We start from the raw sequence: 140,310 nt of genomic DNA, 5'->3' as shown, positions 1-140,310 counted from the left end.
GGCTAATGCTTAAGATATACTAGACATTGTGAAAGAAGATTTTTTTTTTTTTTTGAAATTTTGTGAAAGAAGATTTAGATACAAAGGAAATTGAAGGACAAGGATTCCTCACAACACTTGGAGGAACAAGTAAGAAGACATAAATAGCAGCGTGCTGCTGCACCGCAAACTAAAACAATTGTCTGATTATATTAATTTTGTTGTCTTCTTTGTGCAGTACATTGCAACTCTGGATGCAAAAATCAAAATGAAGAGAAGCAAAAAAAAGTCGAAGAGTAAGAAAAAAGAGGAAGAGTTCAAAAGCTAAAGAAAAGTACCTAAAGAAACTTCTCTGGCAAATCTTCAATTGCAGATGGATATGCATTCTGATCCACCACCCCAAAAACGACCACGACACTCTGTTGCTGGTGGATCATGGACCACATTAACTCAGTTCGATCGAGAAATTTCAGCAAAAATGAAAGATACAACAAAAATGATGCAATAAGTGGTAAAAAAGTCAATATTTTTTTTGAAGGTAGTTCTAGTTAGGAATCCGGCTCCTCTAAAGTTAGATTGTGTGAATTTAGGGCATCTCCAACAGAGTAGCTAAACTCAATTTTTAGCTATATATAACTATTTCTAATGTAAAATTCAGCTCCAACAGATTAGCTATAGGTAAGTTAAATTTAACTATAGCTAAAATGGTTAGCTAGAGTATCCTACATAGCTAAAGCAAAAATTATATTTCTCTCTCTTCTTTTATCCACATGTCAGTTTATGATTTTACCAAGTTATTATTTACAATTGTTTAATCTAACGGTAAATAAATGGTCATGTCAACTGATACATATCGAAACAGATTTGTAATATTTTTCCTCCAAAATTGACGTTAACTTAGGGTAGTTTTAAGGAGTCCCCTTGAAACTCCTTCTGTGATATTCTTCAATGAGAAACCTTCATGGTTACGAGAGATATAAATCACATAAAGTTTACTAATGCCCACTCAATCAGTTTACACTCTGATATGGCCTTTCATTATCTTCTTTAAAAGTAGAGATCGTTTAGTGTATTCATAACTGACATAAATGGCGCTGCATAAAGCAAACTGAATGTATGATACAATGATTAGAAACTCATTATCTCAAATGAAAATGAAAATAGGTGATCAAAGAGTAGACGAATAGATACATGGAACCCTCTGAGATTAAAAGTATAGTGGATAAATCAAATTCTCTCAACAAATTGAAACAAAAGCTGAAAACTTCTATTTTACCCCTATCTTTCTACTCCACCTTCATAGACAAGCCATCTCCATCAACCCCATCGCTGTCCTCCACCTCTCATAAGACCCCAGGCCACCTCCACCTCCACCTCCACCTCGTAACTAGATATACTAATAAGTATATCGAGTTTAATAAATTCTTAAAATAGTTGGAGTATTCGTTTAAAAATGGTGGTCAAGAATTTGAAGTTCCAAAGAAGAGAGTTTGGAAAACATAGTGACCCTATATTCTGGCCTGAACACAACCTTGCAATGAATTACGATATAGATACAGTCTTGATTTTACAATTATTGTTTTACTGATGTTATTTCTATATTGTGAAGCCTATGTAACTGAAGTTGTCTTATGGTATAGTTAATTGAATGGGTTTAACTGTTTAAGGGGTTCTATCAGAGATACCACTCGGATGAAAGACAAGAAAAACAAAGGGACTGAAATTGGTAAGGATGGAAGAGTATTCGGTTAATTACGATCTGATCTAAGTTATTGCATGAACCCAGTCTTATCTAACTTTTGTTAATGATGATCTTCAGTACTTTAGCTCATTCTATATCAAAAGAAAACTCTGTGATCTGATCTAAACTGTAAAATTTTTTTAATACTTGCAAAGGGGTAGGATAAGGTTTAAAATTGTACAAGAGGTCCAAATGTTAAATTGAGAGATATGAAACTTTGAATAGAACCACCCCTTATTTGAAAACTTGTTATGTATTTTTTTTTTATAAGAAAACGACTACATCTAAATTAGAAATGGAAGCCATGCGAGCATCCCAAGTTTACAATATCGAAGAGAAATTATTAGAAGAAATTTTTTAGAATAAACGTGCGTGGATTTCCAAAAATGTTTGGGATTTTTTGAGATTTTATTCTTCTAGAATAGGATTTCATGAGGTTCTAAGGAACGATTATTTCTGTCGACCCCAAATGGTTGTTTCGTTTTTGTACTGCTTGCTGAATTTTAATGAAATGACTGACCTATTTCCATAAAAAAAAAAATGTACAAGTATTGACCGAAAAGGAAAAAGAATTCAAAAACTGGATATTGAATCATGCTATAAAAGACTATGAACTTCAAGAGGACCTTGAGGTCAAATGAAAATTTTCCTTTTTTTATCTTCCAGAAATAACAAATTACTAAGGAAATATTTTTATTTGGACAAACACAAATCCAACGCTTCACATCTCACTCTACACAAACACAAAACTCGCCACGTCACCAATCCTCGTGAAACCACAAACCACGCAACTCATAGAATAACCAATCATATACAACTTAAACGCACCACTCAGATCGCTATTCTCAGCCGTCGATTGAAACCCCAATTCAATGGCCCACGATCTCCCTCCTAAATCTTAGAGCCAGAAAATACAAAACCCCCAATAAGATTTTAACAAATGTTCAACAAAACCCCTGTGTGTGTGTCCAATTTCTAAAACCCACAAGAACGAACCGACCATGGCAGATGTAGGCCTCTCCCCATGAAGTTCAAGGATCTTTCCCTCGCTATCAAGTCTATGGATTCTGAGACCTTGAGCCATTTCATCGCAGAGGACCTCAGTGTTTCCACAGCCATGGCTCGCGGGTAAGCTTTCAGAGCCTATTCAACAAAACTTGTCTGAGTTTACCATTTTTGTTCAAAAGAGGGTTGGTTTTACTAGTTCAGGTACAAGTTGGCGGAGGATTGGGTTGTGGGCAGCAAGAAGATAAAGTATCTGCTTTTCTGTTGGGCCGATCAAGCTACTTAATTGGTTTTTTGTGGTATGATTTTCCTGATATTGGGTTTGGGTTTTAGGGAATTGGTTTTGTCTCCTATCATTTTGTTGGGTTTTAGGGGTTAGTGAATTGTTTAGGCCCTGTTCAGTAACGTTTTAAAAAATTATTTTCTAAAAACAATGTTTAAAAATAAAAATGATTAAATGTTATTGTATTTTCCAAATTTGAAAATGTGTTTCATAGTTTAGTGTGGAAATTTTTTTTCCATATTTTCTAAAGAGAAGGCAAAAGTGAAAATGTCAAATTGTTGTTTTCAGTTTTTCAGAGTGAAAGTTGAAAATATTTTTTATTTTCACGTTTTCAAATAAGTCACCGAATATTTTTTTCACTTTATTTTTATTTTCTAAAATGAAAAGACAGTCATGAAAACGTTACCGAACACTACCTTAGTGTTTTGTCTATGGCTTGCTGTGCTTCCAAGTTTAGTATATTGTTAAGACCTAAAATTTTTATCTTTTAAATTGTTTCAATAAAATACATGTTTACATCTACATATCATTGACATATTATGGATTCCGGTCACCATTACAATCTTGTATATCTCCTATAGTGTTTATATTATAGTTTTGTATTGGTTGGTGCTGAAACCTATTTACTTTTCTGTTGCTTTAATTCTATTTCTTGTAATGATTGGCAGAAGGACATTGCTGTATGTTTGAGGAGGGAAGAAACGGAGCCGCTTGAGGCATTTCATTATCCCAAGCCTATCCAATAAAAGTGGAAAAAGTGAGAGTGGATGGCGCACTGAACTTTGTTGGCAATGTGTATCCACACGTTGATTCAAATTCCTGCACACTCCACAAGATGGTCATGCGTTTTTTGGGCAAAGAGAATGTGTAAGGAGGGCCAACAATCAACATCCAGAATTTGGTTTACTTCCATTTCACCGGCAAGAATCATCATTGTATGGCACTTCTTCATCATTCTTAGTAACCAAGAAAAGCTCAGTGTCCGAAACCGCTGGTGGATTGGGAAATGTTTCTGATCTTACTAAACGTCGAGCATTGCTCTTTGGGCTTGAAGATGAGGCTCTCTCTGCTCCTTGAAGTTTATTTTCTTGTTCTTGTTTTCCTTATTTTTCTTATTTTAATTTTAATATTGAAACAGAGCTCGGTAGGGAAAAGATTAGGTTCCATTTGAGGCTTGTTTTGAGTATTCCCCTATCTTGCTCTCTACCGTTTGAGCGTGCTGTGTTTATCAAGTCAGTGTTATGTCTAGGTACTCATTTTATCGGGGCCACATATGTGGCACGTTCCTTTGTAACTTTGTTGGCCAAAGTAATGAAAAGTGTTCTCGTTTCTCCTAAAAAAAAAAAATTCAATGATTTTATTTGATCTTTTACTTTTGTGTAGTAAATTGTAATGAGTCTATAAACAATTTCCTTGGCTGTACTTAAGACCCGTGGTATTTGGTATTGGTTGCCTGAAGTTTCAAATCAAGTTGATATCATACTATCATGGACGGTGGACCAGAGTTTGATTCACAACTCTGCCTCCCCTCTACACCTTCTCTTGCCACCCTTGCTGTGTAGTCTACTTGAATCTCAATATCACTTTTCAAAATTCATGGAGATTTTGCTGGTAAAAGTTCCCATTCATATTTCCAAAAGAGAAAAAAACATATATATATAAATGCAAATTCCGGTCGTTCTTGATCTATTCTCAAAATTGGTAACCATGTGTGGAGGCTGTGGAGTTCATTATGTAAATCAAATAACTCAAAATACCAATTCAAAAAGCTAACTTGTCCGGTAACGTTTTTAAAAATGATTTTTCAAAAATCGATTTTGAAAATAAAAACGAGAAAATAAGATTGGATTTTTGAGATCCGAAAATGTGTCCGGTAGCTTATTCCGAAAACAATTTTCAAAAACGAGAGAAGATGGCGACTAGAGATGAGAGAGAGACTTGAGAAGAAGATAGCGACGTGAGAATATGGAAGAAGAGAGCACGTTCTGTTTTTTCTTTGTTTTGGAAAATATATCTCCGTGTTTTCTAAAATATGAGAATGAAAAGGTGAAAACGTTTATTTGTCGTTTTCCTATTTTACGAGTAAAATAAAAAAATATTTTCAAAAAATATTTTCTGTATTTTTTAAAACAGACCAACGAACGCATTTTCAAGCCATTTTCATTTTATAAAATGAAAAAAATGACTTGAAAACGTTACCGAACGCCACCTAAGCATTTTTCTTGAGTAGCTAATATAATTGGAACAACTACTATTTTTATTAAACACTAGGCATATGCTTAATTTTTCTTCTCTCTGACTTTTTCCTAACACTAGTCCTTGGCTTGCATTACATCTCAAAAGGTAAAATTAAAGCACAGATAGGTTCCATCAAGCTGGGTCTTGAAGATTTTGCACACCAAAGATTGCCTATTTTTGCAATCAAACGTATAACTTGGAGAGGTCTTCAGATAAAGCCTTCCGAAAAAAGGACGTAATTTACATTCAATACCAAAGTAAAAAAAAAAATAATCTACGTGAAAAGCCAAAAAGACAGTGTGCCCCTGCAACAGTGTGGAATAAGTTCGTACATCTCATGGTGACTCTTTTCAGCCAACTGTTATTATACATTTATACTGATGGGATGACTCTTGTTACATGCATAACAATTCAACATGAACAAGAATTCAAGAATGACGGTTATATCACAGTGCCATCATAAGTAATCGAAAGGCTACACATAACGACAGATATTGTTTTATCCAAGACTCTAACCACACTTTATATAAGAATTATACACGAACAATTGCTCTGTTGGGTGATGGCCTGTAAAAATCATCGTTCCCATTTGTTCCCGGCCTCATGAAGCAGTGAGCTCCCTCTCTGAAATGATCCGCCTCACTTCGTTTGCAAGATCCGATACATGTTTGTCTTTGCATTCTGCGGCAAGAAAAAATCAAAGGAAAAGAAGTTGTTCTAATGTAGCATACATAACTAAGATAAATTCATGGGGCACCAAATTAACATTACCAAATTGAAGAAGGGCCTCTTCAAGTTTAAAAAGATACTCTCTATTAGGTCCTGAGGGACCTTTCGCCTGAACAATCTGTCTGCGGAATAGGAAAACTAAGAATATTATCTGAGGCTCATACTCCAGGGTGAAGAAAACACCAAATTACTGGAAAGGATGAATTATAGTTGAAGCCAGTGTTTAGCTTATGATTGGCAACTGATTAAGACTCAGGCTATGGATTACTTAATTAATCAACATCACAGTGACCCAAATAAGATTGATGGTATCTGATCATCCATCAACAAGCAAATTTCAAATAACTATCCATCATAATATCAAGTCTCAATTTCTAATGTAAGCTAGATTTGGAGAAGCAAAATGCTCCTTACTTCATTTAGGTTTTGAATACTTGGATTAATATTTAACCAAATAACAGCTTGGTAGATGAAATTTACATACTTGGCAATATCTTCAATGGATGCAGGACCCAAATAGTTCACATTAAGCTTTTTATCTGGAGAGGCAATATATCTAAATGTAACAGTGTCAGTTCCCTTATGGTTTGAATAAAGCAAATCAAAAACACGTTTAAGTTTTTGGTGACTTTTGGTACTTACACCATTACTCCTGAAAGAGCTGGAGTCGTACCCGTCGGCTCCTGGAAGAAATTTCAATAATCCAACTTATGTAAATGGTCAAAATGCTAGAGTACACACTGAGTGATCATAAGGGGTTGTTGACTATTAGACTTACAGTAAAGAAATGAAGATAAGCCTTCTTGTCATACTGCTTCTCCCTCACTTCTAAGTGCTGAGTAATAATGCCATAGAAATCAAGTTGGGTAAGGAGACCATAATTGTGAGTGGCGGAATGAAAAATTATGCATTGGAAATCAGTCAAATTACCATTCTCAAACTCCCACAAGAAGAAATAGCAAAACAACAGTAACAATCACAAATTGATAAATCATTGCAAGATTTCTAGTGATCAAAAGTCACCAGAAGGATTTGGACCATTTGATGTTATCAAGCTTCAAGTAACAAAGATAACCTTGACACAGCTTTGATAAATATTTGCCATCTTAATTCTAAGGTTGCCATAGATGTCAACCAAATATGTGAATATGTGCTGGTTTAAGATGTAAGTGCGTTCTGTTAAATTTGGTTACCTATAGGTGTTCTGTAGAAGAATTTTAGTATAACAAATGCAGGCACGCAAGTGCACGAGCACAAAAACATGTTTACAACAGAAAGATAGCAGCTTTTGTAGCTAGAAAACATGAACTAGTTTACAATGAAGATTAACCTTAAGATAAGAGTCTACCTCTAAAGCAATTTCTTGATCTTCCTTCTTTGAGATCTTGTAGGCAGCTCCCCACTAAACTTACAAAAGTAAAAACAATCATTGAAGTTGTATCCTGGTCTAATTTGCTAATAATTTGAAATTCACAAGGAAATCATCAAACCGCCACTAAAAACTAGAAACTAGAAACTAAATGTAACATACATCCACTAATTAGCAGTTGTTATCTTTCCTGGTATATTGAAGAAACAGCATTACATTTCTCATCAAAAAATCAATGATATTAACATATGTTTTATGTTTAAGTGCCGAGTTACACAGAACAAATGTGAGATGAGAAACAAGCACTACGATTTCTACGACGATACATATGTTTGACTAATACAAAACACCAAACTGAATCTGTAAATGGGCGATTGAAGTTATTGAAACAACTTACACAGACTTCCCCCTCTGCAGGTTCCAATGTGACTGTTCTTCCTGGAAACTCAGGAGTCCCTCTATGGTCAGTACTGCCTAATAAGAACACACCCATATCAGCAAACATGAATGTATTGAAGAAATCATAACTAAAACACACAGAGGGAGAGAGATAGAGAGAGAGAGAGAGAGAGAGGGACCTTGGTAGAAGACACGGCGATAGTCTTTGATAAATCCAACGATGCGTTCATCGAAGTTAAAGCCGGCTTTCCATATCAAAGAACCATATCCAAATACCCACATGACCATTTTTTCCCCGATCAGAATCTCACAGCTTTTTCAGCAATGAGTTTCTGTCGGAAAGCTGAGGGGCGATGACGAAGGAGAGGGGCCCGAGAACATTGTGTTTGGTGACTTGGTTCAATGATATAAGCGCAAGTGCATCCCAAATAACCAATTACTAAGCGACACGATGCTACAACTATTTGTCTACTTTGCCATCTCATTTCTAGCTATAGCTTCCGATCGAAATTTGGCATTTTATTTCCTCTATCGTTCTAATTTTATCAGATGTCTTCAAATGGACAATTTGACATTCTATTCCTAAAATTTTGGATAGGTAAAATGTGCCTACAATGTATCTGATGTTAAAACTGTCTTACTGTATGTAATATTTGTGTGTCTATATGTAGACATGCATAAACTGAGTGCTCAATTTTTTTTTTTTTTAATCATTAGCTCATCTCAACCTTATATATGTCAGTGGGAATTGAACTCTTGACCTTTACAATATTGAAATTACAACGTACCAACATGTCACAGCTCGCCCACGTACCAAAATTACAATCTTATCAAAACATATTAATAAAAAGAGACTTTCAATAATCTAAGTTTATAAATTGTTCATATAGCATGCAATTTAACATATAACCTTTTTTTATATATTAAGATGATGATCTTCTATATTTTAAGTTTGTATCAATATATTTTTTTATTTTTTATTTTTATAATGTAATTCCTCATATCATCCCTGATGTCAGTGAGATTTGAACCCGTGACTTCTACGGTGTTAGTTAAGCTAGCTAACCAACAAGCCACGGCTCACCGACAGTTTTTTATTCTTTTACATCAACTTTTTTATATTTATATCAAAATATAAAATTATAATATTATTAGAAGATATTTGATTTTCATATATATATATATATATATACACACACACACACACTATTATTAAGAGAAAAGAGCTTGCTCTCCATAACTGATTTTTTTTACGATGATAGTCCTAAAATATTAATAAATTTTAACACTAAATTAATTATCAAGGACGATAGCATCAATACATAAAATAAAAAATAAGTAAAAATATAAAATAAAAAGAAATCACATGGCTATAAACATGACAGAAAGAAACTTCCCACTACTTTTTCATTAAGAAAAAACTTCCCACTATTTCATATCTCCCCACACACATAAGGTGTGGGCCGGCTAGTATATATATAAACAAACTTCATTCTTAAATTTTTATTTAAAACATTTTATTCTTGACACTAATATCTAATATATACATTTACCAAACACATTAATTATTGACGTACATATTTACTAACACATGTTTATACCATAAATACAGTTACTTAGACACGTACAATGACAAAACTAATGCATTTGACAACAAAGTTATAATAGTTACAAAAATGTTAGAAGGTGAAAATTAGGGTTGTCAATGGGTCGTGTCGGGTTGGGTTCGTGTCGGGTCAAGGTATTTGTCGTGTCGCAAGATACAAACCCAAACCCAACCCATTTAATAATCGTGTCAAAAATTTAAACCCAAACCCAACCTATTTATTAAACGGGTTACCCGTTTCCAACCCGCTTAACCCATTTAATAAATAGGTTGTGTCGTTTTTGATAAAATGACTCATTTAAGGGTCCACAATGCGACCCATTTAACTAAAAAAATGCATAAATTGATTAAATTCACTAAAAACTCCATAAGACGAAGAATGTAAATAATTATATATTATTCATAAATAATTAAATCCAATAATTATAAAGCAAAATATTTCAAATTGTCTAATCCTATGATCAAATACTCCCAACGTCTAAAATTTCAGGATGAAGTATAGCATAATCGGGTTATACGGGTTCACTTCGTGTTGGCGGGTTGACCCGTGGCCGACCCATTTATTAAATGGGTCATGGCGGGTTGACCCATGGCTGACCCGCTTTTTAATCGTGCGGGTTCAACCCGCTTTATTTCGTGCGGGTTTCGAGTCGTGTTATCGGGTCGTGTCGGAATTGACAGCCCTAGTGAAAATTACAAGTTACAACATAATCACTAAGTGACAAATACAATACTATTAGTAATATATGTTCAATTTGAAATTAGAGTACACTTTTGCACAAACCTTTTGGAACAAAACATTTGGAAAATTATAGTATCAAAATATCTGCTCTAAGGATTAGAGTGAAGAGATTTTATCTCAAATTCACTTTTCAGCCTTTTCCGTTCTCATATAATCTATGATTTTCTTCACCATTTGTAGTGATTCTTTACCCCGTTGTCCTCGATCTTATGGTGATTCTAGTTTCATCTTCCTCACTCAACGAATAAAAGAAAAAAGCAAACCAAAGAACATAAACAAAGCCAAACATAGTATTACATATATTTCCCACATTCTCAAGATATGGTCAAAAAGTACATACATTAATTTGTCATCTCCTTGTGATGAGATGGTTGATAGGAAATCCACCTTCTCTTGTTGTTACAAAGGTGTTTAAACCCAATTTATACCCTTAAATTGCCTTATGTAATATATCCTAAAAAAAAAAAAAACGATCTCACATAATGTGATTTGAAAATTGTAAATTAAACCTCAATTGGAATCATGGACAGAATTCTCATGATTCTTGTGGGTTAATTGGAACTTTGACAACATTCTCCTCGAGTCCAATAGTATCATTCTTGCTATCAACAGTTGCTGATGATCTTGCAGTATCATGAGTGATTGGCAATTCATGATCAATAGTTTTCACATCTTTCATTGAGGCTGAACGTTCTTTACTTTTACCCCACACAACAGCATAGAGGCCAATGACTATGAGAATGGTCCCAATTACACTGAAAGATGACACAAAAATGCACCATTTTTTTTTTTGAGAAGAGACACAAAAATGCACCATTAAGTCATAGAAACATAATATAGTTGCACCAAAAGTTAGTGAAAATTAGAGATGTGATCTTTAAAGTGGTTCATTAAGTGTGGTACGGTAGTTAACATGCGTATTAATGTATACCTTCCAAGGCGGACTTGCTCGGCTAAAATAATGGCGGCTAGAGCGGCGGTGATGATCATGGCCAGTGGGCTGAAAGCTGTGACGAACACAGGGCCTTGTTCCTTCATCACAATCCCTTGAACATAAAATGCAATTCCAGAGCAAACTATCCCCTGATCACAATCAAAGAGAGTCATCGTGTCAGACACTTATTTTATCTTATTAATCTCTTCAGAATTAGTTATATGAAATGATAACTCACAGAGTAAGCTGCAGCAAGGAGCCTAGAGTCCCAGCCTATAACCCAAACACTCATGTTGTGTTCGATAACTAGTGTAGCTACGGCACCTTCCAAAGCACCCATGAAGCAGATCAAAGCAGTGAGAGAGAGCTCTGCTGGGTACACCTTCAAAGTAAACGACTGAAACGCAAAGTATAGTAGTAATCGATTAGCTCAACGTAACAGACACCAGAAAAAAATCGTGTATACAATAAAACTCTAGCTAGCTGGGTGTAACTTACTTGGAGAATGAAGAAACCGGACCAACCACAGCAACGAGCTAGGAGCATGACAGTGCCGAGAACCCAATGCTTGTCGGTGGCGGCAGCAGTGGTTGCATGGTGGCTAGCTTGTGCACTTATAAATTCAACGATCGGGCCTTTGTAAAACGTCATGAGCATTGCTCCACTGACGGTGATTACAGTTCCGATCACCTTTGCTACGCTAGGGATCTTCTTCAAATTGATTTTCTCCAACCTATAAATGACATGATGATGGATGAATAAACCCACCAACTATATATATATATGGACAGTGATTATTTGTATATCAACCTTTAATTACCTGAAAATAAGTGCGAAAATGAAGGTAATGGCAGGGAGGATATTAGCAGTGGCTGAAGCAAATGTTGCTGATGTGTACGTCATTCCCACGAAGTATAAGTTTTGAGCTAGCACAGGCCTGCATGCAATAGCATATATATAGTCAAATTAATGCCGTTCAATTCAAGCAATAGGATGATCATCTGCCGGTTAATCTAATGAGTGACTTACTCGAGAAAACCAAGCACCATTATTCTTAGGAAGATGGGGAGAGTCAGTTTTGGTCTTATTTTCCTGAAAAAAAAAAAAAAAAAAAAAAACGATACTATTAGTTCATGTGTATATGATTGGTTGAAACTGATATATAGTTTAACAATATATTGTGCTAGATACCTAACAAGTGATATTGACCTAGTAAACAATATACATTCATGCATGTTAATGTGCGATAGAAGAGAAAGACGGGAACCAAACCTTTCGAGGACAAGTGCGAAGGGTGCGATCACAGCAAAGGCAATGAAATGCCTATAGGTAGCCAGGACGAAGTGGTTCATACCGCGCTTTAAACCAACCATGCTTATAATATACATCCCAGCATATCCAAATTGCAGGGACACCATAGCCAAGTAAGGCTTTATCTTGTTAAGAAACGGACTCAGTCTTTCATATGAACCTTTGTTTGCCATCTTAAATCAGATGTGATAAAAGCACCCTCTGTTTGCTATACCTAATTAACTAGCTCACAATGCTATTACTCTCAAACAAGTTACTAGCCACTGCTCGGTCTATGCTTGCCTACTCTAAAATGAGAGAGGGCCTTCTTATAGCCCCAAAAAGCAGAAGGAAAACAAAATTAATTATGACATTAGTTAGCTGTTTCAACTTTTTGCATATACAGGCACTACTCATCTTGCATTATCTTATCCCATTAAAATATTAAACAAAACTATTCCAAGTAATTACTGTGGATAGGAATGTGGATTCCTACGAAATAAGGCCTCTGGCTTTTCATTGGGGGCCTACCTGCCAATGAGCAATTATTTGGATCCTCGACTGGAAAAGCTTCCTTTTTTTGGCAATCACGTCCCTTTTTTGGTGATTATTTGGGACTCACTTCCTAACTCCATGGGAGGTAGAGGGTTTAAGATTACCATGATTAGCTAGAATTAATCTGTGGGATACATATCTAAAATTGTAAGGGGTTGTTTCTATTGTCTCTACTTATATACAAATTTCCATTTACAATTAATTTAGATCAAATTTTATAAAAAAAAAAAAAAAAAAAAGATCAAATCAATGATAATGAACCAATATTACTGAGAAAATATATGAATTTAAAAGCATTTAAATCACTTTAATTAGAATGATATCACTATTTTGTGTATCTAATAAGTTTAATTTTAGGTTTAATGGGCTAGCTAGCTTTATTTTACAACTGAGAGTTCCATTGTCAACATTCACAATGTGACTCATGAGTTCATGAGTACGCATTGGCATATGGAATTGTCCTTACTTTCCTTTTCATTGTTTCTTGAGAATTATAAGTGGGGAATTGATTGACCCATCAAACGAAACATAGAATAAGTGCTCTTTTGCATGATATATGATGTATGCAGAGGCTTATATATGTGTGGTTGGTGTTTATATGGATATTGGTGCTAGTAAGAGTGGCCACCACTGGGAAAACATGGCCAAGAGGGACTCACTGTTTAATTTTTATTGGGAGTTAACATATATAGTTAGGCAGTGTGAATGTAACTTGGTATGCTCAGTGGAGGACTGACTATACATGATACCCATAAATTAATCGACTACTGTTTTCTGCATTAACTATGAGAGATCTAGATTACATATCTTGTGATTTAAGGAACGTTAAGCACTTTTGGGTCTCTAGGAAATGTAGATAGTCTTACGTTCATTGAGATTATATCTTATCCATTGTCCATCATTTAAATGCAAAGTTAGCTTCCTTATTGGCAATAGTATTGTGTGCGCTGCCTAGCTATTCGTCTTGGATCAATGACAAACATATAGGAGGAGCTCTTTGAATGGCTTTCTGAAATGGATGATAAGACATGTCTAGTATGAGGTCTGTTTATTTAAGGAATAGCTTTTAAGAAACTGTGAGGAACAAATAAATCTGATGGCTGAAAACAAATGCACAGTTTTAAGTTATTATCATTTCAGGTTTTAAATATAATACAAGTGTTTAAGATACATTTGTCCCTCATAATCCCTTAAAACTGTCCCTTAATTAGGTGAGCAAGATTGTGTCTTGTGTCTGGTATATTCTTGTTGTTATATAAATAGCTTCACCATCACTAAGGGTAAATTATTCAACAAAAAAGGTACAATACAATATAAATCCCATTATCTGACATTAGTTGGTATGTTTGGTTTGGTGCAAGGCTTCATTGTCCATAGCTAGATATTGACCGGTAATATGCAGACACGGAATTAAAGGGGGGCTGGATTGAGCTGCAGCCCACCTATTTTTGTGGAAAAAGTATTTTCAATATAGGTTTTATATAGGGTGTAACCTCTATAAAGTCAAAAATCACCTCCCTGTTGTAAATACTACAATTATGTGGCTATCCACGTAATTATTTTGGGACAACATCTAATACTCATTAGTTAGAGTCCATTATGTAAATTGAAGAAACTTGAGATTGATCCACCAAGACATAAGAGTGGTCACCAAGTAACCTTGGGAGTGATCACCAAGTCATCTTATGAGTGATCATCAAGTCACCATATGAGTGATCACCAAGTTAGTGTGATCATCAAGTAACTCTACCTCTATTTAAAGGGAACTAATGAGAATGAGAAGACACACCTCTTTCCCCCATTTATTCTTCTTTCTTCATACTCTACTTTCTAGCAAGCAAGTTATCTCATTTTATAACACGTTATCAGCCCGATAGTACTCGTACAAGCTCCTGGAGTTTCAAGAGTCATATGGTGCAACTTCGTTCCAGGTAATACTCTTGATCTAGAGTTTAACTTGCTTGTTCTTTGTTCATATGGTATTCTCTAATATTTATTATGTCAACCACGAGGATATGCACAATTTGAAATGCAATTACATCTACAACATTCATTGTACGAGTGGGCATCAATATTCAAGTTGTTCTAGGCATCTTGCTAGCCACACATATCAATGAGGTAAGTACACATTCTTTATCATCTTGACTTATTACTGTCCTTGTGTTTGTTTATGCTACATTTAATCATTTATATCTTTATTCATTATAAGGAACCAAAAATTCCTAATTGGTCTATCTTGAACCCGAAATTTCGAGTGCTAAGAGTTTGAACCCCAAGTTCAAACCACCAAAATTTGGAATACGAAGTTCCTAGTTGGTTTTTCTTGAACCCAAAGTTTCGAGTACTAAGTGTTTGACCCGAAGTTCAAACCACCAAAATTTAGAACTAAGAAGTTATAATAATAAAGTCTTGAACCTAAAGCTTCGAGTACATACATGGCTTATTCATATTCAAGCATGAATATGAAAAATGGATGCTCTCAACTAAAGAAAGATGGAGAAGACAACCACACACACGATCCTTTGAGATCAAAAATATTTCTCTAATTCAAGTTTGATGCGAGCAAAAGTGACATCCATTTCAAGTCTTGCAGACCTAATTGAAGGTTCTAGAAGAGCTCATATTCGATTACCAAGTGGTACTCAATTATCCATTCAAGAGGCATTATACTCCTCCAGATGTAGAAGGAATATGTTGAGTTTTAAAGATATACACTTGAATGGATACCACATAGAGACCACAAATGAGAATAATGTGGAATATCTTTGCATTAAGTCCAATACTTACAGCCAAAGGAGTATATTGAAAAGATTGGTTGCCCTTTCATTTGGTTTGTATTATACAACCATTAAGTTAATTGAGGCATACCATGTCGTAAACTAGCAGTTCACTGTTCAACATATATTTATGCTTTGGCATGACCGTTTGGGTCACCCCGGATCCACCATGATACGTAGGATCATCGCAAATTCCAATGGACACCCATTGTTGAATAAGAATATTATTTTGCCAAGCAATAATTCTTGTAAAGCATGCTCACAAGGAAAGTTGATCATGAGGCCATCTTTTGCAAAGGTTAATCCAAATTCCCCATCATTTTTACAAAGAGTTCAAGGGGACATTTGTGGGCCTATCCAATCATCTTGTAGACCATTTCGGTATTTTATGGTCATGATTGATGCTACTACAAGATGATCACATGTAAAATACCATATTTTAGAACATGCAGTTCTAATTAGTAAAACTCGAATTGATGGAAACTTAATGTTTCCCGATTATAAGAGGACTAGAAGTTCCTCAACTTGGTATTACATGAAAATGGGCGTACAGTCTCTCTTCTTATAATTACATGGGAACCTAAAGTTCACTCCACTCTTAGAACCTAAAGCTTCTAATTGTGGAGACTCAAACTTGAAGTTTCGAGCAGATCTAGAATGAAAAAAACTTCTAGTATGTGTCACCCTCGAACCTAAACTTTCGAGTATGTTGTTTTCAACATGAGATTGTACAAGAACCTGAAGTTCTAAATCCTGACACATCCCATTTGTGAAAACGTTGTGTCAACAACATAATGTGATAGTGTTCATGGTTTTTAAAGTTCTGGTAATAACAATAATCTCAGTTCTTGTAGATCTGATTGATCGATGACTCCGGAAGAGTTCATCTAGTGGAGTATAGTTGCATTATGCACCTCCAAAAGAGACATATGTTGGAAGAGCTTGCCATCTTGTATGGGTTGTATCATAAAGCCAATTTTGACATGGCCAAATCATAACCACAAGAAGTGGAATAGTGGCAAATGAAAAGACCATATCAGTGGTGCACAAAAATCATGGGAATGCTTCCTACTGTGAGATGGAATTAAGCATTAGGCATATGCATGTTTTGCACTTCATACTATAGTAGATTTTTATCAAGCCACTTTGGAAGAGAAGTGACCAAAGTAAGCACTGAAATGCTTTCAACATGCTTGATATTCCACCATGCTATATTGCGAGTCCTCCTTTATTTTGGCTATGACTTTCACCATAATAATATTAAAACATGGTGTTGTGAATTTTGTGATTGAAAGATATTAGAACCTGAAGTTTCTTTATCTTTAATCACATGAGAACTTGAAGTTTCTCAAAGGTATCACCAAAAAGAGATCGAAACTTGAAGTTTCTTGATCCTTGATTATATGAGAGCTTGCAGTTTTTCAGCAATGTTAATGCTCCTTTTAGAACTTGAAGTTCCAAAAGTTATTTAAACTCGACTCAGAAGCTTTGAGTATAATTAGAAGGTCACAAAGAGCACAACTGTTAACCTCGAACTGGAAGTTTCGAGTAAAATATTGTGACATGAAATTCAAAGATGTCGCCTTGTTAAGAACCTAGAGTTCTAACATTTATGGATCCCAATGCATCATTTTCTTCTAAGTAAATTTGGCGAAAGAAGGAAGGAAAGATATGTGCTGCAATGATGTACATGATCTCTAAAGATCATAAGTAGCTCTCAATATTTATCTTTACCAAGGTAAAGGTAATCTATCTCAGATCCTATAGATCTTGGTGGATAGCTCTAGAAGAGCCTGCATTTATGTTACCAAAATGAGATATATTTTTGTGTTTGGTACCTTCAGTACTTAAAGTGCGTGGTGTATATTAGAAAAAAATCTGCTCTCTCATTTGGATCATATTACACAACAATACCAGGCATATATGGTTATGAACCAGAAGTTCACCAAGCCAAATACATTAATTTGGCATGACCAAATTGGTCATTCATGTTGTGTAAGATTACCAACAAGCTCCAATGAGATTCATTGTTGAGTTCAAATATTGTTGTGTTAAACAATAGTGATTGCAAAATTTGCTCATGCGGAATTTTGTCAAGAAGCATTATTGCACATATGATTTGTCACTTCAATGAGACAATATTCCCGCCGTTAGGGGGAGAAAAGAAAAGAGTGTCTTTGATGAACGGCATGAATCTGTCTCGTATTGGGCCTTGTACCTGAAGTATGACGGGTAATTCCTGTTGAGAAAATTTATCATTCAGACCTGAGCATGAATCAACAAATTCATCATGTCTCAAATTGATCCTCGTACCTAAAGTACGAAGGATTTATTAATCACTACTTCTGAAGTGAATTGGTTCACAAGTGACAAAATCATGTGCTAAATACAATCCTCATAGTTGGGATAAAAATTTCCTAAAGCATGAAAAGATTGTACAAGCAGTCTAGACCACACTTGAATTATGGAAAACGTGTTGGTCCAAATGACATGATTATCCTGATGAGACTGTCATACTAAAATGTTAGCACTCCTAACGAGGCTGCACAAATAAAGCTTGCAAAAGCTATTATAAATGATGTCATGGTTGGACATCTCATCAAATATGTCAATTGCCTGAAGCGTGACATATTTATAGGTTCCAAAGTTTTATCTACTGTGAAGTAGAGGTTATAAAGTTCTATATCGCTCTAACACTCTAGATGAGGTTATGAGTAAACGATCCACATTCTCTAAACAAGTTCATCCATGTGATATGACTGTCCTGTAAGAGATACAAGTCTGTTGACCAATGATGAAAGCCCCAGAAGAGGCATGGGTACCCAATATCAAAAAGCTATATGGATAGCTAATGCATGCATATGAGAATAGTGGGATCACAAAATTGATGATCATCAATGATTGATATTATCTATGGTAGCTACCAAAATTATCAAGGGCTAAGATGACATTGAATCATGTTCTTACAAAATTCGACATGATTATTGGCCAAACTGGAAAAGCCCATTTCCTGTATAATGATGAAAGTGAAATAGTTGAACCTATAGTTCAAACACCAAACCAAATATTTTCTTAACTTGGAAGGTTAAAGATCAGTGTTTGAGATAATGCGAAATTACATCGCTAGTTATGGTACAAGGTTTCTCAATTGAGATAAGGGTTATGATTATCAATATAATCTCCTTTTATATATACAATTACCTTCGTATCAGTGCAATGCCATATATAGCTATTATGGCAAGTTGGTGTTATGGAGGTTTCATATACCCTAACACTTTTTGTGTAAAAATCCATCCAAGCTGAGGAATGCTTGAAGTGTATCGCCAAAAGCGATTACTCGTGGATTTAAAGGCGTATCACTATCTCTAAAGTTATAGTGCCATAAAACATATTTATTAATGCTAATCTTTGAAGGACTTAGATTGCCCAAAAAGTAGTCCATAAAGAAATCAGAGAGCCATAATCTCAATTATGGTGTTAAAGAGCCTCATGCTCATAGTAAGTACTCAATTCAATCACCACAAAATGTGCCCTAAGTTGCCTTATTGAGCACTTCAATAAACGAAAACATTCGAACTCAAAATTTGTTGCAACATACTCTGGAAAAGGTTATGGGTGTAGTTAGAGCTCCTGAAGAGTCTACTAACTTATTTTCACACATTTGTGTGAATGGCTTGTTAAGCCATATAAATCTGTTTATGCTTCATCGTATTCACAAAGGTAAATGTGAAAATTTATCAATATGCATGTTATGATTATTTCTCACAATCAAGAGCATATGGATTTATAACTAATAGGTTTTATGTGGTAAAAGGGTTTAGATATAGCCTAGTTTCCTCCAGCATTGCTCTAACCTTACATGTACAAAAATAAGTGATAAGCACTTATACATAGCATATAAGTCACCCTTCAGTGAGAAACATCAAAACCGCCATGCATGAAGGTTTTGCATCTTCTAAGGCTGAAGTTCAAGGAAAAAACGCTCATCATCCATATCAAGTCAAAGTCTACATATTTGGAAGATGGTGTATAATATCAATGTGCTTCATCAACAATATCATTGAAGCTTGCAACCATGAGGGGGAGATTCCAATCAGGGGGAGCACCCAAAATCATTCTCAATATGACATGCGCGTTGTACTCTTTTTCCTTCGACCAGAGTTATTTTTTTCCACTGGGTTTTTGTTACCTGGCAAGGTTTTAACGAGGCAACAAAAAACGCGTCAAACACCAAAATTAATTGGTGGACATCCAAGGGGGAGTGTTGTAAATACTACAATTATGTGGCTGTCCACGTAATTATTTTGGGACAACATGTAATACTCATTAGTTAGAGTCCATTATATAAATTGAGGAAATTTGAGATTGATCCACCAAGAAACCATAAGAGTGGTCACCAAGTAACATTGGGAGTGATCACCAAGTCTGAGTGATCATCAAGTCATCATATGAGTGATCACCAAGTTAGTGTGAACATCAAGTAACTCTACCCCTATTTAAAGGGAACTAATGAGAATGAGAAGACAGACTTCTTTCCCCCATTTATTTTTCTCTCTTCATACTCTACTTTCTAGCAAGCAAGTCATCTCATTTTATAACACTCCCATCCTCTTATTTTAGCATCTGTCCATATTTTTCAGTTCATTTTTATCTAACTTAGTCATCAATTAAGAAAATGGCTCTAAATTAAAGAACTTTGGTTTAAATTTTAATAGTAATTTTCACGTAAAATTAACTTTAATTTGCAGCCCACCTAGTTTTTCAATTCTAGTTTTGTCTCCGGTAAAATGTCCTCTCGTTGTATTTTCATCTTCTTCTTTTTTTTTTTTAAGAAAACTACTAGAGTGATGGTTATTTGTTTAAGTTCTCGACATTGAGTTATAATCGTGATAAAAGTCACATCAATTGGTGTCTTTACGTAATTCTAACAACTCATTTCAGCTCGAAAAATAAATGCATACAAAACTTACCATGTAAAGCAACTTCACAAATCAAGTAAATTCGAAAGGTTCGGTATCGTATCCCTACCAGTTGGAACCTAATATATCCGAGTTTCTAGTGTTACGTATACTCATCCTCTTACGTACTATTATAGGTGGGTGGGTGGGCGAGTGTGAAGTTTTATCAAAACAGAAAATCTCATATTAAAGCAATTAATCAATAATGATAAACTCGTGGATGACATGTTGTGGTTAATACAGGACTAATATTAATTGATCACTACCATGGAAGAAACTAAATGGGGTAAGGAAACAAAGACCGAACAAAATAACAACCGGGGATTTGGGTGCTTTCGTACTTGGATCCCAACAAGAACTCAGATTGGTGCGATCTTACCTCACGTACAGAAATGGAATGTGAGGCCTCCAACTACTCAAGTATATAAAAATCGTACGGACAAATAATGAACAGACATAGAAGCTGACTAGCTTAGTTAGCTAGGTCATCAGGCAGCTGCTGCAGAAGTCTTCAGGTGTACGTACCAGTACTTTCTGGTCTGAAACAGATCGTACGGAACACGGAACACCAGATGCAGGGAGTCGCCAGATCTGCGGAAAAGTAAAGGGAATCAGCGATGGAGATGTTGCCGCGTTGCGGTAATGCCGGATGAGGTCGGCTATGTTCAGTGGTTTGATAAGCAGGGAATCGCTGTCGTAAACCCTAAATATACAAGTTAATCTGTAGTTTATTACACAAGGGATTTGATTAATTATGTGATTAAAGAAATGACCTAATCTCACTTTGCCTACGCGGCGCAACATAAGGATGGCCCTTGCTTTTCTAATTTGTACTACCTACTACTGTTTGTGAAAGTTGTTGTTCCGCTTCTCATGAGTGCAGAAGTGGAAGCATGCAAGTGATGGATGGATCATGGAATTTAGTGTTTGCTTAGGTGAGCGCCTCCTTTGTCTTCTTCCTAAAATTATTATGATCACCTCCAAATATCATATCCAGATACATAAAAAGTCATTTGATGATGAGTTGGGATTTGTGGTAAACTAGTTAGATATGAAAATTGTAATCGAAGATATGGGTGATTAAATTAGGTAAACCAAAGAAAGTGGACGAGCTCAAGTTGAGGTGTACGTGAGGGTAAGTGCTTTCTCAAATAAGGTCGTTCATGATTTGTTCGATATTATGTCATTACTGAGGACAATTGAGTATTCGTATTCATCGAAGTTTGAAATTATTGAGAAATTTTTTTAGACAAAAGCATAGAAACATGCAATATACCACAAGGAGATCCTATCCGATACATATTTTGTACTGGTAAAGTTCCAAGCTAGCTAGTTATCTAGCTTGAGCCTTTATCATAAATTAATGATTAACTTTTTTTTAGACATTAGAAGAATGAATGTTGAAAAATACAAACCTAGTGTTCTAGCGAAATTGTACACGCTACAATGGCTACATCATTATGATGACGTGCTTTGCTTGATTAGTCATATATTATGTCGATTATATAATTAGTGACTGGAGTACTAATTATATTAGTATACTTCTGTTCTAAACTTTGGTTAATTATATCCAGTTTGTGATTTTTCACTGCACCAAGTAATCCACTAGCTATATCTAGATTAAATAATTAATACATATTAAGAATTTGAGATACGTGATTTTACCTATTTACCAACAAATTATAACTAGACTACAAACTAATTGATTTCTCTATTAAGTGGATGCTTCCTTAGTTAGCTAGGTTACCTACCATTCGTGGAAAATGATCTAATTTCTTCATATAAGACGAAAAAGCCAAAATTATACACCCCATATAATGATAATTAATTCTTCCACTATATATATGCAAAGCGAAAGATACCTACTCTTTCCTTATAATAGTCGGATATGGATAGTGTGCGAAAAACGTTCAGAAGATCACAGAGCTGGAACTCAAGAAGAAGATGATCTTTCTACTGTAGATAATAAGGAGCCAACTGCAAGCCAGCCAATGAAGACAAAAGTTATGGCATCAGTATCCACATTCACGTTATGTTCCCTTCAACTTTGCAACTTGATGCTTTTGCACATGAGCATATGTTCAATTCACTTCCAACGTTTATTCATGACAATATCTTTTAGGGTCTTGCATCGATATGTTAATTATCTCGTTAAACTGTTAGTTTGATTTGCAGTATTGATACGTTAGAGTAATTTGCTGACATTCTTAACATTGATATAGTACTCTAACGAGTTCACAACACTAGTAATGTATATCAAGACATTAGAATTGTATAGAAGCTCTTCCAATGTTCTGCTACTAGATAACTTGTTTAGGCAGTCGACATCATTCTCATTGATGAGTCATAAACACGATCTAATAAATCTGGTAATTAAAGTGTGTAATGTACTAATGTTATTGTGACGACTGACGAACAGATTACACATGTTTTATTATTGTTCAAATGATGGAACTAACTTCACTTTAATTTCATTATTATACCAATATGAGACGTAATTAAGATCAGATCTATGCGTACACGAACATTTAATTAATCTGTTCCACTTAATATAAGAGTGTTAATTAGTTACGAGAGCTACATGATTAAGTTAACTAGCAGCTCCAATGAAGTTCTCTCCGATAACTTCTTAGTTCTTTAGAATTAGAACTCTGGTGATGTAGCTGGGCTACATGAGGCTTTGCTGGGCCTAATATCAAAGTTAACTGGGTAGGAAGGCTAGGTACGTAACTGGCCAATATCTGCCACTTGTTAGGCCCAGTGTATATAGTTTTGGTCGCGTCGCAACTCGCAACCAATAACCAATTCTGAGCTTGAAGGAGAAGCTTTGTTATTAGCTCCATCTCTCTCTTTCTAGATATATATCTTGGAAAAAAAAAATTCATCAAGTTATGAAAGAAAAGAATTGGGGTCTTCGTCGGAGGAACTATCAAGAATTGATTCATATCAGGGTATTTTTTCTTCTAGAAATCAATAATTATCTTATTATATAATATTTTGGCATGATAACAATATTGAGTTGGAGCGCCGTAACATAAATTTTTCTTCTATAAGTGAGAGGTTGCGAGTTCGACTCAAGGAATACTAATTATTGTAATGACAAATGGATTCGTCTACTGTGCATATCGATCTGCATAATATGCAGATTGATTATATAGCCATGTGCATGGCACGTGGTGACAATTTGTAAAGGTTAACTAGATTTTACCGGTCTCCCCATACGTGCGAAGCAAAACCTGGCGCTTTTTCCAATTTCACTGTGAATCAAAGGGTTGTTCCTCGACCAAACACTACTAGCAAAACAACAATTACCCACGGATTTTAATCTGTGTGTAATAAGACTATCTCACACGGATTTCAGTGTGTGATAGCTTTTACACACAGATTGGTGTTACCGTGTGGTTTGGAGGGGGGGTAATGCTCATCTCACACGGATTATGTTGTCCGTGTGAAATACTTACGTGGGCCCCACTATCTTTCCATAAATATAAATTACCGTAATCCAATAGAGTCCGTGTGAACAACTCTATTTCACACGGATTTCTGTAGCAAATGTTTACCTATCTCACACGGATTTCTGTGTCAAATATGTACTCATCTCACACGGATTATTTTATCCGTGTGTATTACTCAACGTGGGGCCCACCATCTTTCCATAAATATAAATTACCGTAATGCAATGTAATCCGTGTGAACAACTCTATTTCACACGGATTTCTGTGTCAAATACATAAACTCTATTTCACACTGATTTCTGTGTGAAATATAACTCATACTGATTTCTGTGTCAAACTTATAACCTTATTGACACGGATTTCCGTGTGAAATTGCTAAACTTTAACTTGCACTGATTTCAGTGTGTAAGAATGACAGCATTTAAAAAAAAAAATATTTTTACTAATTAATTTGCAACCTGAACATAATAATACTTTTATTTCTATACAATAAATATACTTCAAATATTTACAATAAAATGAACAAATCCACAACTCAATCGAAAATATTAAACTTTACATTCATAGGAAGATGTTCTTTACATTTCTAGCAAAATACATTTTGTATATAATGGAGAAAGTAACACACTAAGTTACATAGTGCAGAAACCTAACTTAAGAAAAAGTATTTGTTTGCAATTACATTATGCCCAGTGAACTATAGCTCAAAGATGAACATATAGGAGAATATGCAAAAACCCAAAGGCAAAGCTTATCCACCATTCTAGCAAACAATACAGTACGTGACTGCAAAGTGATAAATTAACACAAAAGCTTTTTATGGTAATTAGTACTTCAAAGTGGATCCCTCCAGGTTAGCTTTCTTTGCATCTGCCACAACAACCTACAGGTGAGGGGAAATCACATTTATTATCAAAATATACTGTCTGACCTTACTTTTGGCATAAAAAGAATGAATATATAAAACATTCTGCCTTACAGAAATCATAAAAAAGTTCCATTTCCATGCAAAAGTACATTACAAGAATTCCCAAGATTACCAACACGTTCTCTTCAATGATTTGAGTTTAGTTTCCGTGCAAAAGGACATCACAAGAATTCCTAAGACTACCAACAGGTTCTCTTCAATACTTCGATGTTAAGCCTCAAGGTGACTAAGATATTCTCAAAACAAGGATCACTGAATTACAAAAGGAAATCTTAAATTGCTGTTTAAAATGTAGTAGGTGCATGCCTAAGATGAAGTCTAATACATGCAACAACATCTGCATAGTTTTCAAAGGTGATATATATACACAATAGAAAAGAAAAGAAAACACACACACACACACACACATTTATGTGCATACATGCACAGAATAATATCAAATTCAGTATTTCCAGTATCTTCCGTGAGCCTCAAAATTCATACCTCTAATGTATTTTCATGAAACATCTTGTGGACCTGCCTCAGACGTGATTTTGGCAACTGCAGAAAGATTAAACCCACATATAAGTTGCTTAGAGAGCAAAAGCTAGTTTCAAGCAGCATGGGGACCTGTTAAGTTAGCAAGATAATGAACTCAAATAGAATAGACAATTTAAAACAATCGATCATCTGTATTCATCTCCAAGTGTATGAACATTACTGTCATTTCAGCAATGCAGCCAATTTCCACATCCCAACATCTTTCCACATCATTTAGGCTACACTGAATTTTTGCCCATATAATAAATTATAGTAGCCTAGAATCTTTGGGAATATTGAAAGGCATTTTTAAGAAGTAACAGATTAGTTTAGTAGGCAGAAAGATTGAGAGAACCCTATACTAGACTGTAAGAAAGAACAGAAACAATCTGCAAGGCATACCCCTGCATTATAGGCAGCAGCCTTCACTCCACACTTGGAAAGGTAAGTTGAAATTTTCAACGTTTGTTTTCTCGTAGGAACATATATGATAGTTGATCCCTTATTTAGAGGCTGTTGCAGAAGTCTCAGTCTTGCTTCTGGTTGTCTCGGCAGATCAAGTACCTCCAATGTAGTTTCTTTTCTAGTAGTCAAGTCCTCACAAAGAGGTAGTCCACAGATTTCACCACAGCTAACTGCAAGTATGGAAATGATCAGTGCAATGCACAATAGTCAATCAGTCATAAATATGTCAAAATGATGAACTAACCATCCCAATCATTAACACTCTGAAAGATGTCAACATCATTTTCCAAGTAGTCAACTGACAGCTCCCTTCCCTTTGAAGCACTTGAACCATTTTCCTGGAGTGAACTTGCTTCATCATATCTGTTGGAATTACCATCCTCGATATTGTCTAAATCATGCTCTGAAATGCAATCAGCCTCTGACATACTACTGTTAGATGAGCTGTCCAGCGCTTCGTTTACTTCTTCTGAGATGACCATTTGTTTCTTTTCACCTTTTCCTCTCTTGCCCGTATACATGTCTATCAAGTCATAAAAATCATTCTCATATGATGATGTTGATGTTCTACTATGCTGTACCTGTATGAATTATACAATGGAGGAAGCAAACAATGAAATTGAATTCTTTGGAAACTTCTGAATTTATACATGCAGAACCAAATCCAATATTGCAGATACTTTAATATAAAGAACCTAAAACTAGAAACAAGAACATACACACACAAAATGGAATAAGACTGAAACATGTGATAAAATTAAACAATAAACTTACCCTGAACCTTAGATTTGGCCGGAAAAATGATGTAAGCACAACTTTTGCTTCCTTTGACATGGACAATGACTTAAGAATGTCTTCACGAACCTGAATTGTGGCAGTAGCAGTTAATGCCATCAGTGGTATATCGAATTTTAAGAATTTTAAATTGCTAGCACTGAAGTTCTTTCGCAACTCAGACAATCTCCTGAAACATTTGAAAATTCATATGTCAAGCAATCATGACAACGTTAGTCATCTATCTAAAGAACTAGAGTGGTTCCTTAATGGATTGAATATCTACTTTAAGAGCACAGCAAGGACAAAAGGGATTCAGAGTGGTAGATCAAGCTTATATTTATGTGAGCACAATAGTAGAGTCCTCTATTCCTCATCCCAAAATCCAACCACAATAGTAGTATTGATCTGTACATACATATATATTACAGTTGTAAACAGCTATCTGACAAACCTGTAGTCAGGCCAAAAATCATGGCCCCACTTTGAAACACAATGCACTTCATCAATTGCAAAAAGAGCAATTCCACGTAATTCTGCCAACTTTTGGAGTGGTTTTATCAGTCTGCAGCACGTTAAATTGCAAATTTTCAGTCTGAGAACCTTGGAAACACCTTAGTCAAACAAAAGCAATGTAGTAATGAAGTCCCTTACCTTAATATTGTCTCAGGGCAAACGTATATTATGTTGTACATGCCTCTCATTGCTTGATTTTCCACAGTTCTATCAGGTTGTCCAGATCCAAGAAAGCAGCAGAAACCCCATGTTTTGCCAGCTTTAAGCACTGATCGTGCATCAAGCTTATCAATGGTGAAATCACAACAACCACTTTCCCTGTCAACAATGCTGGAATCTGGAAGCACAAAGATTTTCCTGCCAAAGGCAATTATGAATAAAACATAGGCACCTATGTGATAGAAAATCAAAATTATAGCGCTCGATTCGAATCAGGCACACAATTGGCTGCAATGGACTGAGATTGAATTGAATGATAGAGATAGGCAGTAATGGGCGGAGACACCGCTTAGAAATTGGGGGAGATATCAAATTGTTGTTGCCTACGACCGCTTCCAGACCACTGATAAGGCTGAATCGATTTGGGGGAGAAGGACATTGATACGCTTTAGGGGTGGGGGAGAAGGACATGGATCGATGTGCTTCAGATTTGGTTCAATTTGCTGGTTATAAGCGGAATTTCCACAGAAATCCGTGTGAAATACATTTACCTTTGCTACTGATATCCGTGTGTATGTAGTAATCCACGGAAATCCGTGTGTAATACTATTAGGGGAGGGAAATTGAATTTGTTCCAAAAAAGTGAGCGGGAAAATTTTTACCACGAAAATCCGTGTGAGATACATATATATTTACCACTGATATTCGTGTGTATTTATCTCGGTAATATATAACTGTCATATTAATTATTGTTTACACGGAATTTTGTCTCTATTCTATTTTTTCACACGGAATTTAGTAGCTAATTTTTCTTTTCACACAAATATCCGTGTCTACATTTCATACAGATATTCGTGTGTTGCTCATTTCACAGAGAATTCTGTATTAAAAACTTATTGTAACAGAATTCTGTAGCTAATAGAGTTTTCACACTGAATTCTGTAGCTAATAGAGTTTTTCACACAGAATTCTGTAGCTAATGGTTCTTTTCACACGGATTTCCGTGTTAACATTTCACACAGATATCTGTGTGTGTTACTCATTTCACACAGATGTCTGTACTAAAAACCGGTCAACCCTTTAAACGCTTCTACTTCCCTAAGGGGAGCCGACCCTTAAGGAGATAAAATTTCAGAAATTTTTAAATTAGTTGATATAGCTTCGACACATGAGAGCATGAGAGTTTACAGATCAAAAAAATAAGTTATGAGTGAGCGGTTATGAACACATTAGTTTTATGTAGTATTTAAGGTTTAGGGTTGACCTACTAGATCGAAACCCAAACGACGACGAAAATAGCTAAAATTATGAAAATAACTATTTATTCTTATCATGATAACATCCTACGGTCGATTTTAATAAAATCTATTTCCTACGCATTGTTGCTTATGGAAGGTATACTTTTCATTATAACTAATAAACTAGTTATACCACATTAGTAGACATATAAGAATTTTGTGCAATCCAAAAAATAAAAATTGAAAATTGATAAATTTGACATTACCCATCTATTTATAGCGTATTAATAGGTATGGTGTAAAAAAATTAACTCAAATTAAAGCCATTATTTCAATATCAAATAAAGTGGTTAACCTTATATACACCTATACTTCCCTAAAGGGACTTAAACCACGAGGAGATAAATTTTGCAAAATTTTTACATTATTTGGTATATATTCATGAGAGTATGAGAGCTGACATATCGAAAAAATAAGTTGCGAATGAGCGGTTATGAGCATATTAGTTTTATGTGGTATTTAGGGTTCATGGTTGATCTATTAGATCGAGACCTAAACGATAACAAAAATAGCTGAAATTTTGTCCATAACTATTTATTCTAATCATGACAACATCCAACGGTCGATTTTGATAAATTCAATTTCAACAATGTTGAGGCTCATGGAAGGTATACTTTTCATTACAACTAATAAACTAATTATACCACATTAGTAGACATATAAAATTTTTTTGTGCGAACCAAAAAATCAAAATTGAAAATCAATAAATTTGACATTACCCATCTATTTATAGGTATTGTGTAAAAAAAAATTAACTCAATCCGCCGTTATTTCGATATCAAATAAATTGTCAACCTTATATACACCTATACTTTTTCACACGGAATTTTGTAGCTAATTGTTATTTTCACACAGATATCCGTGTGAAAAAGTTTTAGTTTTTACACAGACATCAGTTACTGTTGTTTATTCACACGGATTTCTGTGTGTAGTCTCATTTTCCACACAGATTACTGTGTCAACATTTTCACACAGAAATCCGTGTGTATTACTGATTTCACACGGATATCTGTGGCTTTTAACTACAGTAAATCCGTGTGTGTTGTTATTTTGCTAGTAGTGATTTATGTGTTACTCATTTCACACAGAAATCTGTATCAAATACTTATTGTAACGGAAATCTGTCCCTCTATAATTCACATAACATAAAAAAATTAATGATTTCGAAATAAACTAATTTATAATACGTACAGAAGTCAGTGTGAATTTATTTTCAAACAGAAATCCGTGTGAAATGTTTTAGTTTTTACACAGATATCTGTTACTGTTGTTTATTCACACGGATTTCCGTTGATATTGTTATTGTATAAATATTTATGTGTTACTCATTTCATACAGAAATCTGTATCAAATACTTATTGTAACGGAAATCTGTCCCTCCATAATTCACATAACATAAAAAAATTAATGATTTTGAAATAGAATAATTTATAATACATACAGAAATCAGTGTGAATTTATTTTCACACAGAAATCCGTGTGAAATGTTTTAGTTTCTACACAGATATCTGTTACTGTTGTCTATTCACACGGATTTCCGTTGATATTGTTATTGTGTAAATTACTGTGGAGCCCAATTATGCTCTTTTCACACGGATATCTGTGTCAACATTTCACACAGATATTTGTGTGTTGCTCATTTCACACGGAAATCCGTGTCAAATACTTATTGTAACGGAAATCTGTCCCTCCATAATTCACATTTCTAACAGAATTAATGATTTTGAAATAAACTAATTTATAACACATACAAAAATCAGTGTGAAATAATTTTCACACAGATATCCGTGTGAAAATGTTTTAGTTTTTACACAGATATCTGTTGCTATTGTTTATGCACACGGATTTCCGTTGATATTGTTATTGTATAAATTATTGTGGGCCCGATTATGCTCATTTCACACAGATTTCTGTTAGTATTTCTATTGCACACGGATATCTGTGGCTTTTAACTACAGTAAATCCGTGTGTGTTGTTATTTTGCTAGTAGTGAAAGACATGAAGCTTGTTGAGTCACAAATTACTTATGCAATTGTGCCCCATAATTATGAAAATTGATTTGTCTTCCATGCTATTTTACCATTTTTAATCCATTTCCTTTTATTTGTAGGAAACCTTGCATTGAGAATAAAATGACTATTTGAGGCTTGAAATGCGGGGATTTGAAGCTAGGGGAAGAAGACAAGGAGATTGGAAGAAAATTGCAAATGGATTTTTCCGGCGATTTTTTCGGCAAACTTTTCCAGCGAGCCGCCACTCATGGAGGGTCCTTTCTCCAGCAAAGGAGGACCATGGTTTTGAGAATCTCCAATCACTTGAAATTCAAATATCTCCCTACACCTTGTCCTTTTGTCACTTTGCCAATTTGGGACCATTTGGGAAACAATGGTGTAAGAGCATCTCTTGCACACTTTGGGACCAAAGAGGACACACATAGCTGATCAAAGAGAGGCCAAAGACTAATTCTTTAGCATTCTTGACTCCATTCAATCATCTTCATTCTATCCAAGATCCATTTTCTCTTTAGAGAAGACACCACCATTTCCACCAAAAAAACCACCATTTCCACCACTACAACCTCCATTTCCTCCACAACTCACCTTAGAGATTCTAAATTTCACTATTCTTACCAATATCAAGAGCTTGGAGCAAGGAGAAGGAGGTGACTACCCACCACATCATGTTCTTGGAGACCCATCTCCACCACCTTTTCCGGCATTATCAATAGTCACCCTTTACTCCCTATCTCTTTATGTATTTGATGTTTAATAGAATGTTGAAGCTTGTGTATCTAGCTATGTGTGAGTAGTGAACTAGTTGGGGCTAGGGTTGAAAGACCTAGCCAAACTTGCTTGTATTGATGCTTTTGTTTATAAATTGATGCAAATTTATGTTGTCATTCTCACATGCTAAGTCAATAGTTGAATGCATTACTTAGACCTAATCAATTTGAGTTATGTGTTTGGCATGACATGAAGTTTTTCCTAGAGATTGATTACCTTTAGGCAAAAAGGGAGCATGAAAGCACATCATGTGTGCATGTGAGGGTAGTGAGTTAAAATCACCTAGAGATAGGATTGGTTTGCTTGCTTGGTTACCTAAACTCTAAGCTTTATGCATTTAAGGAATTAGGGGCAAATGATGGAGACCTATCCGGTAATTGAATTTGCCTCTAGGTAGTTAGCTCTATACTTATCCGGTTAGAGTTAATAAAATGAAAGAGGTTTAAGCCTTAATAATCCTATCCGGATGCTAAGAGGGTAGTTGGACAATTAACTTTGCATCATTCATATTCAATTGCTTTAGTGCTTGCAAGGGAGGCAAAAGGTGAAACCCGATGCCCTAACTCCCATCCATTTGATAACAACTTGTTTTGTTTAGCTTAGTTTATATTACTTGCTTTCATTGTTTCAATTTGAATAGAAACCAATCTCAAAATCAAATCTCTACACACCATCTTGCACATACTCACCATGAATTTTGGTTCACTTGTGAGCCTTTGTTTGTGATTGTACATTTGCATATTCTTCTAGTTTTTCCTTAGGTTTTCCCTAGCTAGGAAAGGATTTACCAATCCTCGTGGATTCGACATCCTTACTTAATCCCCTATTCTGTAACTTGTACCTCTTGGACTTGAGGGTGGCTTTAATGTTAACAAGTTTTTGGCGCCGTTGCCGGGGATTGGTGTGAAAGCTAATCCCTAGCTTGGGTAGCCTTAGGGACTAGCTAGAAATTTCCCTTGTTTTTATTTTATCTCTGTTTGCCGACCAGTCGTTGGTCTTCGCCGACCAGTGGTTTGTGTTAATTTCGTGTGATTTTTGTTTCGCCGACTAGTAGTCAGAAATTTCTGACCAGTTGGCAAGTGTCGATTTTAGAGTCAGAAGCTCACCGACCAGTCGGCAAGTGTTGTCGACCAGTTGTTTCCCTTGTTTTCAGCAATTTTTCAATTTCTCATTTTTGGTTTCTTTTTGTATCTTGACTTATTTTCTTACATTTGTTTTGAAATTTTATAGGTGTTTATATCTCACGAATCACCTACAAGTAGCCCAAAGATCAATTCAACATATTCTACTCCATCATCTCCAAGCACACTAAGTGGAGACAACATATCTATTGATCAAATCATTGAAGATAGTGGTGAAGAAATTTGGATACCGCAAGAAACTCTTGATCTCATAAAGAAATTGGCGGAAGAGTTGCAAGCTAAAATAGGCCGGATATCCACAATGGATGAACCACGCCCCATGAAGGAGTACACTTTGCCAACAATCTCCAGTCATCCAAGTTGCATCGTGCTTCCACCATGTGCCGTTGCTTTTGACATAAAGCCGGGAACTATTGCAAAGTTACCCCTCTTCTTTGGCTTGCCAAGTAATGAGCCATACTTGCACCTCTAAGAGTTCAATGAAGCATGCTAAACCGTTCAACTTTTGGGTATTGATGAAGGCAACTTGCGTCTTCGGCTCTTTCCCTTTTCATTGAATGACAAAGCCAAGAAATGGTTGTACAAGTTACCCCTAAGTAGTATCCACACTTGGGAAGACATGCAAAGGGTATTCCTCAAATTCTATTTCCCTCCTCACAAGTCTAATTCATTGAGGAATGAGTTGATGAACTTCCGAGAGCTACCAAATGAGTCATTCTATGAGACATGGGAGAGATTCAAGGATATAGAAGGTGGTGTTCCCAATCATGGTCTCTCTAAGGTAGCGGTTCTAAGTGCCTTCTATACCGGGCTCTCACAAGACACAAGGAGGAGAGTTGACAATGCTTGTGGGGGATGTTTCATGAACAAGACTGAAGATGAAGCACTGAAGATCCTAGATGAAATGAGTGAATCGTCTCAACTCTGTGATAGTGCCTCGGATAGAAAGCCAATGATGATGAAGAATGCACAAGTACCTATGAGGGAGCAAGAGCAAAAGAGAGGCATGTATAATGTTGACATTTCAAGTGTTCAAATGCAACAAGAGTTGAAGCGGATAGAAGGAGATATGCAAAAGAAACTTGACATGATTCTACAAGCACAAGGAAGACCCCTCAATCAAATGGCATTACCAAGCCAAATTTGGGAGCCTAGTTTGGGAGTCAAATCCATTGAGCAAGCTTGCTTGATTTGCGAAAGTGTGTACCATAGCACAATGGAATGTTCACAAAGCAACATGTATCCGGAATTGATAGAGCAATGCAATCTTCTCAGCTACTAAACAAAGCCAAAGAATGATCCTTATAGCAACACTTATAATCCCGGGTGGAGGAATCACCCTAATTTTGGTTGGGGTGGGAATCAAAACCGTGAACAAGGTCAAGGTTACCAAAGGCAAGGAGGTGGATATCAAGGTGCAAGTAGCTCACATTTCAACAATCAAGGAGCAAACAATGCTTATCATGCTCCTAGACCACATTATCAAGCACCATCTCCACAACCTCTACCTCTACAACAACCCCAAGTACCAATACAAGAAGCAAGAAAGACACCTACCTTTGAATAAATAATGGCAGCCTTTGTGAACAATCAAGCAAAGCAAGATGAGAAGATCAATGTCATCCAACAAAGTGTGAGCAAGCTTGAGGTAAAAATGGGGCAACTAGCCCATGAGTTGAGCCAAAGGAAGCAAGGAGTGTTTCCAAGTCAAGTAGTCAACAATCCAAGGCATGAAGCCAAGGCCATCACCATTTTGAGTAGTGGAAGGCAAGTTGAGAACAATGTGTACATGCCCACTAATGAAGAAGTTGTAACTCCAAGAGAGCCACCGGGTTTTGAAAGGAGATTAAAGCATGAGCAAGTTGTGTTGGATTACAATGAAGGACAAGATGAGGTCTTGAAAAACAACTCAAATTCCAAGGCCAACCATGAAAAAGAAGTGTCCAATGATCATCCAATCGATAGACCATTCCAAAGAGGAATCACTTTCAATTCTCCTTTGAAGATTGTGCAAGAAGAAGTGTCTCTCCCTTACCCTCAAGCTATATGGCAACAAGAGAAAAAACTCAAGAAAGAGAGCCAATTGAGGGAGATGATTGATTTGTTCAAGAAGGTTCATATAAACATTCCACTCCTTGAAGCTGTGAAGACAATCCCATCTTATGCTAAGTTCTTGAAGGATATATGCATGAAGAAGAAAAAGTTCAAAGAACATGAGCAAGTGGCTCTTTGTGAAGAAGTGAGTGCTATCATTCAAAGAAAGCTTCCACCAAAGCTCAAAGATCCGGGAAGCTTCACTATTCCAAGCAAGATTGGAGAAACTACTTTTGACAATTGCTTGATGGATCTTGGGGCAAGTATCAATTTAATGCCCTATTCGGCTTTAAAGAAGCTTGGTCTTGAAGGAGCTTTGAAACCAACTTCAATCACTCTCCAATTGGCGGATAGAAGTGTGAGGTATCCTAGAGGAATCTTGGAGAATGTGCTTGTCAATGCTGCAAGGTTTGTGATACCGGTGGATTTTATAGTCCTAGACATGGAGGAAGCCCCCATGGTTGACAATGAGCTTCCTATCATCTTTGGAAGAGCTTTATGGCCACTGCCAGTGTCAAGATTAATGTGAAGAAAGGCACCATGAGCATGAAGGTACTTGGAGACAAAATCAAGTTCCAAATCTTTCCTCCCCTTCAAATTCTGGATGACATGAATGAATGCTACTTTTTGGGTTAATATGGAGAGGCAAGAGTAAGGGGAGATGAGAAAAATAAGAAAGAAGTTTGGGCACCTCTTCCGGTCTTACCATGTTCACAAGGCTTTGAGTCACTCCTCACCCCTATCAAGAAGAAGAAACAAATTGGAGGATTGCTCAAGGGAGCACTTGTTGACATGGGAGCTTGCCTTGGAAGTTCAAAGAAGGTAAACAAGGGATATGGTTGTCTCAAGAAGCCTCCTTGAGTGAATGAAGAATCAATGGACCGGCAAGAAGTCCTTAAACAAAGCCCTACTTGGAGGTAGCCAAGCTCATAATGCAAGTGAAGGAGGAGGAAAACCTTTGGAACCATTCTTGAAGAAATGATACCATTAAAGTTTAGCTTGGAAGGCAAGGGCTTAAAGCCTTGCATGTTGGTGATTGTTGGTGAATTGAATGAACTTCATGGTCTACAAGGGGGAGCATTCCTAAACCTTTTTCTTGTTTTATGTACTTCATTGTGTTTAAATTCCGGTCACTTTTTTATTTTTGTGATAGTTTGCATGCTCCTTCTTACCATGTTTGACTATTTCATTGCAAAGCTTTCGAGAAAACACTTTTTAACATTGGGGACAATGTTAAGTTCAAGTGTGGGGGGAAGGTCTAGTTTAAATTCAATAAATTCAAATTGTTAAAAAAAAAAAAAAAGTTTTTAGTTGTTTCTAGTTTTTGTGTGTTTTGTTTGTGTTTAGTTCCTTCCAACTCCTATGATGAAACTTGAACTTGATTTGTAAAGGGCTAGAAAGCATGTCTATGTCTTGTGAACTCAATTTTTCAAATAAAGGTTATGGGACTTATGCTTAACTTTATTGTTACCTTTGATTGTCAAGTTGATGCATTGAGATATGGTTGGCATGATGAGATTTGTGAGAACGATTTGCACCACAAATGTGAGTTTTTAGCCTAATGAAAGTGCATCCAATAGCTCTTAGCACTTTATTCTTCATGTGTGATCAATCTTTTGTGAATTGTATCTCTAGAACTTGCTTTATATTTCTCAAAACTTTTGTCAAGCATGAATACATCGCGGAAATGATTGAGGCAATAGGAATTCCACCATGGCCAAACAAGCTCTTGTCCTAAAAAGATGATTATCCTTAGATTGCCAATTTGTGCCTTTTGTTAGCCTTTCATTTCTTTGCACCACAAACGTCTTACCTTCTAGCTTAAACACTAGTCTTACCCTTTCTAAGTTTCCTTAGTGAGCAATGTGAGATTGTATATGTCAAGATGTTTCAAGAAAAAAGTTTGGGGGTACTTGAAAAGAAATAAGTGTGGGGGAGTATTATGTTTGTTGTGCAATTGTAATTTATCTTTACATTTCAAGAAAGTCAAGAAAGAAAGTAAAAAAAAAAGAAAAGAAAGAAAATCCAAAAAGAAAGTTTTTCTAATTGATCAATAAATAGTTTTTAGTTTAAAGTTTGGGGGAATGGTTAAGAGAGTGAATCATATGAAGCATCTTAAGGTCCTAAGTTCGTAAAATCTCAATAAGGGAGTTGCTTGCTAAGTTGCTTGGAATTTGTGATTTCCTATCCACTTCATTTCTCTAACCCCTTGCCCTAAGCCTCATTACTACCTAATAAAAATCCTTTTTGATCCAAGATGGTTTGTGCATGACCCATGGAGATGAGATTGAAAAGCAAGCATATGGTGGCATTTGCATAAGATTGTTTGAGTGATAGTGTAGCTAACCTTTAAACACTTGTGTGAAAATTAAAGTGAAAATCTAGTGAGTTGTGAAAATCTAGTGAGTCTATGGTTAGCATGGTTTTGTTGTGCAAGCTTGGTTTTGGTGCATCAAAGTGACGATCATGGCATGTCATACATTCTACTCTAGCATTTGTCCCATAGCTTCATAAACTTTTGAGACATGACTTGATTTTCTTGCCTTGAGCAAATTGTGTTCTTTGAGGATAATGTTGGAACGATTAGGTTGTGTTAGTTTTGTTATGTTTCGGATTTGGGTTAATGTTTTTTGCTTGAGGACAAGCAATATTCAAGTTTGGGGGTATTTGTTGAGTCACAAATTACTTATGCAATTGTGCCCCATAATTATGAAAATTGATTTGTCTTCCATGCTATTTTACCATTTTTAATCCATTTCCTTTTATTTGTAGGAAACCTTGCATTGAGAATAAAATTACTATTTGAGGCTTGAAATGCGGAGATTTGAAGCTAGGGGAAGAAGACACGGAGATTGGAAGAAAATTGCAAATCGACTTTTCCGGCGATTTTTCCGGCAAACTTTTCCTGCAAGCAGCCACGCAAGGAGGGTCCTTTCTCCAGCAAAGGAGGACCATGGTTGTGAGAATCTCCAATCACTTGAAATTCAAATATCTCCCTACACCTTGTCCTTTTGTCACTTTGCCAATTTGGGACCATTTGGGGGACAATGGTGTAAGAGCATCTCTTGCACACTTTGGGACCAAAGAGGACACAGAGCTGATCAAAGAGAGGCCAAAGACTAATTCTTCAGCATTCTTGACTCCATTCAATCATCTTCATCCTATCCAAGATCCATTTTCTCTCTAGAGAAGACACCACCATTTCCACCACAAAAATCACCATTTCCACCACTACAACCTCCATTTCCTCCACCACTCAACACCACAACTCACCTTAGAGATTCTAAATTTCACTATTCTTACCAATATCAAGAGCTTGGAGCAAGAAGAAGGAGGTGACTACCACCACATCATGTTTTTGGAGACCCATCTCCACCACCTCTTCCGGCATTATCAATAGTCACCCTTTACTCCCTATCTCTTTATGTATTTGATGTTTAATAGAATGTTGAAGCTTGTGTATCTAGCTATGTGTGAGTAGTGAACTAGTTGGGGCTAGGGTTGAAAGCCCTAGCCAAACTTGCTTGTATTGATGATTTTGTTTATAAATTGATGCAAATTCATGTTGTCATTCTCACATGCTAAGTCAATAGTCAGAGGCGGCCCTTGGGGTGTGCATGTGGTGCAGGTGCACAAGGCCTCCGAATTTCGTAATGCCTTTATGTACATATATATAAATTGAAAGTGTGAAAATATATGATGAACCGTTGTAATTATTTGATTTGATCTGATATGTCTTGGGTTCGAGTCCCTTGGGCCTTTCTATTTTTATGTTTTTTCTTTGATCTTCTTCTCTATTCTTTTGTTTTGTCTTTCTTCATTTCATGTTTCTTCTAGTAAGGCCTCTCTATTTTTATTTATTTTCATTTTCTGTTATCTTCATCTCGTTCTTTTATTTGTTTTCCTTTTTTCATTTTCCTTCTTTGTTTTGTTATGTTTTTATCCTCTACTCTTTTCTTGTTTTATTTATACTAAATATTCTTTTTAGTTCTTCAACTGAGATCATAATTAATAAGGCTTCCCTTATATTTTCGCACTAGGCCTCTTAATTTTCAGGACCGGCCCTGTCAATAGTTGAATGCATTACTTAGACCTAATTAATTTGAGTTATGTGTTTGGCATGACATGAAGTTTTTCCTAGATATTGATTACCTTTAGGCAAAAAGGGAGCATGAAAGCACATCATGTGTGCATGTGAGGGTAGTGAGTTAAAATCACCTAGAGATAGGATTGGTTTGCTTGCTTGGTTACCTAAACTCTAAGCTTTATGCATTTAAGGAATTAGGGGCAAATGATGGAGACCTATCCGGTAATTGAATTTGCCTCTAGGTAGTTAGCTCTATACTTATCCGGTTAGAGTTAATAAAATGAAAGAGGTTTAAGCCTTAATAATCCTATCCGGATGCTAAGAGGGTAGTTGGACAATTAACTTTGCATCATTCATATTCAATTGCTTTAGTGCTTGCAAGGGAGGCAAAAGGTGAAACCCGATGCCCTAACTCCCATCCATTTGATAACAACTTGTTTTGTTTAGCTTAGTTTATATTACTTGCTTTCATTGTTTCAATTTGAATAGAAACCAATCTCAAAATCAAATCTCTACACTCCATCTTACACATACTCACCATGAACTTTGGTTCACTTGTGTGCCTTTGTTTGTACTTGTACATTTGTATATTCTTCTAGTTTTTCCTTAGGTTTTCCCTAGTTAGGAAATGATTTACCAATGCTCGTGGGTTCGACATCCTTACTTAATCCCCTATTCTATAACTTGTACCTCTTGCACTTGAGGATGGCTTTAATGCTAACAAAGCTGAATAGAATGGAAGAGATGGTCATTGCAATTTGCAGATGCGGGTTGAATAGGCACACAATGGGAGCTGCGGTGGAGAGAAATTAGTTGGCTCTCATTATGAGCGGTCCATTAGCCACATTGGGGCACACTGGGTCCTGTGACCCAGTAAGCTTTTAATATAAAAGTAGTTAAGTCACAAGGAATCACAAGTAGCTAGCATAGTGCATTGGTCTTGGCTTTGTCTTAATATATTACAAGTCCATGGTTCAATTATGGCTATCTTCAATACTTTTTGTTTAAATTTTTTGCAAAGGTTTCACTACTTTTCTATTTAAATTTTTTTTCCAAAGGTTTAATTCTAGCTTGCAACACTAATAACTATTAATATTACTATTTTTTTGACAAATTTTTTTCAAAGGTTTCAGTACTTTTTGTTTAAATTTTTTCCGAAGGTTTAATTCTACCTTGCAGCGCTAATAACTATTAATATTACTTTTTTTTTTTGTGTGGCTTGCTATTATGAACTTGACATGATTTTAACAATATTTTTTATCTTAAATAATCTTATTTCTAGATTATAATATTTCTATCAAATTTTTTTATCAGAAATTTTAAGTTTTGATATATAATTTGAGTTTTAAAATTTTTTCTTTTCAATTTCAAAAGGTCCTCACCTAGGATGAAGTTCTAGCTCCGTCACTCATTATTACTTTTTAGTGATTTGAAAAACTCTTGTAAAATAGAAACGTTGTATCGATCTCAACTCAATCACAAATTTCTTGTTATTTTCCAAGGTTTTTTCATGTTTTGATATTATTATTTTATTTTTGTGCCCCAATAACCCTTAGTTTCTGGCTCCTCCACTGTCCATTGGTTGAAGCTCGTTTTGACAGTCAGAGTTTCATTTTCTGCTAGAGAATTATGGCAAGGTGATTTTGTATGCCTTTTTTCTTTGGTTTTGTTTTTGTTCGTGGAATATGAGGTTGTATATATGTTAGACTCATGACCAAGTATGAATGAATTTTTGATGGGTTTCTAGTTATTAATAAAAATTTAGAGACTTTCTCAACCTATAAGGGCTGAATCTTAATTCTTGTCATTCAAATGTAGATGGATATAGGAGATTTGGTAATCATCAATTGGATTTCTGGAAATTCTAGTCAAATTCTAATTGATTCTCAATGGGCTAGGTAGTTCTTTTCTTTGAATTAAATTTAAAACTACTAGTTGCAAACGCATAAGAATGTGAGCAGAAAATTTGCATCCATGTTCTTCAGTCATGTAAAATAAATATAGTCTTAATCTTTCTCTAATAAGTAATATGTATTAATTGGTTTACTCGATGAATAATTTTATCTCTACTAAAATAAAATCAGGTGTGGATCCGAATATCCCAATTCGAGTAAATTCTAGATTTAAAAAAAAAGAAAAAAAAAGAGGGTATTAACCGGTTGGAAAAATAGTTACTCCCCTAATAAGTTGTTAATTAGACAACAACTTACACTAGTCAATATTGGTTAGGTATATCGACAATGGTAGTTGTTATGCATTGGTTAAATTGGTAATAGCCGAGTCCAACGTATTACAGATGAACATCATGGACGTTCACTATCGTTCTATTTAATTGCTTCTAGTATCTTACATAAAAAAATAAAATAAAAAATAGTATGGGTTGAAATATAGTGAGATAAATATAAATTTTCAATTGAGAAATGTTTTTTTTTTTTTTTTAAAAAAAGCCTCTTAATTAATTAGTCTGCACCACCGTACTCCTTGTCATTGCCGACTGCCCGGCCAAAAAATTGACCACCACCCTTACTAGTACTATCACTATTTCCACCTTCACGAATGAACGTACTCTCTAGTCTCGACCATTGCCTACTCTCTATTCTCTACCAGTGACTACCACCATTGCCACCACTACAAATTTGATCTATCATTATCAACGAACAGCGGCCCGGCTCCTACTGTTATGGGTTGCCACTATGATGTGCAGCCAACCTCACCACCACCGCGAGTACAACTCCTCGATCAATTTTACATGAATGATGTCGTTATGCGTATAAGCAAGTAAGCAACACATCGATCCCACCACCTATTAGTTGTCACCATTGCTGCCGCACCAACCAGCTGTTGCATCATTCTTTTATCATGTATGTCACCGTATTTTTAATTTGGGATGAAAAAAAAAAATGTATGTTAGAATGTCACCGACTCACCGATTGAAACACCCATTGTTTTCATTTTCAACTAAACCAAAATTTCCTTTTATGATTGGGAAGATTCTAGTTATTTTAGCTAAAACCAAACATTTTTCAAATCAAGTCATCTTAGAAATGGGAAAATGATACATGTAAGGGAGTGGTGGGCTAACTTTTTTTTGAAGTCATCTTATAAGCAATCGGAAGATAAATAATTGGTTACTTGTTTTCTTCAAATTTATTTAACTTTACTCAAGCGTATAATTATTTCCATATATACAAAGGCAAATTCGGAAGAGGGTGGAGCATAGACAAGGTTTGCCATGCCAATTGTTTTTTGGTAAGGCATGAAAGAGCTTCATATATATCTTATACGTCGATTTGTAAAGTTACGGTAAAATGTTCACAAAAATTACTCAAAAAGGCCGTTCAACCACGTTGCAATTATGCGACTAACTAGGCCGACCAGAAATGCTATTATGAACAATAGGCATCGATCCCGATGTTGGTACGTGGGACCTAATTAAACAGTTAGGCATGCATGCTGCCAGTGTTATTCTGGGATGTGAAACAAAATTCTTTTTACTTCTGAAAAATGGAATATTCGATGCTTGCTTTTCAGGTATATATATTGCATAGGTACGAATAGCACATGCAAATTGTTCGATCAAACAAATAAAACAGGCCGGAAAGAAGAAAGAACACGAAAAAAGAGGAAGAATATATAGAGAGAAAAACGTAGACAAACACAAGTGATAGTACATAATTCATTATCGAAAAGTCAAAAATTACATGCATGTAGTTAAGTGCAATCTGACATAAGGAACTGCATTTCATTCCCAGAAAGATTATTTTGGACATAATCTTCCTATGTAAGTAATGCAAGATGACTCAGTGCTAGCTAGGAATCTCGAATCAGAACAGACACATATTTATATCTTTCATGATATATTCCTGTGCTTCTGATTCGAATCGATCTTGAAAATGGAAGCTTCTGATCAGGTACTTCCCTTGATGCTATTATTTGCAGCAGTGACTGGCAGTTCGTGGTTAACACCTTTCTCATCTTTCAATGGCTCGTCCAAGGCCACAGGGTCTTTGCTTTTGCCCCAAACCACGGTGTAGAGTCCGAATACAATGAGAATAGCTCCAAGTATACTGAAAAAAAAGCACAAAAAAGGTAAAGATTAAAGAACAATACATAAGTACGTTGCGCTGCAAACCACGACTTCATATATTGAGAAGTCTCAATAACGATTATCGGCCGTCAATGCACATGGCTCTCTTTGTAAAACCCACGTACATTTCCTGCTCATAGTCGTTCCAGTAACGGTGACATGTATGCTGAAACATCATTTGATAAATAAATGTATGAGTTGAGTCTAAGCGTTCAAACCTTCCGAGGTGGACTTGCTCAGCTAAGACGATGGCACCTAGAACGGCGGTGATGATCATGCAAAGAGGGCTGAAAGATGTCACGAAAACGGGGCCTCGTTCTCTATTCACAACACCTTGCACATAATATGCAAGTCCAGAACAAATCACTCCCTAACGATAGACAAAATCGTAGGTGTCAAATTGATGCTTTGCAATTATTAATTTTTGCTACAAATTAATTAGGCTTGTAATTAAAATGGTTGGAATAGATCCCTCGAGCACGAATTAGTCTCTGGGCCTAGGAAGCTTTTGAGGACACCGTGTGATTGACAAATCAAAAAAAAAGAAAAGGTTGGAATTGATCGAGTACTCACAGAGTAAACAGAAGCAAGAAGTCTTGAGTCCCAACCTATAACCCAAACACTCATTTTGCGTTCCATCACAAGTGTCACTACTCCACCTTCCAGCACACCCATTACACAAATCCAGGCTGTGAGAGACAACTGTGCTGGGTACTTCTTCAATGTGAACGACTGAAATAGAGCGACAATTACAAACATTTAGTTTACACATAAATATTTGCATGTTATATATGTTGTCAGACTATCTATATGAAACATCATACTAAATGTATGTAAGATGACTCACTTGTAGGATAAAGAAACTTGCCCAACCGCCGCAGCTGGCTATGAGCATCAAGGGGCCAGCGATCCAATGCTGATCGCTTGACTCGGTGCTACTACTTTGGGTGCTGTTTGAGTGTCCCCGTACAACATCGATAATGGGGCCTTTGTACAAAGTCATGATCATTGCTCCAGACAAGGTGACCAACGTTCCGATGACCTTGGCTAGGCTATGTAGCTTCTTGACGTTCACAGTCTCTAACCTGACGATTAATCAAATACCAAATACGGTATCGATCATTAGGTCAAGACCTAGAAGATAATTGATTCATGTAATATGAGAACCAGCATCTTATGTCTCTCGAATGATCAAATACTTTGATCCTCCATTCCTCCTCATTTAATGTAAGGAGCTATTTTTTATTTTTTTTTGTTAATTTCATCTTAATTTATATATGATATCATCCTAATCCTAGGACAAACAAAAATTAAAAATGAGACTTACTAAATTCTGATTGATTACTTATAGGATAGCTATATAAATTTTCTCTTGCGTCATTTTCTACAGAAATTAATTGAAAATATCCTCGTATCAATATATGCCGACCATGATATCAAAAACAAAGTCAAAAAATCAAGAGTATGATGTCTTTGCTCAATTTCCGTAATTCTTTCCGAGGTGTTGGCTGCTAAGCATACATTAACCTTTTCATTTGCTTGCATAAGCGCACTAAAACACTATAGAAAATGCATGCTCATCATTAAAAATCTAAAAGGTTATCAACTTAAATATATACCTGAAGCAAAGTGCCAGTATAAAGGTTATGGCAGGAAGGACATTAACAGTTGCAGATGCAAATGTTGCTGAGGTGTACTTCATTCCCAGAAAGTATAAGTTCTGGTCAAGAACTGGCCTGTAAACCAATGATAATAGCATTAACAATTAAGTCCTTCCATGGTGCTGATTACTTCAATTTATTGCTAACTTCAACTCGTTCATAACGATAAAGGAGGGGGAAAAAATTAATAAGAGAGAGCTTCTGAGAGCATTACGTACTCAAGAAATCCAAGCAACACTATTCTGAGGAATATGGGGAGAGTCATTCTTGGCCTTATTTTCCTGTAAAAGATATATAAACAATGCAATCAATTTAGTAGCTACGGAAAAATGAGACTAATTATTAGTTCTAACGCAAGTCTTTCCTTGTTAAATAATTTGACATCTCCTATCAACGTTTGCTTAATGTACGATAAAAAGTTTGACAGTATGACAACCTAATATGTTAAGAACGTATCCGAACCTTTCAAGAACCAACGCGAAGGGTGCAATGACACAGAAGGCAACAACGTGACGGTACACCGACAAGACAAAGTGACTCATGCCATGCTTAAACGAGACCATGCTTATGATGTACATGCCTGCATACCCAAACTGCAGGGAGACCATAGCCAAATAAGGTTTGATCTTCTTGAGAAACACACTCAACTTAGACCCAGATGGACTTTGGTCTCCCATCTTTCTATCTAGTGTTAGTACTAGCTAGTACCACGTTACCTCTAGCTACCTTAGGACTCACACACTATAACACAAGTATTGAAGTTAATACTTGTATTATGGACTAGGCTGCTGCTTGGCAACACTAAACTGAGAAATGCCCCTCTTATAAGCATAAAAAAGCTAAAAATTGGAATAGTAGCTCGGCCAATATTTCAAAACCATACGTACATGTCCAAAGCCACTCACTCTCTCTCTTTCTGTCACTCTTGGATATGGATTCTCTTATCCATTAACCAAAAACTTAAGCAATTACAAATAATCTTAGCTAGCTCACTTGCAAAGGCATGAGATGGAGAGAGAATCAAACAAAAACAAAAAAGATTGAGAGAGAGAGAGAGAGAGAGAGAGAGAGAGAGAGAGAGAGGGAAGAGTAGTAATTAAGTGGATCTCTATGAAAATAATGCTTCCCCTTTCCTTTCTTTAACTTATTTTATAGGGGAAGTGGGGATTTGATTCATTGACCACCAAATGAAATTTAGGCTGAGTGCCTTAGCATGATTCATGCAAGGCGTATGTGGTGTTTAGGCGGAGTTCGGTGCTATGAAGAGTGGACAGCACTTTTAAGACATAGGGCCGATAGGTAATTCCATCCATCACTACCGTTTTGGTTTGGGACTCTTTATGCGACTAACTTCTATTTATGACCCCATTCATCATTTTGTTAGTGCAATTTACGTGGATGGTAAGTGTTGTCAAGGTCTTTCACATTAACATAATCAAATCCTCGAAACATCAAATGGTTTTACACATAAACAATAATTTTACACAAACAATAATCCGGCCGTATTTGGATAGTCTAAAGACCAAACATAGCCAAAATTGGTGGTGCGATTCGGGACGTTTCAGTTTATCGGAGCTGGAATGTCCACCCCAATATTGCAGATTACATTAGTAGTAAAGAAAATAAGGTTCTAAGGAAGTCGATCAAATTAATGTTGTCAAGGTCTGGTACATAAACCAGTGCCCTGATATTCATGTTTATCATATCAATCATGTGTAAAGCTAGCTAGCACCCAAATATATATATATATATATATATATATATATATATATATATAAAATAAAAATTAAAACATGGTTAAGCTAGCTTAGGTTAATTTCATAGCTCATAGCTAGGCTTTAAGTAATCATGCATTCTACTTTAATTCTAACTTTGCCAATGAACGAGCCATTAATGATTCTTATATTTAAATCAAACAGAAATTAAATTAAGGCATATCATCCAAGACCCTTTTACATTGAGATATTTTGGCTTACTCTTCTCTCATATGCATGATTAGTCTAGTGCAAAAAACTTGAAAAAAAAAAAAAAAGAGGATCAAAGTGTTTCACTCCTGCCCCTATAGTAACTTGAACCCATGACTTCGTGCATATGTAGTGGGTGCTCTAACCACTGAGCTAACACCACTTCGTCGTGCAAACCACTTAAAATATATAACTAATTTGTTCCATGATTTTTGAAATTTCTAATTTATTCTCACATATTATTGTTTGATGTCATTTCCTTTTTGGAATAGTGACCATGGAAAAGTTCAGGAAATATTAAGTATATCTAACAAAATGATCCATGTTACTATGTTAGGGTGTCCTATCATTTTATGCTAAATTCTTCTTTTTGCAATCTGTTGAATATGCTTCCTACGTATTCATGCAATAACGTACAATCATAGCTAGCTCTTAATTGAGATACTTGATTGATGAGACTTTCTTACTAGGCATCAATCAAAAATGATGCACCATAAGTTCGTAATCCAAAACTAGCCACAAAAAGAAGAAGAAGAAAGGTTCATAATATAAAAGAATAAAATGAACAATCATGTCCAACATATAAGAGAATAAGAGATCATGTGAGAGCTAGCTACATATAACTAATACGAACTAACAGTAATAATTTTATTTTCTGGATGAGTATATATATAACACTTGGGGTGACAAAGTCCAAACATATAAAGTTTGTGGTTTCGTATTTGGATTCCAATAGAACAAATTAAATCAGGGTTTGGTGGAATCTCACCTTACAATCCCGGATACTGTCTCTAAAAAGAGAATTTAACGTGGTTACAATATTATTGCAAATTGAGAAAAAATGGAGAAGAAATTCATTGGTCGACTTTTTGTAGTGTTGTTTGGTGTCGTTGCTGTGTCATAACTTTCAATTGTAATGGTGTAGACAAGGTTAAGAATTGTCCCCTAAGGTAACAGTAGACCTGAGATGGTTGCTAGTTAAATAAATTACGATCAAAATAGGTCATGATTTTGATCGGATTTATGTCTTTTACCTAATCACTTCAGTTAACTAAAGAAAGCGTGGGGCTATAGATCTATATATGGACTATGTATGAATTAAAGAATATGACTTGGGGTTCAAAAGAGCAAGAGAAAATTCACTTGGGTCATTTCATCAAATCAAATCTTCAAGTACAATCAGTGTGCATGTGCATAAAGTTTTTTTTTCCCTGCTTCTTGCAAAAGGATTTATTAATTTTCTTCTGAATAAGTTATTGAGAATGTGTATAAATATAACTCCCACATTGGAAAAATATAACTTTGTTTATGAGTTTAATTATAAGGGTTTGGGCCACTCAATTCATTGCCAATTGGTTTTGGATGCGAACTCTAGATTACTTTATTATGGTATCAGAGCAGGTTACTCACGTATTTGGTTTCAGCGATGGCCACACGTGCTCACCGTCACCCAATATAACTTGTCCGCGTGTATGGCTTGAGAAATCGCCACACGTGCGGGAGCATGTTTTATATACATATCCTACATTGAAAAAATATAACTTTACTTATGAGTTTATAAGGGTTTAGACCACTCCATCCATTACGTGTTTGGTTTCAGTGATGGCCACACGTGCTTACTGTCACCCAATATAACTTGTCCGCGTGTATGGCTTGAGAAATCACCACACGTGTGGGGGCATGTTGGGAATGTGTATAAATATAACTCCCACATTGAAAAAATATAACTTTGCTTATGAGTTTATAAAGGTTTAGGCCACTCAATCCATTGCCAATTGATTTTGGATGCGAACCCCAGATTACTTTATCATAAGTCACGAATTGTGGAATGTAAAAGAATATAATTGTAACCATAAACGGCAGAATAGGAGAGATATATTTTACAAATCAAATTATTCTTGTATGGCATGGGCATGTGCGAATGTGCGATATTGATATATAGTTTGGTACTTTGTATTTGGATGGGCATGTGCGAATGTGCGATATTGATATATAGTTTGGTACTTTGTATTTGGATCCGATAGTTGATAGTTTATGCATGCCTTGGTTAGATGTAGTCTCAGGAGCTCGATATGTACATGCCTTACTTTGCTTGGGCGTTTAGAATACCTTTCACCTAAAGTTGACGAGCTACACTCCTTGAAATGTTAATATCATTACTTTTCTAGCTTTTCTTTAGGGGGATGTTCATATTGACTAAATTTGCAATCAACTCCTCATAATGCAAAGGGTGGGGTACTTATGTATGTGATCTACTTATCTGCAAGCGAACCCTAACTTTGTAAGAGATAAATAATTTGCCAATAATGTGGTTACAAAATCTGATATGTTCAATAATATTATTCAAGATCGACCGATCTATTATACGTTCAAAGATAAATATGACTAATTTTGTACCCACAAAACTGTGAAAGACAAAAGGAGACCCGACTGCAGAACTTTGTGCAGGATACCGCTATACGTACATACATATTTCATTGAGAAAAGAAGAACCACAACATATACTCGATCTTATTCTGGCTTCGTTGATTGATAACAGTAGTTCATTTCACAACTTGATAGTAGAGCTGTCCCGAAAGAAAAGCTAGGGTTTTCCAATGAGAAGCTTTATTTTTGGACCGTCATATATTGCATCTCTGCTGGCTGGTTGCTGCTATTTTTGTCGCCAATAATGGTCAGTTTAGTCCCATTGATTGTAGTAATTGGTAATTTGTGAGCTTCATTCTCATCCTTGAGATCAGTGGGATCACTGGTTGGGCTACTATAGTCCTTGCTTTTACCCCACACCACAGCGTAAAGGCCGATGGCGATTATAAAGCCTCCAATGATACTGAATATGAATCAAGGTAAATTAGTAACCAAAAGAAAGTTATATATATATCAAGTATTTTAAAAAAGTTTGTAAAGATATTATCTTGCTTAAAGCTTAAGTCGACTAATTGTGAAGTAATACGTACGACATGAAAACATGCATGTGTATATTCCATTGTTTTTCCTCATAAGATATGTGCTATTTAACGTAAAGTATGTCCAAAAGACATATCTGAATTCTGAAAGTTACTTTGATGAGATATATAACTAGATGCCTGCGTTTTTTTACCTGCCCAGGTGGAGTTTCTCAGCTAGAACGAACGAAGCCAGAATTGCGACGAGGATCATGCAGAGAGGGTTAAAAGCTGTTACAAATACTGGTCCTCTAGTTTTCATTACCAATCCTTGCACATAGTATGTAATTCCAGAGCTAACTATTCCCTGCATCATTGAAAATACAACTTAATTTAATTAAAGAAGAAATGAAAGGCCTCATAAAATAAATAAAACCTATACACAAAACTCATTGTGAACGAGCAAAGATGTCACATAAAACTAATTGTTGTGACGTTCCATATATATTCTTAATGTACGTGTTACTAACTGTATAGAGAGGTGCTAGGAGCCTCGTATCCCAGCCGACGGCCCATGCACTAGGATGGCGCTCTGCAACAAACGCTACTGCTGCACCTTGCATTGCGCCCATCGAGCATATCCAGCAGGAAAGGGATATGTTTGCCGGGTATTTCTTCACTGTTACAGACTGCATGGATGTTACTAAATTAATATAAACCAGTTGGTTGCTCACACCTTTCAACTTAAGCTTTTAAAGGACGACGGGTTTGCTTACTTGTAACACGTAGAAGCAGGACCAAGCCACACAACCTATGAGGATAAAGAGCGTCCCCATTGCCCAGTGTGTGCTCGAGGTGCGGCTGCTACTTTCATGGTGGCCTCCGTCATCATGTGAGCCTACTAAGTTAATGGCAGGGCCTTTGTACATTGCCATCAACAAAGCTCCCCCAAAGGTCACTAGGGTTCCCATCACCTTCGCTTGACTCCGGACTTCCTTAATGTTTACATGCTCTATCCTGTAATATATCATAAGATAAGATTAAGATTAATTAATTAGCTCATACAACTTAGCATTAGTTCAACAATTAATTACTAAACCCTTTTAACAGATAAGTGTTACGTGGTTTTCACTATAACTAGAAAGTAGAACCGAATCTTCAATTTTCAAATACTATTAATGGGTATATATGCTACTGCTTGCCAAACAGCAAACACACTACTTTGGCATAATATAGAATTAGTATCTGCTTATTGGAATTAACTAATGTCACCATTAGATGATGAAGTCATTTTCACTTTCTTAGTTTCTTTTATTAATGCAGATCACCAAAAGCAAAGTATGGTATAAACCGTATAATCCAATTAGCTCTTTCAATTTCGGACGTGTAAAAGTGAGACTATTGGACCTTTTGGTACTTGCGCGGTCATGTTTACTTAGTTAGTTCCAGGTATTAGGATACCCTTTTCACTTTCCTCATGTCCCAGCAGAGGCTTAATGATATCTTTTTCAGCCTGAAGATGTTAATTGGGACTTAAGTGGTTAGAAGATATCTGACATGTTAGATTCAGAGTCTTACCTAGAAAGCTGTTCAAATTTATCAGTCTTGCAACATGATCGACATACAAAAGAAGATTTGACTAATGATAATTCTTACCGGAAAATGACAGAAATTACAAAGGTAACAGAGGGAACGGCATTCATGATGGCAGAAGTAAATGATGCCGAAGTATATTTCATTCCCAAGTAAGCAAAGCCCTGATCAAGGACCGGCCTGCACACAAAAGTAAATGTTATGAATGGTCTAGTTAATTAGGGCCATTCTTCTAATAGCTATTAATTAATTAATTAATTAGGATATAATATGTTTCTACTTGTCCTTCAATCTCCTATTTCTGTTTACTCCTTGCAGTCATGAAATCACAATTTGCTCAGGTAAAACTATTCTACCGTAGGTATTTACTGGTCATGTACTCTTATGGCCGGGTTCCATTTTTATATATATGAGAAGATAAGTTATCAATAAAATTTGTAGTAAGTGATAGATGTTTACTCTAGAAATCCCAGCACCATTATGTGGAAAAAGATTGAAAGCGTCATTTTGGGCCTCGTTTTCCTGTAAAAAAAAAAAAACAAATAGAAATATGTTTATCAGAACAAAAACTTAAAATGAATATACAAAAGCAATCATTTCTATTCATTTTTAGAGTATGTACCGACCTTTCAAGAACCAAAGCAAAAGGAGCGAGGACAAGAGCTGCAATAGCATTGCGATACACAATAAGAACATATCGATTCATGCCATGGTTGAGAGTCGCAGTGCTTATGATGTACATCCCTGCACTTCCGAATTGCAAACCTATCGTCAGCAAATAGGGTTTCGCCTTCTTCCACATATTACTCGACATTTCTGTGTCTCTGAGAGTGTAAAGTGTGAAGGTGATCAGAAATACTGGAAGTGCTAGCTAGCTAGTACTGTTTGGGGATGAAACTAATTGAGAGGTGCAATGCAATAGCTCTCTTATATATAGGGATCAAAGAAAGCTAAAAATTCAGTGTGATGAGATAAAACCCACTTCAACATAAAGGTTCTTATCTTCTTGCAATAGAGACTGGAGAGAATAATATATACAGTTGTTTAATTTGTGCTTGCTTTGGTCATTAATCAGCAAACGTATACGTTGCTGCGGTGCTTGCTTTTAGGAATTTCTTTTTTCCTTGTGTGGTTCCATTAATATCACAATGAGAAACATCATGAGGTGAAGTATTTCGTGCTCATTTCTTAAGTAGGAACTGCAGCCCGAACAAACCCAAACAAACCATGTTGTTGATTCATGTGCTCTCGTTGATTGGTTCAACCGTTCAAAATGCAATAGCCAATATAGTTACACCAATATAGGAGTTTCACATGTTTTTGACGACTCAATTTGGTTCAGAACGATATTTAGGAAGTATTTAGTTTATGGGATTGGGTGGATGTAGGGTTTGACGGCTACACTGAAAATTTCTCCTTACGCATGCACAATTTGGTAAAAGAGAGAGATCTTCATTGTTAAGGATTTTAATTGGAATGTATATTATATTGTCTATATTGAAATAGAGAAAATGGGTGAGTAGTATATGTTGTTGTTCCTTTTCTTGATCTATCTCTATTGTCTGGTTATTCTTTGTTAATGATAGAGATAGGTAAGCGGGAGTCGAAATTCAAACCCTAAATACGGACGTAATGAAATACTATTAACTACTGGAGTTACAAATTCTCATGGAGTCTCAGGCATCGGGGCTATATCGGGAACCCCGAGCGTCCCACACCGAAAGAAACGGAACCAAGCTCCCACAAATCTCCTACATTAAGGTCATCTCCAACAACCCGAAGAGGTAACTGCTACTATCACTTTCCATTATCATTATCTTATACGATACTGACTTAGGCATCGAAGCGTTGAAGGCCGACACATCCGGTCTTCCCTCTGACCTTCGTCTGTTTTACAGATAAGCGAGACCGATAGCGATAGTAACAGACCGATACATCCTGTGTTCAGCTGGATCGGACTCCTCCCGAGACAACTGAAACAATAAAGATTAATAAATAATTTATTGTATAATCACTTCTTTTGTTCCTTAATTTTACTTTGTAAAAATTAATTGCAATAATTTTTGAAAGGGAACAATAAAAATTATTTAAGAAAACATGATGCTGAAATGATTACCGTTATTATTTATCGAAAAACAATAATTGAAGGTAAAATATGATGGAAAGTTTCACATGAATAGTGTTGGGTTTATGACAATCATTTTAGTGGTCAATTTGAGTAAAATGTCTGATTTGCCCCTACACGTAAAAGGAGAAATAACAGAATATAGACGAAAGTACCTTATTGATGTGATTTTGGAAATTCAGATACCTATTTGATCACTTTAAAAGTCCAGGTACTATTCTTCGGTCGAAAAAGTTCAAACCCCACCTGAGATAGTTTTTATAATGTAAAGGGAAAGGAAAACAAAATCATGTGGCTACAATTCCTAGTACATAGCACGACACCATATGGTAGTCAATTTACTACGACACGGTTTGCTAAAATGGATCAAGATAATTAAGTTTGGAATTGAGTACACCCCTACGTATGGGGTTTAAACTATGACTTGGATAACAATCTTGAGCTAACTTAATTTTATAAGTTTTTCCAACTGATGGTTCTGCTAAAAAGCCATGGATCTTCACATATATAATTTTTCTGTGCAAATATATAGTTGCTTCCCATTCAGCAAGCATGATTAAGGCAGCTCTCTAGTGCATGCTCCTTGATTAACCAATTGAGCTTTTTAAGAGTAGCATTATTTGGATATATAATTATGATTCTGCATACTTTTCTAAGGCTTGAAATCCCTTTTATAAAAGAACCAGAAGTACCAGTTATATAATCATATTACACAAACTAGTGAATTTATATCAACAATTAGAGAACTCCACATTATTTTTGTTACTGATGAAGGCATGGTTTGGCGAAGATGCAAAGGGAACACTTTCTTTATGTGGGGGATTCTGCCTTATTATCAAAATGGGAGTTCGGTCAAGCAAACTCCCTCATAACTTCATTGGGGATTAAACTTGGGGTGTTTTCTACATAAATTACAACAAAAGTAATTTTCGGTAACAAATAGGAACACAATTTTTTTTTAGTGGAATGTTACTGTCAGTAAATAATATCTGTAAATATAAGTGTCGTGTAATGTAACATTGTATTGTACAATGCCAAAAAAGGAGAGTATAGTTCGTGGACTAATATTATCGAGTGTTGAGAGCATTTTATGAATGCTAATGACCATAGGTAACATTCTACTTAATCTATTATAGTTGAAAAAAGTTATTTCACTTAACCTCAATTGTAATTTTAATCAAATTTGATCCTTTAACTTGATTTTGAAGTGTTATTGCCACTTTTCTTCTTGTGATAACCTAAATACCTCATCTGCATGTCATATGACTCCGTCCAATCTTATAATTTCCAATCAGTAGGATTTTTTTTTTCCCAAAAACAAACGAGGAAGGATTCAAACTTGAGATTTCTATCAATATTTTGTTAAAGAGAAATGCTAGCTAACATGTTAGAAATAGATCATATGGATTTGTGAAAATCAATTGGAACTAAGCTTATACTTCAACATCTCCAACTTTTAAACGTTTTGTGATGAACGAAACAAATCAAGTACGTACACTCACTAAATTTCGGATGCATGCATTCAGATAAGTGCTACATAATCTTTACAAAAGGTAGGATGGATAGATCTATCGAAAATTTTGGCAGATCTCAAATCAGAAGTGTGCAAGAACTAAAAGAGATAAAAAAAACACATTGAGCTATCATGTTTAAAGACGGAGAAAGGGAAATCAGAATCTTAGACTACATGCTATGGAATCAGATATCCCCCTGGTTATAGCTACCCTGTGAATTATTGAGATCAACAAATCATCCTCATCAACTTCAGGAAAAAGTGAGTGATTAAAGAAATATCATGTTCCATGAAAAAGTACTTGGTCAAAGAAATATCATGTTCCATTACTTTTGGTTTTGAAGGTGAAGTGATTTAAAACTTAGACCATGCAACCTTCCTGGCCTGCATAATACACAAGAAAGAGCACCTTTCTGTGTAATCAATCCCCTTTTTCTCATCTTTTTGACGTGCTGATGGCAAAGTAGAGTTGATCAATCAGCTACTATTATGCAATGAAATCAATGATTGATTCCTTTAGTTCTTCCTTTGAAATAAACACAATGCTCTTGCTGCACAGCCAGCCCAGTTGGGCACTGGCCAATTGTATGTGCAAGTACAATTATTGATTATTCATGCTAGAAACCTAGCATTGGTTGAGATCTATACAATCAAATCTGTCTGATTTCTGTATATCAATTGCTTATAGCAATATACAAATTATTCAAACTATGAATATGCATGCCTGCACAAGTAGAACAAGTAATGAAGCTTTCGAGGGTAAAGAATTTCCAAAACTTTAGCAACAACTTTTGTCCAAAAAATTTTCCTCAATTTTTAATATAAATAATTTATTTGCAAGTTTTTTATGTCAAATTATTGGAGTAGTATGTACTGCAATTCTACTTTATTTATCCACTGAAAAAGAATGAACTTTAAATCGATAGCTGATTGAAGATGATGACAATATGATCCTTGTAATGCTGTAGAAAAAGATACATATTATATAAAAGGGAAATATCAAGGAAAAAATAGTGTGGAAAATCTGTCTTCTTACGACAAAGCTAGCAAGAGCAAAGACTAAAGTGGAGTAAACTTTATATGTATTGTAGTTTTTCAATAATGCTTAGAAGTGGTAGTTCAAAGTGAGATAATTGTTGCTAAAAAGCACGCAAGGAAGACCTGTAATTGATATGTTTTATCATGGAAAGAAGAGCACCATAACTACAGAGCCGTCTATTTCAACTTTCAATAAAGGTTAAGGACTTTTGGAATCTGTATAGGAAGAGTGTTTGTCTTGCATAAGCAGATATGGAAATTAGCCAGAATTTTCATTGAAGAAACTCCTTTCAATGTAAAGCAAACATAATGCAGAAGAACAAAAGGCATCAGGAGAACAAGTCAAAACAATTTGTCTGACCATTCAATTAAAGTATTGGCTACAAAAGTTGATCTGAATATTCCAAAATATAATTTCTTACAATTTAAGACCTACATTACAGAGAAGAATACTTAACTTTGATTACAAGGAAAGCCAGAACCCACTAATGTTTCAAGGCTGCAGCTATTTTCTTGTGAACCATTTCCACTCCAAGACGAGGAGATAATCTAGGTAGAGTTTCCTGGACCAGACATTGATATTTGCATTAGATGAAACTACAAAGAATGAGTGCAAGTACTATACTATCTATAATCTACAAAGAACTCCAGTCTTAATAAAGAGAACAAAAAGGATCAGAAAACTTGAAATGCTTCAAGTTGGCTGTTGATCTGAGTATGGAACTATAATTCCACCATCTAATGCAAAATGTTTTCTTGATACTTGGCAATGCAACGAAGCATTTTTTTTTTTCTAAATAGACTAGCAACTAAATCCATATCCTTGCAATCATGCACAGGAAAAAAAAAAAAAGTAAACTCAATCAGAGATGTATGACTTGGAAAATTAATCATGGATATTACAAAACTAACAAATGTCTGAAACATTAGATATGCAAAGAGGTTCTGCATCCATCAGCAAGCACTCAGGAGTAAGAATCATAAATCTACAGAAGATAGGTCACAGCAGCAGGAAAAAAGCAAAACAGAAATTAATGAAGAACCATGGAATTCGAAAAGGATTCCATTAGAATTAATAAGAAAAGGTAATACATAGTCTGGGGCCTCCAACCATAACTAAGTTGGAAACGTGAAGGCATAAACGCATTGATTCAAACGTCAGCCATATATCAGAGGATAATGGAACAATATTAGTCAGGTAATATTCCAATCAATCTCAACAATGGATAACTGGTTTCAGTATCTAATTAATCTTCTTTGATTGAATGCAATGATAACCAAACCAGTTAATTAGATCCATGTACCAGAACAAAAAGAAAGAATCGTAGGAAGCGTTTACATTTACCCACTACTCAGCCAAACATCAACAGACTCTCTGAAGCCCTTGCATCAATTATTAGAACTAGCTCAGTGTTCACAATCACAAGTCATGACACACTGTTGGACATTGTTTACCTAGTAACCTTACAGTAAGATTTAATGGGATCTAGTGTTTACTGTGATTTCTAAAAATGCGCAAGTCCTAGGATACATAAGACCTCTTTTATTTTGATTCATCACATCATAACCATTCAATGCCAACAACCGGAGACAAGCATCATCTTACTGATGGCTTCTTTATTGTCTCTCATTTAACTGCACTATAGAGCCCACCGATAAAGATTCAAACCAGATAATCACTTTAAATAAAAGGATGTCAAATTGGACAATGCTGACAGAGCAAAATTTAATATAAAGGATAATGATCAGTCCAATAAAATGTAGCACTATCAATTATTGAAAGAGATTTTATATTTCTAGCTTGAAAACTTTTCATTGTATTGGGAAATAAAGATAAAATGAACAAGGATCACAAACAAGTCAAATAACCAAAAAAAAAAAAAAAAAACACACACAATCATTGTTAAATAGGATCTTACAATTAAGTGAAAGCAATATAATATAAGAAAATGTCATTCATTTGGGGTTTTGGAACGAGACTTTTTAATGTTTGGTTATCTATCAGGCTTACTTATCCCCAGTTCAGCCCAGACTAATTCTAGCAGGGATTATTCAAACCAAACTCAGCACAATGTTGTAAGATTCCAACCAGGGTCCAAACTAGGCTTTGGCAGGATAGCTGGCCTAATTTGCATCCCTAGTGATATTGGGTGAGGAAATACCTTACTAAAATTGGACAAAGGCATGTCCTATATATTATTGGGGTTTCTAAGTTACTAAAACTCCTAAGCATAACGTTTTCAAGAGTCCTACAATGACACATGAACTTCAGTATGAAAGATGGATCAAGAGGGCAATCATAAAGCTTAGAAATCTGTCTAAGATTAACGCTAGAGCTGTAAATTACTCTCTCCCATATGCAAAACCAGTGCATTACACAAATTGAAGTTGAAACTAACCTCAGTGCCATCAGATAGCACTCTAGCCAAAACAGGTATCTCATACTGGTAAGCTCTTTCCCACTCAGGATTGCTTGTAATATCCCTTATCTGAACACAACACACTCCATTAAAAGCAGAGACAAAGCTTAAAGCTTGGAGCTTGAAATTCAGAGACTAAGCTGGGTTACCTGTAAATCAACATCGTGAATGGAATCAGGGCCGGAGAGTAAGAACGCGGCCTGAAGCTTTTCTTTGAGGCCATCGCACAAACAGCAGCCGGGCTTGGAGTAGAGAATGAGAGCTCTTGAAGGTTTTGAAGAAGAAGAAGAAGAGGAGGAATAAGAAACAGCGAAAGGAGTGAAGACCCAGTTGGCCCTGTGTGTTGTTGTTAGCAAAGCAGTCCAGGTCGGTCTGGCCAGAGCCATTGTCGCTGCTGCAATGGCCATCGTGCGTGATGCCGCCGCCGCTACTGCAGGCCCATTTCTATGACTCGTTTAGCGGGCCGGGCCGGACTCATCTGGAGACTGGACCTGTCAGCTAAATCTTATTTAGCCCGCGATTCGATGTGCCCCTCTCCATTAAGAGGAAAGTTATATGTAAGACAAGTCAAGATGAGTGTGCAGATCAACTTGCGGGCATCGATATATATATCTTGACTGCTATAGTATTTTCAAATATTAGGGTCAATCAATCAGAATAGCAAGTGTCTCAAGTATTTTGGTTCAAATCGTATGTAAATATATGAACCCCGCAAATAAGGGAAGCATTCCCTAATCAAGCCTAGAAGAGAGGTTTTTTATTTGAAAACATACCTGTCCCTCCAAGTCCCCCAGGCCTATTCCTCCGCATATCATCTAAATCTTAAAGATATAGTTAGCCTTTCCCACCAAGGTACTAAATCTTGCAAGGATACTTTTCTTTCATTCTCATGGGAATTAGTTATAACTATTGTCATTGAGAGGCATAATGGTGGTAAGGCTAAATGGGTAGCAATTTACTAAATTTTATGTTCTAGTTAAGTTTTTCTTGGTCTTGAGTGTTCTAGTTAAGTTTAATGAGAGGACAAATAAAAATCAATTAGAAAATTCAAAACCAGAGCAAAACAATTAGTGCAAATGATAAAGAATATTTTTGTGGCAAGGTTTATCACTTGATAGAGTAAAAAAAAAAAAAAATTCATAAAATTATCATCTATTCGAAATGTTTTAAAATATTTATCACGTTGTTATTGTTGAAGTAATCACATAACAATTACTATATGGCTTTACCTTGGCAAACCATAAGTTCCTCATAGGAGTTATCACTACAGTTAAAAATTACTTAATTTCTCATTTATTTATTTCCTATTTGTGAAATGGGGGGTTTCCAGAAGAGATTGAACTCATAATATGGGGAATATGAGATGCTATGTCTCGCTTATGAAATGAAGTATTCGGATCACTTTCTAGCATACGATCAGCACATCCTTATTGCTCCACAGACTTTGTACGTACTCCCTTTCTACCTAGAAATTTCGGGTTCGTAGGGAATTCGAGCGTTGACAACATGATGAATTCTTGGAGGTTAGCCGAGAGGTTCATAAAGCTCATGAGATCCATTTTGAACCATATAAAGGAAGTACCGAGATTATGAGAAGAAGTTCCTCGAGTACAAGAAGTGTATCGAGATAGAAAAAGAAATTTACCATTCTCTGATGGCATTATATCAACAAATTGAGTATTATTTATTGGCTTATATTATCTTTGTGTAGCTTATTATAGATTTCGAGTTGCATTATGTACTAATGTCATCCTTCTTTGTCTATTCAATGGATACGAACTATCAGGAGAGCAAATCAAATCCAGGGTCATCAGGCCAAGTTTAGGTAATTATTTCTGTTTTTCTGTTATTTTGAGATATAAGGGTCAACCTGTCAGGATAGCAAATGTCTTGGTTCAAAATGTGACCCGAGCAAACAAGGGAAGTCATCCTATGATTATGATCAAAGGGATTGGTCTTATTTAAAAAGTTTCATAGTGCTTACACAATCTACTTCTATATCAGATAGGTACAGAAGTGTGAAATTTAGATTTTTAATGTTTCAAGTGCTACTTCTCCTCTCTGAAAGCACTTATAGTTAATACTGGAATAGTTCTTGACATTTTTGTATATCCTTGGCCTTGTCTCATCTATCAGTTTCTCCACTGGACCAATCTCGGTTTCAGGATCTGGTACATTAAGCAAGGCCACAGATAGCCTCAGTCTTTCTGGATTTGTCACCACCCTGTGCAGTGGGCTCTTGAATATGTCATTATTACTCATAATCTGCAGCATGAATTCACACACTATCAAAAATTACTACGAAATTTTAGACATTTGAAAGCAACGAAATACATTAGAGTGATAAGTAAACTTTTTTTACCTGCATTTGAGCACCAAGATTAACAAAAATGGCATGTGGCACAATGGCGACTCTAACCCATTTACCATCCACCAAAACTTGAAGACCCTCTACTTCTTTGTCCTGCAACAGAACAGTTAATCCTGTCCCATCTGTATGTGTCTTCACACCGAACACCTGATCGGGTCTTGAACACGTCGGAAAGAAGTTGAATCTTGCTATCATCTGAGCTTGCTCTCCAGACAGCTTATGCGAAAAGCTGTTCTCTTCCAAATTCAAAGATTTTGCCATGGCCTTAAACAGAACATCCATCATAAACTTCACCTCTATTGCATATTCATGTACAACTTCTCTGCACAGAAGTATTCTTAGTAGTCAATGACTTCAATAAAAGAAAATTATGTATGCATTATGTAGACAATTAATGTTTGAAGTTAATGTACCCAAAATCATTTGGATTTTCTGGCCAAAGATTGAGCCTTCTTTGATCTTCAGGGAATACACGCAGAATTAGGCGGTATGACCAATCGCGAACTTGCTTCTCTGAGACAATGGCATCCACTCCATATCCTTCACGGCCACCATAAATTTCTCTGGAGTATCTCTGCTTCTCTTCCACTGGAAGTTCAAAGAATTGTTTCGCAGCTTCGCGTATCTTGTCCAGAAAGGAACTTGAAATCCCATGACCTATTGCCTGAAAACCCAAAAAGGTGAAAAACAAGTACAACAAATTAAGAAAATGCACATAGAAAGAAAAATATTACTTATGATATAGTAATATATCTAAAATGTTCCCCTGGTCACTTGACGAACACTATATTAAAACTTAGGTAAAATTATATATAACCTGGAAGCAGCCTGATGAGCTAAGAGTTGCTCTGAGTTTGTTAGTTCAATCTCTGCTTCCTTAGTATCAATTGACGGTGGGGAGAAGAGACTGACATCAATGATGGGGATTTGACCCAATTCTAGATAAGACTCTATAGCTCCAAACTTGCTTTCTTTAACAATATATTCAGAAGGTCGTTCATCACCTTTGATGGACATTTCTTGGACACTGATGGACAACTTCACTGTGCTAAACAACAATATTGGGAAATTTTCATATCTGTTATTCATCACACAAGAGGTGGTATAAAAGGTTTTGGGCTTAGGGGTTTTCTAGTAACTACATTAGAATACGTATGCGACTCATTTAATATGGTTCACCAGTCATCTAACATGGTTTAAAATTCATCTATGCAATTTAAGAAAAGAACGAGCTACTCTAAATATTTTGATGCATAATGCAATTCAAATAGAAAAATGTGTGATGTATTAGATATACAAAATGAGATATTACGTGGAGTAAACATTATCCTTTTAACATGGTTCCAATCAGTATGAAAGATCGATCAAAATTGCAATCATAAAGCTTAGAAATCTGTCTAAGCTTAACACTAGAGCTGTAAATTACTCAAATTGAAAATTTTCCCAAATGCAAAACCAGTGCATTACATAAACTGAAGTTGGAACTTGAAACTAACCTCAGTGCCATCAGATAGCACTATAGCCAAAACACGTATCTCATACTGGCAAGCTTTTTCCCATTCAGGATTGCTTGTAATATCCCTATACAACAAACTCCCTTATCTGGACAAAACTCAATTTGAGCTGTAAATTAGTAAAATTGATAACTTTCCCAAATGCAAAAACCAACACGTTACATAAATTGAAGTTGAAACTAACCTCAGTGCCATCAGATAGCATTCTAGCCAAAATAGGTATCTCATAGTGGTAAGCTTTTTCCCATTCAGGATTGCTTGTAAATTTGTAATATCCTTATCCGGACATTTGTAAGCTATTTCGTATGCAGATATAATTTCATTTATTGTATGTTGTATAATGGATCACAATTGATGATTATTTGTGTTTTGCTGCTATTTTGAAGTATTACAGTCTGCATAAAAAATATAAAAAAAGTATTACAGTCGACCGGTCAAAATACAGGTGTCACATCTAGTAACTAAATTGCGCGCTATGATGTGACCAATTAGTAACATGGTGTAGTTTTCTACTTAAATATATACAATTTTCTTATGTGACCCCGCTCTTATTTTGGTTCATATCCTATCTAAATGTGAACCGCACAAATAAGAGAAGCATTCCGTAATCAAGCTTAAAAGAGCGGTTTTTATTTAAAAACATACATGTCCTCCAAGTCCCCCAAGCCAATTTCTAGGTATATCATCTAAATTTCAAAGATATATTTAGCCTTCAATTTCCTATCAAAATACTAAATCTTGCAAGGATATTTTCTTTCATTCTCTTCGGAAGACTTAATTTTTGATAAATATACATTGGAAATTAGCTAGTACGTAGCAGTTGGCATGTTATTTGGGATTCAATTTTGGTATAATAATTTGGAATCCCTAGCACTGCACTTTTTGGTCTGAATGTTCTAGTTAAGTTTAATTAGTGCAAATGATAAAGACTGAATATTTTTGTGGCAAGGTCTATCACTTGATAGAGTAAAAAAAATAAAAAATTAATCAAAACCTTTAGAAAATTATAATCTATTCAACATCACACATTTCAATCTTAGAATATTTATCAAGTTTTTTTTTTTTTTTTGAAGTAAAGATGAAATTGTATTAATGATTCATACGATTGCAATCGTACTGTAGGGCATCCAAAACATACTCTGGAGCTTGAAAGAACCATTCCATATGAATGTCAGAATCAAAACCAAGACCTGCTAATCTATGAGCAACATGGTTAGCAGTTCTATAAGTAGGATAAACACCTATAGACTGCAATTCAGCTAGCAAACCTTTAATTTCTTCAACAATAGTTCCCAAAGGAGATAAATCTTGATCCTCTTCTGTCACAGCCTTGACAGCCTCTAAACAATCACTCATTAAAGCAATATTGGACATGCCAAGTGCCTGAATGATCTCTAACCCAGATTTAATAGCAAGCAGCTCAGTATGATAAGCAGAAGACACATTAGGCACCCTATAAGCAAATCCAGCGACAAACTCGCCCTTCTCATTACGCAGAACACCTTATGTGCCTCCATGTTGTAGTGAAGGTACATAAGCACCATCAACGTTCAGACACAACATACCAACCATGGGAGGGGACTAGAATGTTGCAGCTTTTGTCCTCTTGTGGGTTACCGGTGTCATGCTTCTATTAGCTTGAAGAAACTCTTCATACCAAGCCATAGTACAAGCGACAATTACTGGTGCTTGTTTAGCAATATCATTCCATAATTTATCATTTCTGTTCTTCCAAAGCCCCCATAGGATCATTAGCAACTTAGAAAAAATTTCTGATGAGAGACTGGAAGCCTGTTCTAATAACCATTCCTTGAAAATAAAAGAAGAAGTAATGGGAACCTGAATGGAAAAAGGAGGAGTTGCAAGGATTTTCTGTGCAGTAGGACAATATTTATCAAATTGTTATTGTTGAAGTAATCACATGAATTCACATACAATCACAATATATATGAGTTTACAAGGTAAAGCTAATCTGGGCCTTGGCAAACTATAAGTTCACCACAGGAGTTATCACTACAATTGAAAATTACCTCATTTATTTAGTTCCTATTATTGAAATGGGGAGTTTCAGGAAGAGATCATTAGAATCCTCTTATCTCATGAGGAATAGGAGATGCTATTTCTCACTCATGAAATATAGTATTTGGATCGCCATAGCCACTTTCTAGTATACGATAAGCAAATCACTATTGCTGGGCAGACTTATATTTGTCGGAATTTGAGCGTCCACAACATTATGGGTTCATGGAGGTTACTCAAGAGTTTCTTAAAGCTCATGAGATCCATTTTGAACCATATAAAGGGAGTATCAGCATTATGAGAAGAAATTCCTCGAGGACAAGAAGTGTTTTCAGTTAGAAAAAGAAAGTTAATTACCGATCTCTTATGGCTGTCAAATTGGGTATGATTTATTGGCTTCTGTTATATATGTGTAGCTTCTTATAGATTTCAAGTTGCATTATTTACTAATGTGATCCTTTTGGTCAGTTCGGTGGATATGAACTATCATATGAGCAAATCAAATTCAGGCTCATAGGGCCAAGTTTTGTTGATTATTTGTGTTTTTCTGTTATCTTGATATGTTAGGGTTAGCTGGTCAGAATAGCAAGTGTCTCGGGTATCCTGGTTCATATCCTAGTCAAAATGTGACCCGTGCAAATAAGGGGAGTTACCCCTAATCAACCCCAAAAAATGGAAAAATTTATTTATTTATTTGAAAACATATCTGTCCTCCAAGTCCTCCAAACATATTCGTAGGTATCATCTAAATTATCAATTCTGATTGTCCACATTATCAAACTCTCAACCAGAAACCAACAGAAGCACTAGAGACCAAGTTTATCCAAATAGTGAAACGAACACGACCAGACTGAAATTTGAATAGCTTTGGTGTGCTTTTGGTGTTAGAGGCCTGTTGTGCTCGAAAGACATGCATCAATAAATATTACTTCTCATGGCTGGAACAATCGATTTTTGTTGCTACCATAATCAGACTGCAAATATTCTCATTAATTGCTAGCGCGCAACCAACTGGCCTGCTCATTCTTCTATCAAAGTAGATCAAGCGGCCTCCGCTTGCTACAAAATAACCAAGATTTGCACTAGCTTGCAAAAATTTGGCTTCCTTCTCGATCTTATAGACCGTTATATACCGTGGACACCTTCTTTTATTCAACATACGGCTACCTTTCGTTCATCTTTTATTATTTTGAAGAAGAGAATTATAGAACACCACTATCATGGCCAACTAGGAGGTGGCCACCAATGTTTAATCTTAAATCTTACACTTCCTATGTTCGTGGCATAAATTTCATGGTGCTTAAAGCCGCAAAGTATTGAACTCATTGGGTACTTGGTATGACCATTGAACTCTTCAGCCTTTACGTAGGTGGATTTCTCAAGCCCCCCTATAGTGAAGTAGTAGTTAATTTGGACTTTCAATTCTAATTTAGCCAATATTGCTATCATCACATCAGCTTTGTCTCCAATTACCATGTCAGTATACATGGTTTCTTCAAGTGTAGGAATCTCATGTTGTACCAAACGGTGGTCAGTGAGCCCCTCAAGTTCAAGATCATTATAGTCGTAATTTGGCTCATCGTCTTCATATGCATCGTGGAATGGCTTTTTGTTGAAGACAAGATTTGGTTCATAAAAATTATTTTGTGATCGATTGAATTGCATGCTACGAACAACACCTAAAAATATTTAGTGTCTCACTGGGCGTGCCAAAAGATGTTACCTCTGAAAATCACCTCGGCTAAAATAGCCGAGAGGATAAGGAACAAATGTCCTTCTCGATGAATAGATTGTGGAGCGTGCCAGCACACGGCCAGAAGGCCAAGTGTGCAATTGGAGATGTAGTACGCGTGTTTTGACTTCGTCGAGCGATTGAAAGCCGAGGAAGGAACAATCTCGGCTAAGGGTTCGATGCCTTGGAAACAACGACTTTCGGGTTGTTCAATGGACGAGTCGCAAATAGTGATTGGTAACCAAATAATTACTTTAAAACTACTCCTAGCGCAAAAAACGTAGAGTACGGGAATAGTAGAGCGCAGAAGTAAACTCTAGATTAAGAGCAAGAAAGTAAAGAACAATGAAGTAACTTGCAAGAATTGAAAGAGCTCACTACGGGCTAGAATATGCCTTGGAGCCATGACAATCATCAAGAAGAGAACATGGTAGCCTTGTTAGATGAGAAAGGCCACAAGGCCTCGATGGCTTGTCATGTTTGTACTCAAGGCTTGAGTAGACAGGCAAGTGTTACCCATGAGCCGAGTGGGGTGTCTAGGTGATGCCTATGAGGCGAAGTATGAGGGCATGTGTTGCCCAAGAGCCGAGTGAGCTGCACAAGTGATGCTCGTGAGGTGTAGGATGAAAACAAGTGTAAAGAGAAAAAAAGATAAACGGCTTAAAGATAAAACTATCAACTATTACCAAAAAGTAGCAAAGGAAACAATTGAAATATCGATACTAGCTAGATTACAAGAAAAACGAAGGGAAATGACTTGAACTAGTAGAGCAACAACTAAAGAATTGAAAAGACAATGAAACTAATTTGGAGCTAAGAAAAATAAAAGGAAACCCATGATGGAGTTTTGACTGGAGATGTGTGTGTATTTCTTGATTTGTCGATTGCTTCTTTATATAGAGGTGGACTTGCTGGATGACCAAGCGGATGTAAAGTCTTTCTCTCGAACTCAAATTGCTTGCTTCAATCTTATTAGGACTCCTAATGCATGTTAAGTAATATACTTGATATATACTAAAGCCCCACGTCATTAGCTAACAAATATGCACGATATATATGGCTTCTCAATATTTGATCATGCAATTAAGCATTGCACCACGTCATGCAGTAGAAACCCATTCAAATTCAATAAGTATTGTGCATGATTACATTGCTTTGGACTGTTTGATGACCACCAAAATACATTGACTTTAAGTAGTTCCAACGTTCTTGCTTGCTGCATGGAATTCTTATCATGTCAAGAAACTTAATCTCCTCCAATACTTCTAGTTGGAACATATCTCTTCTTCTTAGCCAAAATAAGATAATCACTAATGATTTATTTAAGGATAAATTTCAATTTAGTACCCTGTGGTTTGGGGGTAACATCATGTCAGTCCCTGCTCTTTCAATTTGATCAGCAACACCCCTGTGCTTTCAATTTCAATCAGCCGTGCCCAAATGTTACTGTTCCGTCCAAATTTTATTTTGTCAATCTAGTCAAAGTTAACGTTCAAATTGGACGGAACAGTAAAATTTGGGCACAGCGGATTGAAATTGAAAGCATAGGGGTGTTGCTGATCAAATTGAAAGAGCAGGGACTGACATGATGTTACCCCCAAACCACAGGGTACTAAACTGAAATTTATCCTTAAATAAATCATTAGTGATTATCTTATTTTTGTCTTTTCAACGGCTGCAATTTGATGGAATGGAGGTTCATAAACTGGGTGTAAACAGAACTAATCTCTTTAAAATTAGACAAATAAAACTTTGATTAAGGGAAAAAAAAAGAGGTGCTTACATCAATTTAAAACATTTATTGCCCCTCCAATAGACGTTTATTGCCCCTCAATAGCCCTATATTACGAGATAATAAAACTTTTTTTTTCCTTTTTTTCTTTCCTTCCTTCCATAGTATACAAAAAACAAAAAAATAAAAACAAATTGATTTGGGCACCCACCTATTCACATTTTCTTCGCCCGTTGCTGTTTTGGGGCAAAAATGAAGGAAGACTCAAGACCAGCTCCAAGGTCCATATTATTAATCCCTACGCCGGCTCTCCCGACCACCTTCAACCTCCCGCTGGAGGACTCAAACACCTCGCGTCGCAGAGCGAGATCTTCGTGCAGCCACATTCGCGAACTCCTTTTGAAGATCCAGCCTGGCCTTGTAGAGCTCCTCGGCAACGAGGACTGTCGCCTTGGAGTCGAGCGAGATCTTTGTGCAGCCACATTCGCGAACTCCTTCAGAAGGTCCAGCCCTGCCTCGCCGAGCTCCTCCACGACGAGGACCGTCGGACAATTGGAGTTGAGCCTAGCCGCGGAGAGCACGACTACTAGTCTCGGTGCGGAGATGGCGATGCGGCAGAGCAAGGTAGGGATGGAGAGAGAGAGAGAGAGAGAGAGAGAGAGAGAGAGAGAGAGAGAGAGAGAGAGAGAGAGAGAGAGAGTGGCAATGTTGTAGTTTATTAATTAGGCTTAGGGAAAAATTGTCATTTGTTGTTAAATTGTGCAGGTGAAAACAAAAATCTGTTGTTAGGGTAAGTAGGATAATTTTTGTTCATTTTGGTACTTTGTATCAAGGACCCTTTATTCTTTACTTCGCTAATCAATTGAGATGAGGTTGCATGTGGAATTTATAAATATACTGATTCCATCAAACAAATTAATATGATTTGTATCCCACTATATATCCATCTTGACATTTTTGGACCCGATTGGGATGATTTCAGTCGTGCATATTGAATAACATAAGAGTAGTGCTACAGATCCCAAAAAATATTACAAAATTTTAATACCAAGTGAGGTGACATATGCTATGTCATCAGCTTTTGTTTAGAAAATTGGTGAGGTGGATTTTCATATTTTGTTCATTATGTTATTTAAATAACCAACAGATTGACCATTTACCAGTGAGGAGGATACATGAATATGATTCATGTCCCATATCATTCATTGGAAATATAGAAGAAGGTATGTGAATCATCTGATATTAAAGTGCAGTTATTGTTGCCATTAAAACCCCATCAATAAAAAAATCACGACGGACAAAATAATAAAGAAAAAAAAGGATGATCAGAGAAGGAGGAAGAAGTTAAACATGTAGGGGGTGTTTGTTTCGTGGGATTGGACGGGAGTGGACTGGCTTATCTAGTCCAACAGACATCATTCTGTGTTTGGCAACAACTGGGACTCAATTAAATGAGACTCCAGAGTCCCCAAAAATATGCTCTCACCTTCTTCCACAGCGATGTCAAAAACCATCGGACTGTGGAAGCCAAAATCTCGCTCTTCGACTTTTCGACTCTTCGCTTTAGCTTAGTGGTTTTCTCACTCTGCTACTGTTCGCTTGGGTCTCTTTCCATCTCTTCTGCAGGTTCAATTTTTCACACTCCCCTCCAATCCCCTCAGTTTTCTGCCAGCCAAAACACAGAGATTCAGAGATGACGGGTACCCATTAATCCCAAAGTGATGAGTGAAGGAGGATTTTGCAGAAATTCATTTGCCATGAATCGTTGAGTTTTGGGAAGTCTGGGAAAGACCCAATTGATATTTGGTTGTTGGCTGCAAGAATTGAAGAGTTTGAGATAGAACCAATTCAATTCCAGGTATGGGAGAGGGTTTTGCAATTTGTGTTTGATTTGCTTGCTTTTGCTTCATTTATGAGATTCATAATTGTTCTATGAATTGTGAGGATTGAGCATATGATCCATGGTTTGCTTCTATTGTTGAGACAGACCCAATTTTGTTGTGAATTGTGAGGATTGTGCATATGATTCATGGATGATTGTGCATATGATTCATTAGTTGCTTCTGTGTTCTTTTTTGTTGCTCCTTAGTCCTAGACAGTACCAAACATGATTCATGGCTTACTATAGCATTACCCAAGTTAAAGGAGTCCAGGACTCTTGTAGAAATTAAGGTCGGGAGTGATAGTCTGGTGAAACAAACACCCCCGCAGGGTTTAATACATTTGCAACTAGAGAGAAGCTTGGACGAAAACAAGCAGCTTTTGCTTTTCATGTTATGGGTAAATGAACTGAACCTTCAACAAGATATCTGGAATAGCAATAGCAAAACGGGATCAAGTCTGGAGATTAATTGGTAAGATGGGGGTGGAGCCGTGGAGACGATTCCCAGAAAATGATAAGGGATTAGATTTTAATTTTTAGTTTAGACTAAATATAATATAATAAAAAATGAATAAATTTCACCTCATCAATATATATTTAAGGCAAAATGCTGACATGGCGCGTGCCATGTATTTGGGATCTAATTTTGTATAGAAATTTAAGATCTCTAGTATTTTTCATAACAAAATTGATTAGGGCCTTCTCCAGACACCATCACCACTGAAAGTAAAAGGCTCCTTGCCCAGGTTAAGATGAAATATCATGTTTGAAAATTTACTATCCCTCCCCAATGTTGGACATGCAATTGATGATGAGCGACTTAGAAGCAATACCTGATTCCCCAAACTTTGAACCCTAGTCCAATATTTTCGTAACCAATCAAACTGGTATATAAACCAATTGCGGGTACCATGAAGTACTAGTTCATCAGAAACTGCTAATAATAATTTCCCATCCGACTCAACCACGCAAAAGGCTGTGCTTTGGGTATGGTGTTCTAGTGTTATGGAGGCATAGTCCATGACCCAGTCTTGGAGTGCTATATTGAAGGTATTGATCGAAAGTGACAAAGAACCATCAATTATCTGTGGAATAACACAATAGAAAATTCCATCTAGGTAAGTAACTCCTTCAACAGAACCTTGATATCTAGTTTTATGAACACTCCATCTTCTATCTCGGAGCTTACATGCGTTTATGATGTGATCATCAGTATATCCATACCTTCTGGAAATGACGAAGATAACACAGTCGGCATAGATTGGAGGGGTCGTGAATGTTGCTAATACTACCTGAAAATCCAACTCCAAATCTAACCGGGGCAGTCGTATAACATCATTCCAAAAAGGATTGTAGAGATAGAATTGTTCTGTGGGTCGCTCATATTTTTTCAACAGCAACCAACCATATTTTGAAGCATAGAGTCTGGTATCGTCGAAGAGTATTCTCCCAACTGTGTATTTGTAAGTTTCACCTTGCAGGTCTACGAATTCTATGTGTTTACGATCGCGAATACATGTATAGCTCATCAGGTACGGCACAAGCAATGTGGAGCGTTGTGGAAGATGAACCCCATATATGATAACTCTCCAGGTCCTGCATACGGCAGCAAAACGAACAAGATCCCAATATGGGAGACGATCGGCGATTTCGCATAAGATATCGATTGGAAGGTCGGACCAAAAAGAATGTTCATTGCCTGTGTTCTGGATCAAGTTGTTATTATTATTGAAACATCCTTCTTCTTCTTCTTCTTCGACCAACAATTCTTCTTCTTCTTTAGAACTCGTCCTCAGCTCGAGGCAACAGGAGAAAATTCGAGGAGCAATAACAGCTTCCTTGGTATAGCTCGACATTTTTCAACACAAGCTCGATCCCATGCAGAAATCATCGTTGTCCCTCGATATCATTTTTGAAAACTCTAGCTCAAGCCGCAGCCATATCTATTTATATTAATTGCTGTGAACGGCTGTAAATCCTATTCCAAACCCTATTCGAATTCAACCAGGGTAAGGTTTTAATATTTTCGGAAAATACATTCTTTTGGAAAATAGCCATCTCATGATATAATCGTCACTTATCCTAGCCTTCTTCGGTATGGGTTTTGTTTCCTATTCTCTTAAGCAACTCCGGCTGCGTGTTTAAACCCAAAAGAATTCTTTTGGGTAAATAGCCAGGATATAGCAGCTGACTTTAGGAGAAATATATGCAGTTATCGAGACAATAAGTTGTTCATAAAAATGTAAATAGATCTCTATCCCAACATCAAAAAGGAAGAAAATAGTGCAATCTGTGGAAATTTCATGACATTAAACTAACAATGAACGTCAGCCGTCTTATCTATTCAGAATTGGAAGGGACACCATTCCATGGTATTCTGTATAAAGTAAAAAATCAAAATCAAAATCATATCCCCAAAGCATGGCAAATGGATAAGGAAAAGAAGTAATCTTAATATATTAATGTCACTAACTATAACATCTTCATTCAATATCCCAGAGACATGAAAACTGGTGCATTTGAGGTTAGGGACTAAGTGCCTATTTATATGCCCTACGGCTATATTCCTGGCATGCTCCGAAATAGTTCAAAGATAGGAAACTAAGCATTCATCAAAAAAATTGTACAAGAAACACTAACCAGAACACAGTGACTAATTATACCCTCCTCCAACCCTCCCCCTCCCCCACTTCCACCTTCCCAGAATACTCATCTTCACTGTAGCAAGTCAAATTCTTTAAAATTATATCAGATGCAGAAGTTAAACAGCGAATTAGAGACGCCAGTTGAGCAGAGTCCTAAGCAACAATAGAAAACTTCACCACAAAACTCTAACCGTTTCCAAACCTAGAAATGCTGAAACTCTCAATTGATCCCTCACTTTATCCCCCACTGATGAACTAACTACTAATATAACCACATACATGAATTTCATCACACTCAAAAACAACTTCTACTTGAAAATTCATTTTCAGCTTAAATTTCCTCAATTAACTACAAAACAGAAACCGAAAACCAAAACACGAAGCGATAACTTGGCCTTCACTTAGTTCTACCAATCATTTCAGACAATCAAACCCTAATCGAACCGCAAAATCAACAAGAAATTCAAAATGAGTTGAAACACTAATACTATTTGGAATTCGAAACGAAAAGGTGAATCAACAAAATATAGGAGAGAAGAGCTACTGAGAATTTAAAGCAGAAAATCGAAGATGCAGAGAAGGTGTTCAATGAAATTACCGAGAGAGTAGACACGAGAGAGAGAGAGAGAGAGAGAGAGAGAGAGAGAGAGAGAGAGAGAGAGAGAGAGAGAGAGAGAGAGAGATAGCAGCTCAAATTTGAGTATGGCAGCTCAAATTTGAAGAAGAAGATGTGGTTTTGGTGCCAGACAGTTCACTGAGCTTGAAAGCTTCGATGAAATAACTCATTTACATATTTGTGCACTCCATTAATAGATAACTAAATTTACGGCACACATAAGATGCACGCCTCTCATTAACTCTCACTTTCTCTTTCATACCTTTATGTTTTAATTAGATATAGGTTTTTATGTACATATTTGTACCTTTTGATCGATTAGATTGGTAATATATTCTATGTTTCTTTTTCATGCTTCGTATGTCTAGGTAGGTCAAATCTCTACTATACAACTTTAAATACCTACTATATAGATACAATTGAAGTAATAATGTTTAAATTTTTGTTCTAAAAATTTTCATCCTATAATGTAGGTATATAAGTATTCGATACCTACATATTGATTTCATAGGAATGCATTTAACCTTATTCATCGATGAATTTTAGATTTTGGAATTTGAATTTGAAATTTAAAATTGAGCCAAAATGTGATTTAATTAGTGAATTTAGAATTATTTACCTTATTTGGTTATAAGGGTAAAATAGACTATTAAAAAGAGTAAACGGATTGCAATCAACAAGAAAATATGCACGGACTACATCTAATTTTTATATAACAAAAAGGACTTGGATCGAAAAACCTCTAAACTATTCTGAATTCTCATGGAGAAAATAAATCAAATCCTACATTTCTTGTGGAGAAGTGCTCATCACTTTCTTCTTTCTGTTATCGACCGCCGGCGATTTGGTAGCGCGATTCCTTTGAAAACAGGCTTTGAACATGTGGATACAAGGTTGGCATTCTCTGATACCGGGGATCAGGGGCGGAGCCACATTGGGGCACGGTGGGTCCCGTGCCCCAGTGAGATTTTAAGTATATATATAATTTGGTTCAACATAGGAACAAAGTACTGCTGTGTCGCAATGGTTGGGGCACATACTTATGTAAGGGTGGTCCTTGGTTCGATTGCTGGTAGCAGCAATGTGCTAATCTTTTTCGACTTTTTTCTGTTTTTCTAACATTAATACTATTATCTCCTCTCAGCAATGTGCTAATATTTTTTTTATTTATTTCTTTTTTCTAACATTAATACTAGTATTTCTTCTCAGAAAAAAAAAAAACATTAATAATATTCTTTCATATAGTTTCAAAATTCAAAGATAATTATATTTCCATTATAAAAAATTGTCTAAAAATCTAAAAATTATAAGTTTTATTAATAAAATATGTAATTTAAAAAAACTATTGATCTTTTTAAGTACAAAAATAGATATTGATTTTTCCCTAACCTTATTATAATTATTATTTTTATTACAATTTTGATATATTTTAAGTTTAGGTTTTTTTTTTTTTGAAGTGTCCCAGTTGAGATTATTTTCTGGCTCCGCCACTGCCGGGGTTTAGTGCTCTAGACTTGTTTCGTTTCGCCTGCTTCACTGCCTCTATTGTTGTGATTTGTGTTATAGTCTTATATAGTCATAGGTTATATAGCACACCAAATATGATTGGAAAAAAGAAAAAAGAAAAAAAAATCGTACTCAACTATTGAAGTAACCGAACTGTGGTCTGCTGGCTACTCAATGCACAGTAGCCCGCCATGTCTAATCCTCCCAACTCATTCACCTTCTTCTTCACGCTCACACTCCTCCTCATCGCCAACCGGGCCCACCCACCAGAACAACCCGAACCCGACACTCCCGTCACCCGCTTCCAGAACTACCTCCGGATCAGTACGGCACACCCGAGCCCGGACTACTACGCCGCCGTCTCTTACCTCAAAGCCCAGGCGGAGTCCATCGGCCTCCACTCCCGCACCCTCCACTTCGCCCCCGACAAGCCCCTCCTCCTCCTCACCTGGCCGGGCTCCGACCCGACCCTCCCTTCCCTCCTCCTCAACTCCCACCTCGACTCCGTCCCCGCCGAGCCCTCCAAGTGGGCCCACCCGCCCTTCTCGGCCCACCGCACCCCCGAAGGCCACATCTTCGCCCGCGGCGCCCAGGACGACAAGTGCATCGCCATCCAGTACCTCGAGGCCATCCGCAACCTCAAAGCCGCAGGCTTCAACCCAATCCGCACCGTCCACGTGTCCTTCGTCCCCGAGGAGGAGATCGGCGGCCTCGACGGCGCCGCCAAGTTCGCCGTCTCCGACGAGTTCAAGGACCTGAAGGTCGGGTTTGTTTTGGACGAGGGTCAGGCCAACCCCGGCGACGAGATTCGGGTCTTTTACGCTGATCGGACGCCGTGGAACTTGATCGTCAAGGCGAAGGGGATGCCCGGCCATGGTTCTAGAATGTTCGACAATAGTGCCATGGAGAATCTGATGAAGAGCGTTGAGCTTATGGCGAGGTTCAGGGAGGCTCAGTTCGATGAGGTCAAGGCCGGGAATGCTGCTAATTCGGAGGTCATTTCGGTCAATCCGGTTTATTTCAAATCCGGGATTGTTTCCGGCGATGTGAGAGTCATGTGGTTCTTGTTGTGTTTGGTGTTTGAAATTTTTTTTTTTTCATCACAAAGACAAAGACAAAGGTGTTTGATATATTGTTGGTGTATTTAGGGATATGCGATGAATATGCAACCTTCTGAGGCTGAAGCAGGTTTTGACATAAGAATTCCACCTACTGTAGACCCGGAGCTTGTCAGAAAGAGGATTGCTGAGGAATGGGCGCCGGAAGCTAGAAACTTGACTTACAAGGTACATTTTGCTGTGTTTATTTCCACTGATACAGTTCATTGATGTTGTGTTGTTCATGGGTTTAGTGTTTTGGTCCATGAAGTACAATGTGAATCATACAAGAGTGAGCTTAGTTGAATATATATAGCTTTCTGCAGGGACCATAGACTTAAATGTTATCCCCCATGTGATCAAACAATTTTGCTGAAAGTACATATTTCTGTTGTTTTGCCAATTAGCTAGGATGAATCTGATTGTGAGATAAAACCTGATAACTAGGTCATAGATGCTAGCTGTTTCCGTCTCCTCAACTCGGTGTTTATACATGTGTAATTATGAATACTTAACATTTGCATCACAAGTTTTCTATATTTCATAGAAGTTAGAACTAAGTGGTGGTTGTTGAAGAGTCACTATTAGCAAGCTGGTTAATACCAGAATTTTGGGTACTTGACTTATGTGCCAAGGTACTGCTCGACTGCAATTCAAGAAAATTAGGTTGTCCAGATAAAATTCATTTTATGAGGCTTACCGTCTAGGATAAAAACTCTATCAAACTTGGCTGTTCAGAACTTTGTGATCTTTGAAAAGAAGCTGCAGTTGGGGTATTGCTTTACGTTATGCCATGTTCCTTTCTTTATTGTCTACATTCTTTTCCTGTGGTTAACTTTAAAGCATTTGTTAATTGTGAAATTCAAGTAATTCATACGTAGTCATCAATTAGTGATAGTGAACAGCTATGGCTCTGGTCTTTAACATGGGACCAAAGTTAGTCATCAAATTAGAAGAGGTAGTTAACTTTGGTTTAGGAGAACAACAAACGGCTTGGGGGGCTGGCCAGTTCAACTCCCGATTATTCATTCATTGTAATGCATACCAATAGAACTACTTTTCAGTGGCTTGTCTGAGCCCATTAGTTATGGATTTCAAAATGGCCATTTTGAGCAAGCACTTGTCTTTTTACCAAAATCTCCTGCCTTCCACGTGTCAGCTTCAAAGACAATATATGCAGTTCTCAGATTCTGGATATGTGATTTTAGGCCTTCTTATCAGATCTCTTAGGATACCAGATTTATATGCTCCACCAGACTCTTGAGTTTTAAGTTTGAATATCATCTTCATTTCCTCTGTTTTCTTTGCAATCAAACGGAGTATTAGTCAGAAAAGGCTCACGGACTTCTTTCCTTTACATGGCAGCTAATTGAGAAAGGACCCACTAGAGATTACACGGGTCGCCCTTTAATGACCCAAACCGATGATTCCAATCCATGGTGGTCTATTTTCAAGCAAGCTGTCGCAGCAGCTGGAGGGAAACTTGCAAAGCCTGAAATCTTGGCTTCAACCACTGACGCACGGTTCATGAGACAGCAAGGCATTCCTACTCTCGGTTTCTCCCCAATGACAAACACTCCAATCTTACTGCACGACCATAATGAGGTTTGATATGTTACGGTCCTTTTAACGTGCAGTTAGTCAGTTACCATCAAATTCTTTTCCTGACTCCAATATGTCTGTTTTGCAGTTCTTAAAAGATACCATATTCTTGAAAGGCATCAAAGTATATGAATCCATAATCAGTGCTTTGAGTTCCTTCGAGGGAGGATCACGTTAGATGCTATCAGTATTCAGTTTGGACATTCATTATTTGCTGAAATTCACATGGCGGCAATGATGCACCATTCTACTGGCCGTGTTGCACTGAAGTGACTCGGGCAGATTCAAAGGAGGTGAAGGTTTGGTCTAATATGTTTCAACAGTCTTACAAATTTTCGTAAATTGTCCCCATTAAGCTTTGTACATAATTAATAAATCTTCCACACTAGAAAAATCCAGGATTGGGGAGTAGTTGCGATGGACCTTTTGTTGTTGGTATTTGTCTAGTGACATTGCTGTACATTCCTTGTAATGATCATGCATATGATCAAATTTGAGGGATCAGAAATGAAGATACAAGACAGGGATGTAGTTTATAGTCATGTACTTGTTTCAAATTCAATGCAAATACCATAGGGTAATTTTGATTGGATCATGACTTGCGCTCCAGCCCCATTACTTGCAAATGTGTAGAACATGTCATTTACGCCTTGTTATCTCTTATGATATGAGAGAGCTAAAACAGATGGAATCAATCAACAAACAAATGAATGATTGATTGATTAAAGATTTCCACTAGTAGTTTTAGATAGGTCCTTTCGCGCCAAAGTGAAAAACTGAAAACATTGTGGTGGAAGAAACACATTCCAGGCATGTCTTGGAGTAAACAGCCCATGCTTTTTTATCAGGGACATGCAATTGTAAGCCCACCTTAAACAAGTATCAGCTTCCATAATAGTGAGCAAACTGCAATTCGATATTGCTTGTGCAACGTAACCCAATAAGCTTGAAGCAAACCTAATTATAGTATTTGCTCATTTCTCATCTATCTGCTTTAATTTTCGCTCTATTAGTATGTGTTTGTGAACTCTAAGGTTCCACTTGTGATAATTTCAAACATACATTCAGGTATTGTCAAGACTAAAGAGGGATACAAGGACTACAAGTTTGGTAGTGTGACTGTTTTGGCTGGAAATGGCCATTTTAAGCAAGCACTTGTCTTTCTCTTGGATCAGGTCAGAAGCGAACTCTTTCTGTATAATGTTCCCTGTTAACATTTGATTAGATCCACCAATTCCAACGCTCTAGCAATCTCTTTTTACCATGTTATGGGATAGAACCTCTTGTCCAAAATGTACGCTCTATATGGTAGAGGATACATGTAGCTCTGGTACGTGTGTACCCTCTGATACGTAGCTCTGATACCATGCAGTTAACCTGTGTTTATACCATGTTAGAACCTCTGGTCCAAAATATATCCTCTATATGTTAGCAATACATATATACTTAAAATAGAGTAACAATATTTATCAAGCTAACACTCTCCCCATGGGCATACAAAAGCATGCCTGTTAAGAAATTGAGAGAAGTAGAGTATAGGGAACTTATCACAAACGTGTTAAACAACCAATCACCCCAAAAGCTTGAGTTGTTATCATATATGGTAGGGCAATGAAGATTGAAGATAAGAAATGCAACACAATAGTTGTGGGATAACAAATACCTCGTGAAGGTTGTAACTAGGCTGCTAGCTGTGATGTTGTTCACTGTTCTGGTCAACAAGTTCCTCCCCCCCCCTCTCAAAACCAGGCATATATATTATGCCACCAAACATCAATTCACAGTGACGTGAGGCCATAGCAATGATATTGGATATGGTTCTTTTCCTTTTCTTGCTTGATACCATGAACTTTTTCCAGGAAGTTTCTACGAATACAAAAGAAGAGATTTGATTCTCATATCATATCATATCATATCATAGTATATAGACCTTACGCACCCACATGGATCTTGCCCCTTCATTATCCAACACACTCCCACCTTCGAAACCCTAAGTTGCTTCACTGCACTTTCGCCCATATCCTCGTAACTTCCTAATCGAAACCCAATCTCTTCCATTCGCTCTCTATCATTATAAATCTATATACCAAACCACGCTATATTAATTGGTTTTTTTGGGCACTCGGCCTCATGAAACCAAATCGGTCCCTACCTCCTCAGGGCTCGACCTGCATCCATTTAATCCGGACTTCATTATTCAATTAGATGTGTCCTTCTCACCTACTGATATCCAAGGTACGGAAGGACAAAGCTCATTGGTACGGTGCTTGCCAGTTAAGAGATACAGAATCAGTTCCGTGGATACTACTTTTAAATATAGGATAGACAAGACACTAGAGAAGTAGCAATGAATCTTCCTTGATGTGCATGATTGGACTTGAGTTGAATCTCTTAGTTGAGTCTGATAATATAATGTTTAGCTGAAAGTGCTTAAAGATTATTGGTTCCGTCTATTGTTTAATATGATAACAGAGTTTTAGTTTTGATTTAGATGTTGTGAGTTTGAAACCGGGATACTCTCTAGTTATCATGTAACTAACAAAGTGAGACCGCACGCAAGTGTAAGAAAGTATTACTTAACTTAACATACATTGTTGACATGCTTAAGATAGAATTTTTGGGTCTAATAGTTGCATAAACTTGCACTGCAAAGACTTGAAGCCTAAGATGTTGATTAGTTGTCTTTTGTGACTATTTGGTTTACCATATTGACCAGGGTGCTCTCAGTTTTTTTGGGCGTCAAAAATTTAAGTTCCAATAGCAATTTACTGATACTTCGTAACCCTAGAAAAAATTAACACCTTTAGGATGAAAAAATTGAATTGGAAAGTGATGTTTATTTGATTATCCCTGCATGCTTATTTTGAACTTTTGAAGTCACATCGTTGATGATGAATAATTGAATACAACTCACGTCCAGACCAACACCATTAATATTAGACGTTGGTTTCACATATAGCTAGGCAGCTTCCGAGTAAGAGAGGCCTTTTAGCGAGCATTAATTTGTTACTTCTGAAACACCCCATGTTGTGTTTTTGACGGAGAAAAACAATACTAATAATTTCTCAGTTCCCAAAACCACTTGTGGGACTTTGGAATGAATAACATGGTCAAATTATACTCTTAATGATAAACAAAGATCAGGCTGTGCCTGCTTCGGAGTCATAAAATATTTATATAAGACCTAGTTCTAGTTTTTGCATTCTCATCACCAGCTCATTTGGTCCTCTAAGAATAGAGGCATTCATAAAGTCAAAGAAATTTACCATTTGACATTCATATATGCATGTTAATTTACTATGTGATCAGGTGAAACCTAGTGGAGCAATTTATAGAAGGTCAAGCAAATTAGGTCATGGAATATACTAATGAAATTTCCTTATAGTTTCCATAAAACGAATAAGTCTAGTTTTGATTCCAGGATTTCTGACAAATTGAAAATAAAATAAAAAGGATTGGAGTGTGGCTTAGCATGTGAGAGTGGTCTTAAATAATTCTACATTATTTCATCACGAATCATACTGTCAGCCACCTGATAGAAAAGAAAAGAAAAAAAAAATATAATATATATATATATATATATATCATCGAGAAACATATATTCATTAATTTTGCGATTAATTCTATATAAATAAAACAATGCTGCTGTACTAGTTTAAGAAAGAAGAAGATGCCTTTGATGCTAACATGCATGATTATGTTTAAGTGTGTGAAAGACTCAAAAAAACTGGGGAAGGAAGGAGGGAGGAGGGAGACGGAATCGTACGGATTGACGACAGTATTCTTTTCACACACATGTATTATCATTGGGGATACCAATTCTCTGCTCAACATTCAATAAAGCTATGGGGTTATAGCCCCTCTGGTTCTCTCTTTTCTGTGTGTGTATATATTTTAATTGCTAATGTGCGTGATAATAATTCATGTTTGAATGAGGAAAATTCTTGAAGAAATTCGAGAATCCGGGGATTAAAATAGTAGTTCAGAAGAAATGAATGTGTGGTCAGAGATGATAAATTTGCAGGCAATAACTTTCTAGTGCTTCTGCAAATGAGAAAAGCAGCTGGATAAGTTGTAGCTAGTCTTTGATCACATGGACAGGTTGTGGGTATGGAAAAAGTTGTAAACCCTTGTTCACATAGCTTATATCTAGATACTGTTAGGGGTTAGGGTTAGTTACACATGGGTAGTTAACACCCTATGTCCCTAACTTATCATAACAATACTGCCCCCTGATTTTGACTTTGGATATTTGCTTCAATGCTCTAGAAGATCCTCTCTTAAAAATTATATGTTTTTTTTTTTTTTTGGCTATTAAAGTAATTTATTAAATAAAAAAATAGTACCTAAGGGGGGACATAAGACCAATACCCCTTAGAAGAAATAACAAAACAAAAAGACAACCAAAACATAAGCAAGATTAAGCAAAGTCGGTTAAATCACATATCAAGACACACTACAGGCATCTGATTGTGGGTAGGATAAGAGTCTCGTGAATTTCTTTAAAACTTCAATTTTTTATTTTGAGATTTTGGGAAAGACTTAAGAAGATCCTCATCTTCCAAAGTTGCTTCACCCTCATCAAACTAGGAAGACAGAGGATTTATTTAAGCCTGAGCATATGTATGATTACCAAGAGATTCTTCATTTCCAAATCACCCCAACAGAACTTAGCTTTATGAACATCAACTTTATATTTTGACCCTTTCATCGCATTTGGCGCTGGCGCAAGAACGGTTTGTAACATGCATGTGAATTTTTGAATGTGTGATACTGTGATGTAAGTTGGAAACATACCAAATGTTATTTGTACTATCCCTTAATAATTCCACCTTAATTATGACCTTCAGAATTGGTTTTGACCACCACTTTTGCGTGACACGAAAATGGTTTAGAACATGTGGTTAATGTCTGAGTCGTGGTTTAGATGATGTAAGTCTGTAACATCTTAAAGTTTTATTGAAAAAAAAAAAAAAAACATTACCTGTATACAATTATATCTTCATTGAACTTTTCCTATATTCCGACATTTTGACTTAATTTTGAAAAAGGTGCTGTGTAAATGATGCTAAACGTATGAATTTCTGTTTTGAATGTTTCATTTGCTCATAAGATACATATAGCATATCATTTTTTTAATGTATATTCAGTTCGAGATTGTCTATGCATGAGACTACGATATTTATCATACGCTCATTTTACATCTAATTGAATAAATCATAATTTAATTAAACTAAACTTATGACATTAGCAACAAAATTACTATATTTGTTTTGCACTTATTTACGTATAGTTGAACTAAGTTACAATATTGACAGCAATTTGTTCACAAATAAATAAAAATATTGCAGGTAGAGTAATTACCTATAATAGAATTAAAATTATATAAAAAAATGACTCTCAACGACCTTATCACAATGAAAACATATTTATTTTTATATCTGTAAATGTGTGTATTTCATACACGTAGGTACCACAAAAATTTTCAGTTCACATTACTATTTATCTCTACCTTAATATTAAGGTATTGACCCTCACTTCTATAGTCCTTAGTCCTTGGTCCTTACACTCAAAATGTGTAAAAAAGTACCTGCTTTATATTACTCTACAGTATACATTGACATTGCTACTACAACATGAAAAAGGTTTTTGCAAAAGGGCATTGTCGGTATAGTCGACCATGGCGGCAGCTATGCTAGAAATTAAGCTGTTAAAACAATCTCTGCATGTTACATCAGTTGGTCTCAGCCCTTTCAAAGTAGCTTTCTTAGTCTAAAGTGAAAAATAAAACTAGGGTCCAACCGTCCAACTTTGTTTCAAGAAAAGAGCGTGTTTCCTACATCATCACTCCATGCCATGCACCATGCAATGCATGCATGTTCGTCTTTCTGTGCTGGCATTTTGCTCCAAAGTGAAAAAAGACGAAGAGAATCCATCAGTCCCACGTCGAACTTAAGAAGCCAACAAAGTCAAGACACGCAGGCGTAAGCATCCCAAGATTTCCCATCACACAGTTGCGACTTTAGCATTATTCAATTTCAATTGCACTTGAACTTGTACGAAAGAGAGAGGGAGAGAGTGCCCACCACCCGTTTGATGATTTGCCTGAGAGCGAAAGAAGAAGAAGATGAGACGCGGTTTTAGAGCTGCGAGACAGACAATGTCCAGCTGTGAGTATATTTTGGCTTACTGTAGTAGAATGCGCGTTAATTTTGAGTTTTGTGTTTATGAAAATTAATATATAATCAATTTCTTTTGTTTTGGTTTGGTTTGGTTTGGTTTGTGAAAAAGCTTTATCAAGCTAAGCTAGCATGCATTACCCTGCAGATCCTGGAAGTTGCCTTATGTCTCTCTTAGTGATCTCTACTCCTATGAATTATTGTCGCATCAATTTCATAAGCAATAACATCACTGTTTTAACGAATATGATGGGCCAAAATAGATATGAAAAATGAGGCAAAGTTACCCATTTGTCCTCTTGGTTTCTTTTTTGGCAATTTTTTGGTTAATAATGTAGCATTGTGTTGGGTGTCAACTGGGGAGGGTTGGCTTCGGTGACTTGTTGTCTCAGTCAAAAACTCAGGAACATTAGTTAGTAATAATTTACTCTGATAACTTGCCGTGCTGACCTCTGATTGGAGCCATATAGATCCCATGTTGAAATATTCGGTTGACAGTCAAAAAGAATTACACTTTTGAGTCGATTGCTTGTTACTTTCAGTTATGCAACTGTCACCCAATTGAAAAGGTAATCCAAGTGTCTTCATACAGAATGTAGTTTTTTTCATACAGAATGTAGTTAAGCGATTGCAGTTTTAGATCGAAGAGGATTAGTAATTTGTTAGCTTAATATACATCATTAATCGATTGTTGAACAATATAAGATTTTGAAATTAATTAGCAGTTGTTTCATATATCATAGAAAATTTGCCGATTAATAATCAAGTATTTTAATTATGACTGTGATAGGACATGAAAGTAAATTTAAGGATATTCATCTTCTTATTTATATAAAATTGCCATCTATTTTTTATTTTATGCAAACTTTAAAATATCTGGCATGCACCCTATTTAATAGTCATTAAGTTACTTTCATAGCCATACTGTTTTTAATTGACTAGAGTACTAGAGAGATCTGCTGGCTAGCTGTGTTTAGCTCAACACCTCTATAAATAGCAACTCGTTCTCCATCACATTGAGTTCCCAATCTCATTCATTTCTTCACTTGCACACAAGAACTACCAGAAAAGTTACCTTCCTAGAGATCAAAGACACAACCAGTCACCACCCTTCAAGCCTTCAGCAATCAACACCACCCTTTGTTCATCAGAGCATACTGTCATCTCCTTCATTAGCTATGGTGAAGACAGAGCAGAGGATTCAGCTGGCTTCTGAGACCTCATTGAAACCATTAGTGCCTTCGTCGAAAACAACATCGAGGGACAAGAAGAAGAAGTACAAGGGTGTGAGGATGAGGAGCTGGGGCTCATGGGTTTCGGAGATTAGAGCCCCAAACCAGAAGACAAGAATATGGCTAGGCTCATACTCAACAGCGGAAGCAGCAGCCAGAGCCTATGATGCCGCTCTCCTGTGCCTCAAAGGCTCCTCAGCCAATCTCAACTTCCCAATCAGTGCCTCATCACAGTTTGTTCCTCATGAAAATACCATCATGTCCCCTAAGTCCATTCAGAGAGTAGCTGCAGCTGCTGCTAATAGCTTCAATCATGAAAATGCCACCACCATCACAGCCTCATCTCCACCATCACCGCCTCCTAATGATCTCTCTTCTTCATCTTCATCACTGGTATCATCCCCATCAATGTCATCATCCTCACCGTCGATTAATCTCGTCGACGATGACATGTCCTCGCTGATGGGCTCATTTGGGTCCTATACTCCTACTACTTATGATCATAATCCACAGGCGGACTATGATGTACCAATCTGCACCATGGAATCATGGAACAACTTTGATGATTTATTCACTGGTGCCTTGTTGGATCCACCTATGAATTATGACTTCTATGAAGAAAGCGATATTCGCTTGTGGAGCTTCTGCTGAGACAAATCATCAACACTTGGCGTGCAGATTGTAGCAGCACCATGATCATATTCTTTTAATCCAATTCATATTCATTCAATCATCTTCAGGAAATTGCTTGAAGATATTACTGACAGTGACCCAAATTCTTTTACATTCCATATGATAGGTACGGTAAAGAAATTTACATTGAGATGAAGAGACATCTTTTTGGACTCTATCTCATGTAAGTTTCTAGTATTATTGATATGTATTGTTAAATGCAAAAGTGTGTAATATTATGCAATGTTATTAATATATGGTCTTACATTGTAATTGAATAAGAGAAATGGGGAAATTTTTTCAACAACTTCATCTTACGTCCCATGTTATGTATGGCTATTGTCTCATGTGAAGAGTCTGAGACTCACTTATTGTGTATGGGGGAGGTGTCAGAGATGCCTATCTCACTTGGAACAGAGACCAGGAGGAACATGAGGAGGGTTGTGGAAACTTGAAACCATCTCTGAATTTGTTTTCATCTCAAGTAACAATTTTCCCCAGTTTTTAATTTTTCTTCATTGGGAAAATCAATTTAATGAAAGAGAGAACAACAGAGACTTGCATTAGACCCAATCAGGTTAAGGTTAGTAGGATTTACACCAGTTGCACCTGCAAGAGGTCTTGTAGTTTCCTTCTGTACCTCAGGCCTCATTTGGTACTAGAGACTAGTGAATTAAAAAGAAAGTCTCTTCCTATAATAGGTAAGCAAAAATCTGGAAAAGGGAAACCTATCTCATGTGAAGAAGGAAAAAAAAAAAAAAAAACCAAAAGGAACGAAACTGAAACCCTTCAACTCAATATCTGAATTGTAATAGAAAAAAAAAATAGGAAAAAAAAAAACCCTAATATCTGTATCTTATATGTTATTTTACAACATTCAATTAATCGTTTTATCAAATTATTTAACACCTTGGTCCATAGAAGACTCTTTCATGTTATATCTCAATGGAATAAGATGAACATTATTCATCAAAAATGATATATGCCTTTGCTTTTGTTTTCTGTGTCAAAACAAATGAAACGACATGTACTTTTTTACAGTAGAATCAATGAATTTGACAGTTTGGAACAAGCATTTGAATCTGGTCAAATGTTTGCAGAACTTGCTCAAGCCAAGAATGCACATGATCTGTCCTCAAAGGAGCAGTGGCTGAGAGCATGGCATGGGGTCCCATTCTCATTTGTTTCCCTTTCCCTTACAGTTTACACTGTATTTGGTCTTCCTCACCCATCTAATTCCATCTTCTCCATGGGCCATTCTCAGGAAACCGATGTGTTTTGGTTAAGAACCTCCTTTATTGAGAAATATGGGCAGTTTGGGCCCTCAGAAGAGCCGACATAGGATTACCCTTCAAGGTACTCAATTTTATTAATTTTTGAGCACATGACCCAGTGATGACACCCCTAAATGACAATTCTCTAAATTACTACAACTGAAGACACAGCATGTGAACTCAGCTCAAAGGGTTCAATTAATCCCAAATTTCCATGTTCCTATAATCTATATTATTGCCTAAATTTTGTTGATATTACTAAGGTTTAATGTTTGGTGAGCAAGTTTTGTTGTATTTGGTATTGTATCCCTTTGGAACTATGCTAATGGGTTATTATAATGATTCATCATGGTTTGGAATTCAAAGACAAGGACTATTGGAATAACATTATAATGGGGATTTTGGTGGGATTGATTTGTTTGATTATATGTGGGTTCTATTGTTTGGTTTTCAAAGAAAAATGGGAATTCTTTTTTGGTTTGCTGATTGGCTTTAACAACTCTGATATAATGGTATTGAGTTGAGATGATGCACTGATTCTCAATACATATGTAGATCACTCAGATGCATGTTGAGTTGATCAGATATTCAGATCCAACACTGGCCATGAGCTCAATGATTTAGGTTTGGCTTCATTAGGACAAAATTAAGGCAGATTGATGATTGTTGCAACAATCTCTTATTATAATGAGATGAATTAAGCTTATACATGTACTTATATTTTAAATTTAGATTTGGGTCTCAGTTATTTTGAGTGCTTGATTCTCCTTTCTATGTTTGGATATTCACTATCTAAGATAATTTTAGAGTGACTACATGAATAAGACGAGAATTTTTGACGCACGACGATAATGCGATTCAAAGGAAATACAAAACCGGGTTCAAGCCAATTTCGAAAATGAGGTTGCTCGATAAACTGGGCTGCAAATTGAATTGGTGATGGGCCTCGTGGTTTTATTGTTCTTCTGTACAGAAGCCCAACTGAGCTGCAGTATATAAAATCTGGGGAGAAACTGTCAGCCTCCATCAACTTCATATATACTTTCATAGATTGAAAGGACAGTATGTCAACCATGCTCACATGGCTGACGAGTGACGACTAGCTTTGGATAACACAGCTCATTAACGCGTTAATAATCCCTACTAATGACTCCAGCTCATAATTATTGAACTTAACTAAAGTCCTAAACACCCATTAATAAAAATTGACTTCTAGCTAGCTGCAAACGTACAACCTTAGAGGCCTCAAGTTACCCTAATAAATTTGACATAAGTATTATAGGCTGTAATCGAGATTAAGTTCTGACTTAGGGGAATTCAAACCTTTTTCATGATCGATCAGCTTCAACTAACTAGGAAGACTCTTTCGTTTATAGTATTCATGGAGTGCCTTTGAAGTGATTACATACAGCTTGTCAAGGAAAATAGGAAAATCTATATATGAAGACTTGAGCGGTTTGACGACTCAAAAGATCAGTGTTTGACCATGGCATGGCATGCTCCAGCTTAATTGCATTGTATGATTTGCAGCTAGCTCCTTTTCCTACTCCATCTTCATTCCTGTTAAATTTCCAAAAGTTGACCTGAAGCGTGTTTATCCGTTGATGTTCAGGCAATCTGTTTGATAAAATCTAAACTAAACTCATAGCTAGATTAAGACATATAAATGTTTAACAAGTCAGCCTAATTCCTAATTAACCAGACAAGATGTTTGACCAGCCAAACATCAGTGCCATCTTACATGTATAAATGCACACAAGCTCAATCTTAAAGCTAGCGTAATCACGAATCGAGGAACTCATTAAATATCAAATATTCCATCAACTTCTCGTTCACACAACACCTGCTTTCATGCAGACTGATGAAGTTGGTGGAGCTTGTGTATAAGATTTTACAATGCATGCAAGTAGCTAGGTTCCTAATGTTACTAATGCTAGCATTTTGAATTCGGGTTATTTAGGTTGGACTTGATCAATGGAAATTATATAAGTTATCTATTGCTTAATTGCATGGAAGGTGATGCACTGATGCCATCAAGCCAAATCTAGTATAAAAGGATCACCCTATGCTAGAAACTATACAAGTACATCCAATAGCCATCTTCTTTAGTGATTCACCAAAAAAAAAAAACTATCTTCTTTAGTGAAAGGAAGTACTACACTAGTTTGGCTCTCAATTAAGATTCTGAAAATGAAAACCAATAACATCAATTTGATCTTATTGGTCTGTATAGTTGTTTGCATTAATCTAGGGGGTTGCTTAGGTGGTAGCCTGAGGAAAGGTTTCTACAAACAAACATGTCCTCTAGCAGAGCAGATTGTCAAGAACGCCACGTGGAACCACGTCTCCGCCAATCCCAACTTGCCAGCAAAGTTGCTGAGGATGCATTTCCATGACTGTTTTGTAAGGGTATGCCATCTAAATACTAATAATTGAACTTGCATGAATGTTGTTATGAAATAATACGTCTGGTATATATATATATATATATATATATATATATATATATATATGTTATATGATCAAATTGTTGAGTTGAATAGTTGATTCTGTCTAGAATTAGAATGGTTTTTCGGTCCCTTTTTGCAGGGATGCGAGGCCTCGGTTTTGTTGAGCTCTTCAGCAAATAACACTGCAGAGAGGGATTCGTTCCCAAACTCTTCTTTGGAGGGTTTTGATGTTATTGATGATATAAAAGAACAGTTAGAGAAGGCATGCCCAGGAGTTGTATCTTGTGCTGATATTCTTGCGTTGGCGACTAGGGATTCTATGTCATTCCAAGTAGGTGCATTGAACAAGTGCAGTACTAGCTAGCAGCTAGGCGCGCTCAGTAATAACTAATTTCAGTGATAAAGCTTGTCCCTCTATATATTTCTCGACTCTAATTACTCTAATTATGTGTCATACATAATATTCAGTTCAAGAAATCACTATGGGATGTTCTTACCGGTAGACGAGATGGCACTGTTTCAATAGCAAATGAGGTCTTACGTAACCTTCCAGCTCCTTTCTTCAACTTCACTCAACTCAAACAAAGTTTTGCAAATAGAGGTCTCACTGTGCAAGATCTTGTGGTACTGTCAGGTAATTAATATATACAAATAGCTAGATCCAGCCCATATGTTTTGTTTGATTTTTAACTCGGATTGAACTTATGTATAAATATGTAGTATTGATTCACAGTATGACAACATAAAATGTCGATATCTGTAAGTATAAATTACATATAACACGTACAAATATGTTACAAATGTAGGTGGACACAGCATTGGCGTTGGGCATTGCAATTTATTCAGCAACCGGCTCTACAACTTCACCGGAAAAGGAGATCAAGACCCGTCTTTGGACTCCACATATGCTGCCTTGTTGAAGACCCAATGCCAAGGCCCTCGTGACACAACCACTGCTGTAGAACTAGACCCTGGAAGCTTTCAAAAGTTTGACAATCACTACTACACAAACCTTAAGCAGAATAAGGGTCTCTTCCAATCCGACGCTGCTCTTCTAACAAACAAAGTCTCAAGCAATGCTGTTCAGAAATTGCTCAAGGCAAATGATTTCTTCACGGAGTTCGGTCAGTCTATGAAGAGGATGGGAGCAATTGGGGTCCTTACGGGCACATCTGGGCAGATTAGGAAGCAGTGTGGGGTTGTAAATTCAAACTAATATTTAATAGTATTGTTGGGGAGTGTTCTTTTAATTAATCATTGGTTTATAGTAATTAGTAGTCTGCCTGCTCTTCATAGGGAAACCTATACAGATCTGTGATTAATTTGTCAGTAACTATGTGAACGATTGAAACTAATGAATAAAATTGTATTCAGTTTTAAGAAAACATCTTCTAGTCAGAAACTTTGTTGGGTTTGATTTTTTTTTTTTTGGACGTGTTGTTCGGTTTGATTGGTATTCATGAGTGGCGTACAAAATTGTCCCTAGCCATCTTCCTCTGTTCCGATCCTTAGAATGAGCCACGTATATGCTTGTCAAGAAAATTTTCACAACACACCCCTACATTTACAAAGTGGTTTTATAACTGTTATTGTAACAGATCCATTTTTTAAGGTTATCCATGCAAAATAAAGGTTTACTGTTGCAACTGAGTCCAAAAAATGACGTATTGAAATCCTCACTTGGTTTTTCTGATAGTATGTTTGAAGGTATGTTTCTCTCTCGTTCCCCTTACTCTTGTTTTGTAAGACAGTTTGTTGGAACGAGGTTCCAATGAGATTGTTGTTGTAATCATTGTGGATTTGTGGTTTCATATCCCCACAGTACGTGGGTACGTTGGTTCCCAGATCGTGGATGGTTATCACGTTTTCTCTTTCTTACTACGGTTCTCTCTTTCTCTAATTTTGTTCAGGCTCTTAATCTTGTTTTCTCACAATCCGGAAGATGCCGGAATTCGTGCCGATAACACAACCCTGCGGATGACGATGTGGTGTTAGCTCAGTGGTTAGAGCACCCACTACCTATGTACGAAGTCATGGCTTCGAGTCACCATGGGAGTAGGAGTGGAATCCTTTGATCCTCTTCTAATGAAGAAAAAAAAACACAACCCTGCAGAAGGAGAACAAGTTTCTTCTGGTGACCAAGGTTCTTACTAATGAAGTTTTTAGAAGGGATGATTTCATGCGCCAAATGACCAGATTATGGAAGTTTGCTAAAGGGTTGGTAGCAGGGACGTAGCCAGGATCTAGATTTTGGGTGGGCTAATTTAAGGCTTGCTTACAATTTTTTTTTTCTTTGTCGATAATAATTTGATAGATTTTGACACTAAGTTTTAAAAGAAAAATTAATGAAGAATATTGTAAGTAAAAAAAAAAAAGAACAAAATGTGGAAAAAGTAAAGAAAAACAGACAAGATTTTTCTTTCGGAGAAGAATTTAAAAAAAAATACTAATAGGAAAAATTGATAGAAAAGTTGTAACAAAAGAAGGGGAAAGAAAAAGAAAAAGGGAGGAGAAATGGGGAAAGAGACAAAAATAAAAAAGAACATGAACTAAAGGGAAGAAAATGATGCAAAAAAGGAAGAAATATATTGGTTAATAGCAAAGAGAACTGTCCTGGGACTCGAACCTAGGTCTGCACTCTTAGAAAGAGTTAAAAGCCTTGCCATTTTGCCAACTGGACCAAGGTCCAACCTGCTGAACAACCAGCATCCTTATGCTATGTAAAATATTAGAACAATTTTGGGTTGGGCTGTAGCCCAACTAGCCCACAACGTGGCTACGTCCCTGGTTGGTAGTGAAGGCGGTTGACAACAATCTCTTCCTCTTTTGCTTTACCTTAATGAGTGATATGCAACGAGTTCTTGATGGGGAACCATAGTCATACAATAATATCTTAATACTGATGGCACTGGTAACTAGGGCTGTCAATTCCGACACGACCCGATAACACGACTCGAAACCCACACGAAATAAAGCGGGTTGAACCCGCATGATTAAAAAGCGAGTCTGCCGTGGGTCAACCCGTCATGACCCATTTAATAAATGGGTCGGCCACGGGTCAACCCGCCAACACGAAGTGAACCCGTATAACCCGATTATGCTATACTTCTTCTTGAAATTTTAGACGTTGGGAATATTTGATCATAAGATTAGACAATTTGAAATATTTTTCTTTATAATTATTGGATTTAATTATTTATGAATTATATATAATTATTTATATTATTCGTCTTGTGGAGTTTTTAGTGAATTTAATCAATTTATGCATTTTTTTAGTTAAATGGGTCGCATTGTTAACCTTTACATGAGTCATTTTGTCTAACACGATACGACCTATTTATTAAATGGGTTAAGCGGGTTGGAAACAGGTAACCCGTTTAATAAATAGGTTGGGTTTGAGTTTATATTTTTTACACGATTATTAAATGTGTTGGGTTTGGGTTTGTATATTGCGACACGATAAATATCTTGACCCGACACGAACTCAACCCGACACGACCCATTGACAGCCTTACTGGTAACGGCAGCATCCTGATATGCAATTCACTTGACTCAAGTTAATTTATGCGTTCATGTTCATAAACTTCCTTGGCTAAGTATGACTGAGTCCATGGCGAAACGTATTAGGGACACTCTCGGTCAGTTCATTGATGTTGATCGTGATAATGATTTTGACTGTATTGGGAGCACTCTTCATATCCGAGTTCGTCTGGATTTTAATCAGGCTCTATTCCAAATGATTATTGTGCCTCAAGAAGACATTGGAGATTTAGAGGTGGAGTTGTCATATGAACTTTTACCCGAATTCTGCTATTTATGTGGTGTCCTCTTTCATACAACTGGTGTTGTCCAAAGAGTAAAGAACATCCAAATAATCCGTTGGAATTTCCATACAGTTCTTCGCTGCGTAATACTTCAAGAATGCTTCCAAGGTATCGCTCTGTCCATTCTCCATCGCCTTATATTGGTTTGGTGGTTAATCATGGTGGAGATGTTGTCGGCAATGGCCTTGTGGTCACTGGAACAGAGGCAGTGGTGGTTTACAACGAGCGGTTACCAAGAGTTGATGGCGGTTACAATCATAGTTTACACAGTGGTCTTGGTTCCTTTATTCAGTCCCCTTGTATTTCTGCTTTGGGTTCCAATTTAGCCACTCAGGCGCACTCCATTTTAGGCCCTTATGAACAGTCACGTGGTTTTTCTACACCACTTGCACAAACAGTTGGCACTTTGCCATTGCATCAGTTGCATTCTATGGATGCTCTTCTCCCCAAGTCAGTTGAGGAGTCTTCTTCTTATCCTTTGCAGATTATTGCTCCCACTATTTCGGATCATTTTCATCTCAATTCGGGTTTGGTGGAAGTACCAATTGTCTCTCAAAGTCTTTCTTTTCCTTATGGTCGTGTTACTTTAAAGAAAGCTGCTCGCTCAAAGGCTTTGAAATCAAAATTCTCGAAAGAATATCCCACTATTTCTGATGACCATCTTCTAACTTCTCTGAAGACAAATACATCTTGCTCTCCCTTGCGTGCCTCTTCACCTGAAGTTTGGTGGGGTTTCTCCAGGATGTTGGTGATTGCAATTCCTCAGATTTGGCTCCCTCCAGGAACCCCAAGAATAAACTCAAAGTAGTTCCACTTCACGTGCTATTTCCAAGGGGAAGGCGCCTTTGAGTTCAACTCGGTTAACCCATTCCAAAACATGAATGCATTGTCCGGGACTGCTCTAGGATTGGATCGTCCATGGAGCGAATATTTGTGCTCTCACAGTTGCTGGGCTCATGCATTGATCCAATATTGCTTTCCTTTTTGGAAACAATTAAAAAAGATTACAAGTTATGTTTCTTATGCTTGTTGGACTTATCCTGCTCATTGTGTTCTTGTTAGTGGGGGTTGCTGTTGTTTTTTTTTTTGTGAAAGCCGGTGATGAACTGATTCTATGGGCCATCCCTTTTCTGCCAATTCAAGATTGCATCACATACTTGTGTTTTGTTTCATCATTTTCTTCTTGTTGTTTTGGGAGTGGTTGTCTATATGGCAAAATTAAAGAGGAACAAATTGGAAGATATTAGTAAATGGGTTTGTTAACTGTGGACCTTCCTCAAATTATGACGAAGCCAGCCTTTGGAGTGAGTACATGGAAGTCTTCCCCTAGTGTTGTTGCTACTCTACTGTCGTTACTATAATGTTGTCATTGCTATCTTCTCAATTACGTTGTTTTGGTAGCAAGTGATGTAATAGAAGACGCGAAGACTTTTTTTCATTTCTTTCTTACAGTTATTTGTACATACGCCCTAGAAATTGTATTCAGGGAGCGCATGTTTTAGTTAGGTAGCGCTTTTGTTTCCTGCTTTTCCACATGGGGTAATGGGTAGACCTCATTGGCTATCCGATGTACTAATACCTGTTGTACTTATCTAAATTGCTTAATTATATGCAATTCGATCCTTCTTCTAAAAAAAAAAAATGCAAAATAAAGGGTATATCTTATATCTTATATCTTATATATAATTAAGCCAATTCTTGAGGGAATAGTTAAAATTTTGAACTACCGTATATGCCCTCACATAATATAGATATTAATAAATAAATTATTTCTATATGAGGATAATATAGTCAATTGACTACATCATATTTTAAAAAATTGCAATACCTCCCATGAAAAAAGGAAAAACTTCCTCAAAACCATGAGAGAAACTGCTGTAACTTTTCTTAATTTTAAAAAATAAAAATAAAAGTCAATTGACATGTGCTCCATGTTAAGGGGCTAGTCGTTATAATTATTGCTCATATATAAATTGGTGGAAAAGTTTACACAATTGGACTGAAATGAACATAAATGCCATTAAAATTTAAAATTCTATGACTTTTTTTTTTTGGGGAGAGAAATAGTAAGATCTTTATTAAATAAAACTCAATAAAAAAATTACATTACAATCATTCAACAAAGTCTCACTAATGAAATCAGGAGGGATATTCTCCCATGAACGAGAAATCCTAGAGATTGAAGCTAACATAGCTAAATTATGAGCTACATCATTGGTTTGACGATAAGCGTAATGAAACATAGAACAAATAATCATAACGAGTCTCACAAATTTTTTGACAACATTAACCAAATAAAAGGGTACTGGGCATTTTTTGTTTTGCAATAAAAAGATATTTTTCTTTTCCTTTTGAATATGCCAGATTCCTTTTTTGATATTCTACTTCAAGACTTTAGGAATCCTAAATTGATTTTTATTGTTACAATTCGGTTTCCACCTTTTCGACGGAATATATATTCAGCTATTTGAGTTTTACCAACGAATTACTTATTGGCAGTGTGTGTAAGGGTCCTAGGGACGAATTTCAAAATTTCCTATAGTGGGCTTATTGTATAGTCTAGAGAAGCTAATCGGGCCTAAACCCGACAAACCATAACACGATTAATCGTGACAACCCGATTCGGAGGGGAGCTACACATTTAGCTTCCCTGCCTCTGCGTCTCACCGCCGTCCTCCATAACCCTTTCACTATTTGCCTTCCGCTCTGCAAAACCAAACATGGGTCTTTCCAAGGAACACTTGCTCGCCCGCTTAAAGGTCTTACCTTTACCTCAATCTCTCTCCCTTCATCTGTGTTTCATTCAGTGTCTTTCTGTTTATATCGGACTGAGCTATTATAAATTTGATCTGGGAATTCTTTGTTTGTGCTAGAATTTCACTAGTTTGAGCTCAATTAGAAGACTCAATGTCCTTGATGCTCGGTCTTTTGATAACTATAATTTAAATGATGATAAACGAATCCATAGCTTGCAAGACTGTGTATTTTAACTTTTTGTTGTGGAGAATGTAGAATTTTCAACAGATGCATCTGTGTAGTTTCCCAGAACTAACCTATACTTCTGGTTTTATCAGGAGCTTCAGATTGATTTTTCCCAGTATGATCATCCTGTTGTTTTAACAGTTGAGGCTCAGGTAAAGACATTGTTTTTTTTTTTTTTTTTTTTATAATTTTTTTTACAATTTGATTGATATGTTTTGATAATCTGAGGCAAGAATATAATTTTTTCGATCAGGCAAAATATGTTGGACATCTGGGAGGTGGACTCAGTAAAAATTTGTTCTTGAAGGTATGGCATTCCGACTTTTTGTTAAACAGCATTCGCATTGCATAGTAGTTCATTTCGCAGTTTCTCTTTTCCTACATTGTGCACACAGTGGCTTAGTACCTCCTGTTTTTTTTTATAAATGCAGGATAAGAAGAGTAGGTTCTATATTGTTTCCGCTTTGGCAGATACTAAAGTAGATCTGAAAGGTATGCAAGTCTTCCTAATTTGAATCATTCTTTAATAACGTGTAGTTTTTTAAATCCATCTGTCATAGAATTGCTTAAAATGATAATTTACCAATGAGAAGATTTTGTTACGAAAATAAGAACACGAGATTTTGGCCAAAAACCGTGTGCTATAGTCCGGAAATCATGGTTTTGGACAATTTTTTTTTTTTTTGGGAGAAAGTTCTGAAGTCAGTTTCTGCATGGGCATGGATGTTAATGATCTTTATTTGTTACTTGAAATCTGAGCAGTTCTATCCGTAAGGCTTGGTTTGGGAAAAGGTGGCTTGAGAATGGCTCCTGAAGAATCACTGGGAGAAATACTTCAGGTTGGCATATGCTAATATTCACTTTGCTGTTTAACTGTCAATTCAAACAATCCGAGAAGGGTATTCAAGTATATTTTTTCAATAAACAAAAGAAATTATGCTTTGAAAATTGTCATAAGTACATTATGTATCTATGTGTGCATCTTTGTAATTTTCTTTCTGATGCTGTATCTTGCATTTTATTTGCCAGGTCCCATTGGGTTGTGTTACTCCTTTATCACTGGTGAACGAATCTGCATGGTATTTGTCTTTCATTTTCATTAAGATATTCAAACAACTTGTTTCTCTTCATGATTCTCCATCCATGCGTTGTTACTTTTGGCTGTGAACTTAAAGTAATGCATCTTTTCTCTTGCAACCTTTATGTATTACCATGTGATTGATGCCACTTTCCCTACGTGACAATCCAATATACATTCAACCACTTAACCGATTAAAATTCATAACTTTGACATGGTTTTGATTTTATACTTGATCTAAGTGGTGAAACAACTATCTTTCTAGTTGAGTTCATGATAATGATGCTGGGCATGATATAGTTTAGAATTCTCTTATGGTTTGTTGTTTGTCTCTTTCTTGTAGCAATGTCTCTCTGCTGTTGGATCAAAAATTTAAAAGTCAGGAGTTTTGCTTCTTCCACCCATTATCGAATGACATGTCAATCTGTAAGTAATATGGGTTTCGATGAATGGAAATGATGTGTTCAAGAGTCCTATAATCTATGTTCTGTGTATACATAAAATCTGTTGAAATTTTATAGTTTTGGTTATCGTTCTGTAGCCTTGACAACAAAATAGTGTTTATTGCTGGTAATTACGGAACCTCTACTTCTAGGCAAGGAACACTAATTTTAATTGCCTGAACTTTAAAGTCTTTTGTGATGTCACTATGCCTTAACATGATCCTTTATTATTTCTGTTCATTTGTGAAAGAAAATTGCATTGTCAATAATTTTGCAACTTCTGGTATCATTAGTTCGAACTTCCACATCTTATCTTACAAAATGTTATTTGTCAGGCCACTGCAATTATGAATTCTTGATGTTATTTTACTTTGATAAGTTTAATGCTGATCCATTATATATATTTCTGTTCCCAGCACTAACCACCAATGGTCTCGACAAGTTTCTTAAGTCAATTAAGAGAGACCCCTCATATGTTGACTTGGAGGTAATTAGAATACAGTTTTCAGTATTCAGTAATGAATATTACATCGTTCCATCTAACATAATTGTTCTGTTGCAGGCTAACCCATCGGTTGGGAAGGACCAACCTCCTGATCTTGCATCTCTTGTTCCATCTAGTTCCGTAGTATTGGCAGATCCCCCGGAAACAGCAGCTTCCTCAAAAGATTGCACAGAAAATACAGTTTCTGTGGGTAACAAGTCCACAAAAAGTACAGGTACTATCATGTGTAGATGAGATTCATTGTTGATATATAGAACAAGTGTCGACAAGCAAAATCAATTCTCCATAGCAGCAGTGGCACAGTCTTAGGTTCAGATTTTATGTAAGCGAAAAAAGAAAAGAGCGCCAAATTCTTTTTGAGAGGTCAAAGTTTACTATGTAAACAGAATTAGAAGCACTGGCAGAGTCTTAGGTTCAGATTTTATGTAAGCGAAAAAAGAAAAGAGCGCCAAATTCTTTTTGAGAGGTCAAAGTTTACTATGTAAACAGAATTAGAAGTATATTAAGATGCTCTTTTATGTCCATATAAGTCAAGAGATTTAATTGAATCGAACTCAACTTGTTATAGTAATTTGCTGCATTTCTTTACTTTTCAGCTAGAATTATTCTGTGAGCCTTTGGTCTAGAGATTTCTATCTCGATATCTGTTCCATTTTATTGACTTGTGTGTTGTTTTTCTAGTATATTTAACTACTGATAAGAACTTTACTATTTGATGTCTCGATACTCGTATAAGTATAGTTTTGATTTTATTCTACTTCCTTTGTGATAAAATTAGACTCCCAAAGAAGGGAGTGTGGGTGTGTAATGAAAGACTTCCGTGTATTGTTATTGATGTTAACCAGTCAAGTTCTTTCATGATGCAGTGAGCACTTCTAAGCCATCCATTAATGCTAAAAAAGCCCAGGATAAACCAGCCAACATAACAGATGTTGGAAAAATGGTTGATGACTTACTGGATTCAACATCTTTGCTAGTGCTGAAAGAGGTTAGAAGAATACTATGCTTTTCTCCATTTTCAACTTTAGCAGTTTTGCATGATGTGCTCACCAGAATCAAGTCATACAGATTACGGAGGAGAATATTAAGGAACATGGAGAAGAGCTTGGAGAATTGTTATCAAAGAAAATTAAAAATCAATTAGCTGCAGAATTGCACAACACAATTGTAAGTATTTTGCTTTGATGGTGGAATTCTTTATTTTGAGTAATTTATTATTTATATTTAATATAGTATCTGTCATAGCAGCTTTGTAGTGCACATTATTAGTGTACGACTGTTGAGAAGATTTTAAACGATTGTTAGTATTCAGACATGTTGTCATTTTTATTGCAGATGATATTCAAAAACACTGCATACACAGAAGGATTCCACGCTGGGATGCACTGTCATCCAAAGCGTTCTTAGTTCTTACTGATGTCTTCTTTCATTCCTATCTCCCTGAAGACGTAGTGCAGAAGCAAACAATCCTTTGCCTTCCGATTGCCAATCCATTTATTGTTATATCCTAACTAAAAGTGTTTTCTGACATTGATAGGGTAGATATAAACTTCTCCAGTGCGTCATTTAAGAAACCTTTTAATACTTTTGTTCTTTATGATGGATTAACTGTTCTAAAACATGAATGTATGTATACATATATATTGCTTATGTACATCTAATCATGTCTGTAATCAAGTCATTTACAATATTAGGGTATTAATTACACATTGGCTGGCTTCTGTTATCAAATATTGATTGGAGTAGAATTTTAGCTGCGATTTGATTTATGCGCCAGCTTTTGCTCCTGGAGAAAAGGGTATTATTGGTTATCTAACTGCTCTGATGCAAAACTCTAGTTTAGAACTACAAAACTAGCATGGATACGTAATTTACCTGATTATTGTTGAAGTGATCAATTTCGTGTAACATGATGATGGGGAATGTACCGAACGGTACTGAAGCAACATGTGAGGGCTAAAGAATAGAGCAAGAATGCCACCATGGGTTGGCTACAAGAAAACATATATTTTCAACTTTAGTATCAAAATTGAATCAATGCAAAACTATAATTGAGATTGCGCAAGACTTAACGACCCTTCCACTTCAGCTCATTTCCTGTATAACGATTTCTAGAATCTCACGTTTGTGATCTTTACTAGTAAGATCTTTGCCAACACGCCGGCAAAAGTGTAAATCAAAAACAAAATTATGATATCGCCGACTACCTTTTTTGGCCGGCAATTTTGCTTTATAAAGCAAACATTTACGGAAAAATTGTTTTTCAGCCAAGAATAAAGTTCAACACATATTCTGACAGAATTTCCAACTCTCAACTCAGATTGTCTACTTTTCTATTGTTTTCTTGCAAGACAAGTTTCCTTTGTATCTCTACCAAACACCTTCACTCACAAGAAACGATAAGAAGTTAAAAGAACTCATTCATCAAATTAGAGGCACAACACTACAATAATTTGAACAACACACATAATATAATCCACACTTTGATTTCACTGAGTCTTTATTACCTAAACTGAATCAAGTAATTGAAATCAACACTAACCAACTCTCGAAGTGTCACCATGATCATCATCATTTCCGCCCTGAACCGGAATCCGGCGATATCTCCTCCGAAACGGCCACAAAGACCCGAGCCGACTCCACCTCATGCCCCGCCGCCCCCTCCTCCCTCCACCGCTGTTCGAACCCTCCGACTCCTCGTCAGTCGAAATCGGAATCTCAACCCGGCAAACCGGGCAAGAATTGTGAAGCCTCAGCCACGGCACAATGCATTCATCGTGGTATATATGCTTGCATGGCAGCTCTCTCGCCTCTCCCCCCACCTTAAACTCCTCCATGCAAATAGGACAATTCGGGTCGTTGCTCAAATGGGCCTCGCTAATCCTAACGGTTGGGATTGAGTTGATTGCCGGTTCGGGTAAGGGAGGCGGTCCGGGTCGGTCGTTTTGGGTCAGCTCCTCAATGAGCCCCTGGAGCCCCGGCCCGAACAAGTAGTTTCCCGGATCCACTCCACGTGGTACCGGAAAAGCCGGGTTTTGATTATCTCTTGATCTGCGAAAGGGTTGAATCGGATCGTCGTCGATGGGTCGTACTATGATCCACGTCCCGGGTCGGTTTCGGGTACCTAGTTCCGGGTGGGTCGGGTCCCCGCGCTCTATGTCATCATCGAAGCTACGGTTTCTTCTACGCCTGCTTGGGCGGGAACGTCGGGTTTCGGGTTCCGATTGGAGTGCTCCTCTATCGAAAAGGCGGATGGACGGGTCCAGCATGAGGGAAAGCGCTTCTAGCAAAAGCGCTTCTGAGGTGGATTCGAAGTCGGTGAAGTCGATGAAGCGTCGACTGGGCCTGAATGTGGTGTCCATTTCGACGAGGAACTGCCCGAAACAGCGCGGGCAGACGACTGGGTCAGGAGTGGAGGAGATCCTGACCTGCCTTTGGCATTGGTAGCACCAGTAGACCTGGTAGATTGGCCTAGCCTCAGAGTTGTTTTCATGACGAGGAGGACTCAGAGACATGTTTGGAGCTCCTGAAAATGGAAATTTAACTAGCTAGTTTCCGTTTTGGGTTATACGGACTATTGATATGTATGCATATGAGGAATGGAGATGAAAACAAGAATGGCTTTTGGGGTACACAAAGTAACCCTGCTATCTTTCTTTCTTGCCTGCTTTATTTCTCGGCCATGATCTTCAAGAACAATATTAATTATTGCTTTGGGGGGTTTTGAGTGTTTCGTTGGAGCGAAGAAAAGGATGAGTGAGCTAGGGTCTCATGCATGCCATGCATGCAAATGAAGTTTCCTATTGCGAGAGTGGATTGATTCTAGCTTCATATATGGAAAATACTGTGTTCAAAGGGAATGGTGGGAAATAGATTATGCTTGTAGTGTTTTTGCTCAACGTTCTGTCCGAGAGCACAGTAAAAACAGAAACATATATAATTTCTTAAACCTTGTAATCAATTTTTTTGTGCCTTGGAAAAGAAAATGATTTTTCCGCTCAATTTGAGATTTTATTGAAGTCACTGTTCAATCTTATTTTGTATCAAAATGGACCTCGGCTCACGCTTAAGATGCCCATCTCTTCACGCACAATCACAATACGCGTACGTAATGGGCCTAAGACCCAAACAAAAACTGTGCAATGGGAAATGGCTAGGAGCCTAGGACAATATACAGAAATACAGTACTATGGCTTAATTAAGATCTACTTCGTTATTCTACATGAATTCGAATCCTATTCTAGATGGACACTATTTAATCCAATATGTACATACTACCACTGAAAATCTCCCAGTGAAGTTGACACATAATGCCACTTAAAAATTTCATGCCAATAATCAGAGGCGTAACCCGTCACAGGGCTGGTTGGGCTATAGCCCAACCCAGAATCAAGGAGAAAAAGCCCCAAGTATAGGTATTGCCCATAGTAGCCCACTTAAAATATATATATATATATATATATATATATATATGGTTGTTTTGGTAGATTTTTGCGGACGGGAGGTCTTTATATATGCCAATATGCCATGTCCTGGTGTCCATTATTTTGGTCATTAGAAATTTAAAATATTAGGCTGTATATATAAATATTGTTCACTTGCTTCATCAGTTGCTTAGTTTTTGTTTTTTGTTGTTTTTGTTTTGGTTATAAGTTATAACCTAGTGCTTAAATCTTGATGTTGGTTTTTGATTTTTGTATATATATATATAATTTTAATAATGATACATAACAAAAATCTTCTTTCATGGTTTACAAGTGATACTCCACCTAGTGGTAGTGGGAATGAGATTGGGAGTAGGCCTCGAAGGGTACGATTCAGTTAGTTTTTATTATTTTTCAACAAGTTTATGCTTGTAACTTTTAATTTTTCAACAAGTTTATGCTTGTAACTCCCACTGGGTTCCAAACCTCAAAAGAAAAAAAATTTACGAGCTTGCAAAATTTTTATGCACTTAAATCTAGCCCACCCCATATTCAGATCCTGGATACGCCACTGCCAATAATGCTCCCCGTGAATGTCCAAATCTGCCCGAAATATCCTTACTAACGCCACATAAAATGTTCTTACTTGTTAGCCTAACCATTTTGGTCAGACCGCCTGACCCAAGTCCTTCTCCTGATCATGGTGAAGATGTGGTTGCCACATCATTTAAGGTATGTATTCGGTATAATTAAAGGGTTAACAGTATTAAAGTGTCACGCTTAAATTAATGTTAACCTTTGCTTTAAATATTAGTTAATTACTATCTATCCAACCTTTGGTATAATGATCCAAGTCAGAGGAAGTTAAAAAACTAGATCCAAACAGAGAATGAGAGAGGCAGCGTCAAGGATTAAGGTTGTGAGTGTTTGTATGAACTTTTGGCTTCAACTTTAATCAAGTTTACGTGCCATTTCAATTTCAGAGTCAAATTTGTTAGGTGGCGTGAGTGTTTGTATGGGACCGCTGGGAATAGGTTTTGAAATTGGGTACCTTTGCTTTTAGTGTTTCAACTTTGAAGGGCAACTCTGGCTAGCTTCTTATTGGCTATTCGTCCATTGCTGAGTTCATCACATCTCTATATGTCTAATTGACTCTCTCTCTCTCTCCTGCTTTTCCTTTCTTTCGGTGTATAGGGACAAGTTTCATTTTCCTACTCGTCTTGCTGTCAATCTTTAAATTAAGCTACTGTGACGTCCTTCATCTCTCTTTCAAATATTTTTGGGCTTTTTATTCGGTACGGCATGAAGATGTGGAGAATAAGAAAGGTTATACTCCACATCTTTAAATATGTTACTTGTTAAGTTGAAATTAGTTTCATTAACCCAAAAAATATAAAAACTAATTAAGTTAGGTTATCTCAACAAGGAATAGATTACAGGTCCCATTTGGACGAGGACAAGTATTCCTTTGTATCAAAGAAAACATAAATGTATCTTCTGCTGCGTTGGAGTCCACTTGTCCAGTTGGTGCAGAAGTAGATTTCCTATTGTAAAAAGGAAAGTTTTTTTTGATATTGTAAAAAGGAAAGTTTATCGTGCATGAATTCCAATCATATATAACTTCCTTGTCGTACATGAATTCGATTCATATAGAAGGCAGAATGACAAGAACGCTTCTTCCCCCATATTCATAATTAGTCACTTGGAGAACTGGAGAAGTACATCAACGTTCATGAATAATATTACCAATATCAACGATCTCCCAGACCTTATATTGGCTGATATTATCTGTCGACTTCCGGCCAAAGGAGGATCTCGTTGTCAACTTTCCGACGTCAAACTACTTGTTGAATGCAACCTTGTGTGCAAACAATGGTGCACTCTAATCTCCAAGCCTTATATCCGCTTTCAATGTCTGGAAAATGATAGGATTACTCCCATGCAACTTACCCTGATAGACCAAAAAGGAAAAGCCTTCCTTCCTATGCGAGCTGGGCCATACATGCCTCCCGTGTTCAAACAACTCAAGAATCTCTGTGGTCTTAAAGAACCAGTCCAGCCAATTGTGGTAGCGACGGATAATGACTTGGTCTTGTGCAGCACAAGCGAGTATTTTCAACGCTATCACTACATGTGCAATCCGTATACCGGGCAATGTGTTGTTCTTCCTCCCACCCTAGCTCAATATGAGACGATACAGGTGGGATTCATGATCAATGTTCCGACCGGTAGGTTTGTGGTTGTGAGAATTCCACATCCTGAATATGAACATGATCATCGTTCTCCTTTCAAGCATGAATTTAACGTGGAGATCTTCTCTTCTCAGACCGGTGAGTGGAGAGAGTCGGTTGTGTCATCCCCAAGGGGCTTTAGGTTGACGATATCGATTGGAATGTTAGTTATGTTCACGATGGAGGGTTGCATTGGAAGAGCAATAGCGAAGCTAGTGCAAACTTTCTTATTCAGTTGGATCCCTTCAAGATTGGCGTTGATCATTATGAATGTAGTTTCTGGGAATTTGATGGGGCAGATGTAGAGCAACAAAACATGTTTAGAGTGGGGTGCCTAGCCATGAGATTTGGGTGCCTAGGTGTTTACGACGGAGGGTCTCCATGGTTGTGGAACTTTGACCATTCTACGCATGCCCTCTTCTTGTTGGAGTTAAAAGAAGGAGCTGGTAAATTGCGTCATTTGCGTGTGAAGAAGAAAAGGGTTTATCCACTAAACAATGGTACGTTTCCCGGCAATGATAACAGTCGATTATCATCGAGGGTTAAGCTACTAGATTTTAACCCAAATAGGAAGGACAGCTTATTGTATCTAAGTATTGGTACAGACATTTTCAGCTACAACATGGCTTCAAGAAGGTGGCTGAAGACTGAAGAAAAGAGTACACGGCAGGATGATCATGAACATGATTACTTATTCCCAGTAGTTGTTAGCCCTTGGTGGCCGACGCCAATTCCTACACTACCGCACCTTCTGTTTTCTCCTGCTGTAGGAAAAAAGAAATTATTTAGCCTTCATGGCTGTCTGAGATGCTAGTTAAGGATCTTCCAGTTCAGTTCCTTAATCTTTTCAATGAGATAATACCATTAGTGTCGAAAACTATATTACATTTGACTTGATTTAAAATGACATTCATTCCCTTTCAAAAAAAAAAAAAATGACATTCATTCGCTTCGAACAGAGATACAGTTATATAATTAATGTTCCATTACTTTTTTTTATCGATTAATTTGGGTTTGTCATTAGGCTAAGGGATTTTGTCCACTTACCCCATTTTTAGGGATTTTTTTCCCACTTACCCCATTAAGTTTTTTTAATTCTCTCTTACCCAATACACTCTAAGGGAGTCTTCCCTAATACCTTTTTTTTTGTTTTTAATTTTTTTTTAATACCATTTTACCCTCACCCCCTTGTTACTTAGAGAGAGAGAGAAAAAAAAAATAGAAGAGAGAGAAACCATGGGAGACTTCGCCGGAGCCGGTCACCGGCCGCCGGATTCCGGCCAACTTCGCCGGATTCCGGCCAACCTCGCCGGATTCCGGCCAACCTCGCCGGATTCCGGCCAACCTCGCCGGATTCCGGCCAACTTTCGCCGGAATCCTGTCGCCGGATTTCGGTCACCCAATAGACATCTATTGCCCCCCAATAGACGTCTATTGCCCCCCAATAGACGTCTATTGCCCCCAATAGACGTCTATTGCCCCCCAATAGACGTCTATTGCCCCCCCAATAGACGTCTATTGCCCCCCAATAGACGTCTATTGCCCCCCAATAGACGTCTATTGCCCCCCAATAGACGTCTATTACCCTCCAATAGACGACTATCAGCCATGTATTGCCCCCCAATAGATGACTATCAGCTATGTATTGCCCCCAATAGACGACTATCAACCATGTATTGCCCCCCAATAGACGTCTATTAACCATGTATTGCCCTCCCAAGAGACGATTATCAGCCATGTATTGCCCCCCAATAGACGTCTATTGCCCCAATAGACGTCTTTGATTCTATCTGGTATCTACCAATCTCGGTTCAAACTTAGCATCCAACATGACATTTCTCGGCTTCAAGTTGTTATGCATAATTTGAGGCACATATGCATGAAGATACTGAAGCCCTTTAATCACCCCAACTGCAATCCGAAGCCGAAAATGCTCTAGGCACCCACGTCCAGAGCTGCTTTTCTCACCGGTGGTCCAACCGGAGCTTTGATCGGAGAGGTAGCTTCAAGCAGAGCTTCTTCGTCGCCTTCAGGTAGCTTCGACCGGAGCTCCACCACGTTCGCTCGACTCACATTCACCACCTGATGGTCCCGGGTCGACCCGGCCGGCAAAAACGCCTTCTGACATCCAGTTGGTTAGGGCCACCAGCAGCAGCGAATTCTTCTCAAGTCGGATCTCAGACTCTGTCCGCTCCTCGCCGCAGAAGAAAGGTTGAAAACCTATCAACCTAGCCAACTTGATTGTCCGGAGTCTCGAAATCCGGTGAAACCTTGAGGCCGATGAGTTTTAGAAGACGGCGGTTGTCGGTGCCATCAGGGCGACGAGTGGCCTTCTGGACCTTCGACACTATCGTTGACGAAGAGTGGAGCGACGAGGAGAGAGAGAGAGAGAGGGAGAAAGCCGGCTCCGGTGTCCGGCATCTAGAGAGAGAGAGAGAGAGAGAGAGAGAGAGAGAGAGATCCGCGCAGTGGTAATGGTGGCAGTGGTTGTAATTATTTAATTGAGTTGAGGGTAAAATGGTTATTTGATGTGAAATTGGGTTAGTGGGAATAAAAATCTGTTGATGGGGTAAGTGGGTTAACTTTGGCTCATTTTGGGGCTTTTGGTCAAGAACCCTTAGGCTAATTTAGGATTGACTAGTCTCCCATACGACATGGATGGGTGCATCACACTTTTAGCCAATTAACACAAATTATGAAGAGAAAATTAGGTTTAATATTGTTCGATACGGCTATACCTCTTATAATCATAATCATAGTTCCTTTTTATTCAGAAAGTATTTCTAACATCTTTTGTGTAACGTGGGGACCTTCAGTCTTTGTTGAAGAAAGACCAAAGTCGGAGGGAGTTAAAACTGGATCCAAATAAAGAAAGGGAACATATATATATGTGCGTCTGGGTCATCAAAGAGAAGGGAGGAATTAGATGACTTTGAAACCGGCCACAACCAAGAAGTTGCATGATTGATAATTAGGATGAATAGTGTATAACATCACCTCTTGCTTCAAAAGATATGCACCTTCCTTTTATGGTGTGGAGCATTAAATTAAGTGCAACAAATTACTAGTGAAATTGCCGGTGTCAAAGTCATCTAATTCCTCTCCCTTCTCTGGGACCGCTGGGAACTTCCAAATCTGGTCAGCTAAACTATTTGGTGTTTGAACTTTGAAGGCAACTCAAGCTAGCATAACAAGTTAACAACTCTGGCTACGTCTTCCTTAATTTGATGAGTTCACCACATCCATCTTAGTCAAATTTAATATTGTTGACTTGTTTTTTTTCGTCTTTCGGCTATTTATACTGTTAGCTATTAGGTGAGATATGTTTAACTCGGATTACTTTTATTATTAGTCTAACAACATAGCACAATGCATCGAATAATTAAAAAAGAATTGAAGAGTACTACAGTACGTGATATATTGCAAATGTGTAGGAATTTTTAAGACATAGATCATGAGTAATTGCCCTAGTGACTTAATGAGACTTTTTTTTTTCTTCTCTAGGCAAAATAAATTGTAAGACAATGTATTTTCCACCGGATTGGTTAAGCCCCAACGATGTTCATGAATTAAGATTTGCTTAAAGACGGAATGACAATTTTGATGTGTTCTTTATTAGCTAGTGAAAGTAAATTTACAATGAGCACCCTGATAATTTGTGCCTAAATCCTGCACAACCATAAGTCGATCGCTGCCCAACACATCGTAAGGAAGATTGCTCCAAAACAAGAAGGAAAAATATAGTTAAGAAGTGCATGTCAAATCGTAATGAGAGGAGAAAAGACTGACTACATAAAAAGAGTTAGCTATACAAGTTCTTTATAGGAATTACTTAACTACTTTTCGTGGATGTCAATTTTAAAGCTTCTTTGGTATCTTTTCACGATTTTGGGGTACTGGTCTTGAATAGTTAGGGAGGGAAAGAAAGATACAAGCCAAGATTACTAAGAGTAAAGGAATATAAGCTTCTGTGATTAGTCGTTTGCATAGATCGATCATTTCTGATCTCAGATTTGTAAAAAGAGACGTTGTACTCTATTTGAATATAAATCGCGCACAAAGTTACGAAAGTATGAAATGTGGTTTACTTTATTGAGGGAGAAATTTCCTCTTGCGTCCCCATGTTCCCAAGTTCCCAATGCCTTAAGTTGTTAGTTAAGCTGCACATCAAGATTTGGAAATGGTAAAGAGAAAATAGGAACCAGAAAAGGACTTTTCTCGGTGCTAGTTAAAATCAAAGTGCTTAAAATGGCAGCGATTGCCAAAACTAATAACCAAATATATCCCTTAAGTAGTTCCTTCCATTTTTTCAGCAAAGCAAAGTTTCACTATAAATTATTCTTACTTATTCGATTTCATGCTTAACAAATCTCATATACATGATTTAGATAGTTATGCATGCAATTTAAAAATTGGATGAAAAAGTTCGAAGCAAATTTTTATAAGAGAGTGTAAAATGTTTATTCAAAAAAAAAAAAAGGTGTAAAACGTACTTGAATTAGCATTTCTCAATATTCATAAGATAACTCTGCAAAGTTAAATTCAAAAGGCATATTCGTGAATACTTATTGGAGATGTTCTAAAATCTAAATCAGAAAATAATACGTTGTGAGACTTACATTTATTCTCCCTCAAGTACAAACAAAAAAACAGTGACGATTTCCCATAAATTTCACCACAACTGGCCACTCAAAATTATGAAATGTCCTTTTACGAATCAAGATCCAGGTTACATTACATCATGACTGGTTTGATCGAATTGGAGTCAACAACTCAACAATAGAAGAGAATCTTATATGCTTGTTTTATAGTTGTTTTTCCCTTTGCGATTGCAAACATTTACCATTTGGTGCAACAATGGCACGTCACATATTAGATTTATACATCGTTTTAGGAAATGTCGTTTAGGCCTAGTGAGGAAGCAAAGAAGTGGAAGGCTAGGGCAGGTGGGAACGGCTCTAGGGTTCTTTCTTTGCAAAATTTCACTGAATGCGACAAATGAAGCTTCCTAGATTGCTATCAATGTCGATGAAATGAAAATAGTGCTGGCTTCTATTGAGAAGGAAAAAAAAAAAAAGAGCCAGGGATTGCAAAGGATTCGATGCTTCTGTAGATGTATGGTGTTTAGGTAATTCAACCACAATAATACAAATAATAGAGAAATCGAGTTGGTATATAAATTAGTTAAAACAAGCTTAATTTTCTATATTTATAGCTGTCATGTATTCAGATAATCGAACGTCTTTGCATCACTTGGTCATTGACACATCTATGATAAAATTGGATTTGAAATTATTCTTCGCCTATAGAAGTTTCTTCTATCTTTTGTTTCAGTAAACTTGACCGAACTGAAGCATAATTTTGGTGTTGTAATTTCCCATACTTTTCGTTTAAAGTTTATTTGGTACAGTTAAATATTTAAATATGAAATAATAAAAACACAAACACCACCTATTAACACAAATTTCACCTCTCTAAGGTATATTGTGCTTCCATAAAAAACAAATTAAAGTTCATACATATTGTATTTCTACAAGAATTAAGTGCACTTTATTTGTATGTCATGAACCCATAGCAATATGTATCACGTACAAAGTTCACTATTTATCTGATTGATATTTGACCAAATCAAAGATGAATACAATTTCCATGAAAAAAAAAACAGAAATTTACTATAAGGAATTAATAATGGAAGATTTTTCTATGATTTTATAAAGTCGTGAACAAACATAGGAAAAAAATCATAACATCCATGGGACAGACATTGAGGAGTGCTCAGTGTGATAATGGATAATCAATGCATGAACCAGACATGCTTTCATATCTTTGTCTATTTTATTAGAATACACAAACAATCCGATCGATCCAAAATCACTGAATACTTCACATTCTCATATAATATTTGACCATAATGGTGTAAGATTGCGATGATCGAACACCACTTAATTAGATCGAGGGGTCTTAATAGGAGAGATCGATTTACGATCTTGAGCTACAGATTTGAGTTCATGTCCTTTGAACGTACACATATAACTAGGGTTTTGTGAGATTAAAAAAATACTACTTGACCTGTCGATCGTATTAAACTAAATGGTAAAGTTAAATAAAGAAATGCAAGAACATAAAAACTAATAGTCGATCCACATGCATTGATCCTAACTGTTTAACTTTTTGCATCAACAAACAGTTGAGAGGTTTGGAAACAAGCTTTGCATCCAAATTGTGGAGAGATTTAAATTCAGAACTCATATATTACATACTATGGAGAAAAATAATATTAAACTAATTAAGCCTCGATCTGGTTGGAGAATAAGAGGCTTGAAAAGTAGTTTTTTTTTTTTTTTTTTTTTTGGATGGGGGAAAGTAAACTCATGTTCAGAAAATACGTTTTAGAAAAGAAAAAATTAACTTGAACCCTTTGATTCTCTCAGATTTGTTTCTTCTTTGAACAAAAAATATTTGAATCATTTCTATTCCAAAAAATGCATAACTTGATCACACTCATATACTTGAGTATTTTTCACTTAGTTTTCTGTGATTAGGTTATTGGTAGAACAACCCACTACCACTCTACCTAGCTTGTCTCCCATTTAGTAATGAGCAAGACATTAAATGGGGATTCACCCCAAGAAAAATTGACTAGTACTAGAAGTCTAGAAAGGTGATTCAAATGAAGGAAGAACAAAGACCTAGATGCATATCCATTTAATAATTCAATCTCTTGCAATAGTGGTCAGAAATTGAACCCTCCCAAGCAAACCAAGAGAAGGAAACCTGCAATTTTCTAACCATATGGTGACCAAATAATGGCAGCCCGAATGGGCAGTCTATTATATTAATGGAAAGGACATGCTTCAAGACATCTACAACCCAACAAATTAATTAACAATCATAATCCAATTTGCAATTATCACACTATTCCCAAATCCCCACCATTAATGAAATTCAGACTAGTATAGCATGTATGTTAGGAAAAACTAACCCAAAACTAGGTCACGGCTGATGTAGTCCCCCCTCCTGATTTTAATTTGATTCAAACCTACATTACATATAGTAATTTGGTCAAAGATTGTAACAATTATCTAACCCTCCCCCTTGAATATGTTAGTCCAACAGTACCTTTTTCCTTGTTGGACACTCCTTTTGTGAAATTGCATGTGGGAGTCCTTAGAAAAAAATTAAACTGGGAAAGCTTTTGAATCTTAAGGTTACTATTACCCTTGTGACCAAAACTAAACAAAACAAAAGAAAGAGAATCTCACATAACATTAGAAAAGAATATAATACACTAAAAGACGATGTATTAAAGTTTTTATAACAGTAAACTAAATGCTTATCATCATATTCTAATTTTTTGTTTTTATGGAAGAAAAGAAACTTCTATTAATGAGACGTATGAGTACAATAATCATATTGTAGGGCATCTAGGACAAGCTCTGTAGCATTGGTCAAACCAATTCTTATAAACATCAAACTCAAAATTGTAGCCTATTAATCTTAGAGCTACATGATTCGAAGCTCTATAGGTATGTTGTAACCCTATAGAATGTAACTGATCACGTAACAAGCCTTTGACATCTTCAACTATAGTTCCAAGTGCATTATGATCTTCGCCCTCATCAGTTACTGCCTTGACAGCTTTCAAACAAGCACTCATTACCACAAAATTAGAAATACCAAGAGCTTGAATTAACTCAAGTCCATTCTTGATAGACAATAACTCAGTATTGTAAGCAGAAGAAACATTAGGTATTTTGTAAGCAAACACAATAAAATCTCCCTTCTCTAATTTGATAATAAGCCAAATTAATTTATCAATAAATAGAATTAATATATTTATATATCAAACTGATCTACTTAAAATACGAGTTACATTATTTTTATAGATTTTAAAACTCAAAAGGAAGAGAGAAAGTTCTTCTTCTGGGTTTTTCATGATTTTAAAACTGGATGCAACAGAGATTGTGGATCCAGCAACCAATAAAAGCTAAAAGATTTAGGGGGAGGACAAAAACCCCACCCACCATTCCACATGATGTGCTATTTTTGTTGAAGAAATATAAACCAATCTCTAACATTATCCCATTGGATGAGGAGGACCTCTCACATGGCTGCTTAGCATTAGTTTAGTGAAATGAAATGTTGGCGCTTATCGGCACCGTGTAAATTGTGTTTGCTCTAGCCGATTCAAATATTGGACTCACCTATTTGTCACATATTGTATGAGAAAGTGTTTAAATTCCTATTGTATAGTTGTATAACTAAAAAGGTGTAATGGCCACTTTTTTGGCCACATCATGTGGGGTGGTGTTGGCATAGTGGAGGAGAATAGTGGTATCAGTAATGGAGCCTAGAGAGAGAGAGAGAGAGACAGAGAGATCTTCCCATCTTCTCACGTTACTACTTATATTTTGACATTTTCTGTCATATGGTCATGGCATGAATTGGTCGGACGCTTCTTTTCCTAGCAAACACGCACGCACCCATAAACTGGAAAATAATGAACTAAAAGCATATTGGCACTTCTGAGTTCTGATTATAAATTGTCAATCTCGATTACGTACTTGTCCAGATATATGATTATTGTTATTCTGATTTCTGAATTAGTAATTAAATATATGATTATTGTGATTCTAAATTAATAAAGATATAAATCATTTAATTGAATGTATAAGAAAAATTAAGGGTGATATTATACGCACCGTGCACTAATAATAATGAAAGAACGTTTGAAGTTTTGAAATCACCTTTGTCAAAGTGGGATTTGAAAAGAAGTACACTTTCTAGGTTGAATGATGAAACTTAAACTTCACCCCTATTTTTTTGGCCATTGTTTGTTCATTGAAAAAAAAAATGATTTGGAGGAACGAAAGACAGCGCAGTGGGGGCAAGCTTAACGTTGTATTCCTTGTAAGGCTCCAAAAATGAAGATAGGGTTTTTCCTTTTTGGTTGAAGAAGATAAGATTTCAGGTACCAATTGGCACTGTTAAGGGCCATGAGTTTCGTTCGAGAAAAAGAAGCCACGACTTTAACCATGGATTTCTGGTTTTGTTAATGATAGAATGATGAAGATGATGATGCCATATAATAAAGAGACAAGCTGGGATCATAACTTCGATCTCATTATTGCAGGGTACAGAGCATAATAATGCAACTAGCACTTCGGGCATAACAGCCCGATTGCATCACTGAGTTCAAGTAGACAACAAAAGAAAGAAAGAAAGAAAGAACACGAAAATTCTCTGAAATTTCATCTTCCATTGATATACATGGGGTATGTACAAGTTACAGTGTGATGTTGGAAGCCTCAAACATATGCCCTCTGTCTCTCTCTCACTCTCAAGTCTCAACCTCCGATGAGCTTGTGCTCGCCGGGTTGACATTTCAAAAGCACTTACAAATTAAAATTAGTAAAATTTACACTACCAAAAAAGAAAAGTAGCAAGTCTTTCAGACATTTGTATCACAAAACTTGCCATCCATTCGGTTTTGGACCGCTTTAACAGCAGCAACTCTGGCAGCAGTGGCAGCTCTATTTGAAGCCATGACCGCCTTGTTCACCTGTTCATCCACCCGCCGGAGGTTAGCAGCATTCTGTGCTGCTCTCCTAGCAGCCTGCAATTTAAGAACAAGAAAAGAAATAAGCTCAAGAAATAAAAAATTGAAAATGTGTTGAGCACGGGACTATATTAGACGGTTAAATACCTGAACAGCTCGGACAACTGCATCGTTTAGTGGCAGAAGAGGGTGCTTAAGGGTGCCACCATCCCATACACCACATCTTGTGTCGCCACTCCGGAAGGTATAAACGCCGTAGCCTTGCTTTCGGCCTTCATGCCATGACCCCTCATAACAATGACCATTAGCAAAGTGATAGATACCAAATCCATGGATTTTATCTCCGAAATACTCCCCTGCATATCTATCTCCATTTCTGCAACAAAGTCAAATTTACCAACATGATCAGGTAACTTCATCAAATTGAACCAGAAACCAGTCATCCTATCAGTCAGTCAATTACAGTTGCAGCATCTATTCAAATCAAATGTCAGACAAGGCAAGTACAGAGTTGAATTGCATAGCAGGAAGAAAAAAAGCAACAACCTCAACCCCCAACTACTCAGCAATATAACTGCAACATAAGGAAATAAATCTATAAAAAAAAAAGTAGGCCAAGAAAGTCAAATTCTTGATACAATAATCCAAAAGCAGAACACCATGAAGGAAGTTGGGAAACTATGATACCAAAACAGAACCCCTCAAGAATTGTTCCGGCCAAGATCACCTGACCCAGAAACAAATTCCACTGTTCCATTAACATGAAAAGTCCAAAACAGTAACCCCACAAGAATCCAGAAACCAACCAAACAAACAAACCCCAGATTGAAAAAGAACACCACCCAAAACAAAACACTGCATATTCCAAAAATTCAAAAAAAAAAAAGATTGAATCTTCAACAGTATCACGACTAAAAAAAGCAACCCGAAATACCTAAAATGGTAGCAGCCAAGTCCATGCTTAGCCCCATACTTGAATTCACCAGCATAACAGCTGCCATCAGAGCAGGTCTGAACTCCCACACCATGACTCTGGCCATTACACCACTCCCCGGAGTAGGAATCCCCAGTGTAAAATCTATAAACCCCATAGCCATGCCTGGATCCTTGCCTGTACTGACCCTTGTATCTACTCCCTCTAGCCCAGCTCTCAATCCCATACCCGTCGTACTTGGCATCGATCCAATCGCCTTCGTACCTCCCGTTCACGAAGTAATTGTAAACCCCGCTGCCATTGCTCTTCCCTTTGTGGAACTCGCCCTCGTAGAAATCGCCATTGCTGTAGAACTCCACCCCTTCCCGGATGATCCGGTGCTCCTTCCGGGTCTTACTCGGGTTCGGGTCCGACCCGATGAACCACTGCACGGGCTTCGCGTTGTGGGCCTTGGTGCCGCCGCAGATTCGGAACCGCTTCGACTTGTCGTCCCACGAGTGCTTCATGACCGAGACGCTGTGGTGGATCAGCGACCTGTTCTTGTTCGCCAAGAAAAGCGTCACCGCCACGAACACCAGCGCCAGCAGGAGGTTCTCGGAGGTCGCAATCTCGTCTCTCCGGAGGTAGAAGAAGAGGAGCAGGAACCCGAAGAAGCCGCTGAACAGAATGAGCGACGACACTGCCAGGAACTGACCGCTGTTCCGGGTCGACCCGGCCCGAGGAGTCGACCCGGAGCGGAGCGGGAGCAACTTGGTGGTGGCGCTGTTCTTGGGCTTCTGCTCTTCCTCGTCGTACTGGGCGGTGACGACGTCCTCCTCGGTGACGGAGGACATGCTGTGGAGGCTGTGAATGGAGGATCGGATAGTCGGGGAGGACCTCAGAAGCGACGACTGGGTCCTCGTAAGCTTCGCCTGGCTTTTCTGACCGTCCATTGCTGTAACGCCTCTCTGACTCTAACTCTAACTCTAACTCAACCGCAACCGTCCGATCAAATCAATCTCTCTCTCTCTCTCTCTCTGACTAACCGCACCACCCCCTGTACCGAGAAATGGTTATCACAAGCGTTGTTGTAGGTCTCGAGGCCGCCGGCGACATCTGACCACCCTCCCTCCCCCACCCCCCACCCCGGCGCACGTTAGACCTCGGATGACCCCACAAGCAGGCGCACGTTAGCAACAGCCCCAACTGAAGAAAATGCTCCGGAGGAGAAAAGAGAGTGTGAGTTTGAGTTGTGCCTGGAGAACTGGACCGGCCTTTCGGCTTTGATTTTATTTATGCTTTTGCATTGGGTTGGGGAGAGAGAGAGAGAGAGGGAGTCGTGTTCAACGTGGATCGTTCGATCTGGATCAACGGTGGGGTTAGATTTCTGTGGGCCCGCTCTGTTCGGGAAGATCTGGTCGTCTGATCTAGATTCGGCTTCTTTTCGCTTTACTGTGCAGGCCGGCACGTGACACTGCCACGTCACCATCTTTCTTAGCAGTACTTCCTTGTTACGCTGGACCATGGTCATTAAGTACTGCAACCCAGGGTTTAAATTTATTCCAAATTTCTGTCGTTTTTCCTGTATTTTAACTATATCAATTTAATTTTTCTATACATTAACAGTATAAGTAATGAAGTAATCTAACATTTAATATGTGACTTTAAAATTTGATATTTGCAGTTATCTTTTTTTTTTTAATAACTAAAAAGTGTGTTTCATGTTATACAGTTGTCTATTTCTATTCAGTACAAATGCACGTTGCGACTTAAGGAATGCTCAAAATATCTTTCAAAATAATTTTTTAGTCAATATAAAGTTTTGTGTAAACTATAGAGAGTATTTCATTTCATCCGAACTAAAATTCAGTTTAGGCTTTTGATTATGATTTTTGTTGTTGAATGATTGAATATAATTACTCATAGTACTATTTTTTCTTAGAGGTGCAATGCACTTGGGGAAAGAATTTAAGATTCTTTACCAGTTCAAGGGAAAGTTACATTGGGAATCACTTTTCATGAAAAGGAAAGTGATTAAATGGATTATCTGTCACTGGTTATCAAAAATCACAACTCACAAGCGAAAGATCTGTGGGCATGGAAATATGGCAAAATGTTTAACCATGCAATGGAAACGTGGGCCCCACCCAAAGTTTTAGGAAATTTGGGTTATTTATGGACCCTTTAGAAAATTCCCAGGGAGTCTGTCCGGTTTGTCATTATTTTATGTACGTGCTTCTTGTTGTGTACCCTGAAGATCTCTTCATATGTTGAGCCCAGATTTGCATCTACTAATATTTGAGGTATACACGCAATGGCTATAAATCTATAATGCATGTGTAAAATTGGTAAAGAAGCTGTCAATTGGGAGTTGAAAGGGTTTGTAAAGTTCATTTTGCTTTACTCCGATTAATAATTTGAGAAAATTTGTCGAAGATAGAAAACATATAACTCGTAAGATTATACTAGTGACGTCTTATAATCATGATTGGGCCGAAAAATGACATATGCTGACTAATAAATCAACAGCAAATGACGGTAAAGTACTTGAGAATAGTCCCGTAACACGATAATAACAACATTCATACAAATCAACTCAAAATAGTGAATGTCAAACACAAAAAATTGTTATGTTTTCCCAACATATGAAGTATGATTCTCCTGACAATATATATAAACAACAGAATGTAATAAGATGAACACATCACAGCAGTGGAATGAAGTATTGCCCATAAAACCAAACAACAAACAATTTGAACATGACTCGAGATAGTTGTTCCAAGAGTGTATACATAACACGCTACTTGTCATAAACTCATAAAGTTTAAATGCCATGAGCTCAACTCACACAATAATGAATTGTTCCACACTATACAAAACGGCAATTGGATCATGACGTTACACAACTTAACCTAAAAAAAAAAAAAAAAAATCATTCCAAGTGCAAGAAACTAATTTATAATAATAAAAAAATCAAGAATGGCAAGGGAACAAAAAAGTTATTAGGCCAAATTTCCCATATCTTCATTACATTCCAAGCATGATATATGAAACTTTTAAATATGCATCACAGATTCTTCTGTTTTCAAATTTTTATTGCTCCACATACGAACCTTCTCACGTTGTTTCAAACCAGAGAAAAAAATGTTTACTTTATGAAAGCCACAATTCTTTGAAATATTTGCTTTGAGTTTTATGTGTAATAATGAAGTAGGGTACTTTTTGTCAAGATTTGTAGGCTACCTGCACCACAACAATGTTAACATCGAAAATTAAAAATCAAATTAATCGGCGTCACAGTAATTAGATGTACGGCTGGGATGTAATCTGGGTGTGGATAATAATCGTGTAGTTAATAGTAGTTATCTCATATTTGATGTGTGACATATTGTCAAACTAGGCTTGTGAATTGTAGTAGTCCATACTACGTAAGGAGAACAAGTGGATGTTTGATTAGCCGCAGATACATCTATCTCTTTACTGTTTGAATTGAATGGCAATGACTACATTTAAAATGATAGATAATACGAACGGAGTTTTCAATAAAGATCTTACAACAAAATATAACCTGATTTTTACTGTCAATTTGTATAAAAGATCAACAAAACATTTAAAGTCCTTATTATAATGTGCTGTCAATTTGTAAAAAAGATCAACAAAACATTTAAAGTCCTTATTATAATGTGCTCATTGGAGAAGGCTATGTATAACTAAATCACTTTTATTATTTTCTTTGCGAGATTTTTACTTGAAGAGAACAAGTGTGATTTCTATTTAAAATCAGATTTTCATTCTTTTGCAATTAAGAAGAAGAAATGGTACCCCAAATTCCAATTGACTCAATCCATGGTCATAAGTTTTGCAAAGAAAGAGGGTTTCCGGTTTCGTGTTTTTTTCACTCCCTTATCATCATTACATGGGTATGTCGATCAATTGGTATGTGAAGATTACATTTTTTTTTTTTGGAAAATATGTGAAGATTACATTATAGTCAAGAAGTGTGTGTCATACAAAATCCATTGGAAATCAATCAATAACTAAATTTCTTTTATATTTTTTTGAGAGATTTTACTCGAGAAACATGCGTTTGATTTCTATTTAAAATCGGATTCTCAATCTTTTGCTATTAAGAAGAAATGGTACCCCAAATTCCAATTGACTCAATCCATGGTCATGAGTTTTGCAAATAAAGAGGGCTTCGTGCTCTTTTCATTTCCTTAACATCATGAGTATCTCAATTGGTATGTGAAGATTACATTATTTTCAAAAAACGTGTGCCATACAAAATCCATTGGAAATCATTTTCAAGCTTTAAAACCGCATAACAAAGATTTAAGGCCTTTGCCGGCCAACCAATAATAGTATAGAAAATTAGTACATCAAACCAAAAGAGATTTAGAAAGTTAAGGACAAAAGATGATTAACGATAGTCAAGTGCCAGTATTGAATGTAGTTAATCTCTGATTTTTGATCAGGTAAATATATATAAGTGCATACAAACTCTTTTGATGATTGAAATATAATAATACACAATACCATCGCTCCTTGAATTTCAGTGGAAACATGTAATATTAATTAAAATTTGACCAAAATTTTTAGAAAAGTACGTTATATCACCATCAACATGCATGACTTGATATTAAGTTGGGTTTAACTAAACTACATCGAAAAAACAAAACTCATCAAGATGATCATTTTGATCGACAAGTACTCAGGAGGATAAGTGATGGTGATAAATGACGGCTTTGTTTGGTCCTGATCGATCCTGATACTTAGCTATCAAACTATCACCATCCCCATCCGATCAAGATCCGAACGAATACTCGAAAAAATCCAAAAGGTATTCACAGATTTTGGTCCTCTTGAAATTGGATTAATCAAATTGGGCGGTCATAACCCTGAACATATATTTCTTAATTAGTATATAACATCCGTCCAATGATGAAAGACTAGCTAGCTAGTGTCTCAATCCTTAAAAAATAGGTCTACAATATCAACAATATCATTCATCATGTTTCTGTAGGACTTTAATAATCCTGGTTAATACCTTTATTTAGATAGCGTTATATATATATATATATATATATATATATATATATATATATATAGACACACACAACGCTTCTCCACTGCGGATGTCCGCAATTTTTTGTAGGTACGGATTTTAGGTTTTGACTCACTTTTCGATTATATTTTTACATCTTAACCGTTCAGTTTTTAGGTCATAATGTATAAATCACCTCTGCAAAATTTCAGTAGAATTGGTGATCGTTAAGGCATCTAAAACTGCAATTTACAACAATATACACGAACGGTTCCAGTCCAGTAGATTCGGTTCGTTTGTGTAAATTGCAGTTTTTGATGCCTTAACAATCACAAATTTGGCTGAAATTTTACAGAGGTGATCTATATATTAGGACCTAAAAACTGAACGGTTAAAATGTAAAAATATGATCGAAAAGTGAGTCAAAACCTAAAATCTGTACCTTTTTTCTTAGGTGAGGATATCCGCACTTGAGCAAAGTTATATATATATATATATATATATATATATATATTCTTTTATATGTATATAGTATTTATTACTTCTTCTATTCACATCTTGATGGCTTGGTATGATTATTATTGTTTCTGTCTTCTGAGTATATACAATGTGACGCCATTATGATTTTCTAGCTGGATTTCAAGGATGGGTCTGATGCTCTGAGCTCAATACCACCACAAAAAATTGCTCTACATGATAGAATATGCAGCTATAGTGTGTGTGTATATTAGCTAGGGTCAGATTCCTCTATAAACTGCACTGCATCGATCATAGACTTCTGTAAAAGAAGAATGTACAATATGAGGCCACACCATCACCCAGCTATGAAATGTATGCATGTGATAATGATTTGAATGAGTTTGTCGTTTAGGTACATTTCCTAATTAGCAAGGAAATTATTGAGTTTAAATATGTTTTAGGGCCCTTCTTTAATTCACGTTTCTTCCCTAGCCTTTTCAAGTGGACACCGAGATATCGTGTTAGTTTCTACAGCTGTTGTTATAAATCCGAATGAGGCTAGGAAAAGGAAAACAGACGAATGGATATTGCACGTAAATGGGAGTTATGGATAGGTTTAAGTTGCCCAGCTCGACTGTGGTGGTCCATTTGCAAAGTTTTAAGGGCAGGCAGCTAGGGACCTATATGTGTTGTTATTCCGTACTCTTACTCGCAGAAAATTGCTAGCTTTGCCATAGGTTGAAGCTAGTTTTCATTATTGAACCTTTTTCTATCTACAAGAGGAGAAGGCATGTGTCACAGCTCAGAAAGCCTGTGATATGTATAATAAGGTTCAGACTGATCTAAATTCAACCCCTGTTCACATATAGGAACCCAGCACAACTGGACCAGCAGCAGCTTGAATCTTGCTAGCTAGCTTGATGCCTTTGATTGTGGTAGGTTGATCGAACTAATTCAAACCCTCAATGCTTTTAGGCTTTTTTTTTTTTTTAATAAAAAAGGACTAGGCAACTGCCCTCAAGCCTTGATTAATGAAACCCCCAATGCTTTTAGCCTTTATGGGTTAATAGTTTAGCTCGAGTATCGTTGGAGATCGAATAGAGGGTTTTAATTGCTATATATATATATGTTGAACTGATTCAAACTCAATTTGATTCATTCGGTTTTCAGCCACACAGAATAACTCAATAAGGTTCTTGAAGTTCATCACTAGAAGATAATAGTATGGTTGAAAATTTTCATCATGCATGCCCTGATTTCACTTTATCAACTTGGTTTATGGCGATAAAGGTTGAAACGAAACACTTTAATTGTTCATATTTTTCATTATTATTTCAAAAAGAATTTATGAGATATCAAAACTTAATCAAGACAATTTGAAGATGCCCAAACCGCACAACATATCAGTTATCGCCAAAAGTCCAGAACTGTGTTAGTAGTATCTAATTAATTAGCACTCTCGTGGCATTTCGAGAGTCTGTTTTTGTTTTGTCACTTGATCTATATAATGGCTCTTTTGATTTACAAGAATCTTATATTGGGTTAGTGGTTTATATATTTTCTCGCTCAGTTATATTTATAGATGGACTATTTATCTATAAAAAAATAAAAAACCCCTCCCACGCATAAAATCTCATAATATATGTTGATATGGCAATGCATTTTGGCACATGACAATTCACATTCAAGCATTTGTTTAATAGTGAAGTTTCGATCTAAAACTCATCCAATTTTAAATTTATCAGTTACATTTATTTCTTAAAATAAATTTGTCACATTTAAAATTTATATACCAAACGCGTTTTCTATTTTTCATTTTCAAAAAACTATTTTGAAATTTAGCCACCGAACGCATTTTCAAATCCAGAAAATACATAACTTAATTTCCCATTTTTGTTTTATAAAACAGTTTTTAAAAAATTGTTTTGCAAAACGTTACAGGACACACCCTAAAGAAGTACCAGTTTCCGATAATCTATTCCTATTATGACGATGTACTTTGGTCTATAAACGATTTCTACTGTTAACCACACATAGCTATAATCGTAATTATGTTCTAATAATTGTATTGACTGGCTCCTACTAGGCTACTAATTGTATACCTGAATTAATTGGCTGGGTCTTCATGCAGGAAAAGCACCATAGAATAATTACTCACGATTACTCCTTCATGCAAGATCATTTCCAACAATTGCGCCCATGTTAATTTGCCCGCGCGACGGCACACAAGCCCAAGTTGTGCCACCTCAAATACTTTTAATGGGCTCTAATTGTCTGATTGACTCTTCGGATCTGTCTCATCTAAAATCTTATCATTTTAAGTTATCTAATGGCTGAGATGATTGCCACATTAACATATAATATTTTGAAACACACACTAATCTAAACATTCGTCGTTAGTCTTTCGACCAAACACAAAAACTAGGCGTCCTCATCTGTCTAACTCTCTTCCTCCGCCAATTTCAATCTCATTGATACTCTTTGGTTCCTTGCTTAATTCAATTCTAATTAAGGTAGAAATCAAAGCATAAACAAATAATGAAAAAGATGATTAAGGGGAAGCTACATAGTAAAGCCAATCACAATGCGGAATCAAAAATCAACATGCAAGAAAATGCATAGTAGAACAATAACAGCAAAGCAACCTTCTGATTCAAATGGGTAGTCACAAATTGAAATCTTTCTTACTGAACAATTTGTCAGGCTTGATTATTCAAAGATGAAAACCACAAATCACATCACAATTACTAGAACTATATCAACACAAAGAACAACCATAGAAATTAAAATCTGAAAAAATAATTGTCTTCACGGCAGAGGAAGAGAAAAACAGAAGGAAATGAGAAACATAATTAAGAGCGAACTAGAGCAGATGGATCGTGAGTGAAAGGAGGCGTCAATTTTTTTTCTTCCTTACGATGAAGAGAACAGCGATTGTAATTTCTAACGGCAGTTTGTAGGTCAAAACAAAAATTTTAGAAGTTAGATGTTGTTGCATGTGATTTTATGAAATTAGATGATATGGCATATGATTTTATAAAATTGACATAAAATATTCACGTTCTCTAACTTTAGAGGAACCAGATCCATACTTCAGTACCCAAAACCTAAATCTTCTTTCCTCGTAGCATTTGTTTGTTTAACTTTTTTGTTTTCCACTTTTCGCAATTGCTTTTATGAATTATGATAACAGTTATTGTCGTTTTTCTTAGTATAAGAAATAACTTCTAGAGCGTGTTCTGCATAAATAATCAAAGCACCTTCGACGAACATTTATCAATATCAGTTTGCACTGCATCTTCATATTACATTTCAACAAGAATGCATTGTTCCTAGATACTCTAATTAAGAACATCCTTAAATTCAGAAAGGAAAACTATAAACTAGGACAAAATGTAATCCTAAACAATAGCCTTAACTTGGTTTTCAAGATCACCTACTTGTTCTTGTTGTTCATTCTCCCTTGACATCTCCTCGAGGGATTTTCCCTTGGATTCAGGAACCAAGAACGTAAATAACAACCCTATGATATTGATCACTGCAAGCACCAACAGAGAATTCTTCATTCCAATTCCAGCCGGAAACCCTGCATCAGTCTTAGCCTTGTCTTGATTCTGCGACGCATACAAGAACCCAAAAGCTCCAACAATCGCACCTGCCTTGCCGAAAGCGGCCGAAATCCCATGACAAGTGGACCGAAACCTTGCTGGAAAAATCTCGGCCGGCACAACAAATGTGGTGCTATTAGGTCCGAAATTGGCAAAGAAAAATGTCAGCCCATAAATCACAATAAAGCCAATGTTGTTCTCCGGCTGAATCCAATGCTGGTACCCAAATGCCAAAACAAACATGAAAGCAGTCATGAAAAAAAACCCAATCAGCTGAATAAGGAATCGTCCGATGCGGTCGATCAGAAACACAGTGACCCAATAGCCGGGGACAGTTCCGCAAAGAGCAATTAGGGTTTGTGCCCTAGCGATCTTGAAAAGCTCATCAAGGGCACTCATGGACTTTGCAGAGGGCAGCCACCCCACGGCGCTGAAAATGTCCTTCTGGAAAAGGTTTTGGCTGTAGTAAGCAATGTCCAGCAAGAACCAACAAGCGGCTGTTCCCAGTAAATGTAAACCATGTCGCCTCATGAACTCCTTGGAAAACAGACCAAACGACGTCGCCTTGCTCTGCACTACTTTTTGCTCTTTTATGTCGACGTTTAGGACTTTGGACATGTCTTCACAAGCTTTGGCTCCATCCTTGGCCACCAAGGCAGTGTAGCGAGGGGTCTCCGGCATTTTTCTTCGCCAGTAATAGGTAAGCGCCGCCGGAAGAGCTCCGAACATGAGAATGATCCTCCATACGTAGTCGGCCTCAGCAGGGGTAGACCCCGTGGGGTTCACCGAGTACGGTTGCGCCGGATAAAGCGCACGGAAGATGGTTGAAACTATGATAGCCACCATTCCTCCCGCCAAAATCCCAAACCCTTGCATGGCAAAGACAGCGGCAATAAACGCGCCGCGGGTCTTTTTGTTGGAGTACTCGGCCATGATGGTCGCGGAGAGTGGGTAGTCGCCTCCGATGCCGAAGCCGAGCCAGAAGCGGAAGAAGCACAGGGTGGCCATGACGGAGGTGGGGGAGCTGCCGAAGGAGAGGCCGGAGCAGAGGGAGCAGCCCACCATCAGCATTAGGGTTATGCCATAGACGCATTTGCGGCCGAGCTTATCGCCGAGCACGCCGAAGAATAGCTGGCCAGCGAGGGTGCCGCAGAGGGCGACTCCGTTGACGGCGGCTGCCACGTTAGGAGGGAGACTGCCGGGTTTAGGGGACCCCGGGACGGTGTAGTAGATTCGGCCGAGGAGTTTGGTGACGAGGGAAATGCAGAAAAGGTCGTAGGAATCTGTGAAGAATCCCATGCCGGAGATGATCACCGCTCTGAAGTGGTAGAATTGTGTTTTGGCAGCATCAAGCATGGTAAGAACTTCCAGCTGCGGCTGGTCCTGGTCATTTGCCATGTGTGAGGTTTTGAATTTCTCTCGATCTCACTCTCTCTGATTATTTTGTTGTAGGTTGTGATTATATTTATAGGATATTAGGGAAACGAATCCTAGCACAACTCTAATCAGGAATTCGTCTCATACCCAACCTGGTATTTTGCAGTTAAAAAGAATATTCCTAGAATGTATTATTAATATAGGTTTTTTATTCTTTTTGGTTTGAATATTACACTTCATTAAGTCAGAAGTCAACACAGCTTACACAAACCTGGGCCTCAAGGGCAAATACCCAGAACTCGAAGGAAAAGACAAAACACACGAGCTAGCCATGAAGCCCAACTGTACAATGAAAGGAAATTAACCAATCAAACCACTACTACACACGAGCTGGAAAAAAGAAAACTGGGAATAGCAATACCAGTACGTAGTGCCCGGTTTTAATTATAAGATTGAATAAGAAAGAGCTAAAAGAAAATTTACGTGAACTCTCCCACAACCAAAAAGAAATGTCCATATATAATATGATGTGAGAGTCATCTCTTTATTCCATTTTGAGATTTTCTATGGAAACTCTAAATTTTCTTACTGGACCTCTCATAATTTCTTTTTTTTTAATATTTAGATTAAAAGGTTTGCTCACTTTAAATTTCTAAAATAACCTTATTCATGTAATTCAAATATAGACAATAAATTACTCATTATACCTTCAACTATCTCACATCTACATTCATACGTTGGCGTTGATTTAAAATGAAATACTTGCACACGATTTGGCGTTGATTAAGTCCCATTACTGTACATATGATGCGCACCCGGGTGAAAAATTGTGAAGCCAACTAAACTCAGAAAGGTTCAACAAAAGCATAACATCTCTAGCCAAAAGGCATGCAATAAGCTGCACTGCTAGACACTGAATCAATAAAGAGCAGCTTTTCTTGTTGAGTAGTACTTGCATGAATACTATCAAGTAAGAATCAACTATGAATATAGGAACCAGTATACGTAAATTTGAATGGTTTTGTAAGTTCATTGATCAAGGCTTAACGAAGAAGTTTATGAGTTTCACAATTATTCATCATGCAAAAAAAATTGGTGATCAGCTTTGGATATAACAAAAAAAAAAAAAAAAATTGTCCAAACTTTAGGGTTTAGGCTCAACTTGGCTAATGTACCGTTCTCTTCTCTATTTATACCAATTAAATACAGTATATTTAGGGTTTAGGACAAATCACATATAAGACCGTATTAACTTTCTTATTCTCTAGATCGCCTAATATTTTTATCTCTCACAAAGCCGCTAAAATATAAGAAATATTTATATTTATAAAAATATCAGAATATTTTTAATTTTAATTATTTACTAAAATATCACTGTGTCAAAACAGCCATTGTTATTAATTGAAAAACTACTGTCAAAGAACAAAAAAGCTACTTTTGAATAACCAAAACGCTACTATCGACGGATAAAAAAATTATTGTCAATTTTCAGAAAAGTTATTGTCATTTGTCGACACTTAGTGATAAAAATGTATGGTGGCTTAATTTATAATATAAGTCTTAAAAAGACATTCATAAGTAATTTGCTATAACTAGCTTTATGGTTTGTCGATAATAGTTTTTTGAATGAATTAACATTCATAAGTAATAGGTTTTCAAAATATTTTTGTAAATGATAGTAGCTTTTTTGGAGAATGAATTAACATTTCCATTTGTCGGCAATAGCTTTTCGGTGTGAGGCAATAGTCTTTTGAATGATGGTAGTGACTTTTTCAACAAATAACAGCAACTTTCATGAAGAATGACAATAGCTTTTCAGTTAATTGTCAGTAGCTTTTTGGTTATTTGGCAATAGTTTTTTCATTCATCGGTAGTAACTTTTCAATTAATGACAATAGTTATTTGAATGCAATGACGTTTTCTTAAATAATAGAAAGTAAAAATGTGGTGGTATTTTTATAAATATTAATATTTCTTATATTCCGGTGACTTTATAATGAGAGATAAAAACATATGATGACTTGATTGATAATATAAGTTTTAAAAAGACATTTGTAGGTAATTTGCTAGGGAGTTTCTATTCATGCCTCCAAAATTGGCATTTGGACCTCCTAACTTAATAGACCTCAAACTTACTTTTATAGATAACAAATTTGCTATCTATACCTCCCTAATTTTCCTACAATGTCCATCGTCCAATAAAATCAATAAAAACTTATTCTTTTACGTTCTATTCATACCTCCAAAATCAGTGGTCGAACCTCGTTCAATTTTTGAAGATTTCACAATTCTATTTTACACTTCATACAATTAATCTGCACACAAAAAATATATATATATATCTTCAGTTGGTAATCAATACAGTATTTTTCATTAAATTAATTGAATATAGAAGCACGTTGGTATACTGCTATCTGAGATGTTTAGATATTACTCCCAATTCTCAAACTTTTTAATTAAACTGAGTTTTTGGATACAAAGTTTTCATCACTTAATTATAATTTATGTACAGATGCCCGTACTGAAAGTGGTCATGGTGTTCCAAAGTCGGTCCAACATAATGCTGCTTAGCTTGGAGAGAGACACATATTTACTAATTGTTTTGAGTTGGAAAAAAAACGCAAGCAGCAATAAAATAGGCAATGCACAGCTTAGAATTTTGTGAATTGCCTCATTGAAACATACTGTTTTTAAAGGTAAGAAGAGACTTTTTTCTTTTCTTTTCTATGAGCTGTGACCTGTTGGTTATCTAGGATAACCAATATCATGGATGTCACAATTTCAGACCTCACTGACATCATGGGAGGGGAGGAGTGGGGTGGGGTTAAAAGACTTATAAATTTTTTTTCTCTCTTTTGTGTCTTTATTTGTAATTTGGCATGAGTTGACAAAGTCAACTATAATTTGGAAAAAGAGAGAGGTACAAATACCAATTTTGAAGGTATGAATAGAAGCTCCCAATTTGCTATTATTTTTTATAAGAAATGCAATTACCATGAAACAATCACATTCTATCATAGAGATTGTTAATGGGAACAGTTGCTAAGCAAGTGGCAGGTGATATCTCGGTCTTGGCAACTGAGCTCTTTGCTATTAAAACGGACAAGTTTTGAGTTTACTTTAGATAGCTCTTTCTTCCCTATGATCGTTGACTCTGATTGTATAAAAGTTGTATCTCTAGTAAACAAGGAAGATGACTGTCATGCTGCGGATGGAGTTATTGTCTCTGAGATTAGGAGTTTTCTTAGGCAACTTAATGTTTATGAAGTTCTCTATCAAATCAATCGCGTGGGTGCAATAAGGTGGTTCATTTTATATATCGCCAAGTTCATTGTCTGGAATGGTGGATCTCATTTTTGGTTAGAGGAATTAAGGACCTTCTCGGCTTATGAATTGTATTGATAAAGATTTATCTGTCATTTCTAACTGACGGGGTTCAAGCATTACATCCCCGTCCCTCCTTCCCGCTAATGTATTCGTCTTTACATAATAATATGAGTGTGAGATTGAGCCTCCCAACTTAACTGGATTCCAAACCTAAAAAAAAGTCTCATCTTTAGTATGTTTGTTTTTTTTTTTTTTTGGTCAACCATTTAGTATGGTCTTTGTTTTTAATTTCTCTTGGAGGGGTACACTACAAGCAAATTCAGTTGGCTAGATTTTTAATTATATGCAACGTTATTAAGGTCAGATTGGCCCGGAGGCTGTTAGTGTAGAAAAAGTTGTTTACTATAAAACTATCCTTCTGTGGTTGCATTGTTTGTAGTTGTACAACCAGTTTTTCTGGGATAAGGATAATATATATCAGTTTGTATTTGTTTGTTTTGTTTTTTGTTTCTAAGAAGTGAGATTCAATTTCGTAAGCAAACAACAATTCCAAAATCACGAGGTAGCTTGGTTTTCACCATGACGAGGTAACTCGGGTGTCGGTTTATGGGATGCATATCGTGGTTGAGTCCTACAATATCTTGTGAGTCCACTAAGAGAGTGTTACTTATGTTTGGTAACATAGTAATATTAGAGCCTTAGAGGTATGTACATGTTACTTTTACTATTCTGCATGGCTTGTTTTTCTCCAATATTCCGCCTCAATGTACAATCGATTTTGACCTCATTTGATTCTTAAGGTTGGATTAATTTGTTGATATTCCGATGCTCATCAAATAACGATGAGTGACACTCGTTAATAGGAAAAGGTCTGATATATAAACATAGGTAAAGTTTCAACAGATATAGGAGATCCTCCTTCCAGGGAAAGAGAGAACATCCTTTTGACCCAATATTGTTCGGCACTACTGTAAGTCAGTGACTACAGTAAAATTTCCAACCAAACAGGTTTCATCAAAGAAAAAATTATCACTAGCCTTCATAGTTAAAATAAGATTATCAATCACACACCAGTATATTCTTCGCATGGCTACACAATCTTATAAATCAGAAATCTAAGAAACACTCCAATTGCAGGGGATTTCTCATGACCCTCTTCAACTCAAATGCTTTATTAAAGAAAGCACATAATACTTCCACTTATTCTAACAGCACATTTGAATTAGTTTTTCAACTTCTCCTTCATCCTCTCAACTGCAGCCCTAAGAGTTCCCTCATCCTTGCAGAAAGTAAATCTGACTAGATTCTTTCCATCTTCTGGGTTTAAATAAAACACACTGGTAGGGATTGCCACCACTCCGACTTCCTTGATCAGATACTCACAAAATGCAACATCATTTGGCAACCCAAAAGAAGTGTGATCTACAACCACAAAGTAGGTCCCGCTGGATGGATACACTTTAAAACCGACAGCCTTCAATCCCTCTACCAAAATTTCCTTCTTTGCCAAGTAATCTCTTTTCAGCTCCAGAAAGTAGGAGTCTGGGGCTCTGAGAGCTGTTGCAGCAGCCCATTGCATAGGAGTGGAGGTAGCAAAAGTGAGATAAGAGTGTGCCTGCCGCACTCCCCATGACAGGTGGGGGGGAGCTATAGCCCAACCGATCTTCCACCCAGTTAATGAAAATGTTTTCCCCAAGGAATTCAGGGTTACTGTACGCTCGTACATTCCAGGAAGAGAAGCCATAGAAATGTGATCCATTTCAAAAGCCAACTTATCATAAACTTCATCAGTGAACACCAGTACATCATTTTCAATGCAGAGAGATGCAATAGCATCAAGTTCCTCTCGAGTGAACATCTTTCCAGTAGGATTATGCGGAGTATTTATAAGAATTGCACGAGTATTCTTTGAGATTGCAGACTTAAGTTCATCAATGGGGACAGCAAAATCTGGAGGGCGTAGTGTGATACTTTTTACTTTAGCACCAGCCATGGAAAGAGTCGCTTCGTAAGAATCATAAAAAGGAGCAAAGAGGATAACCTCATCACCAGGATTTATCAAGCCCAACATGGTTGCTGCAATTGCCTCTGTGCACCCAGAGGTAACAGTTACTTCCTTCTCAGGGTCCACAACCAGTCCAGTGTCTTTCTTGAATCTCTCAGCAATGGCATTGTTTAGGTCTGGAACCCCAAATCCACGAGCATATTGATTTTTCCCATCTATCACGGCCTGAATTGCAGCTTCCTTTACAAACTCCGGACCATCAAAGTTGGGAAACCCTTGCCCAAGGTTTATTGCTCCATGTTTAACAGCAAGATTACTCATTTGCGTGAAGATTGTCGTCTTGAATTTTTCCAACCGCTTTGCCACCTGACATACAAGTGTCGATGCATTAGACACACTTAAATCCTCCAATTATAGATGGATTGAAGCTTAAAGGAAGAGGTATCTACAAATGTAGCTCAACTAGATATGAATATGTTATGCAACAACATCACAAATCACACAGCAGAAGTTAAAATCACTAATTCATCTCAGTTAGATATCACTAGCCCCCATGATAGTGGCACCTTTACCCTTAAGCCAATCAAGTAGGCACTACAAACATGTCAAAAGTTTTTCAAAGCAGCCATGTATCCAGTACACTGATAAAAAAAGCGACAATTGAATGAATTGCCAATGCAGAGTATCTTTATAGAAGAATCTAATTTGATGATGAGGAGGAAAGAGAATGGAAAAAACAGGGGTTGGATAATTTACAAGAAGAAACAGAAGATGTGACTCACTACTAAATAATTAGGACGATTAGATTTCCACATTCTAAAACCAAATATGGAAACACAGAGCAACTGCCCATAACTCTAATTACTGAATCACTAGTTTAAAGCATAGAACTTTAATTCTGTCTATTTAAAACGTTGCCAAAACCCTTAAAATAGCCGCAGTGCACTTTGTCAGGAACTCTCATGGGACACATAATGAAGGTATTCAACCAAGAGGGGATGAACTTAGCCAGAAATGACAAGTCTCCAGTCTCTTGGAGGCACACTTGATCGGCTGTGTATTCACTAAACAATTTCCAAAGTCAATTTCTTGTTCTATATGGGGCTCCTTGAACTGACAGAAAAGAAGCTATGATGGAGAATGGTGTTTGCCATGGAAAAAGGCCAACCAAGAATACTATTGAAGACCCAAGATCAAGAGTTTGCTGCACAAAATTTGAAAAAGGTATGCAAATGGTACTAATAAACCATTCAACAACGGCAAGACTCATACAATCATAAAATTACATTATCCAGTTACATAACTAATACATTATGATATTGCTTTAGCAGGAACTAAGAATTATTAGATTCCTAGTCAAATTGCACTCTGAGTTCTAGGAAGGTTTTCTTCAACAGCCTCACTTCATCTGTGTTTCTCTTAAAACTAATTTAACAAAGAAAAAAAAAAACTATAGATTAAGAATACATTGTAAAGCAGAAATTTCAACTACACCAGACAGATCATATTGCAGATAATAAGGAGAGTTAAGCAGTGGCAGCATGCAAACTAAAGATGAAGGCTTCAGGCCTGTAAATTACCAAATAAGCTAAAATCCCCAAAACCCAATATGCAAACCAAAACATAAACAGGCCACCAAATCAAACGCATAACGGATCAATAACAAGTGGGCATACCTGTAATGGCTTCTGGGTCGATTCTGTTTGACCCGAAAGGGCATCCTTTTCTGTCGAAACGGTGGACATTGTGGCTGAGACAGAAGGGCAGACCGTGGTTGTCCTCGTCCTAATAAAGCTCAAGTCTTTGTGCGAATTTTTGGAAAAGGTGAAGAGGGTTGAAGAACACAAGCGCATTTCATGGGACGGCCAGGTACATTGAATCCGCATGTCAAATCGTCAAGGGGTAATTACCTTATGGAGGTCAGTGGCTGCCGAAGGAAGGGAGGACTCTATTTTTGTGTGAGATTCTATTTTGGCTGGATAAAGAAGGAACCCAGCCACCCATGTGTGTTTCATGCCTCTTCTATATGTTACTGGGCCCATAATGGATTACCCAACAGGGAGTTTCTATTGGTCTTGCTATAGTTGAGAAGTGAGTAGTGTAGAAATATGAGCTAAGCAAAATGTCGATGCTTTTTGAACAATTCTTCATACAAGTATGAACTCTCTTCTTATAATTTGTTACAATTTACAAAAGGTAGAATTTATAAAATCTCATATATCACATCAACACTTGCTTCATATGGTGATATTTGACTAGTGTAGTATAGAAATAGTTGGCCATTTGGAAGATAAGTGATTGGGTCTTGAATTAATTGGTCCAGAACATGCCTTATTAAGTTTTTAACAGGCCCAATATGTGAGGAATTAATACTTGGTCCACTCCAGCATTGATACCTTTGCATGTACTGGTTAATATGGTAACATTAGGCAGTCATGAAGAAAAACAATAGGGATGAAGTTGGTCACGTTAGGCATGCAGGCAAATTGTTCATTTTGCTTGAACTCTGTTGGGGAACTTTGTCATGTTTGAAAATTGAGAATATAGTGTTGTGAGGTACAAGACAGACTAGAGGGGAAGGCTATGTATGAAAGATTTGAGTACTTTGGAGTTTTTAGAAGAGAGTAAAACCCACCATTAGAGTCAAAACTTTCTTGCACCGGACAAAATGATACACAACTTTCAAAAGTGATACCTAAATTTTTAAAAGTGATTAAAATGATACCTAAATTTTTAAAAACAAATCAACTTGATACCCAGCTTTCAAAAGTGATCAAAATGATACTTAAAGTTTTAAAAACAAATCAATTTGATACCTCATGTTATGTTTTTTATGGCTAAATACTGGTTATTATCCTGTGGTTTAGGTCCAAAATCAATTCAGTCCCTGGACTTCTAATTTCATCAAAAACATCCATGTACTTTCAATTTTGATCTAATAAGTCCAATTCATTAATATTTTGTTATGAGTTCAAGTTATAGTTTGATTATTTGTTGAAAAACTATTTATTTGATAGATTTCTTATAGTGGGACTCACTCCAAAATTGACTATGCAGGCCACCTCAACACCACATCATAAAACATAGGTCATATATGAGTCACGTCAACAAGTTAAATGATTCAATTGTCAGAAGACTAACAAATTAGACCTATTAGATCAAAATTGAAAATGCAGGGGTGTTCTTGATGCAATTAGAAGTTTAGGGACTGAATTGATTTTAGACCCAAACTACAGGGTAATAGTTAGTATTTAGCCCTTTTTTTTAACTTCTTTGTTAAATCAAATGCAAAATCAAGCACAAAAATTGAAGTGATTTGTGGTCAGAGGGCCATCAATCATCTATAACCCAATCTTCTTCTTCTATAGAATTAAAAAAAAAAAATCTTCCATTCAATTTTAATTCTACCATCGATCGTAGAAACAAATAAAGTTCGGATGTTTCCCAACTTCTAAAGAAACAAAGAAAAATGGGAAGAGCGAGAGAGGCAGAGATAGAAGAAGAAGAAAAGAATTAACAAAGTAAAATAAAAAATAATTGAAAAATAGTTTTTTGTGTAAAATATTATCATAACCCCACAAAATACTGCACCACACGTGATCAATTTTAACAAAAAGTTACAAAAAATTAAACTGAGGTATCAAATTGATTTGTTTTTAAAACTTTAGGTATCATTTTGATCACTTTTGAAAGTTTGGTATTAAGTTGATTTGTTTTTAAAAATTTAGGTATCATTTTGATCACTTTTAAAAATTTAGGTATCATTTTGATCACTTTTGAAAGTTAGGTATCAATTTGTCCGGTGCAAGAAAGTTTTGACCCTAGTGGTGGGTTTTACTCTTTAGAAGAAGAGATGACTGTCTTTACAAAAAATTAAACTGAGGTATCAAATTGATTTGTTTTTATGGTCATACTGCACCACCCCCTCTGCATGCTCGGGAAGTCTTCCAACTATTTTATGGTCATAATTCAGATTAAAATGCTCCGATGTTGTTTTAAGACCTTTTTTCTTAGGACATATCTGATACCTCATACGTTCATACCTAGCTAGGTATTGTGCAATGGAGCTAGAATCCCAAATTTCCAATTATGTATGTGCAACTTAGATTTAGAGTACACTGATCAATGTAGAATTTAAACAAATGTGAAAAAGTAGTTAAAATATCTCGATAACATAACATGTAAAATTATTTCAAGAAGAGAAATTCTCATTTAACTAAAGTCTATGTACACATACATGCAAATGTATTAGGTCTCCCTTCTTGCATGATACAAGAGAAAAGAGCCATGCTATTTCAGCTCAAATATTTTTTTTTTTAATATCTCGATAACATAACATTTAAATTACTTCAAGAAGAGAATTTCTCATTTAACACAGGTCTATGTACACATACATGCACATGTATTAGGTCTTGCATGATACAAGAGAAAAGAACCATGCTATTTCAGCTCAATTTTTTTTTTTTTTTGATGAAATAAGATAAAATTACAAAACAAAACCCCTAGAACAATCTAAAAGATAAAGATCAAAGTTAAAAGCAGAAATAACACTTGAGGGAGGCTTATCATGCAATTTGTTTTGATGATAGAACCCTCCTTTTTAGATCTACTATTAAGCATTATATTTTACAAAAATAAGTCATATTGAAAGTCATTAACATTCTGATCGGATTGGTCCTCACTGAATGGATTTCATCATCGGATCACTATTAGAGGTAGGCCCTATATGCATCAGTTTGTTTCCTTTTTAAAGAGGGCTTAGGGCCCTTTCAAACAAAAAAGGAGGCCTAGGATTTTTCTAAAACAAGCACTCTGATGCAATCATAAGTCAATTTCCATGTTCTTTAATTGGCAACTATGAAATAATGTTATTCAATAATGCCCTAACTGACATTAATCTATTAAGACTTCGGTAGCAAATATGTCCGAGGCTCTGAGCAGTTGTCGAGAGGACCACTTTTGGTGACGTCTAATAACATGCTTAAGTAATGTGTATATGTAAAATAAGGGGGTTCTTAAGTTGGGGAAAGAGAGCATCTCAAGCTATTTTTGTCATCTACGAACTTGATTAGTGAAAATACAAAATAAAATTCGTTGTTAAATGCATATTCTTACGAATAATCTTCAATGTCCCATAATTAAGGATGGCTTACACATGGAGGAGATGGATATGTGTCAACAACCAATAGCCTGTTAATTGTATCCAAGATTCCCAGTTTAACTAGAACATTGATATCTATATAGAATGTCATTTGTAGTTGAATTAATTTATTGGGTTGTTGTACATATATGTTCAAATCTTTGTCGTTTTAAGTTTCATCCATTTCTTTCTAGTTTCGATATTCGGGTCTCGTGGTCTTTGCTTCCTGATGATCAAGCAAAAAAAATATATCATTTTTCGTCTGGTAATAATAAAGGATTAGGCGCCTCCATGTTCACACGATGTCGATCTGGAAGAATGCTCGGAAAAGCTCCCTCCGTTCCCTCGTTGGTGTCTTCTTACTCTTCTTCAATCTTGCTACAACATTCCCCCATTAGTTTTGCTTCTTACTGTTTAGTTTTTGCCAAAACAATAGTTGTTTTTGTTCTTCTTTTCTGTCTCTCGGTTTCCTTTTTCTTTTCTTCAACAATTTGTAGGTTGAAGTCTAAATCACAAATGAAGGTAAAAACAAACAAGAGCGTGGCTCTGGCGCTAATGTGAAAGTGAGAGTATACGAGCTTTGAAGTCAATGGTAAAAGTGACAAAATTGGAATAGGGAAACCATCACGAAGTGATAAAATATGAGAAGTGAAAGTACTATAATGGCCTAGAGGGGGGTGAATAGGCAAGTCACTCCTAAGTACAAAAAACAAATAATTTTCTGGATGTTGCTGAGAGATTGAAAGAAGCTTGCCATCCCTAATCAACGAAAATAGATTAAATCAAAATGTCAAGTGATCAGCCAACACACAAGAACAGAAAACAAAATGAGCAAAAACACAGGAATTGTTTACGCAGTAAAACGCTCAATGTGAGGTAAACAACTGCGGGTCTTAACTCTTGAAGGTCAAGTGCTCGAGCAAACACTATAAGATAGCAAACAATTCACAAGGTAAACTTACAACCTCTTGCATAACTCTTGACACGGTTACCTCTAGCTAGACTCTTTCTAGCCGATTGAACTACCTTTCACCAATTTTTTTGCAGGTTCTAGATGGGCTTGAACTTGTCTCAAATTCTTCAATCTTCAATCTTCAATTATGGAACATGCTTGATTCCCAATTGAACTCGTTGGACATTCACACATGCAGAATGATATGAACTATGAAGGAATTTTAACTCCCTAATTCACTTTGACGACATGGAACAAGTGAATTATCAAATCTAGACTCTACTTTGCCTTGAGAATAACTGAACCATGCTATTGTGCAAAGCATGTCAGAATGAAAACAATTTGCACGACCTCTATATGCGTCAAAACAAGACTCCCCCTAAAACAATTAGTGTGTGATCAAAAATACCTAATAGGAAACATATTTTTCTAGAAAGATAACATGACTTATCAATAATATTCTATGCTAAAAATAAGAGATATATTTTAACCAAGAAAAAATCAAATCAAGGATATAAACACTCAATATTGATTTTCTTTGAAGGACAAGACACACAGACAATGTATCATGCAAGGACTCAATAATGACTACTTCAAGATTGAAGCACAGATATCAATCCCAACACTCTATCATGCAAAACGCAATGAATGAACCTTACCTGAAATGCCGTACGAGTCAGTTAGGGTCTTGACTTGCTCCACAAGCTTGAACATCACTTCCTTTCTTCTCATACACAACTCTTAATCTAGGACTCACTAGTTTTGTATAAAAGGGAATGCCAACATATACAAGTTCATATACTAACAAGAAGTAAAATTTTAAGGAAACACGTAGATAATGTGGGTAGTATAAGGAAACTAATAAAGGAGGGAGAAACTTTTGTTCTTTTGATTGATTAAAAAGACTTACTATATATTCACTTCAATTATTTACGATTCATAACTGTATAAACAACTAATGTAACATTTATTTTCGTCGTAGTCAAGTTATGATGGATTTATTATGTTAGTTTGAGTACAAAAGATTAACATTTGGTCTACTGACATTAGTCTCACCTTTGTAAGTGAGAGCTTGTAAATTCGATTCCCAAAAAACTAGTTGGTGTATATACTAAGTTGTTGATGTAATTAAAAAAAAATTAAACAATAAAGTGCACGTATAGCTTGCAAAATTAGTACTTGTATTAATTAGCAAGAGTTTTGGAAGCTAGGAAACCTCATCATTAAGGGCTAGTTTGGGATTGCTGTGACTTTAAAAAAAAACTGTTGCTGCTGTGTTGTGAGAATAATCAGCTGTGAATTAAAACAGTTTCGTGTTTGGTAAATATTATTTTTAAAAGTGCTATCAGTACATAAAACACTGCAAAGTGTGTTTTGATCCACAACAGCTTCTAAAAGTAACCTCTATGCTGCTTCTAAAATCTGTTGTCAATGACCTATAACTTTCAATTAAAACTGCTTTTTATTTATTTACCAAACACAATAAAATCTAAAATTTTAAACAGAAGCTGATTTTTTTAAGAGCAAAGCAATCTCAAACGGGGCCTAAATACTATTACATCTCTTATCTATTTATATGTACAAATATTCTTGAGATTGATTATTCTCGACAGAATGACACCTTTATTTTTCTTGAAACTTGAAAAGTCCTAAACACAATGAGGGAGACACAACACATAAAACAGCTAAACTGCAATGGCTTGAAACGAAATCCCAAGTTGTCTGGTTACAATCTTGACCAACAATTGGTTGAAAATCCTCTGATAAGTTACAAACTGGAAACCATGCTCGATCTGGGGACTGAGAATTAATTGGTTTGTCTAGGTGAGGAGGAGAAGAGAAAAAGGGCGTGAAAAAGGCCGGTGAAACTTGAAACTAATCAGCAAAATCAGATTGTGGGGGTGAAGTCCAAATAGAAGCTGATAGTAAGGACCGTGATTTCCAACCTAAAACCAACCTATGATTTGCCACCTCCTCCACCCTATAACCGTCATTAAAAAGACCCAACAAAAGCTTTGCCTGACAATGATTGGCAAAGCTTATTGGCATTGGCTTAAACCCTATCGCACCTAACCACTCCCACCAAGAGCAGCCTACCTCTCCTTGAGCCCGATAGATACGAGCCAACGACCCAGCTATTCGGGGTCCCAAGAACACTCTCTCCACTAATTCTCGAGCCCGGCTCTGCATTGGGAAGCCGGCCTCGAGCGAGTCGTAGACAGCCGAGTAGTGATACAATGAGTCCATGAAGCGGGCCACAAAGCCACCGTCTCTGGCAGGCCTAACCTCTTCTTCAACCAAAGTTACCAGTCTCGGGTTTAGGGTTTTCGCTCCAGATAAAAAGGAAGCAATCGAATCCGGGGATCGATAACTAAAGTGTGGAAGGTTCAGCATGCAGTTTATTACCAAGGCCTCGCCCTTAACCAACTTTAGAGCAGACGGTCGAAATGTCTCGTCCGAATCCAACCTACATTGATGAAACGAAAACGGTTGACCAATGGACGTGGCAAACGCCGTGAGACGACGACCGGTCTCTTGGACGGTCCCTATCGACCTCCGGCAGCTCCCGCCTCGCGACAAAGCAGTGATCCTAAGATGTGGGGTCGGTGGGCCATCCTTCCTGGACACCAAGGCCTGCATCAAGGAGGCCCATTGGATTCCCTCCATGATGTCATAGTCCACTATGTGGACCCTCCTGTCATGGGCCACAGCCTCCAAAATGGCCTGATTGGCCGTGAAGTGCCCAAACTTGACATAGGGCGACATGTCCTGAAGTAGCTGAAACGCCGCCATCACGTCCGTCGTCGGATGGTGACCGTGCTCGCGGTGGGACCCATTTCCAAACAAATGCTTGGAGTGGCTGACACCTCCGGCGCCTTCTAGCAAACCCTGAAGCGCCTCGGTAAAATACGCCGCCAGCCTCTCCATGTTAGTACCGTCAGTTGGGGAGACCAACTCCTTGAGCCGAACCAATATCACCCGAGCCAGATCTCTGCTCTTGTTGGCGCCAGTCAGCGCCTCCGCCGCCGCCATCAACAGATGCACCAATCTCAGCCCCTTCGAATCCTCGCCGTTCGATGCCACGCCTTCCTCCAGCATCGTCACGTCCGTCGACTGCGACGACGTCGTGGTGTAACACGAGTTTGACGCTTCCTCAATGGTCTCGGACGACGGCGAGTCCATCTCGCAGCCGTCTCGGCCCTCCATCATCGACTCGATCAGCTCGTGAAAGTCTCCACCGCCGGCGAGCTGGTCAATCGGAGCGAGAGACTCCCAGTCGACTACCGGAGACCAATCGTACCACTGGTCTGGGGAAATGGCCGTGTTGGTCGTGCTTGTGGTTTCAGTGCTGCAGCCGGAGAGGTCGAGGTCGAGGTCGAGCTCAAGCTCCATAGCTGAGCTTAGCATGAGTAACTCTGTCATGCGGTTTTGGGGTTGGCTTAGTAAACTTTGAGGTGTGTTTAGAGATACTATTCGGTAATGGTGGTAGAGAAGGAACTGGAGCAAGAGACAGTTGAGGTTGCAGAAGAAGATTTTATTAAGAGTTAATCAACTTAGATGGGATCAACTGCTGATGATGAGTGGGGTTTTATACACTGCGGGTCGTAATCAAACTTTATTAATTTTGTGCTTAAAATATGTTTAACATTTTACACTCACGCCCCTAGGGTTTTAAGATATTATTAAAGTCTAATCAGTTTGATTAATTAAGTGGGAACCCTTTCTTTCTTTTACTTCATGCATGATTAAGCAATAAACGAGAGGTAGTTGTTTTAATTTCAAGTTGGAGTTGGAGTTACAGATC

General features: G+C 36.7%; 15 protein-coding genes and 2 pseudogenes across 20 annotated transcripts; 5 read left to right on the top strand and 12 right to left on the bottom strand.

Moving 5' to 3' along the window:
• Window positions 1-5,521: 5,521 nt before the first annotated feature.
• On the bottom strand, window positions 5,522-8,156 carry LOC112169047 (gamma-glutamylcyclotransferase 2-3). Of its 5 annotated transcripts, none has more exons than XM_024305982.2 (8): window positions 7,923-8,153; window positions 7,742-7,818; window positions 7,306-7,377; window positions 6,754-6,810; window positions 6,618-6,658; window positions 6,460-6,531; window positions 6,018-6,097; window positions 5,522-5,927 (listed from the first exon to the last, which is right to left on the bottom strand). In XM_024305982.2, exons 1-8 carry the CDS (start codon window positions 8,029-8,031, stop codon window positions 5,848-5,850), a joined length of 588 nt encoding a protein of 195 aa, XP_024161750.1. In that variant the 5' UTR covers window positions 8,032-8,153; the 3' UTR covers window positions 5,522-5,847. The 5 variants fall into 5 exon arrangements, with proteins under 5 accessions (XP_024161750.1, XP_024161752.1, XP_024161754.1 ...); XM_024305984.2 differs by having other exon boundaries at window positions 7,324-7,377; window positions 7,923-8,149; XM_024305986.2 differs by lacking the exon at window positions 6,460-6,531 and having other exon boundaries at window positions 7,923-8,156.
• A 2,202-nt stretch (window positions 8,157-10,358) lies between these two features.
• On the bottom strand, window positions 10,359-12,627 carry LOC112172299 (WAT1-related protein At1g21890). Its single transcript, XM_024309585.2, has 7 exons — window positions 12,298-12,627; window positions 12,055-12,117; window positions 11,846-11,962; window positions 11,524-11,758; window positions 11,264-11,422; window positions 11,023-11,174; window positions 10,359-10,846 (listed from the first exon to the last, which is right to left on the bottom strand). Exons 1-7 carry the CDS (start codon window positions 12,507-12,509, stop codon window positions 10,627-10,629), a joined length of 1,158 nt encoding a protein of 385 aa, XP_024165353.1. The 5' UTR covers window positions 12,510-12,627; the 3' UTR covers window positions 10,359-10,626.
• Window positions 12,628-24,595: 11,968 nt separating this feature from the next.
• Window positions 24,596-27,860, bottom strand: LOC112171645 (annotated as a pseudogene).
• Window positions 27,861-34,214: 6,354 nt separating this feature from the next.
• LOC112171644 lies at window positions 34,215-35,267 on the top strand. Its single transcript, XM_024308797.1, has one exon. It carries the CDS (start codon window positions 34,215-34,217, stop codon window positions 35,265-35,267), a length of 1,053 nt encoding a protein of 350 aa, XP_024164565.1.
• Window positions 35,268-42,473: 7,206 nt separating this feature from the next.
• LOC112172300 (WAT1-related protein At4g08300) lies at window positions 42,474-45,619 on the bottom strand. The gene is made up of 7 exons (XM_024309586.2): window positions 45,036-45,619; window positions 44,792-44,854; window positions 44,532-44,648; window positions 43,760-43,997; window positions 43,486-43,644; window positions 43,131-43,282; window positions 42,474-42,892 (listed from the first exon to the last, which is right to left on the bottom strand). The coding sequence occupies exons 1-7, from the start codon at window positions 45,248-45,250 to the stop codon at window positions 42,733-42,735; spliced, it is 1,104 nt and encodes a 367-aa protein (XP_024165354.1). The 5' UTR covers window positions 45,251-45,619; the 3' UTR covers window positions 42,474-42,732.
• A 3,196-nt stretch (window positions 45,620-48,815) lies between these two features.
• On the bottom strand, window positions 48,816-52,000 carry LOC112172821 (WAT1-related protein At4g08290). The gene is made up of 7 exons (XM_024310309.2): window positions 51,642-52,000; window positions 51,475-51,537; window positions 51,079-51,195; window positions 50,199-50,439; window positions 49,953-50,111; window positions 49,638-49,789; window positions 48,816-49,367 (listed from the first exon to the last, which is right to left on the bottom strand). The coding sequence occupies exons 1-7, from the start codon at window positions 51,827-51,829 to the stop codon at window positions 49,145-49,147; spliced, it is 1,143 nt and encodes a 380-aa protein (XP_024166077.1). The 5' UTR covers window positions 51,830-52,000; the 3' UTR covers window positions 48,816-49,144.
• A 4,020-nt stretch (window positions 52,001-56,020) lies between these two features.
• Window positions 56,021-58,622, bottom strand: LOC112173172. Its single transcript, XM_024310750.2, has 3 exons — window positions 58,261-58,622; window positions 58,091-58,180; window positions 56,021-56,254 (listed from the first exon to the last, which is right to left on the bottom strand). The coding sequence occupies exons 1-3, from the start codon at window positions 58,516-58,518 to the stop codon at window positions 56,177-56,179; spliced, it is 426 nt and encodes a 141-aa protein (XP_024166518.1). The 5' UTR covers window positions 58,519-58,622; the 3' UTR covers window positions 56,021-56,176.
• Window positions 58,623-60,082: 1,460 nt separating this feature from the next.
• On the bottom strand, window positions 60,083-65,680 carry LOC112171643 (annotated as a pseudogene).
• Window positions 65,681-74,231: 8,551 nt separating this feature from the next.
• Window positions 74,232-77,422, top strand: LOC112173713 (aminoacylase-1). Its single transcript, XM_024311392.2, has 4 exons — window positions 74,232-75,174; window positions 75,277-75,414; window positions 76,591-76,830; window positions 76,916-77,422. Exons 1-4 carry the CDS (start codon window positions 74,320-74,322, stop codon window positions 77,003-77,005), a joined length of 1,323 nt encoding a protein of 440 aa, XP_024167160.1. The 5' UTR covers window positions 74,232-74,319; the 3' UTR covers window positions 77,006-77,422.
• Window positions 77,423-83,991: 6,569 nt separating this feature from the next.
• On the top strand, window positions 83,992-85,217 carry LOC112172657 (ethylene-responsive transcription factor ERF014). Its single transcript, XM_024310090.2, has one exon. The coding sequence runs from the start codon at window positions 84,185-84,187 to the stop codon at window positions 84,887-84,889; it is 705 nt and encodes a 234-aa protein (XP_024165858.1). The 5' UTR covers window positions 83,992-84,184; the 3' UTR covers window positions 84,890-85,217.
• Window positions 85,218-88,280: 3,063 nt separating this feature from the next.
• Window positions 88,281-89,999, top strand: LOC112168825 (peroxidase 27). The gene is made up of 4 exons (XM_024305750.2): window positions 88,281-88,593; window positions 88,774-88,965; window positions 89,103-89,268; window positions 89,441-89,999. Exons 1-4 carry the CDS (start codon window positions 88,375-88,377, stop codon window positions 89,848-89,850), a joined length of 987 nt encoding a protein of 328 aa, XP_024161518.1. The 5' UTR covers window positions 88,281-88,374; the 3' UTR covers window positions 89,851-89,999.
• A 5,060-nt stretch (window positions 90,000-95,059) lies between these two features.
• LOC112174767 (prolyl-tRNA synthetase associated domain-containing protein 1) lies at window positions 95,060-99,173 on the top strand. Of its 2 annotated transcripts, none has more exons than XM_024312560.2 (12): window positions 95,060-95,217; window positions 95,533-95,592; window positions 95,694-95,747; window positions 95,872-95,932; window positions 96,203-96,279; window positions 96,470-96,519; window positions 96,862-96,944; window positions 97,378-97,448; window positions 97,524-97,674; window positions 98,333-98,454; window positions 98,535-98,633; window positions 98,802-99,173. In XM_024312560.2, the coding sequence occupies exons 1-12, from the start codon at window positions 95,179-95,181 to the stop codon at window positions 98,871-98,873; spliced, it is 939 nt and encodes a 312-aa protein (XP_024168328.1). In that variant the 5' UTR covers window positions 95,060-95,178; the 3' UTR covers window positions 98,874-99,173. The 2 variants fall into 2 exon arrangements, with proteins under 2 accessions (XP_024168328.1, XP_024168327.1); XM_024312559.2 differs by having other exon boundaries at window positions 97,524-97,680.
• On the bottom strand, window positions 99,113-101,138 carry LOC112174766 (E3 ubiquitin-protein ligase RZF1). The gene is made up of 3 exons (XM_024312558.2): window positions 100,009-101,138; window positions 99,342-99,457; window positions 99,113-99,252 (listed from the first exon to the last, which is right to left on the bottom strand). Exons 1-2 carry the CDS (start codon window positions 100,979-100,981, stop codon window positions 99,423-99,425), a joined length of 1,008 nt encoding a protein of 335 aa, XP_024168326.1. The 5' UTR covers window positions 100,982-101,138; the 3' UTR covers window positions 99,113-99,252; window positions 99,342-99,422.
• A 12,201-nt stretch (window positions 101,139-113,339) lies between these two features.
• LOC112172661 (junctophilin-3) lies at window positions 113,340-115,809 on the bottom strand. Its single transcript, XM_024310097.2, has 3 exons — window positions 114,615-115,809; window positions 113,828-114,056; window positions 113,340-113,737 (listed from the first exon to the last, which is right to left on the bottom strand). The coding sequence occupies exons 1-3, from the start codon at window positions 115,544-115,546 to the stop codon at window positions 113,573-113,575; spliced, it is 1,326 nt and encodes a 441-aa protein (XP_024165865.1). The 5' UTR covers window positions 115,547-115,809; the 3' UTR covers window positions 113,340-113,572.
• Window positions 115,810-123,439: 7,630 nt separating this feature from the next.
• On the bottom strand, window positions 123,440-125,102 carry LOC112173877 (probable inorganic phosphate transporter 1-2). Its single transcript, XM_024311560.2, has one exon. It carries the CDS (start codon window positions 125,100-125,102, stop codon window positions 123,498-123,500), a length of 1,605 nt encoding a protein of 534 aa, XP_024167328.1. The 3' UTR covers window positions 123,440-123,497.
• A 4,315-nt stretch (window positions 125,103-129,417) lies between these two features.
• Window positions 129,418-132,404, bottom strand: LOC112172636 (methionine aminotransferase). The gene is made up of 2 exons (XM_024310037.2): window positions 132,090-132,404; window positions 129,418-130,779 (listed from the first exon to the last, which is right to left on the bottom strand). Exons 1-2 carry the CDS (start codon window positions 132,297-132,299, stop codon window positions 129,631-129,633), a joined length of 1,359 nt encoding a protein of 452 aa, XP_024165805.1. The 5' UTR covers window positions 132,300-132,404; the 3' UTR covers window positions 129,418-129,630.
• Window positions 132,405-138,123: 5,719 nt separating this feature from the next.
• Window positions 138,124-140,043, bottom strand: LOC112173178 (protein NODULATION SIGNALING PATHWAY 2). The gene has a single exon (XM_024310758.2). It carries the CDS (start codon window positions 139,926-139,928, stop codon window positions 138,381-138,383), a length of 1,548 nt encoding a protein of 515 aa, XP_024166526.1. The 5' UTR covers window positions 139,929-140,043; the 3' UTR covers window positions 138,124-138,380.
• Between the last annotated feature and the right edge of the window lie 267 nt (window positions 140,044-140,310).

The sequence above is a fragment of the Rosa chinensis genome, chromosome 6, assembly GCF_002994745.2.
Source record: "Rosa chinensis cultivar Old Blush chromosome 6, RchiOBHm-V2, whole genome shotgun sequence".
NCBI classification, from domain to species: Eukaryota; Viridiplantae; Streptophyta; class Magnoliopsida; order Rosales; family Rosaceae; genus Rosa; species Rosa chinensis.
The sequence above is the reverse complement of the archived record's forward strand: the minus strand, read 5'-3'. Positions and strand labels throughout refer to the sequence as shown.

Excerpts from the sequence above, each read along its gene's own strand:
- LOC112172636 (XM_024310037.2), bottom strand. The coding sequence starts at position 132,299 with ATGCGGATTCAATGTACCTGGCCGTCCCATGAAATGCGCTTGTGTTCT. Across the intron at positions 130,780-132,089 it reads CGACCCAGAAGCCATTACAG|GTGGCAAAGCGGTTGGAAAA; the intron begins GTATGCCCACTT and ends CTTGTATGTCAG.
- LOC112173172 (XM_024310750.2), bottom strand. The coding sequence starts at position 58,518 with ATGGCCATTGCAGCAGCGACAATGGCTCTGGCCAGACCGACCTGGACT. Across the intron at positions 58,181-58,260 it reads TTCACGATGTTGATTTACAG|ATAAGGGATATTACAAGCAA; the intron begins GTAACCCAGCTT and ends TGTTGTGTTCAG. Across the intron at positions 56,255-58,090 it reads TGCTATCTGATGGCACTGAG|GAAACTCTACCTAGATTATC; the intron begins GTTAGTTTCAAC and ends TGTCTGGTCCAG.
- LOC112172299 (XM_024309585.2), bottom strand. The coding sequence starts at position 12,509 with ATGGCAAACAAAGGTTCATATGAAAGACTGAGTCCGTTTCTTAACAAG. Across the intron at positions 11,963-12,054 it reads ATGGTGCTTGGTTTTCTCGA|GCCTGTGCTAGCTCAAAACT; the intron begins GTAAGTCACTCA and ends TATTGCATGCAG. Across the intron at positions 10,847-11,022 it reads GAGCAAGTCCGCCTTGGAAG|TGTAATTGGGACCATTCTCA; the intron begins GTATACATTAAT and ends GTCATCTTTCAG.
- LOC112172300 (XM_024309586.2), bottom strand. The coding sequence starts at position 45,250 with ATGGGAGACCAAAGTCCATCTGGGTCTAAGTTGAGTGTGTTTCTCAAG. Across the intron at positions 44,855-45,035 it reads TTCGCGTTGGTTCTTGAAAG|GAAAATAAGGCCAAGAATGA; the intron begins GTTCGGATACGT and ends TATCTTTTACAG. Across the intron at positions 44,649-44,791 it reads GTGTTGCTTGGATTTCTTGA|GCCAGTTCTTGACCAGAACT; the intron begins GTACGTAATGCT and ends ATTGGTTTACAG.
- LOC112173178 (XM_024310758.2), bottom strand. The coding sequence starts at position 139,928 with ATGACAGAGTTACTCATGCTAAGCTCAGCTATGGAGCTTGAGCTCGAC.
- LOC112168825 (XM_024305750.2), top strand. The coding sequence starts at position 88,375 with ATGAAAACCAATAACATCAATTTGATCTTATTGGTCTGTATAGTTGTT. Across the intron at positions 88,594-88,773 it reads TCCATGACTGTTTTGTAAGG|GGATGCGAGGCCTCGGTTTT; the intron begins GTATGCCATCTA and ends CCCTTTTTGCAG. Across the intron at positions 88,966-89,102 it reads GGGATTCTATGTCATTCCAA|TTCAAGAAATCACTATGGGA; the intron begins GTAGGTGCATTG and ends CATAATATTCAG.
- LOC112174766 (XM_024312558.2), bottom strand. The coding sequence starts at position 100,981 with ATGTCTCTGAGTCCTCCTCGTCATGAAAACAACTCTGAGGCTAGGCCA. Across the intron at positions 99,458-100,008 it reads TGGTGACACTTCGAGAGTTG|CCAACCCATGGTGGCATTCT; the intron begins GTTAGTGTTGAT and ends GTTTTCTTGTAG.
- LOC112171644 (XM_024308797.1), top strand. The coding sequence starts at position 34,215 with ATGGCAGCCTTTGTGAACAATCAAGCAAAGCAAGATGAGAAGATCAAT.
- LOC112173877 (XM_024311560.2), bottom strand. The coding sequence starts at position 125,102 with ATGGCAAATGACCAGGACCAGCCGCAGCTGGAAGTTCTTACCATGCTT.
- LOC112172657 (XM_024310090.2), top strand. The coding sequence starts at position 84,185 with ATGGTGAAGACAGAGCAGAGGATTCAGCTGGCTTCTGAGACCTCATTG.
- LOC112172661 (XM_024310097.2), bottom strand. The coding sequence starts at position 115,546 with ATGGACGGTCAGAAAAGCCAGGCGAAGCTTACGAGGACCCAGTCGTCG. Across the intron at positions 114,057-114,614 it reads CTTGGCTGCTACCATTTTAG|AAATGGAGATAGATATGCAG; the intron begins GTATTTCGGGTT and ends ACTTTGTTGCAG. Across the intron at positions 113,738-113,827 it reads CAGTTGTCCGAGCTGTTCAG|GCTGCTAGGAGAGCAGCACA; the intron begins GTATTTAACCGT and ends CTTAAATTGCAG.
- LOC112174767 (XM_024312559.2), top strand. The coding sequence starts at position 95,179 with ATGGGTCTTTCCAAGGAACACTTGCTCGCCCGCTTAAAG. Across the intron at positions 95,933-96,202 it reads TACTAAAGTAGATCTGAAAG|TTCTATCCGTAAGGCTTGGT; the intron begins GTATGCAAGTCT and ends AAATCTGAGCAG. Across the intron at positions 98,634-98,801 it reads CAGAATTGCACAACACAATT|ATGATATTCAAAAACACTGC; the intron begins GTAAGTATTTTG and ends TTTTTATTGCAG.
- LOC112169047 (XM_024305982.2), bottom strand. The coding sequence starts at position 8,031 with ATGGTCATGTGGGTATTTGGATATGGTTCTTTGATATGGAAAGCCGGC. Across the intron at positions 7,378-7,741 it reads CTGCAGAGGGGGAAGTCTGT|TGGGGAGCTGCCTACAAGAT; the intron begins GTAAGTTGTTTC and ends TTGTAAGTTTAG. Across the intron at positions 5,928-6,017 it reads AGAGGCCCTTCTTCAATTTG|AATGCAAAGACAAACATGTA; the intron begins GTAATGTTAATT and ends TTCTTGCCGCAG.
- LOC112172821 (XM_024310309.2), bottom strand. The coding sequence starts at position 51,829 with ATGTCGAGTAATATGTGGAAGAAGGCGAAACCCTATTTGCTGACGATA. Across the intron at positions 50,440-51,078 it reads GTAATTTCTGTCATTTTCCG|GATAGAGCATGTAAACATTA; the intron begins GTAAGAATTATC and ends GATATATTACAG. Across the intron at positions 50,112-50,198 it reads CCTGCTTCTACGTGTTACAA|TCTGTAACAGTGAAGAAATA; the intron begins GTAAGCAAACCC and ends ACATCCATGCAG.
- LOC112173713 (XM_024311392.2), top strand. The coding sequence starts at position 74,320 with ATGTCTAATCCTCCCAACTCATTCACCTTCTTCTTCACGCTCACACTC. Across the intron at positions 75,415-76,590 it reads CTAGAAACTTGACTTACAAG|CTAATTGAGAAAGGACCCAC; the intron begins GTACATTTTGCT and ends TTTACATGGCAG. Across the intron at positions 76,831-76,915 it reads TACTGCACGACCATAATGAG|TTCTTAAAAGATACCATATT; the intron begins GTTTGATATGTT and ends TCTGTTTTGCAG.